At 39.2% G+C, this 121,553-nt stretch overlaps 1 protein-coding gene across 3 annotated transcripts; it reads left to right on the forward strand.

The window, feature by feature from the left end:
* The first annotated feature begins 21,391 nt into the window (after nt 1-21,391).
* On the forward strand, nt 21,392-119,243 carry RAPH1 (Ras association (RalGDS/AF-6) and pleckstrin homology domains 1). Of its 3 annotated transcripts, XM_065930757.1 has the most exons (15): nt 21,392-21,529; nt 60,129-60,248; nt 64,343-64,448; nt 65,237-65,742; nt 76,450-76,530; nt 91,112-91,189; nt 91,628-91,787; nt 95,504-95,625; nt 96,851-96,916; nt 98,401-98,544; nt 99,398-99,508; nt 107,527-107,625; nt 108,637-108,757; nt 111,771-111,913; nt 113,872-114,512. In XM_065930757.1, the coding sequence occupies exons 2-15, from the start codon at nt 60,129-60,131 to the stop codon at nt 113,872-113,874; spliced, it is 1,860 nt and encodes a 619-aa protein (XP_065786829.1). In that variant the 5' UTR covers nt 21,392-21,529; the 3' UTR covers nt 113,875-114,512. The 3 variants fall into 3 exon arrangements, with proteins under 3 accessions (XP_065786829.1, XP_065786827.1, XP_065786828.1); XM_065930755.1 differs by lacking the exons at nt 76,450-76,530; nt 113,872-114,512 and adding an exon at nt 114,530-119,243; XM_065930756.1 differs by lacking the exons at nt 21,392-21,529; nt 76,450-76,530; nt 113,872-114,512 and adding exons at nt 57,369-57,455; nt 114,530-119,243.
* The last annotated feature ends 2,310 nt before the right edge of the window (nt 119,244-121,553 follow it).

The raw sequence follows: 121,553 nt of genomic DNA on the forward strand, positions 1-121,553 counted from the left end.
GAAGTTTTGCACTTTTTTTTTTTTATCAGACTGAGTTACTATAGGAGTATCTCAGTTGGTATCAGTTGGTAAAGTATACTATAGTATATAAAGTATATACTATATTTATATAGTATATACTATATAAAGTATATAGTAAAGTATACTATAGGAGTATCTCAGTTGGTATCAGTTGGTAAAGAACCTGCCTGCCCAAGCAAGAGATGAAAGAGACTCAGATTCACTCCTTAGGTCAGGAAGATCCCCTGGAGAAGATATTATATAAAAAGCATGCTGGTGGCTCAGATGGTAAAGAATCTGCCTGCAACGCAGGAGACTTGGGTTCAGTCCCTGAGTTGAGAAGATCCTCTGGAGAAGGAAATGGCAACCTACTCCAGTATTCTTGCCTGGGAAATCCCATGGACAGAGGAGCCTAGTGGGCTACTGTCCACGGGATCACCAGAGTCAGAATGACAAAGAGGACTTTCCCTAAAGGGGGGAGTGGTGATATAGGGGATGGAGGTGGGGGGTACAAGCTTTCAGGTATAAGATGGGCTACAAGAATGTATTGTATGACACAGGGAGTAGAGCCAATGTTTTGTAATAACTGTAAAAAAATATAACAAGCACTAAGAACAGTACTTGGCATGTAACAAGGGCTATTCTATGTTAAATATTATGCTGTTCTTGTACTGAAATTAAGACTTGAAGAAAATAGCTTACCTCCTTAAGAACATACACTGTTATTAAAGACTTTTTAAAAATGTTTCCAGTTGTTCAGTGGGCACACAGTTGCAATCATGCAAGATGAAAAAAGTTCTAGAGATCTGATGTACAGCAATGTGCATAGAGCTAACAGCACTATATCACAAGTCATATTCTTGAGTAGAATAAATGACATTTACCTTTGAAATCTCCATCTTCCTCTTAAAAAAGATTCATCGAGGTCTTCCTGCTCCATGCAGGCCTCTCTCCACCTCGTCAACCACTCCAAAGACCGAGGTGGTTCCCTTAAATCAGTCACTTAGGCTTGTTGATTAATTGTCTATTACCCTGGTATGAATGAGTTTCAGTCAGTGTATCTCTTCATTAGGCATTTGCCTTTTATCTCTAATAGTCCATGAAAGGACTTGTAGAGAAAAGAAATTTCAGGCACAGTCAAGCAGGTGAAGAGATCTTTGTGGGGTCAGGAAAACTCTTCACTGTGAGTGAAGAATCAGGTCAGTGAGGCAAAGTTCCTCTTGAGCTGAATCTTTCTTCTCATCCTTGAAGAAACAAGTTTTGGACTGAGAAGGATTCCTCTAGTAAGTGGAGGACAGGCCTTCTCAATCAAATTACTCAGTCTCGCTGAGAAAGGGGGTCACTTCTATGAAGCCCCAAGTCAAGTCAGAAGCTGAGGCTTCCCTTATTATTCTTGCCGCTGATCAGATTTCTTGCAAGGAGTCAGCCATTTGGTCCATTGGCTGAAAAGGTCTTCGAGAAACAGCCTGAGGAACCAAGTGTGAAATCAAAGAGTTCTGAAGAGCAAAATGGCGCTGCATCCGTGCAAAGGTCAGCCTTTTTAGGTATGAGATCTCAACTGGACCTCACACTTTGTTAAAGGCAACTCACGCCCCAGGCTCTATCCAGTGAATCAAACTCTTTCAAGATGCTGTGACATGTAACCCAGTGGACTAGTGCTTTCTTTCAGTGGGTCTGAAACTTTGACATCAGGAATAGTCAAACTCAGGTGAACAGACATCTGCCCCAACCCACAGTTAGACTCTAAAACCACTGCTATATACAATCTATACCTGAATTGACTTCAGTAAACTTTATGTCTCCTGCTGCCCGACCAAACACTGGGCCTCACCTGAGATGCTGCTTCTCTGCTTTACCTGTAAAAGGGCCCAATAGAGAGATGTCAACTATGACTACTTTCTTCCCCCTGAAATGACTTTTTGCTTTCTTGGGGAAGGATGCTACACTCTAGCTCTTGGAATTCTATTCCCAGAAGATAATAGGAGCAGAGGAGCAAGAGTCTTTTTCTCACAACGAATGTCTAGGAGGGCACCCAGTCTGAAATCAGGGGCCCTCTGTCTCCTAGAACACAGCTCCCTGCTCCCTCTAGAATGGCTATATCCTCACTTTTCAACCCTGCATTTATCCCTTCCCTTCTTTTCCCCAAGACCCTCAGATATAGATCATGGATTCCCAGAATGTTTTCTCTGATTCCAGTTAGAATTTAATTATGTATTTTGGCAACGAGCTTAACTTTCCTACAACTTATACCTTCTCTATTCCTACTTTTTAATAATAAAAATTTTAACCATCTTCAAATGTGACTCATCTCAATGATTAATATAATACTACATTTATATTATTGGTATATTTTTATACTGAAATAAAGTCTTCATAGGTGTTCATCCTGTAAGACAGGCTTCATAGATATTAGTCCTAGGAGATCTTTTGACTCTCATTTTTTGTAATTATGATCAATGACATTAATAGACGTTTTGACCAACTTATCAACAGGGGAATAAACTTCGTGATTTTCTAAGAGGAACCTTGGCAAAACAGTGTTTACTTTTTTTGGTTTATATGATGAAGGACATTATCTTGAAGTTTTTAAACAATGGAATGAAATTTTAAGAGGAATTTAACAATGAAGGACATAGACTTTGATGCTTTCTGTCTTCCTTGCTCCCCAAAGATCTCCATGCCCTAATCTACATCTCTTGTCCCCCTTCTAGGTTCTGAGTCCAATCCTGCTTCTGGCTGTAGGATATTCAAGAAACCTGAAAATCAATGTTCAGTCAGTTATGCTCTGTCTGAACACATTTCCTGGTTCTAATTGCTGAGTTTGACTTTGTTCCCTGTGCACTATTTCCCATTTCTTACCTCTCTCTCAATAGCTAAATCTTCACCTCCACCATTTATTTTTTCATAGTGTGTTCACCTTGGTTTCTGTTTCAGTCCAGAATGTTTGACTCTGTGTATTTCAGTTCACAATGCATAAGCAACAAAAATCCCAACAGTTTAATCAAAAAAAGTATATTTTGTTTATCTGTTTTTGTTTGTTTTAATTACAATAAATCTGGAGGCAGGACATCTAAGGCTGGAACTGTGGCTGTACAATATCAAAGACTCAACCTGTTTCTCTCTTCTTGTTCCACCATTCTTAGCATATTGCCTTTGATCATTATATACTGATGTAGCTTGCAGCATGCTTGTATTCAAGACTAGAAAACAAAAGGAAGACAAGGTTCTTGCCAGTAATGCTTAGCCCTAATTATCAGGAAGGCAAAATAATTCCCCAAAGCCTGTCCCAACAGATATCTCATAATATGTCTTGCTTTGGAATTGGACCATACGGCCACCTCCTGACTGCCAGGGAGGGAAGCTTTTTGGTGGCAAGCAGCAGTATCTTCTGTAGTTCCCACTCTAGTTATTCTAGGTCTGGGATCTATCTTGCTCTTGTCTTTCTTGGAACTAGAACAGTGCATCGAACTCTAGACCCATAACTGTGCAATCTGTTTCCAGGTCTCTGTTCTGCTGACCACCTCCCTGGGATTCTGTTCATCACTCTTCATGACTACATAGTTGTCACTCTCGGGAGACTGATGAACAGGTTCCCACCATCACCTTTGCTGGGCTCATCCTCCGAGAACCTACTCTGCACTAGATGCTTGGTCTGCAACTCTAAGCCCCCTGCCCCTACTCCTCAGGCCCAGCGAAGTGGCAGAGCTGAGCTCTCATCATGACCAGTCTCAGAGACAACTTCGCTTTTCAGTCCTAGACTGCCTTTGCTTCTATGTCTCTAGGAATATACCTAATACATAGTAAGCCCTCAATAAGTTTTTCCCAAATGAATGCTCAGGTCTAGGGTAGACATGGATTAGAGCGAGAGAAGGTTGCATCACACAGTTGTGTCCGACTCTCTGTGACCCCATGGACTGTAGCCTGCCAGACTCCTCTGTCCATGGAATTTTCCAGGCAAAAATACTAGAGTGGATTGCCATCTCCTCCCCCAGGGGATCTTCCCAACCCAGGGATTGAACCTGAATCTCCTGTGTCTCCTGATTGCAGGTGAATTTTTTCCTGCTGAGCCATCAGAGAAGCCCCCAGAGAAGGTTAGGCAATGCCAGAAATTCAGATGGAATCATTCATGATAATTCTTTGTTCTATACGACACTCTAGGAGTACACATTTTTACGTGATAAAATCTGCATGAAGGTGACATGTTTTTCTGTTGCTCTCCTGCTTAGAGAATGCTGGAGGAAAAAGATATTTCTCCCTACTTCCTAGAGCCTTAAACAAAGAGACAGACACACATCCTCGTATTACACTGAGAGCTAAAAACTTTTCTGTTGGCCTTCTGTACATGCAGTTTTAATGTCCCTGATTCTATGAACCATGATACATAGACATCGATAATCAATGGCAGGTGTACATATGTCTTCCTCTAGAATAAATTTAAGGAATTATGACCTAGCTAAGGGACATTCTAAACAAACACTGATATTTAATTAAAGGTCCCTTTGGACAATAATTAAAGGAAAGAAAGTTTCTGTTACACAAATAAAAGCATAAAATATAAATAGGAAAGATGGTAAAAAATATTTAGGAAAAAGATCTTTCACTTAGAGTTTTGACAAATATTCTACATGGATAGCCCTTCAAATAGAAAAATGCGTAAGAGGCCCTTGTGAGTTCCCACTATTTGTTGTGGTAACAGCAAAGAATCTCTAGAGTATGTGTGTGTGTGTATATATATACACACACACACTACTCATTCTACATTACCATGATATTCTAATTATAACTTGTACTTAGCATTGCTATCACAGACATAAATGTATCCAAAACTGGAGCAGAGGAACAGAGAATATGAAATCTTTAGACAAAATGAGATTCCTATGTTTCCCTTTGTCAACTCTTGTGTTTCTAGTAAAAAGAAAAACAGTAATTATACAGCCAAAGTTACCATAGAGGTTGCAAATATATCGGTGAAGAAACTACTGCTAGTGACTTGCCTTCCTGTTTACCAAATTAATTTAGAGGAAAAAAAATCAATGAATGAGTTAAACAGAATGTGGAAGGACTTCCTACAATCTCATGGTGATTCTTCTTACAATGTAACTCTCTAAATTAGCTTCTCATCAACATTTTTAACTGGAGAAGGAAATGGCTACCCACTCCAGTATTCTTGCCTGGAGAATTCCATGGACAGAGGAGCCTGGCAGGATATAGCTCATGGGGTTGCAAAGAGTTGGACACAACTGAGTGACTTACACTTTCACTTCACTTCAACATTTTTAAGGGAGAATCAGGCTCTCAAAGGACAAAATCACTTTTGAAATAGCCTAACTTTATCTATTGACCTATAAGTGCTCATGATTCTAACATTTTTCCTACTGGAATAAATCTTGTATGAGTAGACATGAACTATGGAAATGATTCCATGCATGCATTTTCCTCACTTCTCTGATCTTCAATTTTTCCTCCTCGGTCAGAATTTCTGATTGAATTTCTAGAAGAGGGGAGATACCAAGAAGCTTTCTAGCGATTGGCCCTCTTGCCTGAAGGCTTCAGGCAAAAAATTCTCAGTCAGCTAAGTAAGCTTGGGCAATCTGACAATGTGTATTGGGCAATCTGACAGTTGTGTATACTCAATCCTTGATTGTTTTCCTCTTTTTACATCCTAAATTCAGGAAAGAAGCAGGTCCCTGCTTCTTTGCCTGGAGGGAATATTCACGCGTCATAAGGAGGAAAGCAGGAAGCTGTCTGCAAGGTACTTCCTTTTCTTGGTATTAATTTCCTGAGGGAAAAGAGAACTAACTGGGTTTGCCTCTGAGGGAAAAGGGTATTTTCCCTGAGGAAAATGAGATATGTCTGTGCACCCTGCCCTCTTTCCCCTTTGAGTAACCTGAGGACATGACTACATGTTTCCAGATCAGCCAAGACTCAAGTCCCCGAGGACTGAGTGAAACCCACAGAATCCTAAGCCTGAGGGACTTGGAACGAAGGCAGCGGGAGCCTCCGCAGAACCCGACGTGGGCGGATGACAGAAGGGACCTCCCTGTGGCTTGGAGGCTGTGTGAGGCCTCCGTACTTCCCTAGCAGGGTGCTGGGAACTGCAGGGGAGAGGAACCCCAGGAATAACTGAGGCTGCATTTCTTACTTAGTGGAGGGGAGTATCCAAGTCAAAATTAACCCAAGAAAACAAATAAATGTGATATCTTTTGCACGTTAGTTTGAGAATTGAGATTTATAGCCAGAACATTTGGCTCTGACTGCCAAAAAGCACAGAAAGGAAGCTACACCTCCTTCCCCCACTGAAATAGGGTAGCAGTCCCTTTCGCCAACAACTGGTATTCTTTAGAAAAAGCCCAGTTTTGATTACTGTGGTGAAGCTCACAGAAGAACTAACTGTGCTCATCTGAGAATGTGACCTCAAAATACACACGCAGCATTCGGGGCACTGGTATGCATTTAAATATACAGCCTATATCATTGCTCAAACCTTCCCTATTTATTCAAATAACCATTTCCTTCCTCTCATTCATCTTATTCGTTCCCTGAGGTCAGACAGCATTCATTCCCTGAGCACATGGTGCTCCTGTGTGTCCGAGTGCTAAGTCACTTCAGTCATGTCTGACTCTTTGCGACCCCATGGACTGTAGCCCGCCAGGCTCCTCTGCCCATGGAATTCTCCGGGCAAGAACACTGGACTGGGTTGCTGTGCCTTCCTCCAGGGGGTCTTCCTGACCAAGGGAGCAAACCCACATCTCTTGCATCTCCTGCATTGGCAGGCGTGTTCTTTACTACTGGCACCACCTGGGTAGACTCTTGAGCATGTTGAGGATCTAGTTCTTCGACCAGGGATTGAATGTGGGTCCCCCTGCATTGAGAGGGCAGAGTCTTAGTCACTGGACCACCAGGGAAGTCCCCACCACATATACTTTTTCTTGCCTTCAATAATACTTAGTGTCCAACTTCTGCACTGGTCTCTAAGAGAAAGGGTTTGGAAAGGAATTGTCTGGAAGAGTGGCATCCACATTGTTTGTTCAACTTCTAAAATACTGTGTAACAGAACTAGAACAAATAATTTCACAATTTGTATGGAAATACAAAAAACCTCGAATAGCTAAAGTAATTTTGAGAAAGAAGAATGGAACTGGAGGAATCAAACTGCCTGACTTCAGACTATACTACAAAGCCACAGTCATCAAGACAGTATGGTACTGGCACAAAGACAGAAATATAGATCAATGGAACAGAATAGAAAGCCCAGAGATAAATCCACGAACCTATGGACACCTTATCTTTGACAACGAGGCAAGGATATACAATGGAAAAAAGACAACCTCTTTAACAAGTGGTGCTGGGAAAACTGGTCAACCACTTGTAAAAGAATGAAACTAGAACACTTTCTAACACCATACACAAAAATAAACTCAAAATGGATTAAAGATCTAAATGTAAGACCAGAAACTATAAAACTCCTACAGGAGAACATAGGCAAAACACTCTCCGACATAAATCACAGCAAGATCCTCTATGACCCACATTCCAGAATATTAGAAACAAAAGCAAAAATAAACAAATGGGACCTAATGAAACTTAAAAGCTTTTGCACTACAAAGGAAACTATAAGCAAGGTGAAAAGACAGCCCTCAGATTGGGAGAAAATAATAGCAAACGAAGTAACAGACAAAGGATTAATCTCAAAAATATACAAGCAACTCCTGCAGCTCAATTCCAGAAAAATAAATGACCCAATCAAAAAATGGGCCAAAGAACTAATAGACATTTCTCCAAAGAAGATATACAGATGGCTAACAAACACATGAAAAGATGCTCAACATCACTCATTATCAGAGAAATGCAAATCAAAACCACAATGAGGTACCATTACATGCAAGTCAGGATGGCTGCTATCCAAAAGTCTACAAGCAATCAATGCTGGAGAGGGTGTGGAGAAAAGGGAACCCTCTTACACTGTTGGTGGGAATACAAACTAGTACAGCCGCTATGAAAAACAGTGTGGAGATTTCTTTAAAAACTGGAAATAGAACTGCCATATGACCCAGCAATCCCACTTCTGGACATACACACCGAGGAAACCAGATCTGAAAGAGACACGTGCACTCCAATGTTCATCGCAGCACTGTTTATAATAGCCAGGACATGGAAGCAACCTAGATGCTCATCAGCAGACGAATGGATAAGGAAGCTGTGGTACATATACACCATGGAATATTACTCAGCCGTTAAAAAGAATTCATTTGAATCAGTTCTAATGAGATGGATGAAACTGGAGCCCATTATACAGAGTGAAGTAAGCCAGAAAGATAAAGACCATTACAGCATACTAACACATATATATGGAATTTAGAAAGATGGTAATGATAACCCTATATGCAAAACAGAAAAAGAGACACAGATGTACAGAACAGACTTTTGGACTCTGTGGGAGAAGGCGAGGGTGGGATGTTTCAAGAGAACAGCATTGAAACATGTATACTATCAAGGGTGAAACAGATCACCAGCCCAGGTTGGATGCATGAGACAAGTGCTCGGGCCGGGTGTACTGGGAAGACCCAGAGCGAATGGGTAGAGAGGGAGGTGGGAGGAGGGATTGGGATGGGGAATACATGTAAACCCATGGCTGATTCATGTCAATGTATGACAAAAACCACTACAATATTGTAAAGTAATTAGCCTCCAACTAATAAAAATAAATGAAAAAAAATTAAAAAATAAAATAAAATACAGTGTAATGACAAGAACAATGAATGAAAATACTATGAAGAACTACTTTCTATTCATGATGGAAAGCATTGATGCCAATATGACTTTTTTTTTTCCCACTCAAAATTCAGGCCAAAATGGATTCCCGAGATAGAAAAGGAAAGATGAAACTTGTTACAAGTGCTTTCAGTTACTTATGGAGGACAGTTAGGTATTCTCTCTAATATTGGTTCACGGCTTCAAACTTTTATTTAAATTTTTTTAAAATAGTATTTTAATTATTTATTTTTTAATTAATTTATTTTTGGTTGCCCTGGGTTTTTGTTGCTGTGCAGGCTTTCTCTAGTTTCAGCGAGTGGGGGCTACTCTTCCTTATGGTGCATGGGCTTCTCATTGCAGTGACTTCTGTTGGGAAGCACAGGCCCTGGGCACACAGGCTCTAGGCACATGGGCTTCAGTAGTTGCAGCACCTGAGTTCCAGAGCGTGGGCCCAGTTCTTGCAGCACACAGGCTTAGTTGACCCACGGCATGTGAATCTTCCTAGACCAGGGGTCGAACCCATGTCCCCTGCATTGGCAGGCAGATTCTTCCACTGGACCTCCAGGGAAGTCCTCAAGTTTAATTTATTTTCAATGAGACTATGATCCTTAGAGGATTTTCCTGGTGTTTAAAATTTTATGCTCATCTTTTTCAACTCCTCACCTTTAGAAATACATTATACAAAGTTCAGAATTCACTGTTTGACATCCTTATGGTGAAAAATCTATCTGTGTGTTCAGTCACCTCCAACTCTTGGTGACCACATGAACTGTGTCCCACCTGTCTGCTCAGTCCACTTAATTTTCCAGGCAAGAATACTATAATGGGTTGCCATTTCCTCCTCCAGGGACTCTTTCCGACCTAGAGATCAAACAAGCAGCTCCTGCAGCTCCTGCATTGCAGGCAGATTCTTTACCACTGAGCCACTGGTGAAGCCCCACATTATACAAAGTTCAGAATTCATTTCATTGTTTGATACCCTTATGGTGAAAAGTCTATCTAGGCACACCTTAATTTCATTAGAGGATTATATCCTTATTCCCTACCTCAATCTTAACTCCAAGAGAGGAAAACCCTACCTTTTGTATAGCAAATTTTCATAAATGTTAAGATCGCTATTAGGTTTGCTTCCATTTTTATTTTTTCTCATGGCTAAATGATTCTGGCTTCTTCATTATTTCCCACCAAATCTTACTTTCCATTCTTAAATAATCTTTGTGAAAAAGATGAGAAAACACACAACATAAGGGTGGCAACTTAACATCATGAAACTGTCCTCCGATGTACCTGCAGACTATGCTGCTGCTGCTAAGTCACTTCAGTCGTGTCCGACTCTGTGTGACCCCCACAGACAGCAGCCCACCAGGCTCCCCGTCCCTGGGATTCTCCAGGCAAAAACACTGGAGTGGGTTGCCATTGCCTTCTCTGGTACCAGACTATACCTAACTTATAAATATTCACTGTGTCCACTGTGCTTTTTTCCAAGAAGGACTGTACCTTGATGTTTCTGAGCTCTGGCTTAATGTGTAATTTCATCAACTAGGAAGTTCCCTAGTGGCTCAGACGGTAAAGCATCTGCCTACAATTTGGGAGACCTGGGTTCAATCCCTGAGTTGGGAAGATCTCCTGGAGAAGGAAATGGTAATCCACTCCAGTATCCTTGTCTGGAAAATCCCATGGACAGAGGAACCTGGTAGGCTACAGTCCACGGGGTCGCAAAGAGTTGGACATGACTGAGCAACTTCACTTTCACTTTTTCATCAACTAACATGAACAGGTAGCTCTAATTGTACAACATGGATAACTCTTGTCTTCATGGGTTTTATCATTTATTTGGAGTTACCCTGAACCATTAAAAGTGGATATAGGTGTTGAATGCATGGTGAGACCTTGCATACTATAAACATCCAGAGAAGGGAGTCTCTGCTGGCTGATTTGGGGGTTATTTCATGGACTGTCCTAGAAGTAGCTTGAAAGATTGGACAGGATTGGATAGATAAGGAGGGGGGGTGAAAATAGTACAGACAAGGAGAACAAGAGCAAAGCCATGAAAGCAAACACCATAAAGTGAGTAAGGGAAGATGAGAAGGGCAGTCAGAGCAAAGCAATGTTGAGAAGTGGGGGCAGAGAAGGAGGGGATAGATGAACAGCTTTGAAGTCAGTCAGAGGAGCTAATTTGAGACAGTAACAGGCAGCAGGGAATTGTTGCAGGCTTAAAAACTATTTTAACTATTTTAACCTAACTATTTCAACCTAACTCTTGTTGCAAATGATAGAAACAGCCCGAATGATAGAAACAGCCTGTTTTGGCAGAAAGAGAAATCTATTGATTTATACATCTAAGCCTAGGTAAGGAGAGAAATTTAGCTCGCTGGTCCTCAGAACTTGTAAGCAAATACCATTAGGATTCTCCCACTCTGTTTGCCTCAGATCTGTTTTCCTCTCATGCTTCTGTGATATTAGATTTCATAGTCACCAACATTTTCTGGTTTGCCTTTCCCAACAGAGAAGAATTGAGTTTTCCTTCTAATTCAAATTCTTACTCTTCTAATTCTAGGTTTAAAAAAAAAAGAAGAAGAAGAAGAAGGGGAAAAACACTGGAAATGCCTGCCTCTGGTTATCCCAGTGGGATCATATGCTCTCACCTGTAACCTAGGTAACCAGGTACCATGATTGGCAACAGTCCTTAAAACTCCACAGTTGAGTTGGAGACTGCATTGGGAGGCGTAGTTCCCAAAGAAACATCCTATCTCCAGAAGAAGGGATGAGGACAGAGCAGGAAATGACAAATGTCCTGTACAGTGACGTTTACAGTTCTTTTGATCAATCATTCTCTATGAATAAAAAGTAATGCAAGGTCATTTTTGAGAACTGGGGATAGTAATCAAACACAAAGAAGTACAAATTAAAATCACTTGACGTTCTTAATCTAGAGATAATCAACCTGTTAGCATGTGGGTTAGACAGAACCATGCCCCTCCCCTCCAAAGACATCCACATCCCACTTCCCAGAATTTGTGAATATGTTACTTTACATGGCACAAAGGATTTGCAGATGTTATGAAGTTAAGGATCTTGAGATGGAAGGATGGTTCTGAGTTATCTGGGTGGGCTCGATGTAATCACAATGGCGCTTATAAGACGGGGGCAGGAGGGGCAGTCAGAGACGGAGGGAGGTTAGAAGATGCTATTATTCTGGCTTTGAAGATGGAGGATGGGTCCACGAGCTAAGGAGTCTAGGTAGCCTCTTCAAACTAGAAAAGGCTAAGAAACAGATTCTCCCCAAAACTCTCAGAAGGAATGCAGTTCTGTCCACACCTTAATTTTAGCCAGCTGAGACCAATTTTGGACTTCTGAGCTCCAGATTTGTAAGATAATATCTTTGTGTTGCTTTAAGTAACTGAAAGTGAAAGTGAAGAGTGAAAGTGAAGTCGCTCAGTCATGTCCGACTCTTTGCCACCCCTTGGACTGTAGCCCACCAGGCTCCTCCATTCATGGGATTTTCCAGGCAAGAATACTGGAGTGGGTTGCCATTTCCTTCTCCAGGAGATCTTCCTGACCCAGGGATTGAACCCGGGTCTCCTGCATTGTAGGCAGATGCTTTACCGTCTGAGCCACACCGAGTTTATGGTAATTTGTTACAGCAGCAACAGGAAACAAATACAGTGGATATATATATATATACGTGATGCAATGGATATAAATGTATGTATGTATGTTTGTGGGTTGGGGTTTTCTGTTTTCAACAAAATCAGAATCATACAGTACTTAATGTTTTATAGCGTGTGTTTTTCAAATAAAAACATTGTAATGGGGGGCATATTATGCATGATGTTTCAAAGGATGAAGAGAGAAAGTAGGGGAAGATAAACCTGCAAACTTCTGCAAAACTACTTTGAGATGATGAAAATCTTGAGAGGGATGGTAGCAAAAAGAACAGTGAAGCAGGGACAATTAGAGACATTTGAAAAGCATGACTGATGAAAATCAGTGACAGCACTTCGGTGATGTCATGTTCTTTGGCATAGCCTTGCCTCAAAGCACATAACTGAACAAATGTTCTAGTGACCAGCTATTCATCTGTTGGCTTTGTTTGTTTTTCCATGACATATTTTTCAAATGACTTTTCCCAAGCAGCTCAAAGAGTCATACAAATATGACCATGAGGCAGCAAAGGAGATAATCATTTCTTAACTCACTCATCAATCCCCTAAATGAATTATCAAGGAAAAAAAGGGGTTAAATGACAAAAATATAATACTAAGAGAATCTAAATTGCTTTTGGTAAAATAACATGATTTGACTTCCTAGGGTATAGAATGGCTCTTACTCTTCCCTATGACCTCCCTGTCACTCAGCACAGTACCTTGAACTTGAGAGGTGCTCAGTATCTATCTGTTGATGTAGCAATGATATCAGTTATCTGCTCTCAGCATTCTTCCAGCCTAGACACCCTGAGGTTATCTTGGACTCTTTCCCTCCTTCATGCCTTTGTCCACTCTGTTAACTGTGCCTTTCAGTTTTTTCCAAATGTATTTTACTTTCCCTCCTTTCTGATTCCTCATCACTTCATACATGGATTAATACAACCAGCGCTCCCCTAGTTGTTGCCGTTACTCTAACCTAGTTTTCAAAGTGTTGCCAGATGTTTCTTAATAATATCTCTCATCTTTTAGTTTGACAAACATTGCTGACCTTCTGTAGGTACAAGATGCCATGCAAGGTGCTGGAGAAAATGCGTATGTGAAGAAGATACAGTCTCTGCCCTTTGAGGGATTCATGACCTTATGGAGGAGTCAGACACATGCACAAAAAGTTCCAGTACCGACGTGGAAAGTTTTGGGGACCACAGAGTTGCAGCCAATAACATTTTCCAGAGGAACTGGGGATAAAGGAGGAGACATTTGAACTGTAACAAACGGAAGGACAGACAGAGATGGGGGACACGACGTTCCAGACAAAGAGAAGGGTAATTGCAAATGCTCAGTGTTGGGGACATGGCTGGTGTAGTCAAGAATGGACTTGATCATTCCCTCTACAGAACTGTTTCCTAAACCTGCTGCTTGGTCTCCAAGGGCTTTCATACTCCATCTTTCTTTCATCTCACTCTTCCTAGATAGACCACTTCAGCGCTAGTAAAGCCATTTTCCCCATTGTCCACTAAAAATGACCTGCTTCTTTCTGCTTGATATATTTGTTATACCATCCCCCCATTTGGAACACCTTTTCCTCCACTGTTGGGCAACTCTAGATCTGGCAGTACTTCCACACTAAAGGAATACTGGATGGACGTTCATGGTCTGGCCTGTTCTTTCCCATCGCAGACATTTTTGACATGGGCATAACTTTTTAGTATGTTATTAGACGCTAAAGATAATTCATTCACTCTTTTAGTTAGTATGTGTAGCTAATACTAGTAGTGGTAGTTTAGTTATTGAGCTGGTGGCTTAAAAATTGCACTTTGTAACGTGTGTAATCAGAGAATTGCTGAGTTCCAATTGGTTGAATTCGTTTGTGGTCTGATTGTGGACATCAGAACATGTACAAAGGGGCAGGTTATGATAACTGCTCTTGCAGAATAGTTGGTGTTTGTTCTAGGCAAATATCTGGGAAAGTCCAGTTCTACAGATTTTCCAGATAAAATGACCCCTCCCCCAAAGGGCTATTCTTAAAAAATATCTAGTGTAACTTCAAAAATATATGTTACCAAGGATATGTAATACTCCATTTACTATATATTTATATTATACAAGGCATGTAAATCCCACTTGTATGAAAGGAGCAGAAACACCCTTACAGGCAGAGATCAAGTGTTCTACAGCTGTTACTATTCAGCTCATAGAGGTGAGATGTATGGAGGATGGCCATGCGAGGCTCTTGCCTCACCTTATATTAATGTCTCTCTGTCTCTCCCTTTGACATTCAGATTCAGATTCCAGCTAAATCTCACTTTTTCCACGAAGTCATCTTAACCTGCTCCAACCCTAGACATTTCTCTCTTCTCATAACTACTACTGTACTTACCATCTGTTTCAGAGCTGAATATTTCATTGTTTGCTGATTATTTCATGTGTCTTTGCCTTCTCTCAACAGTTTCTTTCTCATCAACACAGAGATCCTTTTCTAAATTAAAATGAACTTTATTTTTATTAATATATGCTTTGTGTGTTATCTTCAACATTGTGTCTTAGAGATTTATCTTCATAAATATTGATTTAGTTCATTCATTTAAATTGCCAATTAAAAACAACACTTTTATCATTAAAAGGTAAAGAAATAAAAGAAAGTATCATAATCATTCCACACTTTAAAAACAATACATTCATCATTAAAAGGTAAAGAAATAAAAGAAAGTACCATAATCATTCCACTCTGCAATAAACACTTTCGTCCTCCTGTTGTATTTCCTTCTAGATTTTTCCTATTTATTTTTGCATGAGTTCACATTGTATATAGTGTTTGTAATTTTTTATTGATTAACATATTGTGAACACCTTTCCATATCAAAAACTCTTCTTTTAGAAATTGTCATTTTCATAAACTCATTGCTGGATATTTAGGGAATTTCCAATTATTTGCCAACATCCCGTAATACCCTAGCTAATGTTTTGTTCTTACTCCTTGGAATTAAATTTATAGAAGAGAAATTGCTTGATCAAAGATATGCACATTTCACGGTATTTTTGTCTAGTGTTTAACTGCCCTCCAGAAAAAGGTTGTAACAGTTTATATTCCCACCTGCAGGATATGAGCATGTTTCTTTTCATCCTTGCCAACAATGGGTGGGGTCATTTTAGAAAATCAGAGACTGTATTTTGTATTTCTCCAGTGCTCCTTAAAGTGATACAACAGAGCTGGGGACATAGTGAACACTAAGGAAATAGTTCTGACATGTTAATTAATTAATAAGCACTCTTTTCATTGCTTGCAACTGCTTATTCTTTAAGTAAAAAAAAAAAATTATTCATAATCCTAATGAATGGTCCTTGGTCCATTGGTGATGGACCTTGGTCTGATGGTCCTTGGTCTGCCTTCTAAAAATGAATACAGCATTTGGAAATGAAGCAAATACTTTACGATATTGCTGAAACATAAATTGACGGCGATAATAAGTTTCAAAAGTATTGTCTATAGAAACTACTCTTAAAATGAAAGCTGTCCTATGGTCCCAAGAAGTCTCTTGGGAACAAACAATTTGTCTTGTTTTTCTAAGAATAGGAAGTACTAAAGCTTCTCCTCTGGGAAATAGGATTATGAAATTAGGATCTAAAAACCTTCCCAACCATTAGCTATTAAGAGTTTTCAGAATCAGGGGAACTGTGCCAGAGAGGAAGTCAAAATCTGGTGTGGATTTTCAAAGTCCCAGCACATTCTAGAACCTGTCCTTTCATTCAGTGTGAAGGAGAGGGCGGATCAACACTGAAATTTCTGGGGAGACTTTTAATATTTCTATCTGTTCCTGAAAGTTTATTTTATTCAAAAGAATGTCCTATTTGGCTAGGTGATTTCATTCTATAAGGCTCCTGCTGAATTATCAGGAAGATAATACTAAGGTAATAATTTGCCCCACTTTTCCGATGTACAAATCTTTTCATCTTACTTAAAGTAGTAATTGGGTTTCCCTGGTGGCTCAGATGGTAAAGAATTCTCCTGCAATGCAGGAGACCGGGGTTCAGTCCCTGGGTTGGGAAGATCCCCTGGAGAAAAACATGGCAACCCACTCCAATATTTTTGCCTGGAGGATCGCCATGGACAGAGGAGCCTGGCAGGCTACAACCCCTGGAGTCGAAAAGAGCTGGACATGACTGAACAACTGAGCAGAGCGCAAAGTAGTTATCATTCAAAATTAGCATCGCTTAAAAAACTACTGATTTGAAACTTCATTTGAAAGGATGTATTTCATAATTCTTTTATAGAATCTCCCCCACCCCCCACCCCCGCCCCCGCCAGGATTGGTTGAAGGTACTGGAACGAGTTTGCAATTTATTAAGCATTAGGCAGTACAAACAACATGTGAGTGATGTCAGAAGATATGGATTCTAGACCATATCTTCCAGCAATGGTTATTTAACTTTGGGCAAGTCACTTCAGCTGGAGGGTCCATAGAGTTTTCTCTACTATAAACCAAAAGTCTTGTTTAGGTTAGCATTCCCCAAGGTCTGTTCTATTGAACACATGTCCTGTGAGATATCCCATTGAAAAAAGCATCTCAAGGTCAAATACATTAGGGAAACACTTCAAATTTCTGAAAGAACAGTTACCTCTTAGAAGTTCTCAGCTCATATTAACATATTAACACTACTGAAAACCCCTCCAGTTTAGAAACCCATCAAACTTTAACATTTCTTCTTTATTTGATTAGAGAGAATTTTTATTGTTTGGAATCACACCTACTAAAATCCTGTAGAACTAGAGTTCCAAAAAACACACTTTGACTGAGATCCTTTGAGCTGCCTGGATGTATGAAGCTGCTGTTTCTTGCACAGATATCCAGCCAGTCCCCTGAGATCTGCTCTTCTTTCTGTGGTCTTTATTTCAGAGAAGGCCACCTCTGCCACCCAGTCTGTCTCCCAAACCAGAATCCTGAGGGTCATCTTAAGTGTCCCCCTCTCATCTACTTGCTCATACCTAATCATACATCAAAGTCTGTGAATCCCACCTCCTTAGTATTTCTGCCATCTGATCCCTGCTCACCATTTCCTTGCCTCTGCCATTATGGAGACTAACAACATAGCTTTTCTGGGATGTTGCCATCCCCTCCTAACATACTCATGCCCCTAGTCTGGATTTGTTGGTCTTCAAAACACTAACCCAGTTGTTCTGACACTTAAAATATTCCAAATATTTTATATTTTTATTTATTAATTGTGTGTGTGCGTGTTAGTTGCTCAGTCATGTCTGATTCCTTGAGACCCCATGGACGATAGCCTGCCAGGCTACTCTGTCCATGGAATTCTCCAGGCAAGAATGTTGGAGTGGGTTGCCATTTCCTTCTCCAATTTATTAATTAAAATACTCCAAAGATTTTTGGTATTATTTATTATTTCCCAAAGTATCAAGTTCAAACTTCTCAGTTTAGCACATGAGCCCCTTTGTTGAAGAGATCCTTCTGCCTTTTCCACTCACCTCTTTGACCCTTCCCTGTACCTGTCTTGACAATATGAAGCAACCTGTAGAACCTCCAAGGCATTGTGCTCTTTCGTGCCTCTATACCTGCCCTTGTCTGGAATGCTTGTTTCCTCCTTCTTCATCTGGCTAGCTCCTCTCTGTCCGTGAACATTCAAAATCCCCTCCTCTGGGGAGGCTATCCTGATCTGGGAATAGACTCTGTACAGTGTTCCAATTGTGATTTCTTTGCCAACTTTATTCACTAGACCACGTGCTTTTTTTTTTTTTAATTTGGAGGATAATTGCTTTACCATGCTGTGTTAGTTTCCACCACACAACAATGTGAATCAGCCGTAAGTATACATGACCTCTCCTCTTGAACCTCCCACCCATCCTTCCAGGTTGTCCCAGCACACTGTTGAGTTCCCGCACTACACGGCAACTTCCCACTAGCGATCTATTTTACATAAGGTAATATGACCATGTGCTTTTTGAGGGCTGGAACCATCTTGTCTTTATGTTCCTAGGCCTTAGTTAAAGCTCAATAAAACCCTTGTTGAATGAATGAATGATTTTATGGTTCAAAGGAACTGATGAAAACCTGTTTACTTTTCTCAACAGCTGAAAGTGACTGTTTTTGATTAGGTTTGATCAACCTAAGCACTGGGAGGAGAGGGCTAGGGGCTATCTAAAAACACTCAATGGTCTATTTTTAATTTTTATTTTTTCCCCATTTATTTTTATTAGTTGGAGGCTAATTACAATATTGTAGTGGTTTTTGCCATACATTGACATGAATCAGCCATGGATTTACATGTGTTTCCCTTCCTGATCCCCTCTTCCACCTCCCTCTCCATCCCATCCCTAACGGTCTATTTTTTAAAGGTTTCAATGACACTATGGAGAACAGTGTGGAGATTCCTTAAAAAACTGGAAATAGAACTGCCATATGACCCAGCAATCCCACTCCTGGGCATACACACCGAGGAAACCAGATCTGAAAGAGACATGTGTACCCCAATGTTCATCGCAGCACTGTTTATAATAGCCAGGGCATGGAAGCAACCTAGATGCCCATCAGCAGACAAATGGATAAGGAAGCTGTGGTACATATACACTATGGAATATTACTCAGCCATTAAAAAGAATTCATTTGAATCAGTTCTAATGAGATGAATGAAACTGGAGCCCATTACACAGACTGAAGTAAGCTAGAAAGATAAAGACCAATACAGTATACTAATGCATATATATGGAATTTTAAAAGATGGTAACGATAACCCAATATGCAAAACAGAAAAAGAGACACAGATGTACAGAACAGACTTTTAGACTCTGTGGGAGAAGGCGAGGGTGGGATGTCCAGAGAGAACAGCATTGAAACAAGTATACTATCAAGGGTGAAACAGATCACCAGCCCAGGTTGGATGCATGAGACGGGTGCTCAGGGCTGGTGCACTGGGAAGACCCAGAGGGATGGGATGGAGAGGGAGGCGAGAGGGGGGATCGGAATGGGGAACACATGTAAATCCATGGCTGATTCATGTTAATGTATGGCAAAAACCACTACAATAAAAAATTTTTAAAAATAAAAAAATAAAGGTTTCGATGAAGAGAATATCTTCCCTGTGTAGTTATCATACAGCCTCATAAGTAGCATTTGATGAGAATACGGTGTTATTAGGTTTTGCACTCAGGTGTGCATAATCCCAACAAACCTGGTCATGAGGGGTATGGGGTAAGAAGCTAGAGACAGATTTGTATGAATTATAACTTTTCAAAATGTTTAAAGTATTTATTAATATTTTAAAATACTTATTGTGCAAGGTACTATACTAGACATTATGGAAGACATAAGGATGAATAAACTATTGCATTACATTCATTAGGAAAGACCATAACTTACTGAAATAATTATGATTCAAGGTAATGAATGATGAACTCCACAAGTAACAGAAGGCTGTAAGTCCACCTAAAACTATTACATTGTTAATTAACATTGTTAATTGGCTATACTCCAATATAAAAGAAAAAGTTAAAAAAAAAAGAATTGGTCAGCAGCAGCATCTTCATTTATAAGATACTATTATTCTACACAAGAATATTAAAGTACCGTCTAGACTTAAAATACAAAATTGCAGTTTTGTTACTAATGTACAGATATCTCAAGTGTGAAATGCAACTGGTAACTGTATTGTATGGTTCTAAATACCAGTTTGAAACAGATTGTGTACCAGTTTGAAACAGATTGTGCAAGAGACCAAACCACTTCAAAGCTCTCAAGAATATCTGAAAGAAGGAATGTAATTAGCCAAACCAGGATTTGGCCCCAGGACAGAGAAATGAACACTCTGGTTCTTACAAAGGGAGCCAGGATCTCAGAAATGTAGAGTCAATTCTTTGTGAAAATTCAAGATACAGATACTCTTACTTAGCAAGCATATGGGAAGACATGAAAAAGAAATGTTCACGGCAACTAATTCCAGGTCACACTCCTGACTTGTTAATTGTTTTAATGATGTCAACAAATCTGCTTTGCACGTAGCCAGGCAAAAATGACTTAATTCTATTTTGTCCTTCTTTTATTTTATTTTTTTAATTTTGTCCTTTTAATCAGAAGGTCAAAATAAAGACACAAATAGAATTTTAAAGTCTAAGCCAAGTCTACATCGAAATAAGCAGTATCCAAGTAACTTGGAGCTTGGTAATAAAGATGCCACGACCTTACTCCCAAACCGTTTCAATAAGGGGTGTGTATGTGAGACAGAAATTAAGAACACAAGGTAAGCAAACTGCAAAGTTAAAAAGTAATCGAGAATAACTGAAATGTCCAATTTCTAAAAGCTTCCTAACATAGTGCATGAAACTCAGCTGTTGGCCAAAATGGGACTGCTTTAAAAAAGGCCTTTCAGACTGCAATGACTGCGGTCCTTTAAGTGCCTGAGACCCCGTCTGATGGGTTGCAGGAGTCTCGGGATACTCCAGCAGGTCCCTGACAGACGCGGTCAAAGCTTCGGTGTCCCCGGGCCCTCGGACAGAGGCCGCTGGGCCTGCTTCCAAGGAAAAGCGAGCAGGGTGGCCCAGCCCCGGAATTTTCCTCCCTCACTCATTCATTCTCTGATTCACTGGTTCCTGGAGGCGGTTCCCAGGGACGCGCGGAGGACAGGCGGAGCGCCGGCGGCCGGGGCTGGGTGCGGTCGGGCGCCTGGGGCTGTGGGGAGCGAGGCGGGCCAGGGGGCGCGGGCAGGGGGCGCTCGCAACGGGCGCCCGGGGGGCGGGCTCGGCTGCCTTCGCCGGAAGTGAGTGGCTGGCGACGGGCGGGGGGCGGCGGGGAGCGAGCGGCCGGGCGCGAGTCTGTCCGCCCGTCGGCCGCCCGGCCCTCAGCCCCGCCTTCTGCGTCTCGGCCGGACGCGGCCGCACTCGGCTCTGCCGCCGCCGGGCGCTGCGGCCGCCCCGCCCGCCGCGCGCGCCGCCCCGCCCCCGCCGCCGCCGCCGCCCGGCCGGTCAGTCAGTCAGTCAGTCACGGAGCGCGCGGCGCGGGAGCTGCGGGCGCTCGCTGCGTCTCCCGGGAAGGAGCGCCGCGCCTGACAAGGAGGCGGCGGCAGCGGCTGCCCAGCCCGGGGCCGTTCCGGAGCCGTGCCCGCCGGAGGACCGAGCCGTTGCCGCGGTGAGTGCTCAGCCTCGCCCTCGGGGCCGGCCGAGGGAGCTGGCGGGGCGCGGGGCTGGGAAGCGCAGCCGTCGCTCCCGCCTCCATTTTCCCGGCGCCCGGCCCCGCCATCCGGACGCGGTGCGGGCGGCCGAGCCTGGGGTGGGGTCGGGCCCGGGGCTGGTGGGACCTCACCCGGCCGGTGGGTGGGGGTCAGCGGGGCCCGGGCTGCACCCTGCGCCCCCGGGGGCCGCGACAGAGGGAGACAATGAGATGCAAGGCCGCCTGGGGAGGGTGCGGTTGGGCTTCTCCGACCCGGCTCCGGGGGCTGGTGGCCCGGGACCGCGGGGAGGCGAGGACTCTTCCTTCCCCCGACTAGCCGCAGAAACCAGTGATTCGGTGTCTGGGGTTCCTCGGATTTCGGTGCCCCGCATCTTTCGTAAATGAGTTCAGTGCAGAGATTGAGAAAGGCGGGGCACCTTCCGTGTTTTCTTTCTAATTAGGCAAGCTAAGTAATTGCTCCATGGCTTTTGAGCCCATCTCATCTGTGTGTGTGTGTGTGTGTGCATTCCCGCCGGAAATCCAAACTGCAGCTCATGGTGGGGGGCGGGGGGCAAGAAGAGATGGAAGCCTGTGAAGTAATATCAGGGTGCCTTCGTCTTAAGACGGTTTGAGAGATGTGGTTTCTTATTCAGACAGCGTCTTAGGGTGTCCCCACTGTGTGAGCTGGAAACCGCATAAGTCATTGCTTGTAAGCACGAAGACGTGGCTTAGGATGAAATAAGAGCTTTGGGGAAGGGTGTAAGCGTTGCATCAAATGTGACTTTGTGTGGCTCTCGTATATTGTGTGGGAAGAGCCGTTGGGGAAAATCTGAGAGAACCGAACGGTTCTTCCCTGTGCCTCCCGGTAAGGGTTGGTGTTGTCTGCAGCGTTTGTCTTGGAGATGTGTGTAAAGTCCGCTGTAAGGGAACAGTAAAGCTAACCGGTTAGGGGTGGGGCGTGATGGTGGTGGTAAAAAGGTGGCAGTGAGTCCGGAGGAATACTCAATTCAGCAAGTATTTATGGAATAGCTGCTATCTTAGGCAGGGTGGAGGACATAAAGTGAACAAAACTGTAGCTTATCGTGGTGTTTCGAAAGAGCTCTTTGAAGCCAGGGGAACCAGCTGCTCCGTATACACTGGAATTGGCTGGTAGTGTGACGTTGGATTAGCTATTGCACTCTCAACAGTATGCTTCTCAGTCAGTAAAATGGGAATAACTAAGACCACCTGCTTGCCTCCCGAGGTGGTTGTCAAACGGATTAAATGAGATAATGTGTGCAGAATGCCTCGCACCTGGCAGGGCACCAAAGGTGTTTAACAAATGTTAATTCCCTTCCTCCCTAGCCTGCTGTGCCTAAGATTTTCTTGGGGAAAGGTGGGGAAAGAAGTGAATGTAGGTAATGGTAACGCCAAGCATTACATAATTAAATGTTGAACTAGAGGTGCAAAATAGGGAAGTGAAGAGACGAGGGAATGATTCTAAATTGGGAGCACTGGGGAGACATCCGTGGAAGCTGTGGCGTTTAAGTGGGACCTTGAAGGATGAGTAGGATTTCAGCTGGTGTAGATGGAGATGAGGGCATTCCGAGTGGGGGTGGCGTTCTCCTTTGAGAGAGGCCTTGAGGAGGAAGAGCCGTGGGGGAAGGGCAAAATTAGAGACGCTCAGAGGTTTTTTAGCTCTTGATCATCTGACCTTCAAAGATTGTCTGTTATTTTGCTTTCTGTGTTGTGAATTTCCCAGAAAACAGACCAAGCCTATTCAAGTAAGTACAGATATGTCTATACAGTTCAACACATGATTTTTTGGATGAAACATTTTGTGTTATTTGGACTGCTGCTCTCTCCTGTTTGAATTTAATAAGGAATTATTTGTAGGTATTTCCTTATGATGCATAATAGTTCTGTTTGGTAGAAAAAGCTGCTGATATTTCAGAGTCAGTGGTTGCATTAAGATTATTATGTGGCGAGTAACTGGCTGAAAGGCATGGAGTAGTGAGAACCTATTGGGTGTGTCTCAAACTCTTGGTCAGTATCACTTGTTTTCACAAATATTTTAACACTTCATTTTCAGAAGCGGTGTCTTTGAAACTAATTAAACTGACTTTTCTTTTGGTTTGGCTACCTTTTGATTTCCACCCCACGCGTAGTTATTCATTAGATTAGCATGGCAGATGACTATCACACTTCTTCACAGACTCTTGGATATATATTATAAAATCTCATGACTGCACTTGGTTCTGAAGTAGTTGAATTTGAGCATTAGTATCATTGACCTCAAATTCTTATTCTAAGAAGATTAATGTTAGCAAGCTATGTGAGTTCAAGCAAGTCATATACCTTGAACTCGCAATCCCTTTACCAGTAAAATGAGAAATTGGGTTAAATCACTGGTTTTCAGTCTATGTTTTACTGAGGTCTGTAATTTTGAGGAGGACCTTCAGAGGTACTCCAGATGTTTGAGTTTAATCTCATTTAAAATGTGTTTTAAACCTATAGGAACACTGGAGTGGGTTGCCATTGCCTTCTCCAGGGGGTCTTCGAAACTCAGGATCTTCCCGGGTCTTCCTGACCCGCAACTCAGGATCTTCCCAACCCAGGAATTGGTCCAGGGTCTCCCACACTGCAGGCAAACTACCGTCTGAGCCACCAAGGGCTCCAATAAGAAGTACCTATTTTATGACATAGATTGTTTTAAGTACTTTACATGTACTGGCTTCATCCTTGCTGTAATCCTATGATACAGGTTCTGTAACCATATGAGAAAAAAGGCACAGGCTACAGAACTATAAAGTGGCAGAGCTGTGTTTGAAAACAGATAGCATAACGCGTAAGCTTATGTTCCTTATGGCATTCCTATATTGCCACCATCAAAAATAAAACACACACACACACTATATATATATAGTGTGTGTGTGTGTGGTAAAATATACAACATAAAGGGTTTCCCAGGTGACTCCATGGTAAGGAATCTGCCTGCTAATGCAGGAGACCTAGGTTTGATCCCTAGGTCGATAAGGTCCCCTGGAGGAGGAAATGGCAACCTACTCCAGTATTCTTGCCTGAAGAAGCCAATGGACAGAGGAACCTGGTGGGCTGTAGTCCATGGGGTTGCAGAGAATCCAACACGACAGCACACATGCATGACACATACAGCATAAAATTTACCATTTTAATCATTTTCTTCATTTTAATCATTTTTAAATGTACAGTTCAGTGGTATTAAATGCTTTTACATAGTTGTATACCCATCATGACTGTCCATCTCTAGAACTTTTTCATCCACCTATACTGAAACTGTATCCATTAAACATTAACTCTTCAACCCCTTTCCCTCTGGCCCTTGATAACACTTTTCTACTTTGTCTCTGTGATTTGACTACTCTAGATATATCTTATAAATGAGATCATGTAATATTTATTTTGTATCTGACTCATTTCGCTTAGGGTAATGTCTTCAAGGCTCATCCATGTTGGAGCATGAATCAGAATTGCATTCCTTTTTAAGGCTGAATAACAGTTCATTGTGTGTGTGTGTGTCTGTGTGTGTGTGTGTGTGTATATATATATCCCATTTTGTTCATCTGTAGACGGACATTTGGTTTCCACCTTTTGGCTGTTGTAATACTGCTCTGAATTTTGGTGTACACATATCTGTTCAAGTCCCTGCTTTCACTTCTTTGGGGTATATACCCAGAAGTGGAACTGCTGGATCATATGGTAATTTTGTGTTGAATTTTTGCCACACCGTTTTCTACAGCAGCTGCAGCATTTTGCACTCCTGCCAGCACAAGGGTTCCAGTTTCTCCACATCCTCACCTCAACACTTGTCATTTTCTGTGGTTTTGATAATAGCCATTCCCAGTGGTAAAGAACCCGCTGGCAATGCAGGAGACCTGGGTTCGATCCATGGGTGGAGAAGGGAACGGCTACCCACTCCAGTATTCTGGCCTGGAGAATTCCATGGGGTCACAAAGAATTGGACACGACTGAGTAACTTTCACTTCACTTAATGAGTGCCACTTAATGAAGTGGCATCTCTTTGTGGTTATGATTTGCATTTTTCCTAATGATTAGTGATGTAGACCATCTTTTCTTGTGCTTATTGGCCATCTGTGTATCTTTGTAGAAATGTCTGTTCAGGTCCTTTGCCAGTTTTAAAAATTGTTTTGTTGTTGTTGAATTATAGCAATTCTTTATACACTCTGGATACTAAATCTCATATCAGATCCATGATTTACATTTCTTCTTCTATGGGTTGCCTTTTTACTCTGTTGATAGTGTCCTTTGATGTACAAAAGTCTTTCATTTTAATGATATCCACTTCATCAGTTTTTCTCTTTTGTTGACTGTGCTTTTGGTGTCCAAGAAATCATTGCCAAATCTAGTCTCAGGAAGCTTTCCACCTGTGTTTTCTTCTAAGAGTTCTATAGTTTTAGCTATTATATTTAGCGCTGTGATCCATTTTGAGTTAATATTTGCATATGGTTTTAGGTAAGGGTACAGCTTCATCCTTTGCTTGTGGATATCCAGTTTTTCTAGCACCATTTTAACACTCTTGTGTACATAAATATAAAATTTGTCACATTGCAAACAGTAGTGTTTTATGGTTATACCTGGTTTATTGCGAAAGGGGGAGGGCAAGCATTCCTTAGAATAAAACATCTTTTACTGTCTCTGCTTATTTGTGAATTTTAAATAGGTAAGGAAAGTTGTAGTTTGCAGTAAATTTTTAAAAAATTTGAGTCCTGTGCAAGTCTATTCATATAGAATTGTCTAAACAATACATTACTATGGTGCATGAACTGTGTTCAGCTAAATGACAGGCACAACTGAAGCCGGTTCCTTTGGGGTATACTCATCCTGTGTATGTCAGTTTGTTTAGTAACAAATGAATATATAGCACTAGGTCCTGATATATTATAGATGGTTTATAGCTCATTGGAAGTTTGGGTTTTTCTTGTTTGCCTTGTAAGCAGTTTTTACGTATGATTACTAACTCATATTGAAAGAAAAAGTCTTATTTATATCTTTATTAATCAATTTAATTGAAGCATATCCAGACACTAGGATAAGCAAACCATTAAAAGCTACTAACAAAACAAAAGCTACTACCTACTTTCAACTACTGTGGAAATAAATGGGTTGCTTAGGTGTCAAGACTAACTAACATCTCTAACACTCAATTTGTCTCTTTGAGTTTGTAACAAATTATAATGTATTTGAACATGAAATGGTATTAAAAGTGCTTCTGTAGTTATATATATTTGGCATGCTGAGTAAGATTTCTTCTGGAAAAGTTTTGTTGTGTTGTGAAATATTAGAAAACCCCCAGATTATGTGATGTCTAAGCTTCATCCCATGCTCTTATCACTATTCTTTTAAGATATATTATTTACCACACTTTGGGACAGGTGTCTTAAAATACATCACTCATAACTTAAAAATTGACTTTTTAAAACTCATTATATATTCTGCTATTCATAAAACATTTACTGTTAGCTATGCTTTAGGCAGAGATATACATAATGGAGAAAACAAAGAGAGAGATATTCTCCCCTCCAAAATAGAGAGAATGTTAATTTAAATGCAGGATACAAGGATTCAGTAGAGAATGTAATTAAGGGAGCAGAGTCTAAAAAAACGGTGTGTGTGTGCGCTGTCACTTCAGTTGTGTCTGACTCTGCGACCCCATAGACCGTGTAGCCCACCAGGCTCCTCTGTCCATGGGATCCTCCAGGCAAGAATACTGGAGTGGGTTGCCATTGCCTTCTCCAGGGGATATTCCCAAACCAGGGATCAAATCTGTGTCTCTTATGTCTCCTGCACTGGCTGGTGGTTTCTTTACCACTAGCGCCAGCTAAAATGGGTGAACAGTTAGGCTTGGAAAAGAAGGGACAGGTCATCCCTTTCAGTTCAGTTCAGTCGCTCAGTCGTGTCCGACTGTTTGTGACCCCATGGACTGCAGCACGTTAGGCTTCCTTGTCCATCACCAAGTCCTGGAGCCTAGTTACACTCATGTCCATCATGTTGGTGATGCCATCCAACCATCTCATCCTCTGTCGTCCCCTTCTCCTCCCGCCTTCCGTCTTTCCCAGCATCAAGGTCTTTTCCAGTGAGTTAGTTCTTATCATCAGGTGGCCAAAGTATTGGAGCTTCAGCTTCAACATCAGTCCTTCCACTGAATATTCAGGACTGTTTTCCTTTAGGATTGACTGGTTGGATCTCTTTGCAGTGCAAGGGACTCTCAAGAGTCTTTTGCAACACCACAGTTGAAAAACATAAATTCTTTGGCGCTCAGCTTTCTTTATAGTCCAACTCTCACATCCATGCATGACTACTGAAAAAACCATAGCTTTGACTAGACAGACCTTTATTGACAAAGTAATGTCTCTGCTTTTTAATACGTTGTCTAGGTTGGTCATAACTTTCCTTCCAAGAAGCAAGCATCTTTTAATTTCATGGCTGCTCTCACCATCTGCAGTGATTTTGAAGCCCCCAAAAATAAAGTCTCTCACTGTTTCCATTGTTTCCCCATCTATTTGCCATGAAGTGATGGGACCAGATGCCATGATTTTAGTTTTCTGAATGTTGAGCTTTAAGCCAACTTTTCCACTCTTCTCTTTCACTTTCATCAAGAGGCTCTTTAGTTCTTTGTGCCATAAGAGTGGTGTCATCTGCATATCTGAAGTTATTGATGTTTCTCCCTACAATCTTGATTCCAGCTTGTGCTTCATCCAGCCTGGCATTTCTCATGATGTACTCTGTATATAAGATAAATAAGCAGGGTGACAATGTACAGCCTTGACATATTCCTTTCCCGATTTGGAACCAGTCTGTTCCATGTCAAGTTCTAACTGTTGCTTCTTGACCTGAATACAGATTTCTCAGGAGGCAGGTAAGGTGGTCTGATATTCCCATCTCTTGAAGAATTTTTCAGTTTTTTGGCATAGTCAATAAAGCAAAAGTAGATGTTTTTCTGGAACTCTCTTGCTTTTTCGATGATCCAGCGAATGTTGGCAATTTGATCTTGGGTTCCTCTGCCTTTTCTAAGTGCAGCTTGAACATCTGGAAGTTCACGGTTCACATACTGTTGAAGCCCAACTTGGAGAATTTTGCGTGTTACTTTTCTAGTGTGTGAGACGAGTGCAGTTGTGTGGTAGGTTGAACATTCTTTGGCATTGCCTTTCTTTGGGATTGGAATGAAAACTGACCTTTTCCAGTCCTGTGGCCACTGCTCAGTTTTCCAGATTTGCTGTCATATTGAGTGCAGTACTTTCACAGTGTCATCTTTTAGGATTTGAAATAGCTCAACTGGAATTCCATCACCTCCACTAGCTTTGTTTGTAGTGATGCTTCCTAAGGCCCACTTGACTTTGCATTCCAGGATATCTGGCTCTGGGTGGGTGATCACACCATCGTGGTTATCTGGGTCATGAAGATCTTTTTTGTATAGTTTTTCTGTGTATTCTTGCCACCTCTTCTTAATATCTTCTGCTTCTGTTAGGTCCATACCATTTCTGTCCTTTATTGAGACCATCTTTGCATGAAATGTTCACTTGGTATCTCTAATTTTCTTGAAGAGATCTCTAGTTTTCCCCATTCTGTTGTTTTCCTCTATTTCTTTGTACTGATCATTGAGGAAGGCTTTCTTATCTCTCCTTGCTATTCTTTGGAACTCTGCATTCAAATGGGTGTATCTTTCCTTTTCTCTTTTGCCTTTAGCTCCTCTTCTTTTCTCAGCTATTTGTAAGGCCTCATCAGACAACCAGTTTGCCTTTTTTCATTTCCTTGTCTTGAGAATGGTCTCGATCACTGTCTCCTGTACAATGTCATGAACCTCCGTCCATAGTCATCCTTTTACATGAGAAGAAAAGCAAGATTGGGTGGCCCATAATTGATGTCATTGCATGGCACTTAAAATGTAAGCCCCCTGGTGAAGAATAGTGAAATCTGGAGAAAATTAGAACTGTAAACATATTGAAATAGACTCATATTTTGTAGAATTACAGGAGTATGATTTTGTATTGTGCTTGAAGATTGAATGCTTTTTTGGAAATTATGTTTAGAATGATCTTACTAAGTTTGATATGTGAAGAAAACTGCGAAGTCAGTACAGCAAAATCACTAATAATATGACTTGCAAATACAGCATATTCTTTAAGTGTCCCAGATTGTACATGCATCTATCCATGGTTCCAAGCATGGTTTATTTTTCCTAATTTTTCTAGTTAAAATCCTACACATCTTTTGAGTCCCAGTTCCATTGCCACCCACCTCTGTGAAGCTATTTGATACCAGCTAGAATTCTTTGCCTTCTTCATTTCTCTAGATCTTACTTGATTTGCCCTATGTTGTGGACAACTGTGTACTGTCTTAAATACCCAAGTCTGGAGTATTGGATCCAGTTTTACTTATCTGAAATGTCTCTCAGTCCCTTAAATACAACAGAAATGCAGTGAAAAAGGATTAAATGAAAGCCATTATTTGAAGAATACGTTATAGTTGGTGTTACATCTCTGAAAGGATCCATAAAAATCTAATAATGTTTATTTTATTTATAAAGAAGAATTCTTTCTCAGCTTATTTGGTTTATTTTATAATGTAACAAGTGACTTTAGAGATTTGTGAAGGGAATCAGTGATCCCTGTTATCTGTGAATAGAGTGCTTTATAAATGTTAGTAATAGCTCAAAAACCTTTTTGTTTACCCTAAATTTTGAAAATAAATATATGTATTTTTAAAGCAGGCATAATGAATACGGTGCATTATGTTTGAAAAATCTTGGTTTTACTGCTTAGTAATACAAAAATTCTAAAGTCTGAATCTTAAATCTATTTATTTTGGTGCTTGGTTTTAATGCTTGTCCTAGCTAAAAGGCAGCTCATGGAGAGACATACACCTAAAGATTTTAAAGTGCCTCTTTGGCTATACTTTCTAAATGGAGATACTCATTTTTAAATTTCTGTCCATCAGTTATTCAGATTTGACTAACAAAGTTTGCCTTCCTATGCAAACCAATGTGAAGATTTGTGTTTATATGTTTTTAATAAATATATTCAAAATTCACAGAAACTGTATGGAAGGCATTTAAAGAGTTGTTAGAAAGTGGTTTCTCTGTTTTTAGAGAGTGCAGGTATGAGGTTTCAAGATGACACACATTGTCGTCTTTTGGAATACAGTTATTTTCTTACCAAGTTTTAAAATGCTGCTTTTACCTTTAAGGTATACATAGATTAACCATGTTATTGTTTTTAAAAATAACTGCTAGGTAGGATACTGCTAACAGTCACTTATCACAGAACATCAGCAAATTTAGACTTTATTTTGGTAAAGATAAATGTTTAATTCACCTTTAAAGTTAAATTTGATAACACTTATAAAATACTTTGCCATGAGACACCAATAAACCTGTTTAGTATAAAATACTTATGGGCACTCCTTAGCCGCATCAGTAACATCATGTAATACTTGGTGCTTTTTCTGCTTCAAGCTGCAGTAGTTGCTTTTGAAGTTAAACCTTACTTTCGCTGCCTCAACTTAATTTTGTTGAGATCAAAGCAACTGCTTCATGAAGGATTTTATAATACAGTTTTTCCATAAAGTATTGTTTCTATTAAGAAAATCATTTAGTGTAACAATGTATCTTCCCTGAAACACCAGTCCGTTGTAGCAGTTTACAAAAAGGTGCGTTCTTTATTTCAATTTTGAAAAAGAAACCAGCCGATATTATCTCTCTTCCTGCCAAGTATTTAGAATCACTTAGTACCAGAATACTTAGATTACTTAACATATGTGATGTGTGACTTTCTGACAGGTGGCCATAATGAAGAGGCCAGTGTCATTTTGTATGTTAAGGATACACATATATTGTATTACATTATATTGTACTTAAAATGCATGTGTGTATTAAGATAAAGATTAAATATAAATGGAACTCCTAATATTTTTTATGTCCTAATGGATCATCAGTCATACTTCCTGGGTTATAATCACCTCCATTTTGGAAATCACTGTACACTTTTATTGAATTATTGTTGATAATAATGAGCCTTTCATATTAAGTTCCACTTCATAGTACAGTATACTTTTATGAAACCAATCTTAAAAATAAAGCACTTGGGACAAGACATTCTGATTTTCTTACTAATTGGAAAGAAATGTTTGTGGAAGAAATTAGACAAATTTTGACAAAATGAGACCTTAATAAAATTTATCCTTTACCATAATTGAAATTATTGGCTTACTTTGGAAGCTTAAGTTTGGACTTTATGCTTTCAGGAATTAGTTAAGGTGAATTAAATGTACCCATTTAACATTTAATTTAGTGATTCAGTGGTGTTAAGTGACATAGTTTTTCCTTGTTCATAGTGAGCAGTTTTTCATTTCTGTGACAGTACCCTCTCCCTTTCTCTACTGCAACTGCAGCCACAGTTGCTTCATCACATGTTTATTTTGCCTGTTCTAGAATTTTATATTAGTTGAATCAAATGTATGTGCTCCTTTGTCTCTGACTTTTTGCCCTCAACATGATGCTTTTACACCTATCCACGTTGTTTTTTATTCTGGCATAATATATTCAACTGTACGAATATTGAATGTACCATAGATCGTTTATCCTGTTCATGTTGATGGGCACCTGAGCTGTTTCCAGTCTGGGTCTACTATGAAGAAAACTGCCATGAATATTTTTGTTCAAGTCTGTTTGTAAACAAATATTTCATTTCTCTTACATAAAAGATTGAATTTCTAGGTCATAGGTAGATGTCCTTCCTCTTTTTAAAGACTTGTATTTGAAGAACAATATACTTTAGAGCCTCTTGATGAAAGTGAACGAGGAGAGTGAAAAAGTTGGCTTAAAACTCAACATTCAGAAAACTAAGATCATGGCATCTGGTCCCATCACTTCATGGCAAATAGATGGGGAAACAGTGACAGACTTTATTTTTGGGGGCTCCAAAATCACTGCAGATGGTGACTGCAGCTATGAAATTAAAAGACGCTTTGCTCCTTGGAAGAAAAGTAATGACCAACCTAGATGGCATATTAAAAAGCAGAGACATTACTTTGCCAATAAAGGTCTGTCTAGTCAAAGCTATGGTTTTTCCAGTAGTCATGTGTGGCTATGAGAGTTGGACTATAAAGAAAGCTGAGTGCCAAAGAATTGATGTTTTTGAACTGTGGTGTCGGAGAAGACTCCTGAGAGTCCCTTGCACTGCAAAGAGATCCAACCAGTCCATCCTAAAGGAAATCAATCCTCAATATTCATTGGAAGGACTGATGCTGAAGCTGAAACTCCAATACTTTGGCCACCTGATGTGAAAAACTGACTCACTTGAAAAGACCCTGATGCTGGGGAAGATTGAAGGCTGAAGGAGAAGGGGACAACAGAGGATGAGATGGTTGGATGGCATCACGGACTCAGTGGACATGAGTTTGAGTAAACTCTGGGAGTTGGTGATGGACAGGGAGGCCTGGCGTGCTGCAGTCCGTGGGGTCGCCAAGAGTCGGACACAACTGAGCAACTGAACTGACTGATACACACTTTACTAGGTGTCTAGAAGCTGAATACTCTTGTATAACCAGTATGCAGGTGAAAAAGGAAATTACCAGTGTGCCAGAAACCCCCCTAATTTTAGTTCTCTGTACATCTAAACTGTCATGAATAGCCACTGGGTTGACTCCTAACTCTAACTTTGCTGTAAAGTTTTTTGGTTTGCTTGTTTCTTTAAATATTTTTGACTTTATTGATGTATAAGTTGCACGTACTAAACTGCACACATTAAAGGGACAGCGTTTGACAGCTTTTCATACCCTTGTGTAGCCGTCACTGCAGTCAGGGCAGGGACCGTTCTCATCATCCCTAGTCCCTTCACGTCCCTCTGTCAGTTATCCTGTCTTCCACTGTCTCTGTGCAGCTTGTCCTGTGGATTAGTTTGAATTTTTTATAATTTAATGTATGGAATCATAGTGTTCTCTCTCTCTCTCCTGGCTTAGTTTTATACAGGATACTGATTTTTTTTTATTAACAAGTCTATACAAAAGTCTTTGTTTTAACATTTCAAAGAATCGCATGTTCATTCCCACAGGGTTACCAGACTGGGCCACCGGTAAGTTACCCTCAGAGCAGGACTTGGAAAGTTATTGCCCAGCTTTTCGACGGGTTGACTTGGGACCAGGCAGCCACCTTTCCCACAGCTGGGTTCCAAGTAATGATTCAGAGAATGATTATAGATCAGTATAATAGAATAATGATTTTTAGATCATTCCATATTGTTGCTTGGATTAGTTTCCTTCTTTCTTTTTTTACTACTGAATGGTAATACATTGTTATATACTGCGTTTTGTTTATCCATTCACCTGTTGATAGTGCTATTTGGGTTGCTTTCATTTACCAATAAATTTCATTTACTAATAAAACCACTATGACATTTTGTGCAAATGGAGAGAGATACATGCACACATACACCTCTAAAACTATATTTTTATTTCTCTTGGATAAATACTATGAGGACGTGCTGGGTTATATAGGGTGCATGTATTTTTAATTTTTTAATGAACTGGCAAACTTTTCCAAACCTGTGTAATTTTATGTATGCAACAGCATGATATGACAATTTTAATTTCTCCACATCCTAGCACTTGATATCGTCAGTCATTTTCATTCTAGTTATTGGAGTGGATATATAGTAGCATCTCATTGTGGTTTTAATTTACATTTTCCTGATTACTAATAATGTTGAGCAACTTTTCATACTATTTTGCCATTTGGGACATGACTGTAAGCTTTTGCCCATTTAAAAAATTGAGCTAGGGAGGGGGGATCGGGATGGGGAATACGTGTAACTGTATGGCTGATTCATGTCAATGTATGACAAAACCCACTGAAATGTTGTGAAGTGATTGGCCTCCAACTAATAAAATAATATTAAAAAAAAAATTGAGCTGTTTTATCTTTTTTTTACTTAGTTGCAGCGGTTCTTTAATATTCTAGATACAAGTCCTTTATCAGGTATATTTGTAAGTGTCTTTTCTTAGTTTGTGGTTTGCTTATTTATTTTTTAGTGATGTCTTTGAGATCGCAGAAGTTTTTATATTGGACTTCATCAAAATGATCAATATTTCCTTTTATAGTTAGTGATTTCTTTGTCTTGATAAATCTTGGTCTGCACTAAACTTGTAAAGATACCTCTCTATGGCTTTTCCTAGGAGGTTTGTTATTCTAGCTTTCACATTTCAGTCCGTGGTCCATTTTGTTTATGGTGTGATGTGAAAGTCACCCCCCTCATCCCATATTTCTGTCTGTTTGTTCCAGCATCACTTGTTTTAAAATGCTTTGCATTTTTGTCAGTTGTATCTCAGTGAAGCTGAGGAAAAACCTCTTTCCTTTCCTCCTTCCCTGCTTTGACATCTTTGTTGAAAATATTGGACAATATAAGTGTGGGTCTGTTTCTATACTCTGTTCTGTTGCATTGATGTAATTCTCTCTTCGTTTTCCTAGTACTACATTGTCTTGACTACTGAGCCTTATAGTGAGTAAGAAGTCAAGGTAGAGTAAGACCCCAAGTTCTTTTCCCTAATTGTTTTTGACAATTCTAGGTAATTTCCTTTTTATATAAACTTTAGAATTAGATGTTGGGATATGGATTATAATTGCATTGAATTTGAATTTCATTTTGAAATTGAATTTCAATATGGGGAGAATTGCCATATAGCAATGTTGTATCTTCCAATCTATTAACATGGTATATCTGTCCATTTATTTAGATCTCTAATTTCTCTCAGCAGTGTTTTAAATATTTCAATTGGCATAGAATAAACATTGCTTCCTATTTGTGTCTTTTTTTTTTTTTTTTTTTTTTACAGTCAAATCATACTTTACTACATGTTTATGATATAAGTAAAGATTTGGCATGGAGATTTTTCTGTGCGATAACCTTACCTAATTCATGGATGTCACATTTTTTCTGATGTGGTGGTGGTGTTCAGTCACTCAGTTGTGTTGATTCTTTGTGACCCCATGGACTGTAGCATGCTAGGCTTTCCTGTTCTTCACTGTCTTCCAGAGTTTGCTCAAACTCATGTCTGTTGAGTTGGTGATGGCCATCCAACCATCTCATCCTCTGTTGCTCCCTTCTCCTCCTACCCTCAGCTTTTCCCAGCATCAGGTTATTTTCCAGTGAGTCAACTCGTCACATCAGGTGGCCAAAGTATTGGAGCTTCAGCATCAGTCCTTCCAATACATGTTCAGGGTTGATTTCCTTTAGGATGGACTGGTTTGATCTCTTTGCTGTCTAAGGGACTTGCAAGAGTCTTCTCCAACACCACAGTTCAAAAGTATCAATTCTGCAGTGCTTAGCTTTCATTATAGTCCACCTCTCACATCCATACATGACTACTGGAAAAACTATAGCTTTGACAATACTGACCTTTGTTGGCAAAATAAGGTCTCTGCTTTTTAACACGTGGTCTAGGTTGTCAAGGCCTTTCTTCCAAGGAGCAAGTGTCTTTCAGTTTCATGGCTACAGTCACTGTCCACAGTGTTTTTGGAGCCCCAGAAAATAAAGTCTGTCACTGTTTGCATTTCTTCCCCATCTGTTTGCCATGAAGTGATGGGACTGAATGCCATAATCTTAGTTTTTTGAGGGTTAAGTTTTAAGCCAGCTTTTTCAGTCTTCTCTTTCACCTTCATCAAGAGGCTTTTCCGTTCCTCTTCAATTTCTGCCATAAGGATTGAGTCATATGCATATCTGAGGTTATTGATATTTCTTCCAGCAATCTTGATTCCAGCTTGTGATTCATCCAGCTTGGCATTTTGCATGATGCTCTGCATATAAGTTAAATAAGCAGGGTGACAGTATACAGCCTCGACATACTCCTTTCCCAGTTTTGAACCAGTCTGTTGTTTCTGCTTCTTGATGTGACAGTGCTCCGAACGGAGAAGACTGAAACACATCTTCAGGAACATTAAAGTGGAAGTTTACAGCTTCAGTTATTGGCATAATCGTTTTCACTTGTATGGTTGTGGATATTAATACTTAAAGAGGCTTATCTTTATTAACATAACCATAGTTGTAGAATCAGAAGTAAAACAGAATCTTATCACTTTAATTGGGGCATGAGTTCTTACCAGAGGGTTTTGAGTTTGCATTTTCCACTTTACTGTCCTCTCTTCCCCCTTTCATTAGTTACACTAAGGAAATATGCAACTCATGCTCTGCTGTGCTTGGTCACTCGGTCGTGTCTGACTCTGTAACCCCGTGAACTGTGGCCCGCCAGGCTCCTCTGTCCATGGGGATTCTCCAGGCAAGGATACTGGCGGGATCTAGGTATCCAACCCAGGTCTCCCGCGTTGCAGTTGGATTCTTTACCATCTGAGTTGGATTCTTTACCATCTGAGCCACCAGGGAAGCCCCATGCAACTCTTAGAAGTGTATGAAGAAGAAAATAAAACATAATCCTACTGCCCAGAATTGATTACAGTTAAAATTTTTGGTATATTTTCTGTGTATGTGTGTGTGCGCCTATTTGTATAGCTCACTATTGTATGTGTAATTTAGCTCTAATTTCATTCAAATACTTGTATCACTAGCATTTCCCCTTGCGTTAAATGCTTTATGAATTTACAACATCTGTATTGTAATACAGGATGGACATAAAACACACTTGAATTTACTCAGTTTTTCTTTTCTTGTGGGATATTTATTTGCCTTTCTTCTCTCATTTGTGTGTGTGTGTATGGTTAATATTTGGCTTTAGTAACCATACTTTTCACAGTCTTTGTGTTTTGAATTTCTTCTGTCTTAAATTTGGAAAAATTTTAAACTGAAGTGTAAAATATGATAAACATCTACATACTTATCACGAGGAGTAGTCAGTTATTTGTATTTTGCTTCAAATAATTTGTTTAAGGAGAAGTAACAGGTAAAAATCCTCCCCCAGAAAACAGTTCATGCTGTTCTGCATATTTTAGTGCATTTAATAAATATGTGTTCATAAAAATTTACTTATTATTCTCTGTGCTTTTAATTTCATATAAACAACAAATTTATATCTTTAAAATTTTGCCTTTTTCACTCAACTATGTGATTTGAAACTATTCATACAGTTTCTTGTAGATCCAGTTCATTCTTTTTATCAGAATAAGCCAGTTTTCCATTCCCCTTCTGAGGAGGGATAGTTAGATAAAGAGGATGCCACAGTGAACATCCTCTTACATTTCTCCCGGTGCTTGTCTCTTACATGTTTGGACACTGAGAGGTGGTATTGCAGGATCATAAAGTACATAATCTCCAGAAGTCGCTCCAAAAGGGTGGGAAATAAATGTCCCCACTGGCAGTTTTCTCATTGCTCCACAACCTCGCCACCTCTTCATTTTATCAGACATATTATTTTTGCCAACTTGATGAGTATGAAATCTGTGTTTTTTTCTTTAGTACATTTCTAGAAATATAGTTGCTAGGATAAGGAGTACAAGGCTCTGTAGCATATTCAGTGAAATTTTTTTATCCTTGGAAATTGTATTCTTTCAAATGTTCATTAAGAAATGTTCTCTAATCACAAGTTAAAACTTTTAAAGAGTTTTAAATAAAAACATTGTTGTTTATGTTTATTCACAGTGGGGTATAAGGGTTTTGTTTAAAGAAGTATGATCTGTCCTGCCTGTAAGAGTGTTTGATACTGGAGCATTGCCTAAAATGCATTAATAACTCTTATGTTGTGACATCTGTGTAGATAATTTAGATGATTATTTGGCTAACAGAACCCTTGACTGATTTTACTTCCTGCAAGCTTTTTGGAGAAACATATTTATTTTTTAAATAATGTAGAATCAAGTAAAATATCCAGTGATATATTTTTTCATTTCTGCAAGTATTTGATGACTGTGTATACTGATTTACTCTGAGAATGCTGAATGTATTCTTGCAAAAGTTGTCTTCTCTAACTTTTTTCTCTACTCTGTGTGTGTGTGTGTGTGTGTGTGTATAATAAAAAACATTTCCCATTTAAAATATTGTAACATAGACACATTAGTTTTAAAAGTAAAGAATATGAAAGATGTAAAAGTTGTTTTCTTTTGCTGGAGATTGTAATAAAACTGCCTGAGGCAGGGACCATGGCTACCCTTTAAATAGCTGTATTCTCTGTGTTTATCTATATGATACCCGGCTCGTAGTAGTATTTCATTAATTATTTGTTGAACAAACAATATTATTTCTTGTTAAGTAGTTATCTTAAGTAAAAAATAACTGTACTTTTTTTTAGTGCAAATAAACACAGACTTAATTTTGTGTGAACCTAGAATTCTGTCAGTATTTATTCTTAAATAGTAATATTTAAACTTTGGTCTTCTGAGTGAGAAGCATGCAGGTAACAGCAAAAAAAGCAAAAAAAAATGTGGTGGTTTTTATTGTAAAGAAACTCAACTCTGGATGTATCTTTAACTGAAAAGGAAAGTTAACTTTTAAACTTCAGAATTCACTTGGAGCCCCTCTGCGTGATTTAGGTGTATTTTAGTCTGTGAATACTTTTGTTCTGTAGTGCTAGAGAAGACTCTCTTGAGAGTCCCTTGGACAGCAAGGAAATCAAACCAGTCAATCCAAAAGGAAATCAACTCTGAATACTCATTGGAAGGACTGATGCTGAAGCTCCAGTACTTTGGCCACTTGATGCAAACAGCCAACTCATTGGAAAAGACTCTGATGCTGGGAAAGATTGAAGGCAGAAGGAGAAGGGGATGACAGAGGATGAGATAGTTGGGCAGCATCACCAATGCGATGGCCATGAACTTGGGCAAACTCCAAGAGATGATGAGGGACAGGGACGCCTGGTGTGCTGCAGTTCATGGGGTCGCAGAGTGGGACATGATTTGGCGACTGAACAATGACAGTAATAGCCTGTGATTGTCCAGTTCCTCTTCACGACTTCTGACTTTACTTCCTCATGGTCTCATCTCTCTGCTCCTGTGTCTTTGCCTCTAGTCCTTGTGGGCACAGAGCTTTTTCTGTTACAAGCCAAGGGTCTCATAAATTTACTGATTTACTGACAGTTTGGAGGTTTACAAGGGAGAAATCACATGGTGTGTAGCCTTTTACCATCTTACAGCCTCTGCACCCCATCTGTGGCTACTTTGCTTGGCCAGCTCTTCAGACCTGCCATCCTTTTTGTCCTGTAGAGCTTTCTCAGAACTTTAGTCCCTCTCAAGGTATTTTTCACAAGGAGAAGCACTGTGTTGTATTGTCTATTGCTGTGCTGTGGTTCACCCCAGAAGTCACTGGCTGAAGACAGTAGCAGTCGTTTTTTTATTATTTCAAATGGTTCTGGGGATTGACCAGGCTTAAATGATTCTCTCTGTGAACATCTCATGCAGTTACAGTTAGGGGCAGCTGGAGCTGGAGTTCTTCTCAAAGGATTCCTCACTTACCTGTCTGGTGCTTGAAGCTGGGACCTCAGCTGAGACTGTGGGCTAGTTTCTACACTTAGCCTCCTTCTGTGTCCTGGCCTTCCTCACAGTGTAACGTTGGGTTCCAACAGTGGTTTTCCAAGAGAAACATCAAGCAGAAGCTTAGCACTTTTGAGAATCTAGTCCTGGAAGTCACTCTCGGGATCACCTCTTCCATAGTTCATAGGTTCCCCCCAGCGCCCCAGAGTCCAGGGAAAGGAACACTTTACTTCTCAGTAGGAAGAGTATTATAGCAGATTGTTGAGAGAAGAACAGATGAGACTGGGAATACTGTTCAGTCGTTTTTGGAAAATAACGTGCTTTACCATCAGTCATTCAGTTCAGTCTCTCAGTTGTGTCCGACTCTTTGCGACCATATCAGGTGGATTTGCTGACCCCCAGCTGAGATTTTGGTGAACAAGTTTTTTTCCACCTTCTGTAACTGAAAAAATTTCATTACAGATGATGAGGAAGCTATAGATATGTTCAAATGCCAATGTCTTTAAGAATGAAGGTTAAAAAATAATCTTTAATCCTGTTGTCACTGTTCATTGGGTTTTTAAAAATCTGCAAATATGCAGACTGCACCTCAGTCTCCTATTTAGAATGTACTGGGTGTTCCTCAGGCATGTATTTAAAGGCTTCATGGCAACTATTGAAGAGGTTTCAAGCCTTCTGCTTGCACTTCACATGCATTAACTGCTATCACCACCTTCCTATTGATTCACTAACATTTTAAAATATCCCTCTTCTCTTTGCTTTCAGAATATATGGTATCAACAGAAAACAATGGGAGTCTATACTGGAGTGCCAAATAGTGTGATATGACTGAGATTTAAAAGAACATACATGCTGTAATCACCAGGGCAGTTTCATGAAGAAAGTGAACTTAAATTGCTTCTTGAAAAATACATGGAGCTTAGATTTGTTTTCTATTGATGGAGAAACTCTTCTACTCAATTGGTTGTGGACATTCTTTTTTTTAAAAAATGGAAACATTGTAGGGGCTTCCTTTGTAGCTCAGTTGGCAAAGAATCTGCCTGCAATGCAGAAGACCTGGGTTTGATTCCTGGGTTGGGAAGATCCCCTGGGGAAGGAAATGGCAACCCATCCACTATTCTTGTCTGAAGAATCCCACGGACAGAGGAGCCTGGCAGAGTACAGTCCATGGGGGTTGCAAGAGTCGGACATGACTTAGCGACTAAACCACCACCACCATAGTTGATATGAACATTACCTTTAATCATTAAAACAAATATTGTGGAGATGTTCACAGGAATCATTTTGCTCTCAAATGTGAAGATTAAATTCAAGGGATCTCTTTTTGATGTGGCAGATGTTTCTGTTTTGCTTGTCTGTTTCAGACACGGTTTAACAAATTTAAAGACTTTCCTCCTTGTGACAGCCTCTGAAAGTATATAATTTATTTCTGTGCCCAACTTATTAAATCTGATTTAAGTAAATCTGCCAGTGGTATTTAACCCTTTTAAATGTTTTTATCAACCACCCTCTCAGAGAAGTGAAGAAAAGGAAACATCAATAGATGTGCCAGACACTGATCTGAGTCTTTTATTATTTCATGTATGTTTCACCATAAAGATGTGGAGTGATTTTACAAATGAGGAAACAGGTTTAGGAGGATTTAAGAGGGCTAGTACAAGTTCATGGAGATCTTCGGTGTTTGAATCAGGTAATCTAATAACTGGAGAGCCCCAGCTCTTAACTGAATGAAGAAATTCATTTTCTTCATCTGGGAGTACATATGAAACAGTGATGGAGTGAAAAATTGCAGCCAAGAGTGTCTTTTGTATATGGTGGATATGGTACCAGTCATCTGAACTTTTTAGCTGTTATCAAAAACAGGTCACTGACCATGATTTGACCAGTGTGGTAAGATGAGAATCACTGGTATTTTGAACACCCCCCTCCTTTTAAATTTTAATTTTTTGTTTAAGTTTTGTATAATTTTAATTTTACCTGTTTTAATAAAACAGGTAAATGTTTTTAAGTTTTCCTCTGAGTCTGTCTTTGAACTTCAACTTCCGCATTATAATAGGATAGGCTCTTGATACCTGCTGCTTTCCTGCTTTTTCACACTAGAGCAGTGCACCCCCAGGCCCCCCAGGTGTGTGCCGGTACACACAGGGTGAGGGGTTAGAGGGACTGGAAACGCACAGCCACAGAATGAACATCACCATTATCTTGGAGTTCTCCATTTACTTGGTGATAGGCAGTTTTCAACACTTTTTCTATTGTAACTTATAGAACAGAATGTGAGATTAATATAGATTTTTAAGATAGTTGAACTCAAAATAAATTTTAGGTGTACAGTAAACCCACTCCAGGAATATTGTTGATTCTCTCACTGGTAGCCACCTTTTGTACTTCTTGGAATCCATACTTTGTTGTGCAGTAAGTCAAATTTAATTCTTTCTTGTAATCACGATCGTTTCATGATAAGGCTTCCCCGGTGGCTCAGTTTGCAAAGAATCTGCCTGAAATGTGGGTGACCTAGGTTTGATCTCTGGGTTGGGAAGATCCCCTGTAGAAGGAAATAGCAACCCACTCCAGAATTCCTTTTTTTTTAATATTTATTTATCTATTTATTTTAATTGGAGGCTAATTACTTTATAATGTTGTAGTGGTTTTTGCCATACACTGACATGAATCAGCCATGGGTATACATGTGTTCCCCATCCTGAGCCCCCCTCCCACCTCCCTCCCCATCCCATCCCTCAGGGTCATCCCAGGGCACCAGCCCTGAGCACCCTGTCTCATGTATCCAGCCTGGACTGGTGATCTGTTTTACATATGATAATATACATGTTTCAATGCTATTCTGTCAAGTCATCCCACCTTTGCCTTCTCCCACAGAGTCCAAAAGTCTGTTCTTTACATCTGTGTCTCTTTTACTGTCTCGCATTTAGGGTCATTGTTACCACCTTTCTAAATTCCATATATATGCGTTAATATACTGTATTGGTGTTTTTCTTTGTGACTTAACTTCATTCTGTATAATAGGCTCCAGTTTCATCCACCTCATTAGAACTGATTCAGATGCATTTTTTTAATAGCTGAGTAATATTCCATTGTGTATATGTAACACAACTTTCTTATCCATTCATCTGCTGATGGGCATCTAGGTTGCTTCCATGTCCTGGCTATTGTAAAGAGTGCTGTGATGAACATTGGGGTACACGTGTCTCTTTCAGATCTGGTTTCCTCGGTGTGTATGCCCAGGAGTGGGATTGCTGGGTTATATGGCAGTTCTCTTTCCAGTTTTTTAAGGAATCTCCACACTGTTCTCCATAGTGGCTGTACTAGTTTGCATTCCCACCAACAGTGTAAGAGGGTTCCCTTTTCTCTGCACCCTCTCCAGCATTTATTGCTTGTAGACTTTTTGATAGCAGTCCAGAATTCTTGCCTGGAGAATTCCATGGACATAGGAGCCTGGTGGGCTACTGTCCCTGGGGTCACAAAGAGTCAAATATGACTGAGTAACTAACTTTCTTTTAAGTCAAATTTAATTATTTCTTGTAATCATGATCATTTTTGCTGTTCAGCCAAATGAGTAGATTCTGGGAGGTTAAACTGAAATTCAGACAAACCTTACTGCTGCTGCTGCTAAGTCACTTCAGTCGTGTCCAGTTCTTTGTGACCAGAGTCAGCCCACCAGGCTCGCCCGTCCCTGGGATTCTCCAGGCAAGAACACTGGAGTGGGTTGCCATTTCTTTCTCCAGTGCATGAAAGGGAAAAGTGAAAGTGAAGTCACTCAGTTGTGTCCGACTCTTCGCGACCCCATGGACCGCAGCCCACCAGGCTCCTCCATCCATGGCATTTTCCAGGCAAGATTACTGGGGTGGGGTGCCTTTGGCCTTCTTCGCAGAAAAACCCTAGAAATATTAAATTATTAGAAGTCAAGCACCGTGAACAAGTTTTAGATTCTAGTTGGCATGTCATGTGTTTTGAGAATTTGGGCTGCAGAGAAGGTAGAAATGCCATCTTCTCAAACCTCATCCTCCCCTTGTGGTATGCCTGAAGAGTAGCTGGCCCTGGGTCCTTTTTTCTGGAATTAAGACTAGAGAGAGAAGACTGATGATATATTTGGAGGGACTTTGAATGAAATCAGTAATTAAATGTTGATAGTAGACCTTCAGAGAAGAATGGGTTGAGAGGGGTAGAAAGAGACTTTTTGATTTAACTAGTCGTGTGTGTGTGTGTGTGTGTGTGTGTGTGTGCGCGCGCATGTACTGACAGAGAAAATGAGACCTAAGGATTTAAATGATTTAGCCCATAGTTCCTGCTATATACTGGCAGAATGAGAATTTGCAGTCTCCTTACTCCTTGTTAAGGCCAGGCTAGATGGGCTTAGGCTGGTGGCATCTTGCAGACTTTCCTTAAATGGACCCCCTTTTTGTTAATATTAGATAATGGAAGTCTGTTCTTAGTAATTCATATTTAGGGCGTAAAAATGAAAGATTTACTTACTTAAGTTTTCTTGCTAAGCAAAGTTTGTGTTAAATGTTAGAGGATGTTGATTTAACATCTATTGCCTAAACATCCCATAAACTCATTCTGAAAATTTCAGTAACTCTATAGAGCCAATCCTCTGTACAGAAAACAAATCTTGACCATCAGTCTTAATTTATCTATATCTGTTTGTGGTTGTTTAATGTCAGGAATCATGAGCCATCTTTGGTTGTCTTTCTGACTCCTGCCACAGTAAAATGCAAAGACAGAGGAAGAACAACTGTAAGTGTGATTTATTAGTAAAGTGATTTCTCCCCATCCTTGAGTTTTCATTCAGAATTCTGGTTAGTTCAAAACTTTTTTTTTTTTTTTTTTTTTTTTTTTTTAGCAACTACTCAACAATTGAGTAGGAATGTGTAGGGATTTGAAGTAGCTCCTTTTGGGGATACTGAGGGAGTGATGGAACAGAAAGAGGAGAATCTAAAGGGATGATATGTAAAGCAGGTCTCAGAACAGGATTACAGAATTTTTGTGTGTTTTCTACCTCCATTTTCAAAGTCTTTATTGAATTTGTTACAATATTGCTTCTGTTTCATGATTTGGTTTTTTGGCCACAAGGCATGTGGGATTTTAGCTTCCAACTAGGGATTGAACCCTCACACCCAGCATTAGAAGATGCAGCCTCAACTAGTGGACCACCAGGGAAGTCCCAGGATTACAGAATTTTAGAATGAAACCTTGGAAAGGAGAGGGAGATAGAGGAAGTTGAGAGAAGAGATACATTGTGATAATTATTGATAAACTTACATTGATACTTTGAATTGAATAAATTGTTTGCTTAAGACTAGTTTGATTTACGTTTCTGTCATGTGCAGTGAGTATGTAAGTCACTTCAGTAATGTCTGACTCTTTGAGACCCTATGGACTGTAGTCAGTCAGGCTCCTCTGTCCATGGGGTTCCTAGGCATGAATGCTGGAGTGGTTTACCCTGGAGGGATGCCCTCCTCCAGGGGATCTTCCAGGGATCAAACCTGCATCTCTTATGTCTCCTGCATTGGCAGAAAACCTTACTAATACTCATTTGTTAATTTTTATGAGAATTCATATAACACAGCTATTGAATCACATTATAGCCCTAGAAACGAATTGTTTTATGAGTCTGCTGAAACTAAAGTGCATTGTAGAATTTCTTTCTAAATCACTCCTCTGTTATAGAGAAATTAATTTTAAACGTGTTGATTTCTTTAGTTAGTATTTTTGAAAGCTGGATAAGTTAGCCACTTTTTTTTTTTTTTTAAAGAAATGCACCTTTAACTTTGAGTCATCTTAAATTAGATGTCATCTTAAATTTTGAGTCACCTAAAATTAGTAATATGTAGCAGGAAGAAAAGGTGGAAATTCAGATGAAGAATTGATTCTTTAGTAGTTGCTCTGGGTTGAAAAATGAAACCATATGGTCTCTTTCTAGAAGCCTGCAACCTAGTTGGGTGTGGAGAGTGATAAGGCTAGTGCACAAATAACCAGCACACAATACAAAACTGATTAGTGATAAATACCACAGAGAGGTACAAAGTTCATGGGCCTGTCACAGGAAGGATTATCTAATTCTTCTTTTGTTTAACTAGCATAGCACTTAATTTTTTTTAATCTGCTTTAAATTAAGGTATACATAGTTTCACTTTTCTAAAGTGTAAATTTCAGTGTGTGCTAATATTCACAAGGTTGTGTGTCTTCACCACTGTCTAATTCCAGAATAAACTTCTTTTTAAAAATTAAAATGTGTTTAGCTATGGTATGCTGTCTGGTTCTCAGACTCCACTACCTCCCTACTGGTTTACTTCTGGCTGCTTTTGATATTTACATTGGCCGTCTGATTCCTGAAGGCGTTTAAGTTTGCTACCAGGCGTCCGTGGGGCTTCCCTGGTGGCTCAGTTGGTAAAGAATCCACCTGCAATGCAGGATATGTGGGTTCAATCCCTGGGTCAAGAAGATCCCCTGGAAAAGGAAATGGCAACCCATTCCAGTATTCTTACCTGGGAAATCCCATCGACAGAGGAGCGAGTTGGACATGATTTAGCAGCTAAACCACCACCACACACAAGCCTGGAGGAGGTTCTTTTTTCTCGTTTCCTTTACTTGGATGCAAATGCCACCACTTGCATCCTGGAGGTGCAGGTGTGGGGAATACTGACTGCTTTCCTGCTAAGCATCCTTTTCCCCACCTTTATCCCTTTTCCCACTCCACCCTCTGACTCCTTCGTATGGTCCCCACCTCTGCTGCATGCAGCCTTTTGTGAGAGATGATTTTATTGCCCTCAAAAGGGCTTCCTTGGAATAAAATTGAAACTCACTGGTGGCTTAGATGGTAGAGTGTCTGCCTGCAGGGCGGGAGACCTGGGTTCGATCCCTGGGTTGGGAAGATCCCCTGGAGAAGGAAATGGCAACCCACTCCAGTACTCTTGCCTGGAAAATTCCTGGACTGAGGAGCTTGGTAGGCTACAGCCCATGGGGTCGCACAGAGTCAGACACGACTGAGTGCCTTACCTTTCTTTCCCTTTCTTTCTCTCTCAGCTTACAGATCCTTCCGTGCTCTGGCTCTCTTATCGTCAGGTAAACCTTCCTGCTCCGCGACATTGTCAGACTTGCACCCTCTCCCTGGGATGCTTTTCTCTCTGATCTTTGCATGACTGATTCTGTCTTGTCATTCATATCTCATATTAAATATTACTATGCAGAGAGGTCTGCCCCTGGTCATTGAATCTGAAGCAGCTACTTGCTCCCTTTCCACACAACCCTAATTTAATTATCACCACAGTTGTCACGGGTCTCATTTTGTTGTTGTTAATAATTTTCTCCCTTCACTAAAATGTAAGTTCAGTGTTCGTGGCTCCCTTATTTGTCACATGTATAACTGTCTGCTGAGCTTCTGGAATAGGGTCTGGCACATGGCACAACATTTATTTGTCGAATAAATGGTTCTTTTGAACTCTGGCTCCTGCTCTGGTTCATTTGCCAGGATGATTCTCCCTGTTGCTGTCTTCCAGAAATTTGCCAGAAATCTCAGGTCCTTTGATGCCTTTGCCATCTCCAGCTCTCACTGCCTTTATCAGTTAATTCCCTTTTGTAATTGTTTACTGTCATTTCAGTGGAATGAAATGTATTCTGTCACTCTTTTGACAGGTTGATATATTTTACTCAGGTTGAAAACATGAACAAAGGCCAAGATAGGAAAGCATGGCTTGTTTTTTTGACTAAGTAGTTTAGATTGATTGAAGGGTAGAAAACAAAGTTGAAAATTTAGGCTTGAGGTCATGTCAGAGAGGGTCTGAAATCATTTGATTAAGAGTTTGTATTTAATTCAGAATATCATGGGAACCTTTGTGGGATGTTGAGCAGAATCATGACATGAAAAGAGTTTTTAAGAAAGGTTGGTCTGAAGTTACTAGAATAATCTGAGGATGATTCATTGTGAAACTGAACCAAAATAGTGGTCAACAAAATGAAAAGGAGTTAGAAAAATGGTTGAGCCTCCCCAATGCTGACACTGGTGAATTGCTCTGTGATCATTACAGTTTAGCAATGTGATTTTTATTGAGATGGATTGGTTGATTGTATGGGGAACTGTATTGGATATGTGTTCCATCAGTATAGTAACATGTTATAAATGTCTTAGAACTTTTATATTAAAGAGAGGGATGAAACAGAAAGCAGATATGTCGGCTTTGTTGAGTTGGGGTATTTGGTCAACTCTGGCAGTTCATATCCCTGGATGTTGGCCAGAGGTCAGGGAATATGTTAATGAATAATGCAGGGTGTTAACTAGTGTTTCAGTGTTAACTCCCTTTGTTCTCCATTTAGTAACAAAAACTTAAAAATCAAAACATCTTTAAAAACAACTCCAATTTAAAATCTATGTTTAACTTCAGCGCTATTATTTGATTAAATACTAGTCTTTGATTTAGAACTATATTCTGACTTCTTCCTGACCTACTTGTAATGTTCATCAACTTTTTTTTTTCCACTTCGTTGCTTGTTTTTTTCATCCAGAGTTTGGAAATGATTGTCTTTCGCCTCTGAAAGAATTAACTGATGAGTAATTATTTTTCTAAGCTGTTAAGCTTTTATTTCCACTAAGGAAAACTAATTGTATGATGATCAAAATAACCTTAAAAAAGTTTACTGAGTGAACCAGGCAAATGCAGTTTAGTAAAGGTAACATGCATACCTAATAAAAACCATATGTTGGAGAAATATGCGGTTGTCTTCAGTTAATTTTTTAATTTTAAATGATTTGCTAGTTGATATATTTTATTTTCCTAGCTAAACTACAACTTCTTGAGGACTAGAGACTTTCTTTTAAAAGAAGAGTTCTTTCTTTTATCTCCCCTCCCTCCTTTCTCTCTCTTCTTTAATTTATTGTGGTATAATTTTAGACTCAGAAAAATTTAAGAAGAGTACAAACTCCCATATCCTCTGTACCTCATTCACCTATTACTTACATTTTGCCTAATTATCATTCCTCTCTCCCTATCTGGGGCTTCCCTGGTAGCTCAAACAGTATCATATCTATACACACACCAACACTTTTTTTATGAGCCAGTTAAGAGTAAGATGCAGGCATTATGCCTCTTTATGGTTAAATATGTTTCCTAAGAACAAAGATACTCTCCTATAACATCAGTACTATTGTCAAAATCAGGAAGTATAACATTGGGGGATACAGTGCCATGATCTAATGTACAGTTCATAATCAAACTTTGTCAATTATCCCAATTTTGTCCTTTACAGCTATGTTTATATACATAACGTAACTTTCCTAGGTGCGGGATCCAGCTGCAGGATCAAACATTGCATTTAGTTGTGCTGTCTCTCTGGGGGAGGGGGGAAGGTGAAAGTGTTAGTTGCTCAGTCTTGTCGGACTGTTTGCCACCCCATAGACTGTAGCCTGCCAGGCTCCTCTGTCCACGGAATTTCCCGGGCAAGAGTACTGGAGTGGGCAGCCATGCTCTACTCTGGGGGATCTTCCTGACCCAGGGATAGAGTCCAAGTCTCCTGCTTTGCAGGCAGATTCTCTACTGTCTGAGCCACCAGGGAAGCCGTTTCCTTTAGTCTGGAATGTACCCGCAGCCTTCCTTTGTGCCCTTCACTGTTAACAGTTTTGAAAACTACAGGCCAGTTATTTTATACATGTCTCACGATTAATTTAGATAATGAATTTTTATCAGGAATACTACCAAATGAATGTGCCTTCAATTGCAGGCAGATCCTTTACTGTCTGAGCTGCCAGGGAAGCCCTTCAGAAGCATAAGGTTCACCCCAGAAGTGGTGGTGGTAAGTTGATAACTTGGTTAAGGCAGCATACCTCCAGTAATTTGTGGGGTGATACTTTGAAAATATATAAATGTCTCATCAAATATTCATCCGCTAGTGTTAGCGTCTAATGATGATTCTTGCCTGAATCAGTTGTTACTACAATGATTGTAACAGTGATCGTCTGTTGTTTCTTCTGTGTTGTTTAGTTGGCATTTTACTGTAAGGGAAACTTTCTTGCCTATTGTTTATTTATATCAAACTAGATATAAAGACTAGAGGTATCTTCAAGAAAATTACAGATACTGAGAGGACATTTTATGCAAAGATGAGCACAATTAAGGACAGAAACTATGGACCTAACAGATGCAGAAGATATCAAGAAGAGGTGGCAAGAATACGCAGAACTATACAAAAAAGATCTTAATGACCCAGATAACCACAATGGTGTGATCACTCACCTAGAGCCAGACATCCTAGAGTGTGAAGTCAGGTGGGCCTTAGGAACCATCACTACGAACAAAACTAGTGGAGGTGATGGAATTCCAGTTGAGCTATTTCACATCCTAAAAGATGATGCTGTTAAAGTTTTGCACTCAACATGCCAGCAAATTTGGAAAACAGCAGTGGCCACAGGAGGACCGGAAAAGGTCAATTTTCATTCTAATCCCAAAGAAAGGCAGTGCCAAAGAATGTTGGAACTACCGCATAATTGCACTCATCTCACACGCTAGCAAAGTAATACTCAAAATTCTCTGAGCGAGGCTTCAACAGTACGTGAACCGAGAACCTCCAGATATTCAAGCTGGATTTAGAAAAGAGATCAAATTGCCAACATCGTTGGATCATCGAAAAAGCAAGATAGTTCCAGAAAAACTTCTACTTCTTCACTGACTATGCCAAAACCTTTGACCATGTGGATCACCACAAACTGTGGAAAATTCTTAAAGAGATGGGAATACCTACCTTACCTGCTTCCTGAGAAATCTGTATGCAGGTCGAGAAGCAACAATTAGAACCGTACATGGAACAATGGACTGATTCCAAATAGGGAAAGGAGTATGTCAGGGCTGTATATCATCACCCTGCTTATTTAACTTACATGCAGAGTACCTCATGCGAAATGCTGGACTGTAAGAAGCACAAGTGGAATCAGGATTGCTAGGAGAAATATCAGTAACCTCAGATATGCAGATGACACCACCCTTATGGCAGAAAGTGAAGAGGAACTAAAGAGCCTCTTGATGAAAGTGAAAGAGGAGAGTGAAAAAGCTGGCTTGAAGCTTAACATTCAGAAAATTAAGATCATGGCATCCCAATCCATCATTTCATGGCAAACAGATGAGGAAACAGTGAGAGACTTTATTTTGGGGGGCTCCAAAATCACTGCAGATGGTGACTGCAGCCATGAAATTAAAAGATGCTTGCTCCTTGGAAGGAAAGCTGTGACCAACCTAGACAGCATATTGAAAAGCACATACCTTACTTTGCTGACAAAGGTCCTTCTAGTCAAAGCTATGGTTTTTCCAGTAGTCTTGTATGGATTTGAGAGTTGGACCATAAAGAAAACTGAGTGCTGAAGAATTGATGTTTTTGAACTGTGGTGTTGAAGAAGACTCTTGAGAGCCCCTTGGACTGCAAGGAGATCCAACCAGTCAATCCTAAAGGAAGCCAGTCCTGAATATTCATTGGAAGGACTGATGCTGAAGCTGAACCTCCAATACTTGGACCACCTGCTGCAAAGAACTGACTCATTGGAAAAGACTCTGATTCTGGGATAGATTGAAGGCAGGAGAAGGGGACAACAGAGGATAAGACGGTTGGATGCCATCACTGACTCGATGGACATGAGTTTGAGGCAAGCTTCAGGAGTTGGTGATGGACAGGGAAACCTGGCATGCTGCAGTCCATGGGGTCGCAAAGAGTCAGACATAACTGATATCAGTGTTGATTTGTGGGTTTTTGTTTTAATCAGTAGGTTATACTTTGTGTAATAATTTATTTTGATCTTAAATGATCCCAGAATAGGCCCCTTCTGGCTGGCTCTTGTGTCCTTATGACATGTCCCCATCTTTATTGAACACTTTCTGGCGCAGTATTCTAGGGCCTCATCTTGTTATTTTCTCTAGAATCATTGTTCTAAGGATCTCTGATTACTTTTGGGGTAGAATATGTAACCCCAAACTGGGATCTAGATATTCTAATTGCTACTGCTATGAGGCCTTTTCAGTGGACTTATCTGTAAACACACCTACACATAATATCTATTTCTACCCTCCCCTTTTCCTCTATCTGTTGAAAACCTTGAGTTCATACTGATAATTCAAGTCTAATCCAAATGGCTTCTGTGCTACAGGCTACAGCTGTCTAGCATTCTCTGTCTCCCAAAGTATGGGGTCCTTTCAGGGGCTGTATTTCCTGCTGTGCATTTAGCTGTCTTATAAGAGAATAGGACAAAAGTGGAGAAAAATAGTAGTCGACCACCACCCTAATGAGGCTTTCAATAATTTCAAGACAGTTTCTCCTACCCAAGAGAGTAGTAAAGTTGTAGCCTCTTTTTCAGTTGAATCTGGGGAGTGCATGAACAGTATCAGCCATCCCAAGGATAACTGCGGGCTTCCCTGGTGGCTCAGATGGTAAAGAATCTGCCTGCAGTGCAGGAGACCTGAGGTCAAGCCCTGGGTTGGGAAGATCTCCTGGAGTAGGGAGTGGCTATCCACTCCAGTAGTCTTGCCTGTGAAATCCCAGTGACAGATGGGCCTGGTGGGCTACAGTTCATGGGGTCGCAAAGAGTCAGACACAACCAAACAACTAATGCTCACCTCCAAAGGTAACTACAGACCCATGTAGTATAGCAGGAGAGGTCCCAAGTGTGGAGCAAAATGAGTAAGATGAACATCTCTGGATGCAGCTGTGGAAGCCACATATACACACACAGACACACACACATACATATGTATATATATACATGCACTTATGCACGATATTGATTTCATAGGACTGGTATAACAAATCACCACACACTTGGTGGCTTAAAAAACAACAGAAGTTAATTTTCTCACAGTTTCCGAAATAAACTTGAAAATATAAACTTAAGAAATTTGCACTTACTATTTTTTGTTTTCAGTTTTTTGTTTCTTTTTCAGTTGCTCTGTGATTTCAGATTATGGTTCGTGGTATGTGTAATAAGTAATTATTAAAACTGATCATTAAAACGTCTTATTTCTAAGTACGTTAGGAGTTTCTTGTAGAGCATTGGGCCAAGATTGTTTTTTCCACTTAGATAAGCAGTTCCTGTTTGGGATTTAGTAGCTTAAGATATGCAAATCCAGTGTAAATAAAAGCATGAATATGGCTCATCCTGTTCAAAGAATTCCTTTACTAGGAGTTGTATTTAAGTGCTTGATAAATAAAACATCGTATTAACAAAATTGGCTTTGATTTGACTTTTAGCTCTTGGGCATTCTAACCTCTATCAGCTGTATAAGAACTCTTGTTTGTTTTTAATGCTGCTTTATATGATCTTCAGTTACCTCACGGTTAATGTACGTGATAATGAAGAGGATGTATTAGTTACATCCTGGGTTGTCAAAAAAACAGAAACAGAAATAGAGAAGACATAAGCGTGTGAGTCACCATCGTTAGTATATCTCTTTCCTCTGGATAAGGAGGGGTTCACAGTGGCTGGCCCAAGAATAGTACACCTCTGTATTTTTTAGGGAGTTCAGTTCCATGTGGAAACTTTACAAGACTTAGTTCCAGATGTCTGCTCATTCCCAGAGAAGCAGGCCATGCAAGTCCCCCCATGGACAGTTTGTCTACTGGGTGTGCTCCTGCAGAAGCGCTTTGCTTCTTTCTCAGTCTCTTTCAACTCTTAGGAGACCTTAGCTTTCTTTATACGCAGGCCTACAAAAGGAACTTTGTTCTTAGAGAATTTGTTAATGAAGATACCTCTGTGTTTACCACCTTTCCCATAGTTAAGGTTATCATTCTCTGAAGTCATGGAAGATATTTTCTGCTTTCTTGGTATCTTGCATAATGCTATTTATAGGCAAGGAATTTTGTGACTCAGTCGATAAAGAATCTGCCTGCAGTGCAGGAGACCCACCTGAGTGCAGGAGACCCAGGTTTGATCCTTGGGTCAGGAAGGTCTCCTGGAGAAAGAAATGGCAACGCACTCCAGTATTCTTGCCTGGGAAATCCCACGGACAGAGGAGCATGACGGACTACAGTCCATGGCATCACAAGAGTAGGACATGGCTTAGTGACTAAACCACCACCATTTTGAACTTGGGTGTTTTCTGTTGAGGAGCACTAACCTCCAGAGAAAACTTAAGTGATTGAATATACAGAAAGCAACTTCTGATTTTTTAAAAAAAATTCATCTGCTTTATAAATTAATAACATGCTATAAAGTGATGTTTACATCGAGAAAAGGTTCACACTGGAAGATGATCCTCAAAAAAAGAACCTAGTGTGTGCATAGAGCATAGATATAGAAATTAAGAAACCATACCAAGCATGGGAAATTTAGAATTTTGAGAAAAATCAGGTTTAGGTTCTCCCTTTCACATTTTGTCCAAAACTAAGCTACCTATGTAAAAATGTAGTAACTGAATAAAAGAATGAATAGCAAAATAAAACAAAATTTATATAAACATTTATCTGGCTTCTGGGTGGAGAAGAATTTACTGAACAAAAGAGTGTAAGAATGTTTTCATTACATTTAATAATTTGAAAAAGTTTAGTAGTGCCTTAAAAAGTCCAACAAAGTTAAAAGGTAAAACCTGAGAAAAATGTTGCTCTACATACGTTTAATATCTTGATTCTGTAAAGAGTTCATGTAAACTCAATTGGTTTATTTTCTCCTTTTCTACCAACCTTGCCTTTACACTGTTTTCAATTGGTTTATTAAGTTCTCAGTTTCCATTTGGGCAGTTTGCACATGCTACCGTTTAGTTCACAACAGAACTAAGTTACAGTTTTAGGTCCAGAGAGAAACATCCCTTTTGGTGCCTTATTCAAATGAGTTAGTTCATAGCCCTCTATCTCCCATAATTCTCACTTCATTTTACATTTTGTTGTGTCCTGTTTCTCTCCTTTTCCTTCTCGGCTCTGACTTCCTCCCTCCTTTTGATGGGTTCTCTTCCTCTTTTTTTTTTTTTTTTGGTCTTACTAAATTTAACAGAGCTTTTTTCCTTATTGTTTCTTTTGTCTGATTTAGGTTTCCTTCCTCTTGCCTTTATTTTGCAAAAGTTACATCTTACACAGTTGGGGGCACTCCTTGAACCTGGAAGTCTTCACAGCTCCCCTTCTCTGGTGCCTGTTTTTCTTTAGAATTATTTATCAAATTAAAACAGCACAGGTGGTGTTTTCAAAACTATTTTTGTGTTAGAGCTATTGAAACCTAACTGGACATAACTGAAATTCTAAATAATTCTGAGAAGAAACATGGAACTTGCTTCTTCCATGGAGGAGGAGTAATTGGGTTGTGTTATGTTACTTAGGAGATTGTGATGCTGCTTATTAGCTTCTTTATGGTCTTTGGGAGTACTTACTTAGATTGTTCTGCCTTTAACCAAATTGTGGTCATGCAAAACTGCATTACTTTTGTCTGGGAAGTCCTCCCAGTAGTTATGACGCACTCTTGCAGTTCTCAGTCTTTTGTGGGTATAAGCAAAGCCCTGGGGGAATTGTTAAAAATGTTCCACTCTTGGATATTACTAGTCAGTAGACCTTTGGCAGCCCATTTAAAAGCTGACTTTAAGAAGAAGCACCCTAGGTAATTTTCATGCAGGGCATCAGCAGACCACAACTGGAAAAACATCGCTGTGTGGCATCAAGTCCAAACTCTGATATGGCTTATAATGTCGCCCCGCCTGCTCTCCAGCCCCATTTTCCATGGGTCTACAGCACACATCCTATGCTCCAGAAATGCTAAGCCGTTTAGAGTTTAGAATTTAAAGAGAAATTAGATAGAAGTTAAGTCTTGAGAGAAAGCACACTTATACAAGTCACATACTTGGAGTGGCAAGAAAAATACATGGTATGTAGCCAGGGTGCCACTCCAAGTATGTGACTGGTGTACGTTGTACTTCCTATCAAGACTAAGTCCTATCTAATTTCTCTTTAAACTCTGAATTTCTCTCTAAATTGTCTCTAAACTTCTCTCTAATGTCCAGAGTGGCTTTCTAATGGTCTTCCCCTTTTCTAATAACTCTTACACAGGTACCGTGTTCTCTGACTACTGTTTTTCCCCTTTCCCCCTTCATGTCTGTGTTTAGTTCTTCCCAGTTGCCTTCTGGAGGGAGAAAAAAAAATAGGCTTGACTTTCGAGGTCCTGTATGACCTGGTCCTTCCTTAGTCCTTGACTTTTTAAGTCTCAGGACTCTTCCCCCTTGTTTTATTTGACGGTCTCACGAAAACAGACCTTCTTTGCTCTTTATAGTTTGCCCTACCTGGAATATGTTTATTCAAATCCTTAAGCTCTATTCTAAGCCCACCTTCTTGATAAAGATCATCATTCCATCTTGCAGTGAGGAAATCAAATAGTAAACTAAAATGTCTTCCAAGAGTAAGGTTAATAGGGAAATTATGCTTGAATAATTAACTTCATGGAAAACTTGGTGGGAATAATATAATATTGTTCATAGTAAAGCATACTAAATGGATAGATTCATTATGTTTAGTGGAGCCTTACTATGTGTATTACACATTTTAACCTTTAGTAATGAAAGCACAGTTATTCACTGTTATCTGTGAAATGAAACCAACTTAGCATATAAACTTTGATGGATCATTCTCCTTATTTCTGTTTTTACTTCATGAATAAAATAAACTAGTTTAAAATATAGTTAAATTATTATTAGCTTTAACCTGTTATTTTCTGTAACAGACATATGGTTTTGAAATAATACTCAGGCTAACTAAACTTTCTAATGCCTGAGTCCTAATTTCCTAATTTTTTTGCCAGTTGGATGTTTGCCAGGCATCTCTCAGTCTGTCTTTAAAACAGAATCCACACCTTTCCTTCCCTAAACCTGCTCCAAGGAACGCCGGCGGGCAGGACAGTGATGCTGGAGGAGAGAGGAGGAAGAGCAGTCAATGAGGTCCCCGAAGGCCAGGACCGCGAGGGGCCTTCTGGGCTTGTAGCAGCTTGAGTTGTGTTCTGTGTGCAGTACGTCTGCGCTTTGGAAGAGTAAACCTTTTCCTTTGTGACCGGGTACATTTGTTCTTTAAGGACATAGTTTCCATCAGATGTAATGGAGCAGGGAATTTGAGTGAAACTTTAATGTTCCTCCTAAAGTACCTAATTTAATAGAGTAATAGTATTTGTTCTAGTATGTATTATAGTTTCCTTGGGCCTATTTCCACATCATTAAGGAAAAACATCACATTAGAAGCTATCCATTTAAATCCTAATCATTTTTAAAACAAAATTTATGAATTCTTTTTTTTTTTTAATTTCCCTTTTTCTTTGGAGGGAGAGTTGACTGTTGTATAATTTAATTTGCATTTTCTTTTGTCATCGTTTCTAGTAGGGGCATCATGTTGGGAAAATTCAGGTTTGGAATTGTGATTTAATTGGAGACAGGATTGATACATCACAAAGAATGAATCGCCTTACCAGATTTGCTGACTTTGGACAGTGCAGAGCCTGTGAACTTTCTGGGGGCTCCTGATTTGGTGTGTATAGTAAACAGAAACAATTCCGTCTTGGGGGTAGAAGAATAAAAATTAACATCACCTTCCAGGGAATGGAGAGTTCTGTTTTAGAGTATAGATCCTTTAAGAAATGTAGTAGGATCTAAATTTTTATGGAGAAGTCTCTGAATAAAATGTAAAGTTCATTTAGATAAAATAACCCATGTGGTGACAGAAATTCAAGAAAAGGACAAAATTGGCAAAAGTTACATTAATGGTAAAAGTCTAATCATTATTTCAAATTTTTCATTTATTTCATGACTCTGTCATTGTTCCTGAAGTCATATGTTCCTTGAGTCAATAGTTGTCTAGATAAAAACAAAACTATTAAAATATTTAAAGAAAAATTTTAGAATCCAAATAATTACTGGGTTTGAATAATAAGAAAAAACTCACAGAACACACCAAACTTTGGTGTGAAGTCTGTAATTCTGTTTGGATCCATGATAATTTAAAATACTCATATTCATTTTGAACTGTTTTGTGTTTGCACTATAAAATAATATTCCTAATGTTTTATTTTTCCAGTGTAGTATCTTCCTTTTGGACATTTGCAGTGTGTGCTCAGAGGGAAGTGCAAGCATAAGTATTATATTAAAGCAGAATTCCTCCTAGAATATCTTTGCTTCTGGGTTATTCCAGTGTGTTTAGTTTTGATGATTAGGGAGGAAAAGGAAGTTGACTGTTACATTTCCAGTTCTGTTGCTTGTTGGCCCTCATAAGGAAAACCGAGTATTACTGCTCTTTGCTGTTCTCAAACTAGCATTATTTGAATAATTAAGCCAGCCTGATCAGATGAACTTTTTCTTTGTACTTTTTTGTTTTTCATAAGTAGCTAACTTAATGAAATATAATAACAGGTTTCTATTGAGATTGATCTGTAAATAATTCAACACTAAATAAAAACCTTAGAAATAGTATTAATACAAGTGAACTATAAAAACCAAATCTCTTTAAGAGCCACAAATATGCATTTGAAAATTAGTTGATTCATTTTCCATTTGTCAAGGTAGAATGCCCTGAAATATACATTGTTACAGTAGTGAAATTAAGAAATGAGAATTTCTTAATTGGTTAAGTGAGATGTCTGATTTTCAACCTCATTAGAGCTAATCAGTTTTGATTTTGCAACAGTATTTGCTTGACCATTTCTATAAAATTTTATATAATAAAATCAGATTTAAAGTTTAACTTCATGGCACCTAATCAATTAGTTAAATTCCTTATGTATCTCATAACTACATATAAGGATCACAGAGGTAATTTTGTTGATTGATGCTTTGGAAGTATAAGATGTATACAAATTCTTATTCTAGATTAAGGATATCTTTACTCTGAAAAATTGTTCAAGGTAGCTGACAGGTTGTATTCTGAATATTGCCCAGAACCACTAGAACAAAATGTGTGTCTTCATAAATGTGAGTCAAGAGTATGGTGTGTACAATGAAGATATTCATTATGTCCCTAGGAGAGTTAATAGGTATTACTCCAAATAGAAGGAAAAGATACTGTGGTCAAGTAAATTTGGGATATGTTGATTTAAGCAAAGCTTAAGTGTTACTGAAGATTTCTTAGAGCCTTTAATAATGAAATATTTTATATTAATCAGATTAATCTTACTTAAAGAATTTTAAGTATCTGGTCAGTCATTGATCTTACTTGTTTTATATAACTTTTCCTCCCTTCACAAAATAAAAATTTCCTCCTTTCACAAAATATGCAAATTCCACATCAGATACCATTTTATTAATGGGAAAAAAGAAAATATCTCTTCTTTCAGGGGACTTAAACATGAAAAGTCACCACATGTAAGAAATTTTGTATATGAATTTAATGTTTTCAACTCTAATTTTCTGAAGTTTTCTATTTGAGTTTTAGTTCCTTGAATTTTTCAGGGACTGACAGGTAAGTAAGTAAAAGACAAATGGTTAGAAAGGAAGGATAAGATAGAAGGAAGAACAAATTCAACAAACTGAACTATTAATAGATTCAAGATTTTGCATTGTCTTTTCTCTGAAATACTTTTTGGATGAATATATACTTATTTGAATGGATTTTTACAGAATAAGTAAGATAATAACTTACTAAAGTCTTATTTCTGTGCTATTTGGTGTGTTGCAGGATCTATTAGTGGAGAGTACAGAGTACAGTTCTACTCCTATAATACTCTCCGACTAATGGGAGTGGTTTGTGTTAAAAATCATTACTTCTGATTCAGTCCAGTTCAGTTGCTTAGTCGTGTCCGACTCTTTGCGACCCCATGAACTGCAGCACGCCAGGCCTTCCTGAACATCACCAACTCCTGGAGTCCACCCAAACACATGTCCATTGAGTCGGTGATGCCATCCAACCATCTCCTCTGTCATCCCCTTCTCCTCCTGCCCTCAATCTTTCCCAGCATCAGGGTCTCATCAAATGAGTCAGCTCTTCACATCAGATAGCCAAAGTTTTATCTGATAATTTGTTTTCCTAAAAATTTGAGACTTAATCGCTCATTTCTATTCACTTGTCAACCTAATCTCCATTTATGACTTCCAGTTTCCTTTTATAATATAGTCTTTGGTTTTCAAGGTTTGAATATATATCAGAACATAAACTGTGTGATTTTTCAAGTTTATCATATAATTGTTCATTGTACACATATCTGTATTTCAGATGGAGCAACTGTCGGATGAAGAAATTGACCATGGTGCTGAAGAAGACAGTGACAAGGAAGATCAGGACCTAGACAAAATGTTTGGGGCCTGGCTGGGGGAGCTAGACAAACTCACTCAGGTTAGAAACAGTGCTTGAAAAACTGGTTGAGAATTTTAAGTCATCACTGTGTGTTCAGATTTTACTGTGTAGACCTCAGGATATGAACATAGGTTATGTTTTAAAATACTGCTATAAAGAGAAAATGTCTAAAACATTAACAAGTAAATGAATAGTAACTCTAGGAACACAAGATTCTCTCTTCTGTGGTTATTTTAAGGAGTCTTGTGTTTTGTTTTTTTTTAATGCTTTTGACAGAAGTTCTGTGTATCTAGAGGGATTTCTAAAATTTGTTTTATAAATTGAATTGCTGACTAAAAAGCTTTAAAGCCTAAAATGTAAAAATCTAAATTTTAGCAAATCCTATTTCGTAACTTAGTGGATATGAACACATTTTACAGCATAAATGATATTGTCACATGCAGATATTTTCTATTACATGATCCCAGAATACTGACAAAGTTTCATCCCTGGCTGCATTTTAAAACAGTGGCAAAGTTTTTTCATTTTCTTTTATTGGATCTTTGTTTTTGTTTTTTAAAGAACTATTTTGTCCTCTAAACAAGGTCGCTTTTTAGAATAAAAGCATATACTATTACTACCCTGGTTAATACATTATATTCAATATATATGAAGATAGTTAAGTTTGTTAAAACAATTTTAACTTTATGGCGGGTTTCCCAGGTGGCTCAGTGGTAGAGAATCTGTCTGACAATGCAGGACGCACAGGAGATGCAGCAGGAGATGTGGGTTTGATCCCTGAGTTGGGAAGATCCCCTGGAGTGAAAAATGACAGCCTGCTCCAGTACTGTTGCCTGGAAAACCCCATGGACAGAGGAGCCTGGCAGGCTGTAGTCCATAGGGTCACAAAGTCAGCATGAATGAGCATGCACACGACTTTACAACAGTGAAAACGTTAGAACAAGACTTATTTCATTCACCGTTAACTGATATCTCTGGGAAGAACGTTTGTTTAAATTACTTAATTACGAAATTTGTTAACCAGTAGAAGAGTAGATGGTAAGGTGGAAACTTAAAGTACTAGTTTGTTTCTGTATCTCTTTCCATATCATTCTGGAATTGAAACCGAGAAACTGTTCATGTAATTATTGCTAGACCATTTTGAAAAGCAGACATGTTTGTGACCATAACCTGTTAATGATGAGTTTTGAGAAGAACACTTTAACTCTTACTAGGGCTGCACTGGTAACTCAGCTGGTAAAGAATCCTCCTGCAATGCAGGAGATCCCAGTTCGTTTCCTGGGTCAGGAAGATCCCCTAGAGAAGGGATAGGTCACCCACTCTAGTATTCTCGGGCGTCCCCGGTGGCTCACATGGTAAGAGAATCCGCCTGCAATACTGGAGACCTGGGTTTGATCCTTGTGTCGGGAGGATCCTCTGGGGGAGGGCATGGCCACCCACTCCAGTGCTCTTGCCTGGAGAAGCCCCATGGACAGAGGAGCCTGGTGGGCTACAGTCCATGGGGTCACAGAGTCGGACACAGCTAACGACTAAGCACAACCAGCACAGCATGGGATTTCATAAGGTCATTCTCTTCATCTCCAATCAGGAGAAATAGCAGCGTTTGTGGTGATAAAGCTCTTTTCTTATGTAGTTACCAAACCATTTTAGTTTAATTCTTAATTTTTCTTTAAAAAGAAGTGATTATGGCTTAGAGATGATGACTAGGCTATGCAGTTCTGTGCTGAGGAAGTAAAGTAGAGGAAATAGCAAATAATAATGAAAGAAAGTATGTGAGAGCCAGCTGTCATGTGTGGGGTTTTCATTTTTTTTGTTTTTGGCTATGCACACAAAACTGGCAGGATCTCAGTTCCCTGACCAGGGGTTGAACCTGGGCCACAGCAGTGAAAGCCTGGAATCCTAACACTAGGCACCCAGGGAGCTCCCAGGGGTTTCCTTGACTGTGTGTTTTATTGTCCATCCTTGGGGAGAGGCCAAAAAAGAGGAAAGACAGGCAGGTATAAGCCTAGACACTCTAGGTGGAGTAGACTTGATGCTACCCCACTGTAGGTAACATTTCTACTGAATACAGAAAAATCTTATGTATATTTGTATAAATCTTCTGTATATTTTAAATTCCCTGACATACACATGTAAGAGCCATTCATCAAAAAAGTTGGGTACTAAATTACTGCTTTGACCTTCCTTTTTTATGTATGAAGCTGTCTTACAGAGAACAGGGTAAAACTGTTGGAGAATACCGCTCACTGCTGTGCGTGCATGCTAAGTCACTTCAGTCATGTTCGACTCTTTGCAACCCCATGAACTTTAGCCTGCCAGGCTCCTCTGCCCATGGAATTCTCCAGGAAGAATACTTGAGTGGGTTGCCATTTCCTCCTCCAGGGTATCTTCCTGACCCAGGGATTGAACTCGTGTCTCTTAACATCTCCTACATTGTCTTTGTCAGGCAGGTTCTTTACCACTAGTGCCACCTGGGAAGCCCCGCCCCTCACTGCTAGTAAGTTACTTTTTAACACTTCCGAAATTTTCAAACAATATTTTACTAAGTTAGTGGCTAAAACTTCAGAATTGATTATTTTAGTTCGCCACAGTCATCCATGCACCTGTATCATACAATGCTAATGGATTTTCAACTTTATATTAAATCATTTTTAAATTTCTAGTGGTTGTTGAATCTTCTGAAATTGTTTGTAAAATTTTGCATGTATTTGCATTTTTCTGCAAGAAGTTGCATGGCTTTTTTCACATTCTCAATGACATCCACTCCCAACCCAATTCCACCACCACCACCCCACCACCACCAAAAAAATAAAAAAGGTTAAAAAAACCCCACTCCACTAGAGTACTCATTTCTTGGCATCAAGGAATATTTCCTGTCATTTCCCTTTCTGCTCCAGCTCCATGGACACAGCAGATAATTATAATAAGTATTCGTTTATTTGAACTGATAAATAGATTGATTTTTAATATGTCCTAAATTATCCTTAGATTTTACTGAAAACATTACCTACCTGTCACTCTTCATTTCCACTGAGAGGAGAATTAGGCCTTAACTTGTAGTGGAAAAATTAGGTTTGAGGTTAAAGAAGAATTTCCTAGCTGTTTCATTAAACTTTGAAATAAAGCACTGAACAGTTGTGGATCTCTTTCAGATGATAGCTTTAAAATCTGAATAGACACTGTCTAAATGGATTCAGTTAAAACAAATGAATAAGAAAGATAGCACTCTATCTAATTCTGTGATTCTACAAAAAGATTGTTCAACATTCTTTTTGTTTGAAATCTGTTTGATAATTAGAAAGGGAAATTAAAAATTTGAAAGACTAATCCTGATATTTGCATATTTAGTTAATAAGACACTAAATAACTACTGACCCTTTCCCTGAATTTCTTTGTTGTAACCACCTTATTTTCCTTATTGTAGAAAGGTTGGAGAGGGGAAAAAAAGGGTCATTTAAAAAGGTGGTGGAAAAAAAATAAATAAAAAGGTGGTGAGTTAACTTACGAAACACCCTACCCTAAAGTGCAGAATATAATTGTAGACTTAGGACAGGCAGTATAGCTGGGTTATAGTTTACGCTCACCTTGATAGAACATGAAAAGAACAGGGTATTCCATCATTGTTTAAAGTTATAGCCACTTTCTGTTAAGATCGTGGCTCTCATAATTTTGAGTCCAGAATTGTGCCTTATCTTCAGAGTATTTCATTCTAAGAATGAGGCTAAGTTGGACCAAAACCAAATTCCTTTGAGGAAAGAGATAACAAAATTCTCTACATTATTCCCTTTTATATCTTATCCTCACATCCCATATTCATGTACCTACCTTATTGTATAGTGAATTTATGTAAAATGAGCTCAACCACTATACTCGTTGTATTTGGGGAGATACTTACTCTGAACTATGACTGTGTCAAGTGCCTTAAGTAAGCATATATCTAAAAATTGAAAAAACTATAACCAAAATGATGTGAAAACCAGTTATGCTTTTCCTCAAGGCTAATACTTAGAAGAACTTTGATTTTATTAACTATTTTATGACAGTTCACTTAATCATAGAATAAACTTTATTCACCTTTTATTATAATTGAGTCCTGAATTTAATATGACTCATTAAACTTTCTTTTTAAAAAGAGTTTGGATTCTGACAAACCCACGGAACCAGTAAAAAGATCTCCTCTTCGCCAGGAAACAAACATGGCCAATTTTTCTTATCGCTTCTCCATATACAACTTGAATGGTAAGATGTAATTGAAAATGAAATGTAAAATAGTATGTTAAGTTATGTAATGTGGAAATAATACAGCAACAATTCCAAATAGCTCAATATAAAAACTATATATGTGTAACAACTGAGTCAAATATTTCTTGATTTGTGCATTTTATTACTAATTCAGATGATCAGAGAAAAAACTAACTGGAATATAACTAAAATAGTTTCCTAGTTATTAGTAATTGGCAAAGTATATCCTCACATGGAATCCTATAACAAACTTAATTGTGTTATTATATTTGCAGTGGGATAAAGTCCAGTGAAATTACTTGTTATTAATTAGAAAATCAGCCCTTCTGGCCTTTATTTAATGAACTATACCTAGTGGAGCTGACATTTCAATAGTAATTTTTTTAGGTCTTAACATGTTTCTTTTTATGCCCTCTGATCTTTAGGTATTAACATCTCTACTAGGGCTATGGTCATGTTAACACTTAGAGCCTCTGGTGAAAAACTGCATGAGGGATGTGGTTAATAGAACAGCATAAAATTTTTCTTTTTTTTTAATCTTTCAACTCATAATTTTATTCTCTTTTGATTACCACAAATCTTAAAAGATGGGCTCTTTGCTTGTGAAGTTTTCTCTTGGAGTTTAAAATGAACAAAAAACTGTTAGAATTGTGGTATTTGATAGGCTTTATGCCCAATAGGGTGATTTTTTTTTTTTTTTTTTTTTGCTTTTCCTCTTGCATTCGTTGACTGATTTATAATAAAATGTGTAAATTCTAATTCATTGTGTTCTGGAAACATTGCAGAAGCTCTGAATCAGGGAGAAACTGTGGATCTGGATGCCCTAATGGCCGATCTTTGCTCAATAGAGCAGGAACTCAGCAGTATCGGTGCTGGAAATACTAAGCGTCAAGTCACAGAAACAAAGGCCACTCAGAAATTACCCTCTAGCCGACATACATCAAAACATGGCACCTTGAAAGGACTGTCTTCTTCATCCAACAGGATAACTAAACCATCTCATGCCAACTACTCCCTGGATGACATCACCGCACAGTTAGAACAGGCCTCCTTGAGCATGGATGAGGCTGCCCAGCAGTCTGTACTAGAAGATACTAAACCCTTAGTAACTAGTCAGCACAGGAGAACAGCGTCGGCGGGCACAGTGAGCGATGCTGAAGTACGCTCCATTAGTAACTCCTCTCGTTCAAGCATCACTTCTGCAACCTCCAGCATGGACTCTTTGGATATTGATAAAGTAGCACGCCCTCAAGAACTGGATTTGACACATCAGGGGCAGCCAATCACTGAGGTAAGTGGATGAAACTTTCTTCCCTATCACTTCAGTATTAAGGAGGCAATGGTATTTTTTCAATCCTGTTCTAATAAATTTTCTCATTTTTTTCCTACACTTAAAATTTATCAGAAATATCTCTGAGCTAAGTTTTAAACTCAGACTATAGAAAGAATGTATTACCAGATACAGCAGTGTCACAAAGATGATTAAGAAAAAATTTAGTTTCTTTGGTTTTAGTCTTATGACTATTTGAAGTCCTTATATTAATGTCAGTTGTATCATATGATTAAAAAGCTTGAAATGTGATTTATATTTGATATTTTACTAAGTTATGATAGCTATTAAGCTGATAATTGCTTTTTAGTATGTTTATTATAAAATGGCCACTTGAAAAAATGGCTCATATCCCCATTATAGTTCTCCTAGATTATAAGTTCTCAGCATTTACTCCATTTTAGTAGTAAAGAGTTGATGTAGTATGGTGGAAAGAACCACTGGACTTGGAATCAGAAAACTTGGTTCCAAGTATCTTACTACCCACTGGTCCTAAATGAGTTATTCAGTCTTTGTGAACCTCAATTTCTCATAAGAAAAGTCAAACTAATAGTACATAGTCTCCCTTCTTCATACTGTGGTTCAGAGTGTCAAAAGTGATATAATAGACATGAACAGATTTTAAAAGATGAAGTTTTTCTGATATGATGGAGGTGAGGATAAGGAATGGATTTGGGATGAAATAAGTTTAGCAAAAGCTGAGCTTGATAAAGGAGAATTTTTAAAATTGAGTTTTGTTCATCAAGGAGAAAGCTATTTTGTTATAAGGTAGCAGCAAGAAAAAAGAAAATGGATGGGGCAGAATAAAACCAGCCTTCCATTCAGTTTATACGTACAGTGCTCTTCTAATAGAGTAAAATAATTTGTATTAATCAGTACTAAGTTAAAATCTTACAAAACATTGTTTAAGGACTTGCAGAGAATTCAAAGTTTGTATCTGTTACGTTGGTTTAATTTATTTAGTTGGTCAATATCTATCAGTCAGTAACTCTTGGTACCCACTCATGTACCTGGCTTCATTCTGGGCATTGTAGAGCACAAAAGAAGCATGAATCATGGTAATTTAAAGATAAATTTGAGTTTTGTTGCTTGTAAAGGAAGTTAGCAAGTTATATCAAAGAATAAACTTTTGTTTATTTAATGAAACTTTCCTAAATGGTTTGTATTCTGTTGAAAACTGCTTTCTCCATTGAGAAACCTGGGCATTATCTTTAGCACCAGCTCCTTAGCATGTATCACTTAACATCTTTTAGACTTACCTGTTTTTGATATGAGTAATAGTTTACTAGAGATATGCTTTCTTGTTTATTCTGTGTTTTGTATGTTCTTTCTTTTCAATCTTGAGTTGGGTCAAGAGGCATGAGGACAGGTTATGCACTGAGTAAGAATCTTGGTGTATGTGTTTGCATCTGTAAGGTACATTCATTGCAAGAGTTCCCTCAGAAAAAGCACACTCATTATAAGTAACAGTTGAAGAGCAAATAAAGTAAAAAGTGAAGTCTAGCAAACACTTCACATGGTATCTAGTGACATCCATGGGCAAGGATGCCAGTGTACAATGATACAATATTTTAAGATAAGACCTTAATGTAAAGTTCTGTGAGTAAGCCAGGAAAAGACAAGGAAAGGAGTTAAAGTCTTTTCCATCAGCCTGTTTTGTTGCCTTGCCAAGATGGGTAGAAAAGTGGTTTAACAAATCTGGAACTTGTTTCAGTGGTTTAACAAATCTGGAACTTTTTTTTCGTATCTAGTCTGTTCTGATTCAAGCCAAGAAAACTGAAGGAAGCTTACTAGATCCCAAACCTGTATATTAAATTGCCACCAGACTCAAATACAGTTTTTAAAAAAATATTTTAGTTTTGCATGCATGAAGTTAAAGAGTCATAAAGTTGTAAAGAGACTTGTTACAAAAAAAAAAAAAATACATGCATGCTGTATTCTGCTCCCAGGGATAAGTGCTTTCTACTCTTTTAGCTGATTCTTAGTGTATTTACCTATCATTAAATCTACAGTTATATTGCTGTATTTTGATTTTTTTTTTCAGTTGTTTGTGTTACTTACTGACTTCTCATTCTGGAAAATGAGGATATAGCTAATTAGGATATAGTGCTCTGTAGACAGTTCCCCTCCTTTCTCCCCTCTCCTCCCAATTTATTTTGGTTGGGTAACTATTCAGTGTTTATATTATCATGACCTGTATACTTGCAGTTCACTACTAAACTGTATATACTTACATTACATTTCCTTTTGAGGACATTACATTTTGTTTTTCCTGGAATTAATTCTTTAAAATTTAAAATAATTTTTCGTATGTTTATTACTATTTCAACTCCAAACTTTCTCCCAGCTGATTAAATCTTTTTACTTGGTTTGAATAAAATTGGTGTTTGTTAATTTCATCTTAAAATTCCTCTTTGTCTTTTGAAGTCTTTATTCTAGTATCATTCATTTTTTCTCTCAGGTGGATAAGCTTCTCCAGGGAAGATTCTTCCAGTCCCCTGTGTGGAGGGCGTGTACTTTATTGTCAGGGCTTTACAGCCCATTGGGAAAGAAGGCATGGGATATGAAATGGTCCTCCACACGACCTTTCATTTAATCCTTCTAGGTCAGGGTTTCTCACCCATCTCGCTATTGACGTTCTGGCCCAGATAATTGTTGTAGGGAGCTGTCCTGTGCGTTTGTAGAATGTTGAGCGGCGTCCCTGGCACCTCTCCGCCAGGTGTCAGAACTGCGTGTGCTGCGCTGTGCTTAGTCGCTCAGTTGTGTCCGACTCTTTGCAACCCCATGGACTGTAGCCTGCCCGGTCCCTCTGTCCATGGGGATTCTCCAGGCGAGAATACTGGAGTGGGTTGGCATGCCCTCCTCCAGGGGGTCTTCCCACCCCAGGATCAAACCCAGGTCTCCCTCACTGCAGGCAGATGGATACTTTACCTTCTGAGCCACCAGGGAAGCCTGCCATAATAACTGCATACATCCCTCAAATTATTAAGTCTCCAGACACTGATACATATTCCCTGGAGGCAAAATTGCCCCCATTTGAGAATCACTGTGTTAAGTAGAAAGGTTTAACAACAGCAGATCTGAGCCTTTTTTTTTTCCATGGGAAATAACCTTCGATTTTCCTTTTCCTGACATCCTTTTACTAAAAACTTGATTAATAAATATAGAATGTATCCAAGTAATATTGTTTATTGTAAACTGACCCTGATTGGTGATTGCATATGGGCCAGGGAGACTGTGAGTGAACTGTAGAAGCCTGTGAGAAGACTCTGTACTTGGTCATGGTGTGCAGCATGTGACTGTTGTGAGCACGAACATACGCCTCCAGCGACTCTGGAATCTCCACACATTGGCTGTCAAAATGCACGACTGCTTCCTGTGGAGTGTGAAAGTTCCCTCAGCCAGGGTGATGTCTGTGCCTATTCAGATGATCTCTTTCTCTTACAATGGTGGGTCCATTAAGGCCCCTGGTGGGTTGTGTAAATTCCTTCTGAAGATGGCATGTTGCATGCTAGCACATTGTCTTTCTGCAGGTGCCAAGCTGTGGTCTCTTGGTCCTATGAGTGAATATCAGTCTGAACCTGAGACCACTGCTGGTGGCAGGAAAGATCTGGGAATTAACTGCTTTCTTAAATATGCTCTCAGCCAGTCCTGCTTTTCATCCCACCTTCACTTCCTCTGCTTCTGCTTTGAGGTTACAGAATGTAAATTGGGGTGCTTCTCTGCTTTTCTGCAGTTTGGGCTTAGCATTCAGCTTTCCTGGGGCATGCTGAGTTGTGTACACTCAACCACATGCTTCTAGCTTCTAGATTTTTGTCATGTCTTCTTATGAGTTTGTCTTTAACACAGTAGCAACAACAAAATCCTTTTTCTTTGTTTTAGTGGGATTTATGGAGGGAGTAGAACTGCCTCACTGGCCGTTCACAGTCTCCTCCTGTCTACAGTCTCTTAACCTTGGAGTGCCCCAGGGTGCAGGCATCAGACTGCCTTTCTCTCTGTCTACTTCTCTGGCCATCTTATACACTGACAACCCCCCAGTTTTAATCCCCATCTCTTTTATTTAAGGTACACTAACCCCCCTTACATCCTAATCCCTCTAAAACAATGGTTCTCAACTAGAACCTGTTTTGTCCCCCAGGAGACATTCAGAAATGTCTGGAGACATTTTTGATCGTCAGTGATAGAAGGGTGGTACTGATGTCCAGTAAGTAGAGGCCAGGGGTGATGCTAAAATCCTACAGTAGGACAGCCCCCACAGCAAAGATTATCTGACCCAAAATACCGTCAAGGTAGAGAAGCCGTGTTCAAAAGTCAGTCAGCATCTCTCACTTACTGTCAGCAATATGGCAGTAACACTGTGTTGTTTGAAGCTGTCTGTTGACAGTTTCTGATAAAGATCAAGAAAGTACCAGCATCAAATCATCTTTAGATTCAAGGGAATACAGGTTTCTTTAGCCAGTGTCTCTCCCTGAACTCCAAGCTCACGCATCCTCTTTCTAATCAACACCTCTAATTGGTCATCGGAAAGATAACTCAGATTTAACTGGTCTAAATCTGAAGTCCTGATCTTTTCTCCCAGACTTATTGCTCCCACAGTCTTCTCCATCTCAGTTAACGGCTATTGTGTCCCTCCAGTTTATCAGCAAAACCCTTGGAGTCTTTATCTCCTTCTCTTTTATTCCCCATCCTCCTTTCAATCCAGCAGCCAATTTTGTTGCCCTAACTTCAGAATATATGCAGACTTAATCACTCCCCACCACCTTCACTGCCATCAAGCCAACATAGTCTTGAGATGTTGTATTAGCCTCACAACTAGTCTTCTGTGTTCACTGTTCCTTTAACAGTCTGTTATCCCCATGGCAGCCCTGAGTGGTCCTATTAAAGGTAAGTCAGATCTTGCCCCTCCTGTTTTCAAACCCAAAGGCTTTGTATCTTACCTGTTTTCAAACCCAAATCCCTGCAGGGCCTTACCAGATCCGCTTTCTATGGCTTGCCCCTACCTTCCTTTCTTCCCTACCTCCCTTGCTTTATCAGCTCTTTGCCAGAAGTCAGAGCCCACCTCAGAGCCCTTTTACCTCCCCCCCTGCCTGGATACACTTCCTCAGGTTCCCCTTTACTGCCTTCAGGAGTTTGCTCACATGTCACTTTCCCAGTGAGGCCTTCTGTGATCACCCTGTTTAAATGAATTCTTCCTCTGAACTGTGAGTACTTACCTGCCTTTTCTTAAAAAAGCTTATTTGTTTATGGCTGCATGGGGTTCTCATTGCTGTGCTTGGCTGTTCTCTAGTTGCAGCACGCGGGGGCTACTCTCTGTTGTGATGCATGGGCTTCTCATTGCGGTGACGCAGAGCACGGGCTCTAGGCGCAGGGCTTAGGAGTTGTGATAGGGGCTCTAGGCGCAGGGCTCAGGAGTTGTGATAGGAGGGCTTAACTGCCCCGTGGTGTGTGGGATCCTCCCAGACCAGGGACGCAATCTGTGTTCCCTGCCTCAGCAGGTGGATTTCCAGCCACTGGACCACAGGGAAGCCTGTTATCTCCCTTTTCTACTTTATTTTTCTGTTTATCACCATTAGAATACTATATATTTGACTTTATTTTACTCTAAAAGTTTTGCTTGTCTGTCTTCTCCACTTGAATGTAAGCTCCTTGAGAAGAGGAATTTTCAAAAATTTTTATTTGATTCCTAATGTATCATTAGCACCTAGAACATTATTTGGCTCCTAATAGAAGCAATCAGACATTTGAACAAGCATTTAAATATATGCACATGTTCAATCCATCTTTGTCTAAAAGTTCTGTACTCTAAAATTATCAGCAGTTTTCTTTCAAGGTGGACAGATGGAGTGCTGCGGGTGAAGTAGCATAGGAAAATCTGATAGTGAAACTTTTTTTTTAGACACCTCTAAGTTCTTAGAGGCAGTAATTATACCTGTTCTAAAGAAACCGAGGACAGAATAGTTACTCTCACTGAAGTCTAGTGACACTAATACCAGTTAGAAAAATCAGTTTGAGATTGGTACTATTGCATCTTGGGAATGTGGGTATTCAAACTGCCCATCTGAAAACAAAGTAATTTTATAGTTTTTCTTTCTACCTGCTTGTTCTCTGAAGCCAACAGGGGTAGGCATAGTATAATTTCACATCAGGAAGAGTATGTCTTTTTCTCTTGCCTTTCTCTTTCTTGACTTTTGTTGAAATACTGTGCTTTCAGGTACTTCACATATGTTATTTCATTTAAGCCTCCAACTGTCCCTTTGGTAGAGACATTATTTCAAAGAGGGATTAAGTAGGTCAAATAACTGGGAAGTCTGTTTTTGAATTCCAAAACTATAACATTTGCCTCCCAACTTTTATCATTATCTTAAAAATAAAGTGAAGCTGATCATCAAAAATTATTATTTCCTGAACGTTTGATTTAGTGTAAAAATATGAGTTCGTTCTATGGATAAACATAAAAACGAATTACAAAATAATTTTAGTATGCTTATGAAATCCATCAGTAGTGTTCATTTGCTGTTTTTAAATTTGGAATTCATTGTAGCTGAAGTAAATTCTAATGAAAACTCTTTATAGCAATGTGAAATAAATGTTGCAGTTGACTTACTGGTACTTTTATTCACATTAACAGATAAAACTATTTTTTAATAAGACAGCAGTTTGCAAATTTACATAGTAATTGCATGTTATAAATTTTATATAAAGTAGGGTTTACTGATAAAAGATTAGTGCTACAGTATACCTATATATTTATTTTCTGGTAGGATTTAAACTAACAATTCCTCTGAATTTGGAATCTTATACACAAACATATATATATATATATATATATATTTTTTTTTTAAACATACATTTTTAAAATGAAAATGCTTTTAGAAACTTTTACTGAAGCTTATGGTAGATTCAAAAAGTTTTGTGAATCTTTAAGAATATTTGATGATGTACTGTAAATATTTTGATAGGAAAAATTCGTAAATATCTGAGCTACTAAAGCTTTTCAATGTTGTGTTTTTTTTCCCCCTCATGTGTACAGGGTTTATTTATTTATTTATTTATTTTTAATGAAATCTCTATGGATACACCAGTATGTTAATAACTTTGAGATGCACCATGGCATATGATAGCTTCAGTGTAATTCCTTTACTTCTTTCACTTTCCAGAACTCGTTCAAGAATAAATATGTGCATAAATTTTGAGATATTGGAAAGAAGACAGCAGTTGTGTTTGTTGTAATGTCAGGTGGCATTGGCATTGAGGTCCCAAGTTATTCTCAGAAAGCAACTTTTTGCTCTGAGATAATAGCTAGATGGGATCTCAGGGCTTTCTGAAATTTTAAGAGGCCTGCATATCTGAAAGATTGGAGTTGCTAGTTATTACAATTGCATTTCTCCTAAAATTCTAATGGCTATTTTGCTGCATCTCACTGAAATCTATCCACATGTACCAACTTGGTATTTTAATTCTAGATTTCACTGGCCTAGGAAGTTAATAGAAGGGATAGAGGTACAAACACACCACCCAGCCAGCACTGGCATATATGCCCTGAAACTTGTTTTGTGGATTTCTTAGAAACCTGAAAGCGAAAAAGCATTTTTATTTGGTTTGAAGTCTGTTTTGTTTTGTGTTGGGAGAGCTGGTAAAGAACCTTATACTGGCTATATAACAGTCGGTTAAATATCTAGGAGAGGAATAAAGAGAAGAGGAGGAGAAATAGAAAATAATATCAGTTACTGTGTTATTGTTTATTCTGTGCTGGGCATGGTGCTTTTACTGAATTTGTACAGAGCCTTGAGAATAGGTACCATTACCACTATTTTACAATGAAAGGAACTAAAGCAGAAAGTGACTAGGTAACTTTCCTGAGGATTTGAACCCAGGCAGTCTGGTTGTAGAGCTCTTATAGCATTACCTTGCTACTTCATCATAAAATTGAAAGAGAATCTAGACAAGGCTAGACCAGCCAGGGCTTCTCAGATCCAAGCCTAGAGACAGAATTACACAGGCAGTATAAAAAAGGCAAAGAGATTTATGTAGTAACATCCCCATCTGGTGGTGTTTTAGTATATTCCTGAATATGTTGTTAAAATTTGACAACTATAAGCTAGCTGTAATCTAAATGAATTGAGGTTTAAATAAAATTCAAATGATGGCTGGTGGTTTCCCATCGTTCTAATAATAATAATGTTATTATTACTCCTTTAATTTTTATAGTAACGTTTGGAGATAAATGCTGTCATTACACCATTTTACACATGAGGAAACAAGTGAAGTAATAAGCCCAGAGTCATACTGCCAGGAAATGACTGAGCTGGGACTTGAACCCAGGTGTTCTGGCCGCCCCATAAGGGTCTGAATTCTTAACCGTCATGCTATATTTATTTTTAATATTTGTGAAGAGCACATAACCTCAGTACAAAATGGATGTAAATCTTTTATTGAAACATTAATATGTGTTCACAAACCTCCACTTTCTTCCAGTTGTTATCTAAAGTGTTAGCTATCAAAAGAAAATGCTGTATTTTGTAGCCATGACTCTGGTAGAAAGTCATTCATTTCTTGATTATGGCTCATATTTCAGATCACTGCTTTTCTACACATCCTCCCTAACAAGATTCTGGCTCATAAATGGTACACATTATAGGTTCAGTTCAAGAAAGTAGTGATTCATAACTTACTTTGCAGAGATTTGTGGAGTTTTTGAGAGATTGATGGAGAACATGATAGCTTTGTAACAAATGAAACTTTTTGAAACTGAGAAGGTGTAGAGCAAACTTTATGTGAGTTGACCTTCACATTCACTTATGTGTTTTAAACACAGATTTTAGGTTTATGAAAGTAGTGATAAGGAAGAGGTAAAAATTAGGGACTTCCTGGTGGTTCAGTGGTTAAGATTTCACCTTCCAATGCAAGGGGTACAAGTTCGATCCCTGGTCGGGCAGCTAAGATATGCCTCATAGCAAAAAAAAAAAAAAAAAAAAAAGCAAACATAAAACAAGCAATATTGTAACAAATTCAGTAAAGATTTAAAAATTGGTCCACATTGTCTTTGATACTTCCCATGTGTATATTCATTTTTGGTAAGGTTGTGTTGAATTTCAATAACTAATAATGGTCCATCCTACTGTTTAACATGGCACGTAGCCATCTCTTGTTGAACGCCTTGGATTATGATTTTTTTTAACTAGCCAGTAAGCATTTGGAAATATAATGGGAGCGTGTGTGAGACTGAGCCTAGTGAGAATAGATTTATTTTTTAACTTTTTATTTTGAGATAATGTCAAATTTAGAAAATTTTGAAAAAATAGTACAAAGAACTCATGAAACTCTTACTCATGTTCACTAATTTAACATTTTGCCACATTTCCTTTATTATTTTATATATATATATATTTTTTTTCCCCTGAACCAGTTGAGAGTTGGTTGCATTTTTCATGCCCTTTTAGCTATTAATACTTAAGTACTCATTTCCTAAGAATGAGGATATTGGCAGTATAGATTTGATAAGCCTCCCATTGATGTGGTGACTGACACAGTGTTATAGAATATGTTGAGTGAGAAAACGTAGAGGAAAGCAAAATCAGTCTTGGTCTGGCCAAGCCTGTGGCATGAGAGCCGAGAAGAAATAGCTGTTCATACATTCCATAAATGCTGGAGTACCTGGACACTGTGTTGTGCTGTAAGGGGTAAGACTGGACATAATGCACAGTGCCTTTATGAGATTATAACTTACTGTGTGAGGAGAGGGATGTCAAAACAGACAACCAGCGCAATTTTAGTACAGTGAAGCAAGTACTGGGAGAGGAGGGACAGACTCGTTGGTGAAAAGGTCACTGATGACTTTGAGAATGAATTACAGGATGCATTACAACCAGAGGGTGAAGACTGGAGAAGAAAGGCGGATGCTAGATTGCAGGGAATTATAAGTGCAAGAGGTACACTGTAGCTGAATTCAGGGTATTTGGCAGTGAAAAGTAGAAAATAATAGTTTAACAAGCGGAGGGTACCCAAAAGAATATTTTTCTGTCCCTCCCATCCCCAGTAAGCTGGACCAGTTGAGTGTCAGTGGCTGGGATGTTAGAGGGGAATGAGTGGGATCTAGGACGTGGTTAGCTTTAGAGGGGAGAAGCAGGTGTTAACTCATGGAACTGGAGAGAAGGATGAGGATATGGACATAGCTGCAGGATACCTTTTAGAGATGAAGATTGTCATGATAGATAGGTGTGGTTTTCTTAGGAATGGAGGGGAGTGAGGGCATGTGAAGAGGTGGAAGAGTGAAAGCAGGAACTTGAACAACTTGGAAACTACTTAGAACAAGTTTAGAGGAATGATGATGAGAGGAGAGAAGATGGTGAGTACTGCTAAACAGCAGTTAAGGCCAGTTTGAAGTCCGGAAGTATGAATTGGTACTGTACAAGGTATTTCTGGGTAGTTCTGCCACAGAGCTCTACTGTCCAGAAGAAGAGTGAGGTTATCTTTAAATTATAAAGGGTTAGGATCATCAGGTTCTTATCTTTTCTATTTCTGCACAGTACAATGAGGTGCATGCAACTTTCATTACTGTTTTGTTTCAACAGTCCATTTCAGTGATCTTTTCTCTTCCTGCATGGTAACGAGAACTGCCCTTTTCCACCTCCTTTACCTGTCATTTTCTTCCTTCCTGCATTTTCACAGCATGCTATTTCTCTGAGATGTCCCAGCAAGCAGGCCAAGCGTCATATTGACTTCACAGAAGAACAGGCTGAACTGACACCTGTAAGTTCTGTAATCATGTCCATTGGGACTACCGAAGTATCAGTGAAGAGGAATGCATTCTTTAGAGCTCCTGATGGTTAAACCTTGTCATATATCTCAATTTTGTGAATAAAAATTAAACCAGGCTTAAAAAATACATGAGCAGAAACAAGAACAACCATATGATACAGTACCATTGAATATTAATACTCATGGTTAGATTGTGTTGGTGATAGCGTATCTGGTATAGAGAAATTTTGTATTGGAACCTGAACCACATACTTTCTTTTTTGTTCTTAAGCTAAGGGCTTCTGTAAATTTCTCGAGATATTACTAAATTTAACTCTTCTTCAGAATGGGGATATCAAGCATATGACTTCTGTACCAATGCTTAACTGAAACCTAATTTCTTTAAAAATGTTTCCTTTGGTCATTGATTAACGAACCTGGGTGTTTTAGAGCTGAGCTGTTCCATGCGGTGACCACTAGCCAGATGAACACTCCAAATGTTGATCCAAATGGAGATGCACTATAAAGATAAAAATACATGCTGGACTTCAAAGACTTAGTACAAAAAAGTAAATAAAAGATGCTAATATTAGTTTATTTCACCATTTTCTTTTTACTTTTTAAAAAAATGTGATTACTAGAAAATGTTGTTTGTAGCTTGTATTGTTTTCCCATTAGACAGTGCTGTTTCAGGGTCATCTATGAAGCATTGGAAAAAAAAAAATTCCCGCAGCCCCCCCCTCCCCCCGCCCCCAGTTGAATAAGATTCCCTCTGACCTCTCCTTCTCCACTCCTCCTCTTCCTCTCTCCCTTTCTGTCCTTTAAAAATACTGGTAGTAACCCAGTGAATTTATTTCACAAGTCACTACTGGGTTATATCCTGCTTAGTGACAAACTTTCTCCAACCTTACCTCTGGCCTGTCCCCTAAACTCCTAAGTACCAGCCACACTTAATAATCATATCTGTGTTGTCATCTCTTCCACTCAGGCAGCAGTGCTCAGTTCTTTCAGCCCCAGTACCTGTATCTTATAACAAATAATTTATAACATTATCTTTACTATCCCAAATGAAATTCATAAATAGCATAATTTACCTACACCCCCCTTCTATAGTGATTTTAATGCCCTATCACCTAGTATGAGGGAGAAATAGCCAAAAGTAATTTATGATATTTTAATGTATATATTTTAGTTTTTAAGTGGTTGACCATTTAAAAACTATTAAAAGACACAATGAAAAATAGTCAAATCCTACACCTACTTATAATTAAGAACTTTGGATTTAAGAAAAGGGAGAAGATCAGAAGTCATTTTTACAGGAAAAAGAAAGAAATATGAGTGGACCCAGAATTAAAACATACTATGACTTCCCTGGTGGCTCAGACTGTAAAAGCATCTGCCTACAATGTGGAAGACCCGGGTTCAATCCCTGGGTGGAGAAGATCCTCTGGAGAAGGAAATGGCGACCCACTCCAGTATTCTTGCCTGTAAAATCCCATGGACGGAGGAGCCTGGTAGGCTACAGTCCATGGGGTCGCAAAGAGTCAGACACGACCGAGCGACTTCACACATGACACATAGTAACAGACAAAACACACCTCTATATAGTAACTAATAGAAGAGAAATAACCTTAAATGAAGTAGGAATAATGTGCTAATACAATTTATATATTACCAAAGAAAAGAAAATGAAGAAATGCAAAATTCTTGCAAATAAAATGACTCTTATTTGTAACTGTAATGACAAAATTATTCTCTGCCTTGTAGCATGGGGTTAGGTAGTAATAAAATGATTTTTACATTTGACTTTTTACATTATAGATTTCTCGTTGTGCTATATTTTAAATAACTCTGAAAGACAAGCATTTGAAATATTTTAACACAGGCTGGGTTAATGAAACTCAGTGAAATTCCTGCCTTTCATTTCTTTCATTATTAGGATTTGGTTCTTAATTCTGTTAAAAGCAGTTTCAAAACTCTTGTCATTTACTTGCATGTGACAGAATATACACTGATGCTACCAGTTTGGGTATTGGCAATTTTTTTTTATACTTCAAGCTGATTTTCCATTGGTGAAATCTTTTCCCAATGTAATGAGTAATTCTTGGTAAATGTTCAACAGAATAAAGTGCAGGCTTCCCTCAATTTCTTGTATGTGGTAAGTAAATAGCATTCCTCGAACAGTCATTGAATATCAGAATTACACAGAAATACTTTGTACTTATATGTAAAATGGAGTTATTGAGTTCTAAACTCAGATTGTTATAAACAGGAATTTCCAGCTATATGATTTTCCATATAAGGACATTAAAAATTCATGTGTGACATAGGACTTTGGTTGTTAATTTTGTAACATTGTTCCATGCTTGCAGGGCATCTAACCTTTATGATTTCCCTCCTCATAAATAGCAGTTATGCCCTTTCCTCCTCATTGTGACAGCCCAGAATATTCCCAGCTCTCCCTGAAATGCCTCCCAGAGGGAAGCACCACCAGCACTGAGAACCACTGATATCTCCCTTCGCTCTGTCTGTGCCCTCCACTGACTCAGAGCTGCCTCCTACTCATCCTGCAGGACTTTAGACTCTAGGCCTTCTCAGAAATACTTTGCTGAACCTCTGATTTGGGTTTAGACACTGTCTCTGCCTCTTATTACCACTTACACACTGCTTTGTAGTTGTCAGTTATCTCCCTGTTAGATTCCAAACTGTGAGACCAGGTAATGCCTGTCTTGGGTACCTCTGCATCTCCTGTGTCTGCCATGGTTCCAGGCTCAACACTGAATAAGTAATTGAGTAAATGAAAAAAGGAGAGAGTAAAAGACAGGAAAAAAATGGACTTATAAAGAAAATGGGCTATTTTTAATGAATTAAAATAGGCTGCTGACTTTGTGTTAGTGGCGAATGAGAGAAAATATAAGAAGGCCCTACATGCAGCCATGTGCATTTTTGTTACCAGCAGCATGTACCAAGACACAGACGAATTTAATGATGTGCTCAAAGCACTGTCTTTCCCTTCTCTCAGTCCTCCAGCTGAACACCACTCTCCTTATCCCTCTCGCATCCTCCAGTGACCGGTTCTCCCTCTGCCCCCACCTCCACTCTGAGGAGTTCTGGAGCCATGTGTGACTGGCACCAGGAGGGGAAGATAGATAAAGGAAGGCTTTTATTGACAGAAGGCATTTGCTGCTTCTGGTTTCTAGATGTTTGTTTTTTCAGCTAAAATCCCTATAGTTACAGGGAACATGGAGCCCTGTTAAGTAGTACATGCCTGTCCCAAACACGTGACTCATGATCTTGTTCAGCTACTGTTTGTGGTCTCATTTTTTAGATGTGTCATTCTTGGGGGTCACCAATCATGATTATCTCCTTTTTATTTTAAAGTTCAGTATTTAAACCTTGTTTTTGATGAATATTATTTTTGCACAATATTATTATGCACAATAAATATTATTTAAACCTTCAATATTTTAAAATCAGTAGCTTCAACTTCAGGGTCTCTAAACAAATACAGTTATATAATATCTGATCAGATACAGTTTTTTGGGCTTTTTTTTTTTTTTTTTTTTTAGTAATTTGAAGTCTTGAGGTGATTTGAGTTTGAAGATGGAGTAAATTTTGTTAAGTTTTTTTAAAGTTTAAACTTGAATTTAATGTCTAGAGTTTTATTTATTTTGGGCTTCCCTGATGACTCAGACAGTAAAGCATCTACCTACAATGTAGGAGAACAGGGTTCAATCCCTGGGTGGGGAAGATCCCCTGGAGAAGGAAATGGCAACCCATTTCAGTATGCTTGCCTGGGAAATTCCATGGACAGAGGAGCCTGACAGGCTACATACAGTCCATGGGCTTGCAAAGAGTCAGACACAACTGAGCAGCTCACACACGCACAGAGTTGTATTTACCAAAGAATAATTGGTTTTGATGGCCTCAAGCAAACTTTTTTTTTTAATTTGAAAAATAATTATCTGAATAGAGATATTCTACTCATGTTGGGCATCTCTGAGAAAGTAATTTTTGTGAGTAAGATAAATAAGACTAGGCTTTCAAGAAATTATTTTCTGTATATTTTACATAATTCTGTAAGAATATGTTTTTGTCACTATACAGGAATAACAAAAAATGAATAGGAATAAGAGCAATGATAGTTATAGTTGGCCTTTTTAGTTGTTCTTCTCAATATTCTTCCTGGTCTTAGCTAATTGCTAACCTCAAATTCAGTTTGCAGAAATTTTGCTTATCTACTGTTTTTTAATAGACAAGTCAACCAATATTTACCTTCAGGAGATTATACCATCTAGGTAATTGAAGGCCTAGAGATGATTTTCTTTGTGCTCGTTTGACCTTGTTAGTGCTGATATTGATGAATATATTCAATTTTTGTTTTAAACCTTAGGGTTTTTGTTTTGTTTTGGTTCTGGCTATTTTTTTACCACCAAGGTGTGGGTGAAAGGGCAGGTATGCTTGTAAGGCTCATCTTGAACTAAAAGCTAAAAAAAATAAAAACACAGGCAACGACATACAGTATAGCAAACCAACTATAGTATAGGTACAAGCAAAAGTTAATTTTTTTTTGTAATAGTATTTTAATTTTGAAGTATCATATTGTATTATCTGTGACAGCTTTATGATAGTAGGTGCTGCTTTAGTACTTATTTTCTCTCCAAAAATTTGTTTCTCAAGAATAACTTGATAATAACTTGATATATATACTTGGATTTATAAATACTGAGAAATATTTTCTATAATTCCACACAGCTGGGCCATGTATTGTTTTAAATGATGATTAATAACCACATAACATTAAAAAATACTTAGAATTATTTAGGGATAAGCAAGTCTAAATTACACATATATCAAAAAAGCTGCAATTTATACTATATGAATTTAATAAATATGATTGCAATACTGAAACGATTTTAAGGGAGAAAAGGACACTTAGGGACTGTGTTATTTACAGATCATTTTTATGAAAATATATGTTAATTTAACCAATTTAAGGGGCAACACTTCATAATATTTTGTTTATGTCATTTCTTTGATATACAAGTCCTTTACTTGGGCAGTGCAGTGCTATTAGCATGTAATACGTGAATTAATAAAATTTTACTGAAAACATGATACCATTAGGCAAAATATTTATGAACATTTTTCCTCTTGGTGTAGCTATCATTGATTGGAAATAATTGCAGAAGTTTTAAAACTGAGGTTTTTTTGTTTTTTTTTTTCCCTCCTCTCTAAGACTACACTATTTAAAGCTATGTAGGTCTTGTATAGGCTTTAACAAGAGGGAGAAATGTGGTTAGTCATTGGGCTTTGACACAGCACTCGCATGCACAGCCCTGGCAGACAGGCTGCTCCATGTTCTTTGCAGGATGTGATCCCTTTTCCCAGAGTGAGGGACCAGCAGGAGTGGGCTAGAGCGTGACTCTTGGCTTGGGTGGGTCTCTCCCTTCCCTTCTTTTTTTTTTTTTTTCTGTTTTTAAATTTAGATACATTTCACTGAGTTTAGGTGAAACATGAAATTAATGGTAGAGAATCATTCTTGCTTTGTCTGCTTTATATTTTAAACTCATAAAACCTCCACTGACTTCTGTTGCCTTTTTTTGTTTTGTTTTTCTCTCTCTCTTCCTGCACAAGCACTCCTATCTGGACAGGGAAACCTCCCTTCTTCTGAGAAACATTGCAGGAAAGCCTTCTCATTTGCTGACCAAGGTGATACTCCTTCCACTTGCATGTAAATATTTACCGCCTTGTTAGGTAGAGTGCAATTTCTGTTTTTGATTGTGCTCTCAGGTTGCTGAGGCTGTGCTTTCTTGTTTCTGCACCCTTGTTCTTCTTAATAGAGGTTATTTTTTCCTCTTATTGAAGGTAATTATTTATTGACCTTAATGACTATCAGAAAATATTGAGAGTAGAAAATATTTGCAGTAGTTTTTCACTAGTTTTTAACTTTTGTGAATACCTGACAGTCTTCCTAAGTATGTTGCACTTTTGCTAGTTTAACATTGTATTTCATTTTAAGTCATTGCTTGATTTTTAGCTTTTACTACTAATGGTCATGCATGCCGTGAGTTTCTTTAGCAAACTTTGTTTTCTAATTTTTGTTTATATTATCAATGCCTCATTTAATTATTTATTTTTATAAACAATCTTTACATTAGTTTAATCAAATTAGAAGAGAAGGCTGCAATTTAAATTTCTCAATTCTCTGACCTCAGAATGGTTTGAATTAGTCTAGCTGGATTTTCATCGGGCTGGTATTTTACAATTTAAAATCCTTTAACCATTATCATCATTAACTCAGAAAGCACAGGATAGGGGGTTGAAACTAGCTTTCTGCCTCTTTAAAAATCATGTTTTTATTTTGTTACTTAAATGTTAAATTCAAGCATGTCTGACTTAGTTATAGATAGTTTCAGAAGAATATACAAATTATGGCTAATTTCACTAAATTTGTATTATTGTATCTGAGATTTTCTTTAAAAAAATTATTTCTTTATAAACTTGAAAAGGAAGATGGTAAAGCTAAAATTAAAATCTCCCTGAGTGTCCATTTAACAAGAAGACCAAAAAATCAGCAATAAGAACTTTTTTTTGCTTGAGTTTCTCTCCTGGAAAGAGATCTAGGAATAGGGTAGAAGCAGCTTAAAGCTGAGGTAAGTTTAGAAATGTAAGCACATGATAGCCGTGTACTTTATAACCATAGCAAAGTTCCCTCTCTCCCTGGAATTCACTCTCAGAGCCTCAGTTATGATCTCTCTAGATCAGACTTCTCTCCCTGAGAGGCCGCTGTCACACATTTCCTGGAAGATGCCCAGCACCTCCGATTCTTTGTCTTCAGCTTCCTTACCCACACTGTCCCTGAGGCCTCATAGTTTATATCTGTTGTCTTTTTTTGACAGGTCTATTTCTGTCCAGGATGCTTCCACTCTCCTAGTTGCCCAGGTTCAAGCCATCTCATGCTTTTCTTCTTATTTACTGTCTCAAAGCTGTAGTAAGCTTGTCAGAATCTGCAGGATTGACTGAATTCATCCATCCATTTTATCCCCATTGCCACTACCCTAAAAGAGCCTCATATTTTTTAGTAGAGCCACTATTCTTGTCTATTTTTGCCTGTCACACCTCCAGTCCATTTTGTACACTGCTCTCAGATGAAGTGCAACTTTTCACCATTTCCATTGTCTGTTTTTCAACATATATTTGTTGAGTCTTGTACTATGTTAGGTACTGGGATATAATACTGTATAAAGTGGACATTTTCCCTGCCCTCAGTCTTTAGGAATATAGATAAAAAGAACGTTTACACACAGCATGTAAACAAATTCTAAATCATGTTAAGTGCTATGAAGGAAACAAGTGAGTAATAGGGAATACAAGGGGGAGGATTAGAGCTACATTTCCTTTAGATGGTAAGGTCAGCAAAGGCCCTTCTAAGGGGGTGACATTTAATTTAAAGCTTGAAGGATGAAAAGCAGCCAGCTTGAGGGTGAAGGGAAATGTTCCAAGTGGAGAGGTCCATGGGAAGAGAGCCTGTTGTGTTTGAGGAGCTGAAGAAAGACGGTGTTGCTGGAGCCACAGTAGCTGACTGAAGTATCTTGATTTGTGTTTGGAGAGGTAGACAGGAATCATTAATTCAAGGCATGCTGGGGAGTGTGTGGTTTTTTTCCCCCTAAATGCTGTGAGAAATTATTGAAGAGAGTAACTTCATCCATCCAACAAATGGAGAATAGTTGTTTGCAGGTTTGGGATAAACGCAGTCACTTCTCACCTCCTTCTGCCTGAGACCTGTTGCCACCTACTGCATCCACAGTAGAGCCATCTGTGCCCCAACCTGAGTGTTGGAGTGGTGGTGTTACTGCTGTATGTAGCCAACATCTGGCTCTAGCTGCCTCTATATCCTGCCCTGCTTATATTCAGTTAACGCATTTGTCATTTGAAAGTGGCTCGGTAGCGTAGAACCTGCACATTTAGGGTGGAGTGGGCAATGGAGTCAAGAATGAGGTGGCAGAAGTTCCTAGATAACCAGAGCCACAGGGCCTCTCTTTGTCAGTGCCCTCTGTACCACAGCACGTGGCTCTGTTGAAGCTAAGTTGAGCTTATACTTCTTTCATACCACTTAATTCCCCAAAAAGCATGGTGTCCCACTTACTGACTCACCTCTGATCTGCACTTTTCCAGAGCAGGACTTTGTAACACTTGATAGTTGAACATAGTAAAATGAACACAGCAACACTGCTTGGGGCCTGGAATGCAGAAGGAATGCTCATTGCTTGTTTGTTTTCATCATCAATCCAATTGTCATTCTACTACTGCTAATGAAATAACTATTCCGTATACAGTTCTGAGGGGCTTTCCCGGTGGCTCAGGAGTAAAGAATCCGCCTGTAATGCAGGAGACGTGGGTTCTATCCCTGCTTCGGAAAGGTCCCCTGAAGGAGACACACTCCAGTATCCTTACCTGGGAAATCCCAAGGAGCCTGGCTGGCTACAGTCCATGGAGTTGCAAAAGTGTCAGACACGACTGAGTGACTAAACAACATACACTTCTGAGCAGGGGGCCTCTGCAAAAGCAGTGCCAACCTGTTTCTTCTAGGAGTGGTGTTACTGCCGGCACAGGATGTTTTCTAAATGGGAGCAGTAGGCAGAGGACCGGTTGCTGACCTGGTGCCCATAAGTCTCTGGGTGCCACTCCGCAGACTTTCCCTGACCTTCTGATACAGTAACACATCTTTGTCCCTCTTTCTTCCCTTAGCCTGCTTTATTTATTTATTTTTCATAGAACTTAACCACTGACTGACTTAGCCCATATCTGTCTCTCTCTTGTCTCATGATAAATGTAAACTCCTTGAGATTAGGAACTCTGTATTCTCTGCATTCAAATCCAGGCCTGCATAGTCTGGACAAACATCCATCATATAAAAGAATGGTCCTCTAGTGATCATCAAGGTTTCAAGGACTACTGTAAGTTGTAAAACTGCTTGTATATTACTGAAAGTATTTTATCTTTGATGAGCAGTTTTTATTTACTATTATCCCCCCAAAGTTTATGCTAAAATCTTTACAGACAGAAGGGATGTGACATCATGGAAAGAACAGGTAGTTGTTCACTTCATAACAGCCTGTATGATCTTTGAAAGACAATTCTTTCTGGGCCTAAATCAGTGCAATGGACATAATAATAATGTTAGTCCTGCATTATTTATAATTAAATGAGGCACATGCCTTGTGATATGTGGCAAGTAGGTGTTTGATTAATACTAGTTCTCTTCTGAGTTGAGAATATATTTCATGATTTCTTCAGGGGAAAGTAAACTAGTGGTTACTCTGATTATTTTGGTTCTAAGCAGTTTGATAGAACATTTCATGGGCAATAAATTGTTCATCACCCCAAGTTTTCTTTGAATCATTTTAAGTTACGTAACTTTATTACTATTGTAACCTGTGAAATGAACTTGATCTTTAAAAAAAAAAAAAACTAACTTATTTTCAGCCCCTTAATTTCAATCCCATTTGTTCTGAACCTAAAAAACCTTAATCATTTCATAGTTAAAGGAATTCATAGCCAGTTCTTTGCAACTTTAACTTTCTGTAAGTATTCTAATTTTTACTCTAAGAAAATGCTGTAACATTTTGTAACCACGGCATTGGCTTTCATTTAATCATAAGATCTTCACTGAGTTTTTGTCCTTTATGTAAATTTGAGAAGGCTTGGCATTTGATGGTTATTGATAGCCACACAGGAGTTTTTCAGGCGGAAAATAGCTTGTCTCTTGCCCTTTTAAGGGAAGGGGTAAGAGAGAAAGTTAACTTGTTATATGTGTGAGATATCTTTTACTTATGTTTAGGATGGTTGTGAGATAGTGTGAACAAAGGGATGGTTCAAAGATAAGGGGCAGAAAACTTAAGACCTGATTTTGCCAACTTTAACAAACAGCAGAGAATATGAGATGAACAAAGCTTTGTTCTTTGTATTAAACTTGGCCTGCAGACACTGACCACAGCTTTGTATTGCTTAAAGAAACTATTAGATGTCTTCTAAGTTTATAATCTATAAATAACACATCAGCAAAGATTTATAGATCTTTGCTGTATCACACGGCACTCTGATCTTAAAACAGTTTCTTCGTTTCCTTGGTTGTTACAGTTAAAAGTTATGATTCTAGATTAAATATAGTAGATTAAAAAGCAAACTTTCTGGGGAAGAGCTTATTGTCCATGGGAAGTATAAAGTACTGTGAATCTTGCAATTTGACCAAATATTTTTATTTCATTTTGCTCCAGTGACATTCAGATTCTAAAAGTAGGAGGCTTCTTGCAGAGATAATTATTTAATTATAATTATCCTAGCCTATGAACTGGAGGTATAAACTAAAATTTGCCTACACTGAAATTAAGCATGTTCCCTCATAGCTCAGTTGGTAAATCATCTGCCTGCAGTACAGGAGACCCGGGTTCGATTCCTGGATCAGGAAGAAAAGAAGGAAATGGCAACCCACTCCAGTATTCTTGTCTGGAGAATCCCATGGACAGAGGAGCCTGACAGGCTACAGTCCACGGGGTCTCAAGAGTTGGACACGACTTAGTGACTAAACCACCAACCACCACCGCATACTCAGCTGCGTCTGCCTCTCTGTGACCCCATGGAGCCTGTCAGGCTCCTCTGTCCATGTGATTTCCCAGGCAAGATTACTGGAGTGGGTTGCCATTTCCTACCCCAGGAGATCTTCATGACCCCAGTGATTGAACCCATTGAACCTCGAATTTGAGGCAGCTGTAACACAGACCAGTTTATATAGTTATTAAGAGTAGTATTTTGGGCAAATGGAAGAATAGCTGAATTTGGATGTTAAAATAACCCCACCTGGCTGTTCTACATAAAAGACGGCTAGGGAATCCAATTGGTTTAGTGTATGTTAATTGTTGTTTCTCTTGTTTCTATAATCTTTTCTTCCTGTGTGTTAGCTTTTTAGCCTTTGGAGCAGAAACTGATCTGGGAGTTGAAACTAATCTTATAATTGAATGACTTTTTATGTCAGTGCTTCAAAAGATAGCATTAATTGTATTCTATTCTATTTGCTAAATCATAGTATACTAAAATGGAAGTATGAAAATACTGCTTTGGTATTTATAACCAGTATCAGAATGTCATATTAAGATTTTTATATTCCCTTTTTGAAAAGGCTTTTTTAAGAGCAGTTTCAGATTCACAATAAAATTAAAAAGGTATAGTGATTTCCCATATACCACTTGCCCTCACACATGCAGAGCATCCCCATTATCAACATCCCTCACCAGAGTGCTACGTTTGCTACATTTGATGAGCAAGTATAGGTAACATTATTATCACCCAGAGTCCATGGTTTACATTAGGGTTCATTCTTGGTGTGTATTCTGTGGGTTTGGACAAATGTATAATGACATGTAGCTATCATTATAGTATCATACAGAGTAGTTTCACTCCCAGAGAAATACTCTGTACTCCACTTGTTCATGTCCCCCACCCCCACAACCTCCTGCCCCCAACCTCTGACAACCATTATTCTTTTTACTGTCTCCATAGTTTTACTTTTTCAAGATGTTGTATAGCTGGAATCACATAGTATGTAGCTTTTTCAGATTGGCTTCTCTCAGTTAGTAATACACATTAAAGTTTCCTCCATGTGATTTATGGCTTGATAGCTCTTTGTTTTTATTTATATTTTTTTGGCTTTTGTGAGTTAGTCGCTCAGTCGTGTCTGACTCTTTGCGACCCTGTGGACTGTAGCCAGCCAGGCTTCTCAGCCCATGGAATTCTCCAGGCAAGAATAGGGGAATGGGTTGCCATTCCCTTCTTCAGGGGTTCTTCCCTGCCCAGGGATTGAATCTGGGTCCCCTGCATTCTTTTTTTCCTTTTTTTTTTTTAGCATTGAATAATATTTCATGGTCTGGATGTTGCATAGTTTATCCATTTGCCAACTGAAGGATATCTTGGTTGCTACCAAGTTTTGGCATTATAAAGAAAGCTGCTATAAGCATCAGTGTGTAGGTTATTGGGGGAGGTAAACTTTCAGCTCACTTGGTAGATACTAAGGAACTTGATTACTGGATAGTGTTGTAAAAGCATGTTTAGTTTCTTAAGAAACCACCAAACTGCCTTCTAAAGTAGCTGTACAATTTTGCATTCCTCAGTGAAAAGTTCCTGTTCCACAACCTGACCAGCGTTTGATGTTTCCAGTGTTTTGGCAATCTAAGATGGTATATGCGTAGTGGTATATCATTGTTTTAATTTGCAATTCTCTAATGATATATATGAATAGCTTTTCACAGGCTATTTGCCATCTGTGTAATCTTTGGTTAAAAAAGATTTCATCAAATCTTGTTTTGGTGAAAACCTTCTGTTCAGGTTTTTTGCCCAGTTTTTAAATTGAGTTGTTCATTTTCTTTTTGAGTTTTAAGAGTTTTTTTATATTTTGGATGATAGTCCTTTTATTAGATATGCCTGATAAATATTTTATTAATATTTTCTCCTAGTCTATGGCTTGTCATTCTCTTGATATTCCTTTTCTTAAAAATATTTTTTTACTTTGAAGACATCTTTTTTTTTTTTTTTTAATTTTGCAGATAAAAGAGCTTGGCCTTGTAGAAGTTCATGTTTATATTCCAGATACACAAAGCATTGATTCTATCAGTTTTTCCTCATCAGACTTTGAGTTTAAATTTGCTTTTCAGAAATATGAAGTGAAAGTTGAAATTATGCCTTGGAAAATTTCTTTGTAACATCTATTTGTACCGATATAAGGATGTGGTAAATGAACCATGAAGAAACATACAATCATTATTCCCTTGAGAAAACACTCATAAAACTTCTGCTTCACTCTTTTTCAAAATTTGGTCAAATAACTGATTTCATAAAAACCACTGGGAAATGCTAGTACTTAAAAATTCCTTTATAGAATAGTGCTCTACTTATCAGAAACACACAAAATTTGGTAATTTAATAGTGATTTTGTTTCTCCAAGACACAGAATTCTAGAAACTGAGAATTTTAATGACAGTAGTCTAGTTTTCTCATTTTATAGCCTTCTTTAAAAAGAAGAAATATACAGTCAACGTATTTTATAATTCTGTAGTTTATTTGCATAAGGGGGGAGATAGGATGATTTAATCTTTAATCAAAGGAGTATATATACCTAAGAATCTAAGAATCCAGTCTTACTCCTCTCTGTCGTTAAAATGCACTTCTTTGTTCTCTGTCTAATTGGGTTTGCAGATAGTATTTCCTGACCTTGGTTATTATGTTAATTCACTGACTGCTTTCATTGAAATGGATCAGATTTCTGGCAAACAAACCCACTGTCTTCCCTAACTGTTTTCTTCTCTGTTCTGCAGAATGGTAAATACTAAGCTTGAAATGAGGGAGACAGCCTAGAGTATGAAATGGGAAGAGAAGCAGATCAAAAATAAGAAAGCCAACAGAATTTAAGAGAACAGGGAATAATCCATTAAATGAATTGAGTTTAACTTGTTTTTTTGCCCTGGAAACTTCCATTTTTTAATCAAGAATAACACATGGGTTGTGATTATTAATCACAATCTAGAGCAGATAAAGTCTAGTTGATGTAAATAGGTTTCTCTTTTCTTTTTTAAAGTCATGTTAAGTAAAGGAATATATAATATGGTATTTTATTCTTAGATATTTTAGATATTTTCTATAGCAACCAAGAGCTTAGAATTAAAAAGTAATTCTTTATTATAAGCAAAGGTTTACTTTCATGAGTTTCTTTCAACTGGAAATTAATGCTGCAGTGTACTATGGCCTCTTGCTGGAAAGTACAAGTAAGTACAAGGTGTTACAGTACTATATGTTATTCTAGGAGAAAATTGTTTTATTTAAATATAGTTTTATTTTATTGCTATTTATCTAAATTTATGAAGCAGAAATTATTAGAAGTTAAATATTTGGGAAATTACGTTTAGTATTTTAAATAGTGTGAATTAAAAACAAAATTGAATTTAGTGACATGAGACATTGATTATATTGTGTGATTGTTCCAAAGCAGAGTCAAACTTAGAATTTAATGCAGCCTCCTCTGTTCATATTTATGTGTTAATGAGAACATACCTATATTTTTGTTATGATTGTTTTTATATGGTTGCAGAGAGGTGAATTGATGCTGGGTTTTTGTGTGTTTTTTTCTGTTTTTATGATGATGATATGTTTTCAATACAACAGGACAAAATATTGATATGTAAAAGATTGCCCACAGATAGCTTGTTTTCCCTATCTTGAAACCTCAAATTTATCTGTTTCGGAATGACAGTCAAGAATAAAACTGTTGGATTAAATTAAAATTAAATTAATTTACCACAGCCTTAGAATATGAAAATGTAGTCTTAATATAAGAAATCTTCAAGTGTACATCTTAAAAAAAAATTTTCATATGTCTGCCCTCGTTTTGTGAACATGGTTATTTCTAAAATATGCTATATGTTAAGTGTGTGAAGTTATATTCTTACTGAAATTCAGTGTTAACAACGTTCTTAAGAATAAAAAGACTTCTCAAAAATTCTCATTACTTTAGCATTAGTTTATCTGAAGTGCTTTGTGTCCACAGGAAGAACAGGCAGCAAAATTGAAAGCTGAGAAGATCAGAGTTGCCCTAGAGAAAATTAAAGAGGCACAAGTGAAAAAGGTGATATTTGGGCTTTTTCTTGGTTTGGGATTTTTATCCATTTTATGGATTTATAAAGAATTGCCTTGTTTATATAATGTAACTGTAAGATGCAGCAAGCTGTAGCAGGGTATTTCTTTCTAAATACATTTCCACATGTATTTTTTGGTGAATAAAATACATTATAAAAGAAATAACTTTTCTGGATCTAAATTCTAAAAGAGTGAAACAAAATAGCTTTATTATAAACTTACATGTTATTTTAATTTTTAAAACATAAAATTTGTTTAGCTATTGAATGCCTAATTTTAGAATATTCTTTTTGCATAATAAAGTCATTTGTGTTTTAACTTATATTTAGCTAAGGACATTGTTCAGAATATTATGAAAACGTTGAAAGAAATTTTCAGAATGCCTGTTTTTCAGTTTGTATTTAATATTCCTTTTTCCTCCTAACAGCTGGTGATTAGAGTCCACATGTCTGACGATAGTTCTAAAACAATGATGGTGGATGAGAGGCAGACAGTGAGACAAGTGCTGGATAACCTGATGGACAAATCCCACTGCGGTTATAGTTTAGACTGGTCTCTGGTGGAAACCATCTCTGAGTTACAGATGGGTTAGTAATATCATTGCTATAATTACTTTTTAAATTTCTGTGTAATTTCAACTGTTTTCATGTTGATAAAAGCAACTAGAGACATTTTTATATTTTTTCCTATAGTATAGCCCTGGCTTTTGTACATTATCTTTCCCCCATTCTTCCCTCATATATTTTGAGATTTCTTTGAGTACAGTATCATTTTCAGTTCATTTTAGATTTTCTTATGGCCAAAACAAAGTTGTTCTTTTTTTAAGGTAACAAAATATTTTTTCCTTTCAGATATTATTAAGAACTGCATATATTAGACACATTACTAAAAACCATTACATTTATTCCCATTTGTACTGAAGCCTTGATAGCAACATTTGACTTTCAGGGGAAACATAAAGCACATCTTATTTTTAGCTGCATGTACTAAGTCTTAGTTTCCTATGTTTTGTAGTTTGTTATGGTGTTTTCTAACTTTTAAAATTCCTCATTTTTTTGATACCATCTTTGACTTCTTTAAAAAAGTTAATTTATTTATTTTAATTGGAGCCTAATTACTTTACAGTATTGTAGTGGTTTTTGCCATACATTGACTTGCATCAGCCATGGGTGTACATGTGTTCTCCATCGTGAACCCCCCTCCCACCTCCCTCCCCATCCCATCCCTCAGGGTCATCCCAGTGTACCACCCCTGAGCACCCTGTCTCCTGCATCAAACTTGGACCAGTGATCTATTTCACATATGATAATATACGTTTCAATGCTATTCTCTCAAATCATCCCACCCTCACCTTCTCCCACAGAGTCCAAAAGTCTGTTCTTTACATCTGTGTCTCTTTTGCTATCTCACATATAGGGTCATCGTTATCATCTTTCTAAATTACGTACATATGCATTAATATACTGTATTGGTGTTTTTTTCTTTCTGACTTACTTTACTCTGTGTAATTATAGGCTCCAGTTTCATCCACCTCATTAGAACTGATTCAGATGCATTCTTTTAATAGCTAAGTAGTATTCCATTGTGGATATGTACCACAGTTTTCTTATCCATTCGTCTGCCAGTGGACATCTAGGTTGCTTCCATGTCCTGGCTATTACAAACAGTGCCACGATGAACACTGGGGTACATGTGTCTCTTTCGATTCTGGTTTCCTCGTTGTATATGCCCAGCAGTGGGATTGCTGGGTCGTATGGCAGTTCTCTTTCCAGTTTTTTAAGGAATCTCCACACTGTTCTCCATAGTGGCTATACTAGTTAGCATTCCCACCAACAGTGTAAGAGGGTTCCCTTTTCTCCACACCCTCTCCAGCATTTATTGTTTGTAGACTTTTTGATAGTAGCCATTCTGACTGGCGTGAAATGGTACCTCATTGTGGTTTTGATTTGCAATTCTCTGATAATGAGTGATGTTGAACATCTTTTCATGTGTTTGTTAGCCATCTGTATGTCTTCTTTGGAGAAATGTCTGTTTAGTTCTTTGGCCCATTTTTTGATTGGGTCATTTATTTTTCTACAATTGAGCTGCAGGAGCTGCTTGTTCATTTTTGAGATTAATTCTTTGTCACTTGTTTAGTTTGCTGCTATTTTCTCCCGTTCTGAAGGCTGTCTTTTCACCTTGCTTATAGTTTCCTTTGTTGTGCAAAAGCTTTTAAATTTAATTAGATCCATTTGTTTATGTTTGCTTTTATTTCCACTACACTGGGAGGTGGGTCATAGAGGATCCTGCTGTGGTTTATGTCAGAGAGTGTTTTGCCTGTGTTTCCTCTAGGAGTTTTATAGTTTCTGGTCTTACATTTAGATCGTTAATCCATTTTGAGTTTATTTTTCTGTATGGTATTAGACAGTGTTCTAGTTTCATTCTTTTACAGGTGGTTAACCAGTTTTCCCAGCACCGCTTGTTAAAGAGATTGTCTTTTCTCCATTGTATATTCTTGCCTCCTTCGTCAAAGATAAGGTGTCCATAGGTGTGTGGATTTATTTCTGGGCTTTCTATTTTGTTCCATTGATCTATATTTCTGTCTTTGTGCTAGTACCATACTGTCTTGATGACTATAACTTTGTAGTATAGTCTGAAGGCAGACAGGTTGATTCCTCCAGTTGCATTCTTCTTTCTCAAGATTGCTTTGGCTAGTTGAGGTTTTTTGTATTTCCATACAAATCCATCTTTGACTCTTAAAAACCTTAAAAAGGTTTCTTTTGTAATATTGTGTGATTATATAACCTCACAATAGTTATTTTATTAGGCTGTATTCAGTCAATAGTCTATTTCAACTTGTCATTTTATTTATAAAATATATTTGCATTGCTTTTACTGCCTGTTATACATTTAAATATTTTATAGCAGTTTCCAGAGCAATAAAAATTTAATAATTAACCCTTTCCTCTTAGAACGCACAAACACAAACCCCAAAACCAAACCATCAGTTAGAAGTTTATTAACAGGTATAGGCAGATATTCTAATAATACTTATTGTAACTATTCTTAAAGAATTAGAAAGGTTCAAGTTCACAGATGTGGCATCACCATACCCAGAAAATTTTTGGATGCTAGTTTTTAGAGTATTTCCATGACTGTAGGTTTAGGGTCCATAACTATCATTTTAATCATATGTGGCACAGTGATACAAATAGATTATGTAGTTACTTAGTACTTGTTGAGTGAATAAAAGAAAACTAAGAGCCCAAAATAAGATGGTAAAATAAGCTATGACAAATGTAAGTCATTCATTTAAACAACAGAGATTATTAGAAAGGATGAATAAACAAAATGCAGTTGTTCACTATCTACAAAAGACCTTTTACCTAAAACACAGAAAGCTTGAAAGGAAAAGGAATGTGGAAAGACACTAACCAAAAGAAAGATAATATTAACTATGTTAATATCAGACAAAGTAGACTTTAAGCAAAATACATTACTAGAGATAAGGAGAACCATACATCTTCATCAGAAAGACAAAATCATTCTAAATTTTATCTAATAATGACATTAAATTACATAAAGCAAAAGTTGACGGAACTACCAGGAGAAATTCACAAGTCTGCCTTCACAGTAGAAACTTTTCACCTAAGAATCTTTGCAATGATCAATATAATCAAGCAGACAAAAATGAATATAGATATAGTTAGAGCACTAATAACAGGAAAATACACATTCTTTACAGGCAGAAGTGTAGTGTTTCCAAAAATTGATTCCAGTATGAGGTCATAAGACTCTCTAGAAATTTCAAAACAAAAATCAGTAACTCTAGAATATGTTCTTTGTACATATGTTCAGAATATAGGACATGTTCTTTGATTCCTACTTTGGAAATTAGAAAATACATTTATGTTTAAAATTAAACAGAATTCATAGACCAGAGAAGAAATCATCTTAGAAATTTTTTGAATGACAAGGAATAAATAGTATTGGAAGCACTTAATACCAGAATTTATGAAATGTGACTAACAGATTGTGTTTAAGGGTGGGATGGTAAAAAGGCTGAAGGCTGAAGAAGACCTTGAAGTCAGACAATCTAGATTCTAGTCCTGATCCTTCCTTGTAGCAGCTGTGTGACCTTGCTAAAGTCACTAACACCATGAGGGCACGTTTCCTTATTTGAAAATACAGGAAATACCAGATAATCTCTAAGGGTGTCAGTTTATATTGTTTGATTTTGCTGTGAAATACTTTGCAAGGTTTCTTGTCTTTTATGCAGTTCTGACAAACACTAACAAAATACTGGTGTTTTATTTTGGGACAGAGAGAATCTTTGAAGATCATGAAAACTTGGTTGAAAATCTTCTTAATTGGACAAGAGATAGCCAAAACAAGCTTATATTTATGGAGCGTATAGAAAAATACGCACTTTTCAAAAATCCACAGGTGAGGCTATGGCTTGCAGAGGTCAGGATTCTTAAGTGTTCCTATCATATGATTTTCTGACTGCTAAGTTAATAGAGTTAAAAGACTGACAGCCACCCACTTGGAGCTTTGTGGCTGCAAAACCCCTTGGGAGCATTCACTACTGCCGAGGTGGCAAGTCTGCTGGCGCCCCGGTGTCAGGGTCACAGAAGCTGCCAGTTCCACAGCTCCAGATGGGGTGAGCCCAAAGGAAAGCAGATTCCCTCCAGGGGGTTAGCAGGCTTCTGTTCTAATTCAGAGCCGGTTTGGACCCTGCTATTTATTCGGTGAGTTCCTCATACATCAAAGAAATGTACTTATGTATTTAAGTTTCTCTACTTTAATATTTATCCATTTAACACTTTGATTTGTTTTCTGAGTTATTTTTTTGAAAATCCCAGTAACCTTGATTGTAAACAGCCCCATATTCTATTATATGTTACCTTGATCTGTTTGATATCTTTGCTTGTCCCAAAATGTTTATGTTAGTTCTTCCTAATACCCAAATATTAATAGGTGAAAGACAACAACACCGCTATAAAAAATAGTAATGAGGAAAAACAGTAGCTGTGTTAAAGTTATTGAATAGTTATCCTTCAGACTGCATGATTATGACACATCTTTACTGAATATTTTTAGTGAAGAATACACATTTAGGAATACCAGCAGTTTTTTATGGGTGATTGTGAATAAATGTTTCATAAGGATATTAATTAAAATTCAGATTTTAGTTGAATCAAACAAATGAGATCATGGTAGTCTCAGAGAATTTGGGGTTTCTTCTTTAAAAGCCAGAACGTAGATTAAATTTTCCACGTCTGAATCAGTTAAGCTCAGCATATTTTAAGCAAATTTGCCCCACTTGTTGTACTTAATAACTTGTAAACCTTTAAGGTCCTGTCAGTGTAGCTTTATTAGATATACGAAAACATTTTGCTAGCTGTTGCATGTAATAGCTCCTCAGGATTTGGGGGAGGGCCGTTTATGGAACAATTCAAAATAAATGGATATGGTAAGGAGGAGGCCGGTATTAAGCACCTCTGTGAAGATGCCAGGAACAGGTTTCAAAGGAATGTTACCCTCAGTCTGCATAGGCAGAAATAGACACAGAGTTGCTAATGTCTCCAGAAGAAATCATCTGTGTACCTGTGCCAGGAGAAGAGTAGAGTGGGTTTGCGCTTTAACATTCATCTACTCATTTTTCCAGAATTACCTTCTGGGGAAAAAGGAAACAGCTGAGATGGCAGATAGAAACAAAGAAGTGCTGTTGGAGGTATGTCTCTTCCTCCCCACCCCCCTTTCCTTGTACATTATAATATTAAAATACGAAGCACCTTTTTTGAAGCCCAGAATGTCAGTGCTCTGTATTGATAATTACAGTTGTAACTAGCCTGAAACAGGGGAGAGTTCAGCTTTGTGAATGTTAGAACACTGAAGAACCGTATAAAAACACTTATTTTGCCAAGCAGTATACTAGTGGACTGAAAGGACTTAAGAGCTTTTAGAAGCTGACAAGTGGGGGGAAAAGGCTGAGTCAATGAAGGGTGTGACTGTGCTGTTTTATCTGTTTAGCCAGAGAGGAATTTGTATATAGTTAGTTATTTACCAAATAGTTCAAACTTTAGTCAGAAATAACTTATTTTAAAAATCATAATGATTATTTTTTTTTAAATATACGTTTCCTTATTTTGAAGATTAATGAAACAAATTCAAATATAATTGAATTTTTGCCTCTTGCTGATTTTAGAAAACTAAGGTCAAAGATGTTAGTATGTTTGAAAGTTTGAAAAAAATTCTTATTTAGCAACAAGACTATTAGGGGTATGAAGATCAGCACTCAGCTTTTCATAGGGAGGCTAGTTATAATTAAGAAAAATTCCCTTCATGTTTCTTAATTTTTCTGTGTTTTGGGGGGAGAAATTAATTCATGTTCATGTGTTCAAGTTTAGTGAGGATTTCTACTTTCCCTTTACTAAATACATGATTGATTTTTTAAATTCTTATCTAAGTATAGATATTAGAATCCAAAATTTTTTTAGTTTGTTTACATTCCTTTCAACTTAGTATTAAATATTTAAACAATAAATGCTTTGTTTTAGATCATAGGCACTGGTTGTTTTTAAATTGTGAAAGTGCAATCACTTGTTTAGCATGTTGCCTTCTTTTAAAATATATTCCTATTTAGCATGCAGCTAATATAAATTTGGGCTTCTCTTGTAGCCCAGACAGTAAGGAATCTACTTGCAATGCAGGAGACCTGGGTTTGATCCCTAGGTTGGAAAGCTACCCACTCCAGTATTCTTGTCTGGAGAATCCCATGGATAGAGGAGCCTGGTAGACTGCAGTCCATGGAGGTCTCATACACAACTGAGCCACTAACACAATTAGTGGCTAATCTAAATGTTAATTTGAAGACAAATAAAGTCTAATGCTTATGTTAGCTCTGATGCTTTCCTTAAATTTACTGTAACTATGTTTTTACAAATGCATGTAAGTGCTGTTTTGTGCAACTCAGCTGACATTTTAGCTTAGTTTCATCAAAACAATTTTAGGGAAAAGTTCGCAGAGATTGCCATAGTTGTTCCAAACTAAAGCCATATATGTTTGGAAAGTTCTAATTGAGGTAAAATTAGCAGCATGATTTTTATACGAAGGTATTTTAGTTTAATCACAGTGTCATGCATTTCACAGGGGTAGACACAACTTTGGTTTGAGAATCCAAGGATCATGTCTTTCCCAACCATCTTCTTATTTTAGGAGTGTTTTTGTGGAAGTTCTGTAACTGTTCCAGAAATTGAGGGAGTCCTTTGGTTGAAAGATGATGGCAAGAAGTCCTGGAAAAAGCGTTATTTCCTCTTGCGAGCATCTGGTATCTACTATGTCCCTAAAGGAAAAGCAAAGGTGAGTCTCTTCTGCTGACTTTAAGCTTCCTTATTATGCTAATTGATTTTAATCTGCAGTGAGCAGACTGACACGTGATCCAGGCTGTGATTTGTTTCCATTCGTGAACATTGCCTTGTTTATTGATCTATTGTAAGGAAGAGGAAACCTGAAAATGTTCACTTTCTGCTCAATTCATTGGGTCCATCTCAATTCTCCTGGTGAATTTGAAACTATGCTTCTATTATTTTTAAAACTTCTGCCAGAGTTGTTTTTGTTTTTTATTGTTTGGGGGAGAATCGCTTTCCGGGCTTGTAGGCATTTCAGCCTCTCTTAGGTAATGTACTACTGCTGAGGGCCCTGGTGCTAGCTGTCACTTCTGTGCTTACTAGGGGCCAGCACTGTTGAAGATGTCTGCAGGGTCATCTCATCAGGTCTTTACCACCATCCTGAGAGGTACATGTTGTCCCCCCTTTTTAGCTGGCGAGGAAACACTGATTGAGAGTTGTGCTTGAGACATGTACTGTAGGCATGGAACGGCCTGGTATGTCTTGTTCTTTCCAGAGAGCTCTATTATAATACTGCATTGTATTTAATATACTGTACTGTATTTAAAGTCTCTTTAAAATACCACCCTTTGCCAGTGAGTCCGTGTTCATTATGAATGACAAGCTGGTAAGTCAAGTGGACTGCCTTTCTTGTTGCGTGGTAGATTTAAGGAAGAAACAGCTATAGAGAATCTCACTGTCTTGTCTTCTACAAAATAGCAGGAGTTTCTACTTGGTAAAGCTCGGTTCTCAGTTAAACACTGTTACCAGTGCTATTTGCTCGTTTACACGTTAGTGTTAATCAAGTCTTTGGGTGTCCTCCTCAGGCCTCTCGGGACCTGGTGTGCTTTCTCCAGCTGGACCACGTGAACGTCTACTACGGACAGGACTATCGGAGCAAGTACAAGGCTCCTACGGACTACTGTCTGGTGCTCAAGGTAACCACCTGTCTCTCTTTAGGAACTTTAATTGATGTTCGACGTAGAGAAGGTTATTGGACATCTTAGAATGGTTTGGGTCTCCATTGAGTATGCTGTTTTTGCTTTATTCTGTAGTGTGTAGGTTTTTTAAAGGATTGCTGAAGGGACTTCCTTAGCAGCCTAGTGGTTAGGACTTGGCACTTTCACTGCTGGGCCCGGGTTCAATCCCCGATCGGGATTAAGATTCCACAAGCCAGGAGGCAAAGCCAATAAAGTAAATGAAAGGAGAGAGGAAGGGAGGGAGGGACAGAGAGGAAGGAAGAAAAGAAGCTGTGCTGTTCCATAGCTGACCCTGGTTAGAGTGATGATACTAGAAAATGGGTACTGAATTATAAACTTTGAGTCATAGTATAGCAAATGGATTAGATTATAAATTTGACGCTTTTATTTAATATAGCAACCTTATTTTAGGAAAACTTAGATCAGAGCCACATATGGGGTGAAGTGAGGGAAGAACATAGGTATTTGTGTATTTTAGTTCTTTTCCTATACTATCTCAGAGAAACCATCAGAGGATGCTGTGCCTGAGAGGTCAAAGTAGACTGCCTCTCGTCCGGTCCAGAAATAATTCTTGTCTCCCTTTCCTCCTGAACCGTCACCCTGGTAGCCCATGCATGTTTATGACCTGGTTTTAGTGATTTTTTTTTCCCCCTTTATCCAAACTTTTGAGTTTCTCACACACTTATCATATCTGAACTTCTGAGAACTTATATTTTTACTGAATTTTATTGATAAATTGCAACATTAGGAAAAAGTACATTAAAAAGTTCAGTATAGTTATGGGGATGATTAAGTTTTTTCTCATTGGCTCCATCCCACATCGCCTTGGTAACTACTTAGGTCTGCATGTTTATATCATCTTTGCTTTTGTCTAAGAATTGTCACTTGGGTTTGAGAAGGTGGTTGTTTAGGGTTTGGGGGTAGAGTTTTGATTGCTTTGATAAAATTAGGTGTATTATAATGGTAACCCTTTATTAAGTGATCATTTTTGGAGAAAACTCTATATCAGTTACAGTAGCAAATACTTTTTTTTAGTTAATATAAAGTAGCTTAACCCACTCCAGTATTCTTGCCTGGAGAACCCCAGGGACAAGGGCGCCTGGTGGGCTGCTGTCTGTGGGGTCGCACAGAGTCGGACACGACTGAAGCGACGCAGCAGCAGCTTAATCCAGCAGTTTTCAAAATGAGGTTCAGGGTCTCCTGGAGTCCCTGAGAACTTTGTCAGGGGACCCATGATATCAAAGTTATTCTAATAATGCTAAGGTGTTACTTGCCTTTTATACTCTTTCTCACACAGGTATATAGTGGAATTTTCTGAGGTTACATGACATGTGATGATATCTTTGCTGCTCTGGGTAGTAGAATGTGTATTTGTTACATATTATTGCATTTGACTTTTTCTCAGCTTTAATTTCTTACAAGGTTAATATAAATGAAAGTTACCTGGGGGTCTCATAACATGGAGGCAATAAGTGACTCAGTTGTCAGTGAGAACCCAAGTTCTATCTTTCCCTGTTCCATCTTCTGCATATCAGCTTATTTTCAGACCGACTCACCTCAGTCACAAATGGCCACTGCCTCATATATAGACCCAGCAAAATCCAGCAGAGGAAGAGGGACTATTTTTCCCTCCATTTGTCTTTTTTTTTTTTTTTTTTTTTTTTTAAGAGGAAAGAAGTATTTCCCAGGATCTCCTCCAACAGCCTTCTCCTTGAGGGTCATTGGCCTGGAGTAACATGCCCTCTTACCCTAATCACTGGCAAGGAACAAAGCCACCATTTTGGGTTTACATTAGTCAGAATTTCACTCTCTGAGGTGAATCCAGACACACTGGGGCTCAGTCAGAAAAGAGGGAGGGAGGAAAAGAAAGCCTTGGGGAAGGCAGCCAGCTCTGTCTGTTAGGGCCAGTAGTAAGCAGGACCATTGACTGGTATTTTAAGCCTTTTTGCAGCTCACAGGATTCTTAGGATAAGAATATTTTTGTTCCAAGGGTTTATTGGTTTGTTTTTATAGTAATGATTTGTATGCTTCATATTTGCTTCTAGTAAAGAGTGTGTGTGTGTGTGTGTATTATTTGCTCAGTCGTGTCTGACTCTTTGCGACCCCCGTGGACTGTAGCCCACCAGGCCCCGCTGCCCATGGGATTCTCCAGGCAAGAATACTGGCGTGAGTGACCAATCCTATTTTCACTAGTTGAGTGAAAGTCACTCAGTCATGTCTGACTTTTTGCGACCCCATGGACTACATAGTCCATGGAATTCTCCAGGCGAGAATACTTGGAGTAGGTAGCCTTTTCTTTCTTCAGGGGCTTTTCCCAACCCAGGGATCGAAACCAGGTCTCCTGAATTGCAGGCAGATTCTTTACTGTCTGAGCCACCAGGGAAACTCCTCTAGTAAAATAGGTTAAACCAGTCTCCATACTTATATTGTCTCTCTGTCTGGGAATATTTAACGTATTGAATAAAAAAACAACACACCACTGGATGTAGATAATACTAAAGAACCAGGGTGGAGGGTACTGCCCTGGAACACTGTAAGCACCCACCTCACAGGTTTGATCTAGAGTCCCCATTTTCCACATGGGGAAACCAGTTTAAGGGATCAGTTTGCCTGAGACCGCTCAACTGTGGGGCTTCTCTTGTGGTTCAGCTGGTAAAGAATCTGTCTGCAGTGAGGGAGACCTGGGTTCGATCTCTGGATTGGAAAGATCCCCTGGAGAAGGGAAAGGCTACCCACTCCAAGTATTCTGGCTTAGAGAATTCCATGGACTGTGTAGTCCATGGGGTCGCAAAGAGTCGGATACAACTGAGTGACTTTCACTCAACTATTAGTATTTAAGACATGTCTTTTTTTCCTTATAAACTTGCACTAGCTTTTTCCTATGTAAGTATTTTTATTCTTGAACATATGAGTTCTGACAAACCAAAAAATGCTGCCACACAGGGTGTATACAAATGCAAATGTAAATATTTGTAAGGGCCTGATCCCTTTCATCAGCTCTGGGCTATAATGACTGAGTCTGAATCCTTCCAGTGAAGTGCAGGAGACAGGAAGTAGGTACACACTTGTAGGAAGTCATAAAACACATTATTTGGTAAATAGTTTTTTAAAGATAATAATGAAAATAAATGATGGGAAGAGATGATTCATGAAATTTGACAGTATAAAAATAAACAGGATATATGTTGATATATTATCTGAAAGATGTACACACTTGGGAGACATGTATATGCATGTGTAATTAAGTTCTTAAAGGAAACCCAATTGTTCGAATAGTCAGCTTAGCTAGGACTAAATTTTCATCCCTTGAGAAGTGAGACAAAGCAATTTAATATGTTAGGTGGGAAGGAAAAAAATGGTCAGGATTTAGGGATAGAATATGAGCATGAACTTCTCAAACACTATTATTAATTAAAAGATGTTATAATGATAATCCTGGAAGTAATAAGGTGGAGTATATAGTCTTATTTTTTAGTGTCTAGCATGTTAGTTGAGAGAATTGATTTTTCAGGTCTATATGTATTTCCAGAGTAATAAATGGATTGTGCACATTCAGTATTTTCTTTTGGCGCTTGGACCAAGATATTAGAGCATCACTTTTTAGTTACAGAATTTTAGGAATTGTCTGTCTCATTCTAATTTCTGACATACATAAAGAAAAATGGTAGCATGATAGTAATCCAAAATTTCTTAATTCTATTCTTAAATGTTTTTATTTAATTCTCCATTTTTGTGCCTTTTGTCAGAGAATGCAAACTTTCCAAATCAACATAATTTAAAAAAATCAAATGATAACCTTTCTTTTTTAATAGCTGTTCATTTTGTGAGGTGGAGCAATTTCATTATATACAGTCTTAACTCAGAGCTGCTGTGAGTTCAGTTCCAGACCAGTGTAATAAAGTGAATATTGCAATAAAGCAAATTATATGAATTTTGTGGTTTCCCAGTGAATATATTTAAAATGTGCAATAGCATTATGTCTGTAAAAAAGAAAACACAATGTACATACCTTAATTTTAAAAAGCTTTATTGCTAAAGACACTAACCATCATCTGAGCCTTCAGCCAGTTGTCATAGTAACAGCAAAGATCACTGATCACAGATCACAATAACAGATATAATAATAACGTAGAAGTTTGGAATTTTGCAAGAATTATCCAAATGTGACACCAAGGCATGAAGTGAGGAAATGCTGTTGGAAAAATGACACCACTAGACCTGCTCCAGGCAGGGTTGTCACAGACTTTCAATTTGTTCTTTAAAAAAACAGTAACTGCAAAGTGTACCAAGGGAAAGTGCAGTAAAACGAGGCATGCCTGTATTCTCTTTGGAGTCTTTAAGAAATCTAAATGCCCAGCTTCCAATTTTTATCAAAGGATGTCTCCTTCATACTCACTCTTAGCTCTTGTGTGATTTTTAAAGTGGTGGAATAATAGTGTAGGGTAAAAAGGAGTAAGGCGGCAGATTTAGACAATCTCACCCCTAATAGAGCAGTACAAAGGGAAGTCGCTCAGTCTCGTCTGACTGTGACCCCATGGACTGTAGCCCATCAGGTTCCTTGATCCATGAGATTTCCCAGGCAAGTGGGTTGCCATTTCCTTCTCTGGGGGATCTTCCAAACCCAGGGATTGAACCTGGGTCTCTCACCTTGCAGGCAGACACTTTACCGTCTGAGCTACCAGGGAAGCTACCATAAATAAAGCATAATAAAGTAGTAGTGTGACATTAATAGTCTAGGCCCTGGAATGAGATGGCATGGTTTCAAATACTGATTTCTTCACTTACTGGTGAGCAGCTTTGAATGCTGTCTTAACCCTTTTGTCCCTCAGTTTCTTCTTATATAGTAGAAATAATAATATGTAACTCTTGGGGTTTTCACAAGGGTGGGGTGAGCTAATATATGTGAACTACTCAGCCTAAGAAGCACAAGCTGGAATCAAGAGTGCCGGGAGAAATATCAATAACCTCAGATATGCAGATGACACCACCCTTATGGCAGAAAGTGAAGAGGAACTAAAAAGCCTCTTGATGAAAGTGAAAGAGGAGAGTGAAAAAGTTGGCTTAAAGCTTAACATTCAGAAAACTAAGATCATGGCATCTGGTCCCATCACCTCATGGCAAATAGATGGGGAGACAGTGGAAACAATGTCGGACTTTATTTTTTTGGGCTCCAAAATCACTGCAGATGGTGACTGCGGCCATGAAATTAAAAGACGCTTACTCCTTGGAAGGAAAGTTATGACCAACCTAGATAGCATATTAAAAAGCAGAGACATTACTTTGCCAACAAAGGTCCATCTGGTCAAGGCTACGGTTTTTGCAGTGGTCATGTATGGATGTGAGAGTTGGACTGTGCAGAAAGCTGAGCACCGAAAAATTGATGCTTTTGAACTATGGTGTTGGAGAAGACTCTTGAGAGTCCCTTGTACTACAAGGAGATCCAGCCAGTCCATCCTAAAGGAGATCAGTCCTGGGTGTTCTTTGGAAGGACTGATGCTGAAGCTGAAACTCCAATACTTTGGCCACCTCATTCGAAGAGTTGACTCATTTGAAAAGACTCTGACGCTGGGAGGGGTTGGGGGCAGGAGGAGAAGGGGACGACAGAGGATGAGATGGCTGGATGGCATCGCTGACTCAATGGGCATGAGTTTAAGTAAACTCTGGGAGTTAGTAATGGACAGGGAGGCCTGGCGTGCTGCGATTCATGGGGTCGCAAAGAGTCGGACATGGCTGAGTGAACTGACTGTACTGAACTGACTCAGCCTAATGCCTGGTATATACTAAGTGCTCGATAAATGCCACTTTAAATACAGTAACAATATACTAGAGGAACAGGTTACCTCCTAAGGCACTGGTGCAGAGCCTGGATGACCAAAACGAAGGCTGTAGAAGGAATGCCTTTATTACGTGGGCAGTTGAAAAAAAAATTCTTGAGGTCCTAAAATGAAGTTATCTGCAGATATTCAGTCATATCATAGTTCTCTTCAGGGTAGTATTTGGATTCTCAGGTTAGAGGGAGGCAGAGAGAAGGATAGAGGATCATCTCTCTGATTTTCTGTGTTGTATTGATGAAAAACATTGCCTTGTACAGAATGATGAGAACACACACATACGCTCAGGCAGGCCACTGCTCCAGTTGAGCACCCATGTGTGGTAACTGCCTTCTGGGAAATAGAAGGAATCGGGGGAGGATGGTTTGTAAATCACTGTAAAGAGAGGGTATGGTGGGCGATAAAGGCTCAGAGCCATCCTGCAGCCCCTTGTTTGTTCAGATACCTGAACCCGGTCCTGTAGGTGAGGCCTCAGGGAAGCAGGAGATGAAGAACAGCTCTTTAAGCCCTAGTTGGCAACACCAAAGAAAACACTTTCAATCAGCTCATTTTATCTTCTTCATGAGCTGTGGGCCCTTCTATGTTATATGCATGCTGTAGCCCAACACCTACTTCAAGCAGCTGGCAGGTAGTTCTTGTCCATTAGATGTTGCTTGAATGAGTGAATGAAATAAAATTCCCCATCCTTCTTTTATAGAAGAATACATATACCTCTGCCTGTCCTTTGCCCTTGCAAGATTGCCGTGCTGGTTTATGAAGACTTACTGAGGACCCGGTCTTCCCAGGCAGCATAGTGGTAAAGAATCCTCCTGCCAGTGCAGGAGATGTGAATGGCTCAAGTTCGACCCCTGGGTCAGGAGGAGCTCCTGGAGTAGGAACTGGCAACCCACTCTAGTATTCTTGAAAATACTAGGGCACACTATTTTCCATGGGCACGGGAGCCTGGCAGGGCCGCAGTCATGGGACCACAAAGAGACATGACTGAGCGAGTGGGCACACAGTGAGGACAAGGGAGTGGACTCCAGGAGAAGGCTGTGAGCCTCTACTGTCAGGGAGAAAACGGTTAAGTGTTGTTTTGCTAACCTGTTACTGTTGAGGGCTTAATTGTTTAAAATTCCGACTGCAGCCTTCAATAACTAAATTGGCTTTGATATTAAATGTTTTATCATTGGGGCTGAGCTCTGTAAAGCAATGAATAAAATGGAGTAAATGGATTTACAGTTCTCTTGTCAACCAGAGGGATTGATTTTTAACAATGCAGATATACATAACTTATATTTGTGGCCAAATTTTCCTGCTGCATTGAAAACTTATAAAATTGCTTATTTTATTGCTCTCATGGGTTTTCACAACAAACATTTGGTTAGAGAATTTATACAGCCTCTTGTAGTTGAACATAAATTTCAATATTTCTCCAGGTGAAATAAAATTTTTCCACTGAAAAGAGAGGTAGTAATTAACAGTCTTTAAATCCAGAACCAAGTTTTCTTCCCAGGGAACTAGAGGTTGTGGCTCAGTGGAGTTAAAATATGTTGAGTCTATTCTTGAACTTGTACTTTGTAGCCAAGGTCAAGTCAGTCACCTCCCATCCAAGCCTCAACCAAGAAGTACAGGCTGCGGCAGAGGGGCCTGCAGAGCGCTGCTCAGCCCACGGCAGGGAGCAGCACTGCCTCTCAGGCGCTGTGTCCTCTGCTTCACCTCCGCCCAGGCGTTCACCTCCAGAGAGGCACCGGAGGCTTTACCAAAGACGCTGTCATCTGGAGTTTTCTGATTGCATGGTTTCAGTTCATTCATTCATTCGCTTCCGTTATAGGTGAAAAATTCCACTGACTTTGTTAGCCGTGGTAGCCTTCGTTCCTTTGAAGGGTAGAAGTGGTATTTTGGAGTTTTCCGTGATGGAAAGGATTTTTTTTTTTTTTTTAACTTTCAACATCTTGGCCTAAAACTTAACACAAGTTGCCTCCTTGTTTGTTTTGTAAAAATACTTAGAACCCTTTTATTCGACCTTATGGATGTTTAAGAGGTATAAATGATTTGGCCATTATTCCAGTGACCTGTAATTTGTCAGGATATGTTTAAGCTTTGATAGAATTTCTCTCTTATTTCTCCAGGGGACTTAGTTGGGTTTTGCCTTTAATCTTGCAGCACCCGCAGATCCAGAAGAAATCTCAGTACATCAAATACCTTTGCTGTGATGACATGAGGACCCTGCACCAGTGGGTCAATGGTATCCGAATCGCAAAGGTAGGTTTTCTTTTGGTTTGATAATGGAATGATGGGTGTTTAGTGATATGGTTTTGGTTGTCATTACAATTATTATTTGTTTCATATTCATAATTTTGCCAGTGTCTCTGTCTGTCAGGCCTAAGTTTCATATTTTAAGTGTCTTTTTTTCTCGGTGATGGGGATAAACTTTTACCAACTGGTATCCAAGGAATAATACTGCTGGTAAAAGCTTATGCAGCACCAAAGTGATTTATTTTGGCTTTGGAGAATGCACTATATGGTTGTTATATAGCAGAGTTTCACCTGAACAAAAGAATGTTTTTAAAAATTCACCTGCCTTGGGGTTGGAGGAAAAATGAATATAGGTGGATTGTGGAACATTTTTCGGGCAGTGAAAATATTTATACTCCATATGATACTACAATGGTAGATACATGTCCTTATATACTTGTCCAAACCCACAGAATGTAAACACCAAGAGTGAACCTAAGGTAACCTCAGGTGCTCATGTGAGCTAAGTGATGATAACAAATTTACTACTCTAGTAGGGTATGTTGATAATGGGAGATGCTGTGAATGTCCACGGGAAATCTACCCTCCTCTCAATTTTGCTGTGAACCTAAAAGTGCTCTAGAAAAAATAAAGTCTTAAAAAAAACTTTTTAAGGACACCTTAAAGATGATATGTAGTCCTTGAAAGGATATTTATTCACTTTTAAGTAACTGAAAATAAAATTTATTATAGACATAAAATCAAAGTTGCTTTAAAAATAACTGAAAAAATATTTGTGTTGATAATCAACCTTAACAGAATCAAGTTTTAACTTCTTGCTGCCTTCCTAAAAATGAGGACAGATAAGAGTAGATACTAATTTACTGCTATTCAAAGAATTTTTGAAGTATTACAGGGTATTAATTTTATCACAAACTGTGAGTCAGTAAACAGAAATGTGTCCCCCTTTTCCTGCCCCATATACCCATATCATACCCAGTAAAGTTCAGATGTCCTCATTTACTGCCTTCTATTTAGTATGGGAAGCAGCTCTACATGAACTATCAGGAAGCTTTGAAGAGGACAGAATCGGCTTATGATTGGACTTCCTTATCCAGCTCCAGCATTAAATCAGGATCCAGTTCTTCCAGCATCCCAGGTAGGTTGAAATGCCTCAAGAACTCTACTACTAACAGGAAGGTGTTTGTATAATGACTGATAGGAGATCCGTTATCTCAGAGTGATTTTTTTAAAACTAGGGCTATGCATAATTTCTAAATTTTAATCAGTAGGCACATATGCGATTTTTAATTTTTAGAGCAGATAATATCACCTAGTTCATAATGTTTTGAAATGGAAAACCAATATATGAAGTGGTAAAGCCAAGAGTTTTGTTGTGAAATTTATTTAAAAATCATATTGCTGAAAGCAAGTGTTGATGCACAATTGGGGATAGAAAGTTGCTTGGAGAAGAGTACTCAGAATCATCATGAAACTGCCCTCTAATCCTCACAGGTTTCCTGACATTTCAGTGGAGTGGAAACAACTGGAATTTGTTCAGTATCAACAGTTAAGGAAGCTGTTTAAGTCAAACTTTCTAAAGTTTTCAGAGGAAATCAGTGATACTAAAAAGGTGCTTATTTTCAGATTCCCATATCCTTTAAACCAGGATGCTATGATCACATCTTAAGATATAGGCTTCTTTCCCTTCAAAAGTTCCATAAATGATATCCGTATCATCTAAAAGCATAATTTTTTTGTTCTAATGGCCTATATTATGAAATAAATATTTATTTGATTTAGAAACTGTATGACTAATCCCATCCCTAAATAAGTAAACAGAAACACACTGTGAATGTATACATACATGGGCTCGTGTCCACACGTACGTTCTTTGGTTCTGCCCACCTAGAGGGCTAGAAGCAGTGACAGCCCAGTAGCAGTGAGAATGCCAAAAGCCTCAACCTCGGCCTCTCAATGCCGTTTTCCAAAACACAGGAGTCAGGGCTCTGGTGAGTGGCTGATTCTAGGGCTGTGGCAGAGAATATATAAGATGAGCCTGGAGCATCGTGTGTTGAAGTGCTCAAAAGAACACAGGGATGGGAGTCTGTAAAAGGGACACAGAACTCAAACTGCGAGAGCTCTCAGTAGCCAAAGCTAGAACAATTTGAGCAACAAGATAACATAGTATAGGGCTATAATCCAGATTATAAAATAAATACCTATCACTCCACGGGGATATAAATAAATAATTGAATTAAATAAATGGAGAAGAAGAGACCAATATCCTGTACAGATTTCTAAGTAATTTATGCAGATATTCTGCCCTCAAGGAGGTAGAGCTTAACCCCCTCGTTGACTGTGGGCTGTGCAAAGTGACTTGCTTCCCAAGAGCACAGAGTGGGGCCACATAACCTTACAGTGAAGGAGCCTGACAGTAATGCCTCAGCCAGCTGATCAGGGTAGTCAGTAATAGTGATGGTTTGTACCTTTGGTACCGTGTGAGGAGATTGGCATTTTCCCTCTCTTGGTCTTCCTCCCCAAATCCCATAACTTCAAAGAAAAAACATCAGACAAATCAAAATGGAGAGGCATGCTGCAGAAACGCTGACCAGTATTTCTTAAAACTGTCACGGTCATCAAAAACAAGGAAAGTCTGAGAAACTGTCATAGACATGACATGACGACTATCTGTAATATGGTAACCTGGATAAGATCCTTGATCAGAAAATGGAATTGTGGAAAAACTAGTGAAATCCAAATAAAGTTTGGAGTTTAGCTAATATTGAGTATTGGTTCCTTAGTCGTGACACATGGACCAGAATATTGTAACATGTTAATGAGATAAACTGGGTGCTAGGTATGTAGGAACTCTGTGCTAGCTTTGCAACTTTTCTGTAAGTCTATAACTATTCTAAAATGTTTATTAAACTGGGAGGAAGAAACTTTTGTGGCAGTAGATTAGGAAAGGCAAAGTAAGAAGACTGTGTCACAAGTAGGGTTATAGAAAATGGAATAAGAGGAAGATTGAGAAAAAAGATGTATATTTTAAAAATTTATGCAGCACTTAATTTGGGTGCTTCCAATGGTATTTTATGAAGTGATATAGTGCCTTTTACCACTCCAGAGTCCTCTGTCTGTATATATTAAGTATTAGGAAGACTTTTAAATGTAAACTGTAAAATCATATACATTCATGTGAAGAGAGCTCAGGAAGCTACATGCTCCAGCCTCTTGTCTTAAAGGCTGCTGCTGTCCTGGATATTAAACTATTAAGATAATAGTTGGTTTTATCCTCTATTGCTTCTATTTCTTACCCTGAAGATACTGTCTTAACTTTATCTAAAGGAGTTTGTGGTTATTATATTTGCATATTTTGATTAACTTGGCAGGACTGACTTAATACTGCAGTCTAATCATATCCTCTCCTCACAGAGAAGTGGGAATAGCTTTAACATTTGATTCTCAGACCAGATACCAGACATTGGACTAGGTGCTCCCGTAGGGTTGCCTCACCTGACTTGGTGTCCAGTGAAATCATTGTTTTTAGTTCCTGAACCGTAGGTGTCAGTCAGGCTCCACTGTGTCCTCTGCCATTCCCAGGGCCCCTGAAATGTCTCCATGCCCTTCAGGCAGCCAGCCTGTGGCCAGCTGCTTCACTGTGGTGCCAACACCCAAAGCCCTAGGAAACACACTTCTCACTTGGCGGTCAGATTCCCAGTATTGTTCATTGCTGGGATAAAAGCAGTAATCATCATGTATGGATCTGAATTCATAAGTGAGAAGTCCCTGAGATGGCCTGGAGCCAGGATTATGTAAAAAGATGGATTCTCAAATATAATGAAGATATGATTTTAAAAAATCACTCTTCTATTCACGGTTCATTGATTTTCTTACTTGCTAGGAGTTCTTACAAGGTAGATTGTCAGGACACCACATGTCACATGGACCTTTTGTTGTAGTTATCAGTTTCTCCTGGTGAGCAGTTTAAAAAGAATCGAGATCTCCTATTTACCCTAGGATGAGAGAGGTTGTCTAGTGGAAAACACGGTCAGGTAACAGTAACTTGCTGCCATTCTGCATCGCGGCTAATCTCAAGTGAAAGCTTTATACAAACGTACATATTTATACTGTCACAGTACTTATTTAATCTGACTTTTGAAATGTTTCAGAGTCTCAGTCCAATCACTCCAGTCAGTCTGACAGTGGACTGTCTGACACCCAGCCGGCAGGACACGTCCGTTCCCAGAGCATGGTGAGCTCCATCTTCTCTGAGGCCTGGAAGCGAGGCACACAGCTGGAAGAGTCCAGCAAGGTAACGCGCTGGGGTCAGGGTAGAGGGGAAGTCTCTCTAGTGTTCCGGGGGGGAGGCAGGTAGCATACTGCTCTTTTATTCCTTCATTAGGAAGGTTTCTTGGCCTTATCTCAGTATTCTTTTCTTTGCTTCTCAGAAATGGATATTTATGAATTGGCTCTGATGAGCTAAGATCTCAAAAAAAAAAAAAACCACCTAGCAGTTTTATCAGTGGCTCAGAATTTTAAGAAATAACAATGTCCTCCTCTCCTCTGTTAATTTGGATGGAGCAACAGCACCCTCTAGTGCCAAAGCCTTGCTGTTGTTCCAGAGAAGCTGCTACGAGTTGATTATTACTTCATTGGTTATTAATTTATTCAAACTCCTTTTCTTTTATGCTTTTTGGCATTTCTTTGCACATTGATAAATTTTCCTCAATTTACAGTTTATGTGGAAGACTAAATTCCAATTAATCCCCTTAAAATACTGGACCCCCAAGCCTTGCATAGACGGTTGTTCATTGTTGACGCTGAAGGACAAGTGTAATCATTGCAAGGCTGCTTAGACACAGAGAGGTCCTTTGGTTCCCCATATCAGGCTGTCTCTGATGTCCAGTGGGCCGTGGTGTCCCAGCTCTGCCACTCTCATCTGTCTTGGCTGTCTTGGCGCAGGTAGACGCCGAAGCCAGGAGCCAGGAGCCAGGAGCTCGCCCAGTCTGGCCATTCTGTTTTCATCCAAAAATCATTCTGATTTTTGTTTTTCTTCTCTGAATCACTTACACAAGTACATTCAGTGAGAGTTAAATGGCTATTTCCCCTCAATTTATTCTTTTATTTCCATATATGATTGATTAACTGGACTTGGGGAGGGTGGAGGAGGCATAGGTAACCCAGTGTGGGGGTGGAACACCTTCTCTTAGGATTAAATATTTGAGAATTGGTGCTAATAACCTGAATTCTCAAGACAAGGACAGTTAACCCCCTTATCAGAGGCTCAGACTGTTAAGGAATTTTTTTCCTTCCCATATTTAATCAATTTGAATGGAACAGGACTATCTGGTGCTGATATTCCATATACATTGTGGAGAAGCTGCGCTTACAAAATTCAGGTGCCTAAAGAAAAGTCCTTTACCTTACCGAACTTAATTTTATGGTGTCATCCACGTGCATTTTAAACTGTGGAACTAGCCAACTGTTAGGAGAAAGGCCAAGGGAAGCAAAGGGTCCAAATGGTCTGTGATCAAGCAGCAGAGTACCTCTTGGCACGCAGTTTCAGAAAGACCATGAACTCTGCCACACAGCACTGACACTGTGCTTGAGTCTTGACCCCCTGTGTGTTTCTTCTCCTTGTTACCACAGTCTCAGGTGCCAAATGAGAAGGCCAGCACAGCTAAGGTCTCCACCCCTGCAGCAGTCAAGACAGGGTCAAGTTAAGGTCAGGGGCTGTTCTTTGGAAGCACATTAACCTGGGTGACTCCTGTAACCAGATCTTGCAAACTAATGCTTTTATTTTGATGTGCAGTTATTAAAGGAACATGTGAATGACCTGATGGACACTAGAACTCAGCACTGTCATGAGCCTTCTAGTCTACTAACCTAAGCATTCCCAGTGCTCATTAGATGTCATTCAGATTGAAAACAGATGGTTTATCTTGGATCCTCACAGTTTGTTCAAAGAGCCCAAAAGATAGACCTAGAGTGGCTAAGCCAAGAGTCCTTCCTCTGCTTTCAGAAGCAGTGAACCGCATCCATGCATGAGTAGCTCTGTAAGATAATGACTGGCTGTGGTCCTTTGGGCCCTGCCCAGAGGGGCTCAGATGGGCTGCTCAGTAGTTGTTGGCAAACTCTAGCTCCTGTGTCTTGATACATTTCCTTTAGCCTTCCAAAGTTCCCTCTCCTTTTCTTCTGGCTTTTTCTGTATGGTATTTTTATGCTCTTTAGCTGTAATGTTTATGAAGCATTTCTTTATGTATTTTCCAGTAAAACACATGTAAAGAACACCCCCCTTTACCTGCATTGCTGGACTTCTGTGCATGTTGGATGCAAGTGTCTCACGGACACGCGTGTGTGTGCCAAGCTCACTCATTGCTGTGTGACTGTGCACGCCTGCTGAGCATTCTCACACTCATACCGCTCGCTAGCATCAAAAAGCCATCCTCATTCTTCCGGAGGCCCTCCACCAGCTCTCCTAAACCCAGTTATGGCATCTGCTTGATGTGGATGCAGTCCGCGACCGAAAGGTGAACTCCAGTCATCACATCTCCCTCTGCCACAGTCCAGGGGGCGGTTCGTGCTCCGAGGCCCTGGCGCTCGCCCTGGGGCAGGGTGTGTGAAAACCAGAGGTCAAAAAGCATCATCCAGACAGACTTGCTGCAGGAAATTATCCCCAGGTAGTTAAGCAGTCTAGGCATTAGAGAAGATTGTTAGGTAAACAGATTTTCTCCCTGCCCTTGTTACCCAGGGAGTTGGACTTTAGCCTTCCTGCCATTGTCCATCTTTACCATCACCAGCAGCTGCATCCTTTCATGCATGTCTCTTGATTCCTTGCTTTTTAGTTTAACAGTCAAATCTTAACCTCTGTAACTGTTTTGTTTGTTGTGTTTTCTCTCTCCCAACCTCCCTTTTATACTCCTTTTAGGCCAGAATGGAGTCTGTGAATCGGCCCTACACCTCACTCATGCCCCCTTTATCCCCACAGCCCAAGCTAGTCACCCCCTACACGGCCTCACAGCCTTCACCACCCCTCCCGCCCCCGCCCCCTCCGCCCCCGCCTCCCCCGCCCCCTCCGCCTCCGCCTCCCCCTCCCCTGCCCAGCCAGTCCGCCCCGTCTGCGGGCTCCGCAGCCACGATGTTTGTTAAGTACAGCACGATCACCAGGCTGCAGAACGCGTCTCAGCATTCGGGAGCCCTCTTTAAGCCTCCCCCTGCATCAGGGATGCAGCCCTCCACCTCACTGTCAGTGAAGCCTCAGATCCTGGTACCCCCCAATGGAGTGGTGCCTCCCCCGCCGCCCCCGCCCCCACCCCCCACCCCCGGCTCGGCTATGGCCCAACTGAAGCCCGCCCCCTGCACCCCATCCCTGCCCCAGTTCAGCCCCCCACCTCCTCCACTGAAGATCCATCACATCCAACACGGCACGCAGACAGCTCCTCCAGCGCCCCCACCTCCTCCTCCCGTCCCTGCCCCCCTGCCTCCCCAGGCCCCCCCCAAGCCCCTTGTGACCTTGCCCCCCCCAACCAGCATCAAGACGGTGGCCCCCGCAGTGACACAATCATTGCCATCCACACCTACTCCGCCAGTCCCCCCAGTAAAAAAGCAGCCGGTTCTTCCTGTGTCTCACGTTCCACCCTCTCCCCCTGTTCCTCCGGGTCCGGTGCCCCCGCCCACGGTACCCAAGCAGCAGAGCTTCAGTGTAAAACCACCCCCCTCCCCGCTGTCCCCGGCGCCCTCCGTGGTGAAGCAGATAGCCAGCCAGTTCCCCCCACCTCCAGCCCCACCTCCCGCCGAGGGGCCGCCCTTAAAGACTGCCTCGGTCAGCCTCGCCCCACAGTCCCCCCCTGCCGTGAAAGCGAAGCCCAAGTGGCAGCCCAGCTCTGTCCCTGTCCCTTCTCCGGACTTCCCCCCGCCTCCGCCGGAGAGCAGCCTGGTGTTCCCTCCGCCTCCACCGCCAACCGCCCCGGCCCCGCCGCCGCCGCCGCCGCCGCCGCCAGCCACACCCACAGCGGCTCCTGCCCCCGACAAAAGCAGCTCTCCGGGCAAAAAGACCAGTAAAACCTGCAGTCCTGGGGGAAAGAAACCGCCCCCGACCCCGCAGCGCAACTCCAGCATTAAGTCCAGCAGCTGTGCGGAGCACCCTGAGCCCAAGAAACCCTCAGTAGACAGTCTGATCAGCAAGTTCGCATCCCCAGCCGAACCCTCGGGGTCTCCCGGCAAGGAGACCCCACCACCTCCAGCAGCGCCCCCCAAGCCAGGAAAACTCCATCTTTCCGGAGTTAACCTTCCCGGGGTGCTCCAGCAAGGATGCGTGTCCGCGAAGGCGGCTGCGCTGAGCGGGCGCGGCAAGGACTCGGCGGTGGAGTTCCCTTCTCCTCCGTCCGATTCCGACTTCCCACCGCCTCCGCCAGAAACCGAGCTTCCTCTGCCCCCCATCGACATCCCAGCAGTGTTCTCAGGAAGCACCTCTCCAAAAGTGGCCGTTGTTAACCCGCAGCCGCAGCCCTGGGCCAAAACGTCGGTGAAGAAGGCCCCTCCGCCCACGCGACCCAAACGGAACGATAGCACCCGCCTCACTCAAGCCGAGATCTCGGAGCAGCCAGCCACGGCCGCAGTCGTGCCGCAAGTGCCCACCTCGCCCAAGTCCAGCCTTAGTGTCCAGCCTGGCTTCCTGGCTGACCTCAACAGGACACTGCAGCGCAAGTCCATCACCCGGCATGGCTCGCTCTCCTCCTCCCGCGTGTCTAGAGCGGAGCCCACGGCCACCATGGATGACATGGCATTGCCCCCGCCACCCCCCGAACTGCTTTCTGAGCAGCAGAAAGCCGCTTACGGAGGCAGTCACATATCAGGCTATGCAACGTTGCGGAGAGGACCGCCTCCCGCTCCCCCCAAGAGAGACCAGAACACCAAGCTCTCTAGAGATTGGTAGCTACCGTAGGATTTTATTTTCATGCAACCTGTAATCAGTTCTACAATCAGCTCACCTGATCATCTATGAATTCAGGTGTTCAGAGCCTCCTGGTATGTCGTCGTTATTCAGGTAGTGTTCAGCTCTGTGTGTGTGTATACATGTGCGGGTACACACATAGCTATACATATATAGATAGGTAGCGTGTGTATGTATATATATGTATACATATATCTATATGTATATATATAGCTGAAAGTGATTCTATTTATTCTTTTTCTCTCCTAATCTGAAAATGAGTTTTGTGTATTTTGGGTGGCAGCGGCATGGAAGGGGATATATGTCTTGTCCCTTATGATTTCTGTTATCTATCATTTGGACTGGACCAAAAACCTCAGACTTACTTAGAAGGTATTTTATAAGTGTCCATGTGCGGCCTTTCTGTGCATGTTGTGTATTATATATTAAGGACAGATGTACAATGTGCTATTTCTCAGTTTGAGGAGACGACCAGAATGTTTGGTGTGTCTATGGGCTTTTGTGTTTTTTCCCCCAGTTGGGTGAAGTTAGAACTGCTTGACACTTCTTTTCTCTACATAAAGGGGCACTTTAATTAGGAATCAGTTTCATAGAACGGGTCATAGTGCAGTGTGGGGAAATTTTCAGACACTATCAGTGTGTGGTTGTGCATAGAAAACAGTAAATATGTGGTGTGACTAAACCATTCTAGTTGCAGTACTGCTGCCATGACCCCAACGGAATCTAGACTGCTCTGTCACAGGTAAGCTCTTTGCCTATAACAGTGCTGTTATGCTGTAGTTCTTTCTGTACTGTTGGGATCCTTTCCACGAGCTTGTGAAGCTCCATCAAGTTTGGTTTCATGATCCTTGCTTTGCTTTATTGTAAGAGACTATCCAACATGATACCCTCGGAATGCTCTGTCCCGGCGTGTCTTTGGGTCACCAGTTACCTCCTTATAGTGTGTGCTGTGAGTGGGTGTTGATATTAGGTATCCATAGACAACTGCTATATCAGATACTCACATCCTTTGTCCATTATGTTGCATCACTACGAAAAACAAAATCACCTTCTGAAATGAGTCTTTTTTGTGTGTTGCTGTCTGAAGGGATGGATTAGAAAAGAGAACAAGACTGGCCCCTGTGCAGCTGTCATTAATTAGGTTTTTTGTAGCTAGTAATGTGACATACAAAGAATTCATTTACGTATGGGACTATCATGGGGGGGGGGGGGGGAATGAGTGTTTCGACGATTTCACCCATAGTGACCGGAGCACAATAGGTCCTTGCTTGTTGTAGCCCTGTCGTAGAGACTTATCCAGTTACCAGGTGTTCTGATGGAGTCTGTAGTCCAAGGACAGCAGGTGACACTACGTACTGTGCATATGCAGTTTGGTGCAACATGGAACCATTGCTCTAATGACACTGTAATTCCATATGCTCACACTGTACTGCTAGATGTTTTATTTCCCCTCTGAATTTTCCTTGGTATTTGAGAAATGTGTACTGACTTAGCAATTTGTGATGATAAATTGACCGTTAGGCCAACCTTAGAACTGCTCTTAAATGGGAGAATAAAAAGTACCTCCCCAGCAGTGATAAGTCAGCACACCTTGTAATGAACATCTTTGCCTGTTGTGAATAGGGATCAGCAATGCAACTGCAGAAGTGTTCGACCCTATCCGTAAGGAAAAAGTGATGTCCATAAAGTGGGACAGAGATGGTAAATAATTCAAGAGTTAGCAAGATTGTGCTGTGTACACAGGATTTCTCACTCTGCAACAAAGTACTGCATGGGAGAAAGTGGAAACCTCCCTCCCCCCCATTGTAACATCTCCAGGATGTGATAGTATACTCCTGTTTATAGAGCAATAAGAATATATACCAGTGTGCATTTGTTATAGCCCTGCTTCTTTAAAAGATACTTTTTTAGATCTGTTTCAGTTCACAAAGTTTTACGTGCTTGATATTCTCATGGTTATGAAGTGACCTTTGCCACATCTATATTGTTCAGTTAAGCATGCACTGCAATGAGTACATTTGAGTAACGCTGCCAAGCGCCACTGCGACTCACGAGTGAAGTGATTCCCCAGTCTTCTGCCTGCAGCTTTATCTTCTAAGGATCCCCCTTATTTGTGAGATAGAGGACTTTGAAGACTCTGAATCCAATGGTATAAACGTTCATCACTAGGGTTTTTTATTGTGGTGGTGGTCTCTTATATGAGGATGGACCGCTCTCCCTGAGGGAAGAAATCATGTTTCCTCAGTCTTCCTTCACTCCTGATTGGAGCCGTAAGATCCAACCTTTTTTTTTCAGCGGGGGATTTTCTGGGCCTTCTTGCTTGTGTCAGTCCTGACGGTAGCCATCCTGAACCGATGCTTCTTCTAGTGTATCATTTTCCTGAGAGAGCAGACATCCTTTAGAACACCAGGAGAACACAGCCAGAGGAGAGGAGCTGTCAGTGGCTTGGTGACTATCTGACAACAGGCTGTAGCCCTTTACATTTCTCCAAAGACAAGGCTATTAATCAACTTTTTTCCCTCTTTATGTGAAACAACTGAATCAAAAAAACAAAAATGATATTTTAGATATACTTCTCATGTTTTACTCCCTAGGGTTTTTTTTTTTTTTAATTGGGATTTTTGGTGGGATGTGATTTGGAGACTGCTATTGTTTTGGCTCTCTTCTTCCCCGGTGTGTTCAGGAAAAACACTGCCAGATGACACAGTACTGTGCCTTCTTCCACGGCCTTCTGCTCAGCTCCTCTAACCCAGCAAAGCTTCGCCAGGGCAAGGGAGACAATCTTGTCAGCTGGCTTGGCTGTACTGAAAAATCAACAGTATCCTGCTGTTGAGGACAGTGCAGACAGGTGCCTGTTAAGAGCTAGTGACTTGCTAATTAGTGACATCCTTAACTTGTACCACAAAATTTCAAAATTGGATCCAACCTATGCTTAAAGTTTTGGCAACAACTCTGAAGCAGCAAAGCCTATTCTGTTAAAACATTAAGTTCATGGTTATGTTAAGATTATTCTATATTGAAGCTTGACTTTTATTACCCAAATACTTTTTTTTTCCCCTTAGCTGCTCTAGAATTCTGCTCTTGGAAAAAGTAACTACTCTTAAGATTTATAGGTACCCACTTCACTGTAAATTGGGTGTTTTTTTATTTCTGGGGCTTTTTAAGATAAGATTGCTGACTCTTCAGAAGTTACAGGAAACAGTTTTCATCAGAACATCTCAGAGGAACGTCCCACAGACTGTCCCACAGTCCTCGGACATCAAGGTGCTCCTGCCCCCTGCCGGCATAGCCTGCTAAGGAAGGGCTGCGAACTATCTAGGCAGTTCCATCTCCATGTAAGTTTACTTGCCACTAAAAGCAGTCCTGAGGAGATCAAAAAGGTAAACAGAATTGGGGGGATCATGAAGAGTAATTCCAATAGATTAACAACTCTGAGGTCAAGGTTAATAGGAGCTGTACATCCAATTAAGAGTTTCAGAAGCTGCTATTCTGGGAGAATACAACTGCTAATAAGCTCATGTCAAGGATGTTAGGCTATAAGGAGCCTGAAAAAAACTTCAGGTAATGGATTGATTTGACTATCAGGCTACCAACAGAACCCCTTATCACTCTTTCCCACAGCTAAATGCAATTTTATGTTACAGACACAAGGTGATTTTAAACAAGAAAACTTTTTCCTAGTTTTCTCTATTACCAAACTGTTTCATGTAGATTTTATGTAGTTAACTTCAGAACTAACAATTTATAACTTATGTAATCTCATAACCTCATGGATTTTGTTTAAACCAATTAAAACGGTATGATGCTGTGATTATAGGTATAATGACTTCCTTTAAATAATTTGGATTTGTACACTTGTAAGAGGATGTTTATTTCTAAAAATCACTTTAGGTTGCAAGAACGTTTTGGCACTTGAAGTTTTGTTTTATACACTTCACATTATTTACATACAGCAAGTTATTCCTGACCCTATAGGAATGGTTGCCCACTCACAAAATTGAGATTTGATCCATGGAGAGATGCAAGTAGTACAGAATTAAGATTTATTTTCCTTTAAAAATTGAATGGAAGGCCATTGTTATCTCTTTACTAGTCTCCCTCAAAGTAAACAAGTGTTCAGTTTTTAATTGTGCCCTTAGAAGGTCTATATGTATAAGAAATCCGAAATTTAGCTATAGAATACACTTGCTCAGTAAAAATAAGCTGAACACAATATACTTGATACACGTGTGAAGGAAATAATCTCCAATTGGTTTGCTCTTTGCTTGTTGAAGTATAAACCATTTAGAAAACATCTGCTATAATTCCCAGTGCCTTGAACTCTCTTGGGGGAACAGCATAAAAAAAATCTTAACAAGCAAACTTTGAGGTGCTAATGAAAGAAGGAAGGTGTTTCTAGTTGGTGCAGAAACAGAAAAAGTGACTGTCTCACAAGAGATGGCTTCATCTACCTAATCAAGGTCTGGCTACTTTCTACCAAAGACATTTAGAGAAGTGAGTCAAGTCAGGGTGATGGTGAATACTACATATTTAAAAGATGGCCAAGTTCAGAATGAATGTTGAACATGGATGGCTATTAATACCAAGCTCATAATTGAAGCCTCAACCTCTTAGGCAGGACATGCTTGTGGCACTTAAACAAAATCTGCAAACTGTCCATTGTTTGTTAAGTTTATTGTAACCTAATACCAAAAACTGCCATTTTTCATGATTACCACCTCCTGTATTTCTCTACTTGTAAATAATTTCTCCTAGGGGAAAAAAAAAAAAAGCATTGACTGGAATGTTTCATTAATTTTATTGTCAGCCACTAGTGAACTTTTATAGAAATGTACATTTAAAATATCAGCTTGTGTAAATGTCGTAAAAGCATTGTTTACGGTTTTAAAGAAAAATTGCACATTATATTTAACTGAGATTGCTCCCTCTCTTCCCATTTCTTAAAAAAAAAAAAAGGAGTAAAGGCTCATGCTAACATCCAGGCTGTGGGAGCTTTGCC

Source organism: Muntiacus reevesi, chromosome 3, assembly GCF_963930625.1.
Source record: "Muntiacus reevesi chromosome 3, mMunRee1.1, whole genome shotgun sequence".
Lineage (NCBI taxonomy): Eukaryota > Metazoa > Chordata > Mammalia > Artiodactyla > Cervidae > Muntiacus > Muntiacus reevesi.

Excerpts from the sequence above, each read along its gene's own strand:
- RAPH1 (XM_065930755.1), top strand. The coding sequence starts at position 60,129 with ATGGAGCAACTGTCGGATGAAGAAATTGACCATGGTGCTGAAGAAGAC. Across the intron at positions 91,788-95,503 it reads CATCTCTGAGTTACAGATGG|AGAGAATCTTTGAAGATCAT; the intron begins GTTAGTAATATC and ends ATTTTGGGACAG. Across the intron at positions 95,626-96,850 it reads CACTTTTCAAAAATCCACAG|AATTACCTTCTGGGGAAAAA; the intron begins GTGAGGCTATGG and ends TCATTTTTCCAG.